Consider the following 144,179-nt stretch of genomic DNA (forward strand, 5'->3'; position numbering starts at 1 on the left):
GCCCCCCACAGTGAATAACATATATAATAACATCATAATCATAATTTATTTCTGACACGGCCCCAGCCACTCAGGGTGGCTTCCAACAAAAATACAAAGGGGGGGGGAGAGGTGGAAATCTAGCATTAATAGCTTCCCGCCCAAAACAGGTCTTCAGATGTCTACAAAAAGTTACATAGTTGTTAAACTCTTTGACATCTGAAGGAAGGGCGTTCCACAGGGTGGGTGCCACCACAGAGAAGGCCTTCTGCCTGGTTCCCTGTAAGCTCACATCTTGCAGTGAGGGAACTGCCAGAAGGCCCTCGGAGGTGGACCTCACTGTCTGGGCTGAAGGATGGGGCTGGAGGCGCTCCTTCAGCTATACAAGTATACAATGCTAACATTGCTGAAGCCAACACTCAAATTACATCAAGTCCTTATTCTGAGCAATAGTCCTAAACTGGTGAAACAAAGAACTTTTTCTATATCATGCAAATGTTGTCATGTCAAACTTTTGAAAACAACAACAACCCAAACCGATAGTACTTCAGCATGCAATCTGAAAACTCATCACAATGAGTTTCAATTAACCAATTAACAGTAGAAACCTTTTCTATGGCCAAAATTAAGAATAGTGTGCAATTGTTATTAATGATTAACTTGTTCACTTTTGAATTTTTACTTCAGCATAAAGTCTCCAGGGTCAAACCAATAGCCCTTTTAAAATTCAAAACTTTTTACTGCAATGGCCTAATTTGTCTTGCCTATCCTTTATAGACAGGTATGAAGGCATCTCATCGATTTTTGTCATTCTGAACATTTTTCACTATGTTCAGTCCCTCCTTTTGTTGTCAGAAAACTTAATCTACCTGATGTTTTCCTGTGAATTTTTCCAATGATCTACAGACACTTCTAGCTTATAGTGCTTCTTTGGGACCATAGAACTAAACAAGAGCCCACAACTAGAGTGGAGCCGACATCTCTCAGAAAGTATTTTCCCCTCCACTAAGAAACATTCTGATATTTTAATTTCATATTCCCCTATTGGATTTGTTCCCAGGATAGTGAAGGCCACCAACTTGAGTGGCTTTAAAAGAGGATAAGACAAAATGGTGGAGGATGTTTCTACTTGTGGACTTCTTAGAGGGATTTGGTTTGCCCCTGTGAAAGCAGGATTCTTGATCGGGTGGGTCTTTGGGCTGATTTAGCAGAGCTCTCCTTCTGTTCTTCTGCTAAAATGAGCCAGTGTGGTGTAGTGGTTAAGTGGTAGTGGTTAAGAGCGGTAGTCACGTAATCTGGGGAACCGGGTTCGCGTCTCCGCTCCTCCACATGCAGTTGCTGGGTGACCTTGGGCCAGTCACACTTCTGTGAAGTCTCTCAGCCCCACTCACCTCACAGAGTGTTGTGGGGGAGGAAAGGAAAGGAGAATGTTAGCCGCTTTGAGACTCCTGAAGGGGAGTGAAAGGCGGGATATCAAATCCAAACTCCTCCTCCTCTTCTTCTTCTTCTTCTTCTTCTTCTTCTTCTTCTTCTTCTTCTTCTTCTTCTGTGCTTTGCAAGCCTGCCCAAAGCTGGCCACCTGAAATGGTGACTGGGGGCGGCCGCCAAGACCACATTACACCGGTCTTGAAAGACCTGGCTCCCAGTATGTTTCCGAGCACAATTCAAAGTGTTGGTGTTGCCCTTTCAAGCCCTAAACGGCCTCGGTCCAGTATACCTGAAGGAGCGTCTCCTCCCCAATCGTTCTGCCTGGACGCTGAGGTCCAGCGCCGAGGGCCTTCTGGCACTACCCTCACTGCGAGAAGCAAAGCTACAGGGAACCAGGCGGAGGGCCTTCTCGGTAGTGGCGCCCGCCCTGTGGAACGCCCTCCCATCAGATGTCAAAGAGATAAACAACTACCTGACATTCAGAAGCTTTTAGGGAAGCTTTTAATGTGTGACATTTTAGTGTATTTTTTTCTTTGTTGGAAACCGCCCAGAGTGGCTGGGGAAACCCAGTCAGATGGGCAGGGTACAAATAAATTATTATTATTATTATTATTATTATTATTATTATTATTATTATTTTATTTTTCCCTGTCCCCCCTAGTAAGACGGAGCATGCAGAAAAGGTTGTGCTCAGATTCAGACAGGCTTGCAATGCAAAGAATTGTCTCCTTATGATGTATATCTCTCCGACTCGAACCCATACCTCCAGGACATATAATAAGCTGTTAAGGATTTGAGGCGTTCATTTACCTCTCTTGCACTCCATTCCATTCTCATGGTTTTTTAAATTCATTTTTTAAAAAATAACTGTTAATTTACAAACAAATATGCAAGTCATTCTACTGCCATGGGTAGAAACCTTCACCTTATTTAAGGCAACCCATTTCAGTTCCGAAATGGCAAACATTTTATTGTTAGGCGGAATAATGCCATGTGTACCAGGGAATCTACCCTTCTCCCCAGAGAACTTTTGCAATCAGAGTCTGCTCCCAGTAAATATATTCATCCCAGATTTAGATTCCAGTCAGCCAGTGCCGAGGGAGTGGCTTGAGAGGCCATTGCACAATTGTGGTTTTTTGAACCTCTTAATCATCCTCAACCCTCAAAAGTTTCCTGATATATTAACCGGCTTCACACATTCTTCATGGCTGGCATTTGTGCCCGGAGCGCTCTCCCTTAACACCTACATGATATGTCTTTCAGATTCCTCCTTTAAAAAACAAACTCTTTGTCATGAATTATTTTGCCTCCTCTAGCACCTTTAGTCTCCAGGTTTTTCTACTCAGGGAAATGACCAGCTGTTCTCCCTTCCTGGCATGCCACCTCCCCCTACTGAACGTTCAAGTCACCTTTAAAGACGTCTACCACAAAACTGAGGGGCTCATCTTCCAGTGTCATAACTTTTATATGCCTGTTGTCTTTGTCCATGGAGGTTTCTTGGCAGGGATACTGGAGTGGCTTGCCGGTTCCTGTTCCAGGTGGATCTCGTTTGGTCAAAACTCTCCACTATGTCCTGTCCATCTTGGGTGGCCCTGCATGGCATAGCTTATAGCTTCTCTGAGTTATTCAAGCCTCTTCACCACGGCAAGGCAGTGATCCATAAGGAGCCCTGAGTGCTCACTGGAAGGACAGATCCTGAAGCTGAGGCTCCAATACTCTGGCCACCTCATGAGAAGAGAAGACTCCCTGGAAAAGACCCTGATTTTGGGAAAGATTGAGGGGACAAGGAGAAGGGGACGACAGAGGATGAGATGGTTGGACAGTGTTCTCGAAGCTACCAGCATGAGTTTGACCAAACTGCGGGAGGCAGTGGAAGACAGGAGTGCCTGGCGTGCTCTGGTCCATGGGGTCACAGAGAGACGGACACGACTTAACGACTAAACAACAACAACCACAAAACCCCCTGAAACTATTTGTCTGTAGTTGGCAGGTTTGTTACCTAAGGACACCTCTCTCATGCCTGCTATTTTCAGAATGATGGCCCACAAAACACTTGGGGAGATTAAATTATTCCTATTTTATCCACCCTAAAACTCTTAAGTGCTGCCCTTATGCAAAAACCACAGCAGCTTTCCTCAGAAGGAGCCTGCCTGCAAATTTCATGCAAATCTGTGATGACAAAAGTTCTTGATGTTTTTTCTCTCTTTTTAAATAAAATGTATCTGTTAGATAAGCATTGGACCTCTCTGGAGGAGCCAGTATGCCTGCAAATTTCATTCACACCTGTCAAGAGGAGGGGGAAGTATAGCAATTTTTGATGTCACAGTAGCAAATGTGGGTTGTGAAATGAAGTAGATCTCCAAACTGTAATGGCTGCTGTTGTGCGGAAACCACTGCAGCTCTTCTTCTGAAAATTTGGAGATTTGTGCCCTCAGAAGGAGATACCTTACCTGAAATTTTCATCCAATTCTGCCCCCCAAATCAAAAGGTTTTAGACATGTCCTTCTTTTAAAATAATAAACTTTTAAATGGACTCAACACAAAAACCTCTGCACCTATGTGCCTGCAGTTTGATAGGATTTATCCACCCCACATAGCCTAATATGCATTCAAAATTAATCCAATTCCCCCCCAAGAAGCAGAGGTGATGGCCATTGTCAATTCTCCTTATAAGTTAATGGTGTGAAAACTATGTCCATGCCCTTCTCTCTGCCTATTTCCCCCTTCCTCAATGCCATGAATATAAGAAGGGATGTTGCTTGGCACTCGTTGGATGTGCTCAGGACATTGCGCAATGGCCGGCCTCTCCTGCCACCTTCCCCCAATCCAAAAGGACGTGGACCTTGGCAGTGATGGAGAAACTCACAGATGGAATTTATTTGATGAAGGCATTGGTTAAACAGAACTCTTTTTATTCTGCTAGGAATCTTCTTTTATTGCTTTTGGGAATCGGAATCGACAAGATAAGCACTCACTTCCTCAACATCAATCACTCTGGAAAGGTAAGACTTGCTGAACTGTGGAATAATTTCTTTCTTGCACACGATAGACCTCTTTTAGATATAAGTTTCAAGATGGCATTGATCACTTTGTTACGGTTTGTTAAAAATGTGTTTGTATTGTGTTCTTCAGTCAATCTATATTTCAATGATAGCTCAAGGTCTCTAAACTGGACGAAGACAACTTAATAACAATTGAGGAACAGAATTGGGATCCAATAGGTCACTGCTGGTGCGTGAAGCACAGTATATTTGACTCTCATGAGATTTTATGCTTTCAGAAATACACTTTAAACGTTGGGAAAGTAATGCTTCCTAGGCAAAACTGTAGAAGTACAGTCAGATTGTTCATAGTTTTAACCATAGTATCTGAAATAATGAGATGTGACCTGGGCTTGAATTAGGTATTAATTAATTTAATTTTGTTGATTGAAACTATAAATTATAATAATGAATTTATCAGTTCCCTAAAAATGGTTTGCAACCATTACTGGGGGACATAAACAATAGTCTCCAATAATGAGTGAATGGCTTTTTAACAAGGACAGAGATTGCTAAAATTGTCAAATTGACACCAAACATAGTCATTTGCCAATACCTAATAAATACCACTGGGGAAAAATCTGGTTTTAGTGAACTGTGGACATAGAAACTTTGAAAGGAACTTAATAATGTAAACTGCATTTGCAGCTTCTGTATAGAACTCAAGTTATATTGTTATACACACCCACCCACCCACCCACCCACCGTATTTTTCTGTCTATAAGATGCCCCCATCCATAAGAAGACGCCCCCTATTTTTGGGGACTCAGATTTAAGAAAATGGGGGGAAGATATATCCGTGTATAAGATGCCCCCTAATTTTTGACATTATTTTTTTGAGGGGAACCTAGCCTTATACACGGAAAAATATGGTATATTTGTTAAAATAAATACACGAAATTTCACAAAAATGCAATCCCCAGCATCTCAAGGTAGGGATGGGGGAACCCATTTCAGAAGTCCTTGTGAGCTGCTGTGAGTCATAGTAGATCAGCACTCCCCAACCTGGTGCCCCCCCCAGGTGTTTTAGGTAGGCGCAAAAGTCTCTCGCTTCATTTAGGACAGCTTATGCGCTCCCTGTAAATAGAAATTATCTGGTCCACAGCTCTGGCGTTATGCTATGCTGCCATACCCACGAGCTCCAGCTTGGTAGTGGAAGGATGTCTACAGGTCTCACAAGACGGCTGTTTTCTCACGCTTCATAGTTCCTTCCCCCAAATCTTCCTCATGGGCACCATTGACAGAGCTATCAATAAGAGTTAACACAGAGCCTGCCATTAGCATGTGCATAATTCTGTGCCTCACCCCAGGCTTAGCGGAAGAAACGGAATAAATCACACCAACTCAGTCCAAATTTGCTAGGGCTGAACAATCGGTTAGATCCACAGATTAAAATAAGTTCGAGGGACTTAAAAAGAGCTTCTCTCAGCTACCGTAGTTTTCGCTCCATAAGACGCATTTCCCCCCTCCTAAAAAGTAAGTGGAAATGTGTGTGCGTCTTATGGAGCGAATGCATACGGGAGGCTCTGCTCAGTGCTCCCTTTAAAGAGCTGCATGGAGCGTGTTGTTGGCTTTTCCCCGACGAGAGAGAAGGGACTGACACGGCCCGTCAGTCCCTTCTCCCTCCTCGGGGAAAAGCCTGCAAGCGCCGCACACACGCTCCACGCAGCTCGTGAAAGGGAGCGCTGAGCAGAGCTTGGGATGCATACAGACTCTGCTCAGCGCTCCCTTTAAAGAATATTTATTTTCTTGCATCCACCCTCTAAAAACTAGGTGCGTCTTATGGTCAGGTGCATCTTATGGAGCGAAAAATACGGTAATAGGCCAGAAGATTTAAATTCTGCTTGAGACTGTGCCAAAAAAAATGACAAATTGCAGGCACCATCTTAAAACAGGCATTCTTCTTTTCTCTCAAAGAGAAAGGAAGACGCTTTCTGAGATGATGCCTCTTGTGGCGCATGCATGCATCAGCTGAAACATGGCACGGCACCTGTTGTCCTCTGCTTGTTGCTGGGCCGTGAATGCCATGGGCTGCAGGCTGCATGGTCACTCCTAAAACTCTGTATTTCTCTGAACTTTGCAGTGCGGTTTTCTAGCCAAGTAATGGATACATAAAAGCATATAATAGGGTAAAGTGTGCATAATAATGCTTGTATTAGTGGGGTGTGTGTGTGTGTGTGTCATTAACATGCTTCATAGTAGGGAAAACCGCTTGCAAAAACGTGTATATTAGCCAAAAGCGACATACAAAAATAGGTTTGTTGGGGAAACATTTGTTCAAAGATGCTGATCAATTTTAATGAAGATCTTTTAATTAATGCATATGTGGAGAACTGAATTTAAGGGGGAGGAAATAGAAAACCCGGAGATGCAAAACTGACACCTTTGCCCACCAATAAGGTAAAGGTAAAGGGACCCCTGACCATTCGGTCCAGTTGTGACCGACTCTGGGGTTGCGGCGCTCATCTTGCTTTACTGGCTGAGGGAGCCGGCGTACAGCTTCCAGGTCATGTGGCCAGCATGACTAAGCCACTTCTGGTGAACCAGAGCAGCGCATGGAAAGGCCGGTTAACTTCCCGCCAGAGCAGCATCTATTAATCTACTTGCACTTTGATGTGCTTTCAAACTGCTAGGTTGGCAGGAGCAGGGACCGAGCAACGGGAGCTCACCCCGTCGCGGGGATTCAAACCGCTGATCTTAGTTATTATTAATTATTAATAGTTAATATAAACAAATAAACAAACAAATTTTTACATCACCCTTCATCTTGTAGGTCTCAAGGCAGTTCACAACATTAAAAAATAGCTTATAGTCTGAATACAGTCACAGGAATGGTTTACCTAGGAGTCTGTGGTCTGAAAGAAAAAAAAACTATTATATTAATAATAATAATATCTAGCAGACTAGCAGCAGTGCTGGAAATTGCAGCAGCATCACCACTTTATTGCCCAGCCCCTGGTGGAACCTGGTATCACCTTGCTGCTGCATCTGCAGTGAGGAACGAGGCATTTGCCGTGTGGCCAAAGATGCTCTAGCCCAGGGGTCAGCAACCTTTTTCAGCCATGGGCCAGTCCACCATCCCTCAGACCATGTGGGGGGCCGGACTATATTTTGGAAAAAAATAATGAATGAATTCCTATGCCCCACAAATAACCCAGAGATGCATTTTAAATAAAAGCACACATTCTACTCATGTAAAAACACGCTGATTCCCAGACTGTCCGCGGGCCGGATTGAGAAAGCGATTGGGCTGCATCCGGCCCCCGGGCCTTAGGTAAAGGGACCCCTGACCATTAGATCCAGTTGTGACCGACTCTGGGGTTGCAGCACTCATCTCGCTTTTCTGGCCAAAGGAGCCGGTGTACAGCTTCCAGGTCATGTGGCCAGCATGACTAAGCCGCTTCTGGTGAACCAGAGCAGTGCACAGGAACGCCGTTTACCTTCCCGCCAGAGCGGTACCTATTTATTTATTTGCATTTTTGGTGTGCTTTCGAACTGCTAGGTTGCATGAGCAGGGACCGAACAACGGGAGCTCATCCCGTCGTGGGGATTTGAACCGCCAACCTTCCGATCGGCAAGCCCTAGGCTCTGTGGTTTAACCCACAGCGCCACTCGCGTCCCTGCTCTAATCATTTGCCCATTTGTTTCTGGTCCTATACAAAACAGCCACCAGGTGGAGATGGAAGGCAAATGACCAAGCAGACAAGCAGCTGGCAGCGCTGAGGCTGGATTTTGTGTGTGTGTGTGTGTGTGTGTGTGTGTGTGTGTGAAGGGTTATTTACACTTGCCATTAGGTGTGGAAGAATGGTTAGAAACACTTCCCTCTGCACAACACCCGTTCCCCAATCAAATTATCCTCCCATCAAATTAGGAAATGGCTGCCGATGCTTTGAAATAAAGGTGGGAGGGCATCAAAGGAGGATTACAAGAAGCAGCCATGGCTCTCTCCCACCTTGCAAAGGCCCAAGAAAGGGCTTGTCCACACCTTGGTTGACCTGTCCAAGGAAACACGATTTTACCGCTGATTTGGGCCAGACAGCAATCATGTTTCCCACCGATCGCTGTTTGTTCCAATTCACCGACAAACAGCGCGTTTCACTGGGGAAAGCAAAAATCGCTTGGACCCACGCCTAGGAAAGCCTAGGACAAGCAGCAAACCTCTTGGACCCGTGTTTTCTAGGTGTGGGACAAGCAAAGTGTGTGCGAGCCCCAAGTTGAGCCCAGCACAGACACGCTGACATGAATTGACCCCAATTATTTCACATAGCCATTCATTTTAATGGGTCGCCTCTGAGTAATGACTCCTTCAGAGGTCGGAAGCAGCCTAAGGGTGTGCCAGGGTGTTAGGTTGTGTGAGAGGGTGGCACACCAGGGGTTAATAGCTGTTGCAGTTGAAAATAACTGGAGAGCGGACGCTCTCGATAACTGTTTAGCAACCAGTCTTCTGAGAAAAAGGAAATGGGGACTCAGCAAAAGAGAGAGAGAAAGCTGTGCAGCTGAGGGAGACCACAAAGAATGGAGGACGCAGATTGAGGTCACTGAAGGAGAACATGGGAAGAGAAACTTGCCCTCTTTCCATACTCTGTGAAAGGACTGACCTAACACATGGAGTCCATTTCCTGTGGAGCTTTGCTTCAGCTGTTAAAGTGCTCTCCAGCCCTTTGGGGATTTCCAGTTGGTTAGGGGAAAGTGTCCAAGCTCACTGCACTGTAATGAGAAACAGAAAACATGCTGCAATCTCGCATCTGGAGGCTGTGGGAGCCCGTCGTGAACAGTGATTTCCACTTTGGTGTCGCCACACCAAAGAAGACTTGCCCTCAAGCTAGGGGGCAGGCCACTGACACTGAGTGTGCAGGAAAGCAGGGCGGGAGAGGACTTCTGGAAGCTGAACATGCTAAGATGCCAAGGCACAGTTTATTCGAGGCAGGCCCGTCCTCTGTGCCACTCACGCCCTCTAAGCAGAGGTGTTTTAAACGCTAGGAATGGCCGGGGTGGAAGCAGAGACCTCGGCCTGTGAAGCGAAACAAGTGCCATGAAACTGTCAGATCCTCTTCACTCAGCCATATCCTGTTTTGAGAGACCAAACAGCAGCAAAAGGAACAAAAACTGCACGGGAAGAGGATTTGATGTGCAACATTCATTGTGAGTGGGAGGTGCTGAAAAACAAAACAAAAAAATCTTTCACATAATTAATTGTGTGTTATGTGTGAGGGAGGAATGCAGAAATTCCCAAACATGGGAACACAAAAATCTTTCCAATGGTAGTGGAGGAAAAGGAAGGAAATGTGTCCACTCTTAATCACTGCCTGAGCTGTGTGGGTAGTGAGTTTCCTGACCTCTCTTCCTGCCTGGGCTCTCCAAGAATTGCAGGAAATTAGGCTTCTGCTGTGGAAAGGGAGAGACAGCGAGAAAAACCCCAACCTCCTTCATAACACGGAGTGTAGAAGTTGTCAACATCTCCACCCAGGAGAAGCAACACTTAGCTTTGCTGAGAAAATGACAAGTGAGATTATTTCGATCCTCGCAGATTTCTACGCCCCGTGCTGAAAATTCAATTATCTCCAGTTCTTTTAAGAACAGGAATAAAAGAAAAATGCATACCCACTTCATGATAAGGCAAAATGAACGTAATAGTGGTGGACGGTAAGGAGAAGAAGAGATAAGAATAGTCTTATCGCATCCTAGGAGTTCTTGAACTAAACTGTCGTTTTCTTTCCAGTTAGACTACCTGTTAAATGGGGCGGGGGAGAACGCTTGGGTTTTGCACAGACTGCTAAAAGGTGTGGTTTTGTTCTCCTCATCACCTGGTGACCTCAACCACCCCTATTTGCAATCTCCGCCTCCCTTTTCCAGGCTCGTCCCAACTTTTAAAAGTGCAGTGGAAAACCCAGCAAAAATACTTCCACACCATGCCTTAAAGGACATGACTTACCCCAAAGAATTGTGGGAACTGTAGATTGCTTTCTCCATACGTGGTATATTGCACTTGACCTTTTTTGAGGTTTAAATCGGTGTTAGCCAAACTAATAGAATGAGTGAGCTTTTCCCTCCAATCAGCTGCCCTGGGGCCACTATCTTTTCCGAACCAACGACCTGTTTTCTCCCTGTGGCTGCTGCCTATTTTTAGGGTGCGCATTGGCAGCTTACAAGGGAGCGAGGTCATTTCTCACAGAACCTCCCCCCCCCGGCTGCTGTGTTTTAAATCGCCTTTTAAAATGTTTCTGTACGCACCAGAGAGGGAATGGGAATATCTTCACCCAGTGGGCTTGTTTCCTCACATTAAATTCCTGTTCAGTGTCACCTGCAGTGCCGTTTTTCAAGAAAAAGAGGTGCACAAACTCACCATGAATGTTTCCCTTGTTCTAAGCGAGATGGGCGCCGCACCCCATAGTCACCTTTGACTGGGCTTAACTGTCCAGGGGTCCTTTACTTCTTCTTTTTTTTAACCTTACCTTATGATGGCACTGGCAGCCACCTGAGAGGTGCTGGGACTGAGTTCCAATTGGGAAAAAGCCCTGGTCACCTGTGCATGTGATGTCAGATGTCAAGGAAATAAACTACTATCTGACTTTTAGAAGACATCTGAAGGCAGCCCTGTTTAGGGAAGTTTTTAATGTCTGATGTTTTAATTGAATTTTTAATATTCTGTTGGGAGCTGCCCAGAGTGGCTGGGGAGGCCCGGCCAGATGGGCGGGGTATAAGTAATAAATGATGATTATGTTATCTGAAACGTATACACCTCTGCTTAATTGCAGCTTAAGTTTTCAGATCAGATGAAAGCTAGTTTGAGGTGGAAAGCATCAAAGAGAAATATTGCTAAAGCAAACCCCGACAGGATAGATATGCAATGTGGCTTACACCTGCTTCAAACATCAGCGGTGGGACCTAGTTAGTAAAGGTAAAGGGACCCCTGACCATTAGGTCCAGTCGCGGACGACTCTGGGGTTGCGGCGCTCATCTCGCTTTATTGGCCGAGGGAGCCAGCGTACAGCTTCCGGGTCATGTGCCCAGCATGACAAAGCTGCTTCTGGTGAACCAGAGCAGCGCATGGAAACGCCGTTTACCTTCCCACCAGAGTGGTACCTATTTATCTACTTGCACTTTGATGTGCTTTTGTACTGCTAGGTTGGCAGGAGCCAGGGACTGAGCAACAGGAGCTCACCCCGTCGTGGGGATTCGAACCGCCAACCTTCTGATCAGCAAGTCCTAGGCTCTGTGGTCTAACCCACAGCACCACCCGCGTCCTGGGACCTAGCCAGAGGCTGTGTAAATACAGCTTATGTTATGGGACATGTACATAAATGGCAGTTAGGACCACGGTCATCCTGGCATCTAGCAGTCACTGAACCAGGGACCTTCTGCACCCAAAGCAAGCGCTCTACCACTGAGCTAAAGCTTTTACCCTAAGGATAAAGAGGCTAGGTGTGGTCTCTTGCCTGGTAGCTGCTATCATGCCACCATTTTGCTCCCTGAGGCAGAGCAGCAAATAGATTCATAATATCAAAGCCTGGTCATGCTATTGTGTCTCTTGAGGCAGAATATCTCACAACCTTCCCTCTCCTTTGCAGTGAAAAAATGCAGCAATAAATAAATATGCAAGTAAGATAATTTGCTGCACTGAAAATTTGCTTTCTGAGGCATAGTAGAGACCACCACAAAAAGGGCTGGAAAGGAGGAGGAAAGGAGGAGGAAGTCAGTGCTTTTAATCTTCCAGAAGCTTCCATTTGTGGTCTGAACAGACACATCCCTGAATATAGAGCAGCAACTGCCCACCTTTAGAAACACTGCAACTTTTTCTTGTTGTTGTTGTTTAGTCGTGTCTGATTCTTCGTGACTCCATGGACCAGAGCACGCCAGGCACTCCTGTCTTCCACTGCCTCCCGCAGTTGGGTCAAACTCATGCTGGTAGCTTCAACAACACTGTCCAACCATCTCGTCCTCTGTTGCCCCTTCTCCTTGTGCCCTCCATCTTTCCCAACATCAGGGTCTTTTCCAGGGAGTCTTCTCTTCTCATGAGGTGGCCAAAGTATTGGAGCCTCAGCTTCAGGATCTGTCCTTCCAGTGAGCACTCAGGGCTGATTTCCCTAAGAATGGATAGGTTTGATCTTCTTGCAGTCCATGGGACTCTCCAGAGTCTCCTCCAGCACCATAATTCAAAAGCATCAATTCTTCGGCGATCAGGCTTCTTAATGGTCCAGCTCTAATTTCCATACATCACTACTGGGAAAACCATGGCTTTAACTATACAGACCTTTTTCTTGTACTAAGGAATAAAAGGGTGGCAGGGATCTGGCCCTCTAATAAAACCCTTAAGGAGTTTTATTTAAAAATGAGTAAGGAGGGCTGCCTCTGAAATTCTGAATCAGCTTCCGAAGCAAATGTGAGGAGGGTCACTGTTCCGGCAAAACATCTGACAATTTTTGAGGTAAGACGAAGGGTTTGGATAAGGTGACTGAAAAATTGTTAGGGCAGGTATTGTACATTCCTAGACTGGCATGGTATTTTAAATTAAGAGTGAAATCTGAAGCAAAGTGGGGTGTTCTTCCTCAAACAAGCCACCCAAAAATTCTTGGGGAAGCAAAGTGGGACTACTGAGCTGCCCAAGGACGGCTGAATTAGGGAGGGCCAAATTCATATACTCCTGGGTCCATGTCACGTGTTCCTTCACGAGTTCGTATCCAACTCATTTCTGTATTAATCTGAGTTGGGTGGCTTTTAATGAAAACTCCACACGAAACCCTGCATGTAAATACTATGTGTGGACAGGTCCTCACACTAGAGAGAATTTCTGGATTGGCCACCATGCATGTAGAAAGTTTCCATTCAGTGGGGCTTCACACTAGCAGAAAGTTCATAGCAGGGGGCCTGGCTTCCATTGGTCAGCTCTTTGCATCCCAAGCATCTCCCGTTCCCCATACAGTGGTACCTCAGGTTAAGTACTTAATTTGTTCCGGAGGCCCGTTCTTAACCTGAAATGGTTCTTAACCTGAAGCACCACTTTAGCTAATGGGGCCTCCTGCTGCCGCCACACCGCCGGAGCACAATTTCTGTTCTTATCCTGAAGCAAAGTTCTTAACCTGAAGCACTATTTCTGGGTTAGCGGAGTCTGTAACCTGAAGTGTATGTAACCTGAAGCATATGTAACCCGAGGTACCACTGTACTCCCATGAGAGCTGCAGTTGAGATTTGGGGGATCACCTGTACTAATAGGCATTTGGGGCTTGGTGAGCTGCCATTAAATGGTAATGAAATGGTGAAATTCAAACGCTTAATCCAGTGTATAAGAGTTTCTGCTAGTTCAAACCTACCGCCAAGATGCTACCCAGAAAACTGTACAGCAGCATCACTCTGGTGTGACACGGCCCCCACATCCTATATTTCTATTTCCATCTGTTTTCTTTATGTCCCCAAAGGAGATTTCCAGCACACCTTGAGCCATTTTCAGGCCAAACACATTCTACTTTTTATTACACATATTACATTCTTAAATAAAAATGCGTCACATAACTTTTTTTTTTTTTTGCATAGATATCTTACAATATACCAATTTAAAAAAGAATTATGAAACAGACCAGTAACAAAAATAAATCTTCTTCATTAATAATCTTGGAACATTAACATACCACCATCATATAATACAAATAATATTTTTTTTAAATCTTAAGACTTTTGTACAGCCAAAAAAATTGACAAAGTAATATATTCATATATATATATTTATATATAAAAAAGCTTAAAAAAAATAAAATGTCAACCGAAAAAAGGCAGAACCGAGGGCTACAGGATTGGGTACTTCCGCGATATACTAGAAATACCAGAGAAGGCCTGAGAGAACGAGACGGAAGGGTTCCTCCAAATGCACTTGGCAAACGCATCTGGCGCAAGGGAAGCTGTGCTGTAGTGCAAAATGAAAGTCCTTCAAGTGTTGTTGGTTGTTATGTGGGCATTGCTTCTCTTCTTCTTTTCAAATGAATGACGAAGTTGGAACACACACGCAAAAAAAGAAATTATATATAGATATAAGTATATACAAACGCACAGACGCACACCCCTTTATAACGAAACAGGGACTCTGGTGGGTTTCTATGATTGCTAGAGGTGATGTGCAAAGCCTTTGCTTAGGAGAGAAATGCTGGGAGGGGGGGGACACACATACACATACCTTCTGGTTTCTGGCTTGGTGCTTTCTAACATTATTCTTAAAAATATCCCAGGCCAGGAAATTGTTCCGGGAGATCGACTGATCCTATCAGGCTGCTGAATTCTCAAAAGCCATGTTGCTCTAGCTTAGGAGGCAACAGATCGTAAAGAACAGGCAAGTCAAATCCAATATTGTGACTCACTTCTGCTGCATGGAAGGAAAGCTGTTGGGGGCACCTGTGTGTAGCAAAGGTAGTTAAATGCACAATTTTGGCCCCAATTCGAAATCAAAGCTATGCAGCAGCAGGATAGACACCCATTGCTACATTCATGAAGCTCCCTCTGCGCTAAATCAATGCATGGGACACCCCCCGCCCACAATTGCCTGTCATCTCTATGGCAGGACAGCTGGCTTGTGGGGAAGCTTTGGGGAATTTCAGAGATTGGGGCCTGCAAATGCAAAATGGATAGTATGCTGATCCTTAATTCGCTTGGGGTTTCACCAGCTTGGGCAATCTGGCGGTCAACATATTCTAATGAAAAAACAAAATGAGTAGGCCAATCTTACATTTCTGAATCCAAAAATGTCACGTATAAGCATTTCAAAGAAAGAAAACACAACACTACTGCCCGCATTTGCAATCAGAACAGGTAATAAATACATTATTGATATGTTCCTCCTTCCATCCTATTTTTTTTTTTGGGGGGGGAAAGATGAAATTGCTCTTCTCCCCTTAAAAAGAAAAAAAATAAAGAGAGAGAATGCCAGATTCTAAGTGGCAAAATGTGTTTCATGCCAAATCTTGCCACTTCAAATGAAGACATTATATATACTGTATAAAAAAACATAAATACAACAAGAGGAGACAATAAGCTTAGGGCCACTTTATCACCATTCAGAAAAAATACAAGGAACCTCACTGTGCCCACTATAGGTTGGGAGGGAAAATAGAGAGTTGTCTTTCAAGTCAAATTTTAACATGGGATCCACCAGAGACCAGCGGTCTTGCATACTGGCGCACTGAGAATTGAGAGGCAGAAGCAACGAGAACATTTGCCCCTTCTCCTGCCTTGCTGCTCCTTAACTGTGTGCCCCTCTCTACCAGTGTGATTCAGGCAGTGCTCTGAAATATTGATGGCCAACTGGAATGCCACGAGTCCTCGCCCCACCCGGGCCCTCCCTGCGTTTTTGCCTCCCATGCCTACTTGTGCTGGATTAGGAGACCAGGTGATGCCCAGCTCCCTCTCGTATTGAGAGCCCTGCACAAAGAGCAGCCCCAGGGCCAAAGACGTCCACCATTGCCGATGAAGCAAGAAAGCCCTCTCCTTAAAGAAAAAAACAAATCCCAACTTCTACAGGACAGAGAAGCGAAGGTGAAATGGGGCAAGTGCCGAAATCAAGTTCTCGAACTATTTACAAACGCTCCATTTCAATTTCTTCAGGACTGGTAATATGGAAAAAGGAAACCCCTCCAAAGCATGGCGAACTGTTGTGATGGCACATCCATCAGGCATGGTTCACAGGTGAAAAAGCCAGAGGTTGCAGAACCCAAGTGATGACCAAGGGGAGGGAGCAACCAGGTAGCCTCCGTGATGGTGGCGGCGGCCGCAAAGTGATGGTGACAGCACGAGGCTCAGCTCCTGACTGGCCAGCAGTAGTGTTTGAGCCACTGATGCCATGGGTCCATGTTGGGGGCAGTCTGCCAATTAACAGTTGCATGGTTGGAACCTAGTATTCCTCTCCCCTATCTTGCAATCCCCGCCATTAAAGTCTCTTTCTTCCTTGCTCAACACTTGGGCTGGCTTTACATATTTACTCAGAAGCACATCTTATTTATTTCAAGGAGGTCACACTTTCCAATGTGTGTGCTTTTTCAGACCACTAACTTCGTGAAGCCATTAGACAGGGGACCAGTTTAGGGTTCTGATCTGCTGCAAAAGGGCGGGCATTGAAGATTTCACATTCTGAAGCAGAGATGTTAAGCGAGACCACAAATGACACTGGGGAAGTAAATCAACATTGTTCTTTTCCATACCCATATTTCCCCCCTCCCCAACTCCCACCCACATTGAATTATTTAAAATACAGGCTTATATTAAATTTGTCACCAAGTCTTATAAATGATCTCTAAGAATTCTAGAGGCAATAGGATTTAACAACATTTCAGATGACGACATTCATGGATATTGGTACCCAATGATTACTGTGATGACAGATATGTGTGCAGATTATGTTGGATGCTACAAGAATAATTTCTTGGACAGTATAGATTTTTCAGCTAACACACTGTCTGGATGTTCCGTCATCCACCTCAGCTGATAGTCTAAAACTGCCATACAATATTCAAATAACGAGCTACAAGGCTCTCAAATGCCCATTCAACCCCTGGGTGGAATAGAAAATATGTGAACACAGATACAGAGAACTACAAGATTGTCAGCAAGCAGTGCTCCAATATTTTCTAAATCATAGCTAACCATAAATCTTTGGAATAAAACTTAGATCTCTCCTCCCTCATCCTTAAATGCTCTCGTTCTTTGCCCTCACACAGATGGTTAGATTTTGGTCCTTTTCACATCCCACTGTTAAGGGCTGGGCCTTATATCTGCACTGACAGCCACAGCGTCTGAAAGAACTCCGATGCAAAGAGAGTATTATTTGAAAACTCAGTTAAGTTTGACGAAATCAAAGATGGAAAGAAAGCCAAGAAGGCCAAGTGCTAAGAATCCCTGTGTCTGTACTTACATTATACAATTTTAGATATTCTGTATATAAAAAAAGAACTTTTAAAGTTTTTGCATCCTAAACATAAATTAGGAAATTACTGAACAGTCAGCAAGTCAAAAAAACAGTCAAAAGGGTGGGCAGTGAGCTAGTTTAGAGAGTGGAAGAGCAGCAACCAAGGAAGAATCAACATGCCCATTTCATTTCTCGGCACATCTTGCACGGGTGGTTTTGCATTATTAATTATACACAACCATTCCCAATGACTAACTCTCCACCTGCGTGAGAGATAGTTTGAAAAGGCAGTCTTTGGAATCAGTGCCAGCTCCAACTAACTAGAAGTAGACATAATGTATATATAGAATAGGGTGTGTATGTGTGTGTGTGTAAAGTACAGGGAAATTAAATCCACTTTGAGTCACAACCATCAAATTATCTACAAGATTCAAAAGGTGAGCCTGATACCTCCATTGATCACTAAATGGTTCAACCATTGGTCAGGGTGGACCCATGTGTTTTCTATTTGTTATTTTTGCTTAAACCTGTCATTTGGTAGGAAGTCAGTGCTCACCAAAAAGCCAATCCCTTTCATTTAACCTTATCATGGCAGAAGAGTGGGGAAGTCACATCACCTTGATAAATGGGAAAGGAGAACCTTAAGTAGGTTTCATCTTCAGAGCAAAAATGCCGCGTGGGGTTATTTTAACCAGAAGAGGTTCTCACTTTTCCATTCATGATGATCATCGTATTTCTACAAATCTGCTCAACCCAAAATATATCTTTTTGCAGGTGCCAGACACACAAATCAGTAACCAGGCTTTTGACCGGGTCAAAGGGTCAAAAGCAGCCTGAGCTGCTAACCAATCGTCGTGGGTTGAAGCAAGCGTGCTCCCCACGGTGCAGAAGGAAAATCTGAAGTCATGCCTGAGTGACAGAATCCAAGACAGATATCCAGGTGAGTAAATGAGTTCTGATGAACATGGAGAAAAAGGTTCAAAGCTTCCAGAGAAGCTGTTGTTCAAGTTTTCATTAGGCAATTAAATAGAAAGTCTGAACTATGGCAATGTGGTGAAGGCTCCAAAGATATACTGTGGTGCTGCTCAGGGACATTGCTGGCCAACCACTGTGAAGGAACATCAGTAGTTTTCACAGTCCCCTAGTGCACATGATGTGCAATAACAAAATATCAAAATTTAAGGAACGAAAAGCAAAGCCAAAACAAAAGAAAATATCCTTGACGAAGTCTATACCATCTCAAGCGAAAAAAGTAGGCGTGTCCCAGGTATCACCGCACAGTCTACTGCCAATTAAGGCCATTGGTATTGACTTGAAGGGATCTTGACAGCTCAGTTCTATAAAGAAGAACCATAATCAGAGCAGGTCAAAGTGTCTGTGAGGAGCCTTAATGCATCGTTGTACATAAGGGAGTCTCGAAAACAAAAACAGAAAGGAACCAAGACATTAACGTTTTGGCTACCAAACTGGGATTTGGTTTTTCTAGGTCATTAGTTTCCCCTCCAAAATCCATTTAAAAAGAAAAGTTAGTGCTACAAATATGCAACTCCAAAAGTCATGTTCCCCATCCCCTATCATCCAAGTTGCATCGAGAAGCAAGTTACATTTTCTTCTCTTACTGCGGCAGGGAATCCTCTCCCGTTTGCTTTCATTTCCATTGGCAATAAACGGGGAACAAAAATCCTACGGTCCTGAAGTGCTGTAAGCACCATCCGTGTCTTGCTGACATCTTCTCGCACCCCTTTCCTCCTCCTTCTCCTCAGGTGTCATCTGCCTTCCAGTTGGGCAAGGTGTAGAGAAGACACATATGTAATTAAGTATAGCTGGGTGCATGACGGCATTTAGTGCATGGTTTGCGTACAGGTGATCAAGTTCTCTTCCTCTGAAAGGCAGCAAGAGACAGGCAGCTCCCCTCTCCCCAGGTCTGTCTGCATCTGGGCCATGCTGAGAGATCTATTATTTAGATGTGCCTCTTCATATGGAGGGCAAGGTGATCAGATCTTGAAAAACACCTGCAGAAATAAATACAATATATATATATATCAGAGTTGGACAATAGAAAACTTTTCTGATTTTGTATACCAGATCATCGTCAAACGGGATGGAAAACTCTCTGCTTACAGCTGAACCTTAAAAAGCCAGAATTTGCAAAGCACCTGGTACGTGTTGAACACTCTAGAAATAATGTATGACTGTGAATCTTCCATGCATGCTTGAGCTCAGACTTAGCAAATAAAACAACAATTATGGGTTTTTATGTGGGTGTCTTTCTGCAACTCACAAATATACACAGTTATGAGAAAAGGAATATAAGGGTTATTTCATTATATGGGATGTAACAAGCTGTATTTGTCCTAAATACGCCAACTCTTTTGGCCTCAAAGTGGAGATGACTGCTGCACCCCATAGTTGAATTAACCATCCAGGGGTCCTTTACCTTTGCACCTTTATATATGTTTTTAATGTTTTGTATATTTATAATAATTAAAACATAGAGCACCAGAGGTGCAACCTTTTTATTGGGCCAGTAAACAGGAGTCCAGTATGCCTTCATTTTCCAAGAACAGGAAGTGCATCACCTTCGTTGGCGGGAAGCAACAAAGCTGCGTTATAACTCAAGTGCTAGAATAAGTCGCTGTAGCTAGAATTTTCTATTAGCAGCAGCATATCAAATAAGGCTAGGAGAAGCAATGCACTACCACCCAGTCTGTAAAATCCCGACGAAGCAGCACAGTCTAGCTATTAGCCATGCCACAACAAACAGCAGTTTTGAATGGGTTCCTAATAGTGGGTACAAACCACTCATTTTAGAGCTAAACTTTACTCCTAACATATTTGATTTTTCAATAGAGGCTGGTCATATTTATATTGGGTGGGGGAGACCTTTGGCGCACCCGACAATTCTGAACTACAACTCCCATCAGCCCTAGCCAAAGGCAGGAGAGTTGTAGTTCAGCAAAATCTGGAGGGCCCAGAGCTTCCTTACACCTGATTCATATTTGGACTTGATACCCCACCTTTCACTCCCCTTAAGGAGTCTCAAAGCGGCTAACATTCTCCTTTCCCTTCCTCCCCCACAACAAACACTCTGTGAGGTGAGTGGGGCTGAGAGACTTCAGAGAAGTGTGACTGGCCCAAGGTCACCCAACAGCTGCATGTGGAGGAGCGGGGATGCGAACCCAGTTCACCGGATTACGAGTCCACCGCTCTTAACCACTACACCACGCTGGCTCTCTTTTAAGGGGAAAATCCTGCTGTGTTTATGAATTGTATACTCATTCAGCCGTTTTCATAGACCCATATAAGGCTGTATTTCAGGAAACCTAAAAAAGGTAGATCCACACTATTATTTCCAACAAGGCGCCATTTCCCAGTAAAAACCTCCCTGTAGGAAGTAGGTCTTTGGAACAGTCCAAATCCAATACAGTCCCGTGCAAACCAGTGTGATTTCAACAAGAATGCCAGGCTTGCTAAACCCCTGCAGCCCTGCATCTGCTCCTTGATCAGTAAGGAACAACTGACTGCAGTCCACACAGCATCTACCTCAAAGGTTGGCTTGCAGTTCAACTGCTTGACCCTGAAAAAACTGGCTGAGCGCAAGCCCTGTGCCACAATCCATGAAGCTTCTGTGTTCCTTCCAGTACAGCGGGTGACCTACTGAGCGCTTCAACAGAAATACCTAGCGAAAGCTAGTAGCCAGCTTATTGAAAGGACACCCAAGGGATTCTCTTTCAGTCCCCTCTGGGGTCCACCTCTGCTCCCTTTTCTCTCAACCTAGCTGCCAAAACACACACACACACACACACACACACCCCATTTGCAGTACAGCATGACACTTTGCCAGCTTACATCCATATGCCTCACCTGAGATGCAAGACGCAGCTGGAACAACGAATTGCGGGGTGGGGAGCTGTGTGGGATTCTTTTTCTTCCATTAGGAATAGGCAATGCCATGAAGAATCACAGCGCACAAATTGTGTGCTTGTGTGTATTACATACTCAAAGGCTAAAATTCTGGGGAAATAACATGCGCTGGGCAAGAAAACTCCAGAAGCAGAGCGTTCAGTCTTGCCTCTGTAATGGATTGTTTTTTTGTTTTGTTTTAAACACATTTTATTGATTTCCCAAAGATAATAAGAAACACAAAGAAACAAAAACATACATTCACAAAAATATTTCTAAAAAAAAATAAAACAAAATAAAAACAAAAGTACACTTGTGGGATTCCTAGAATCCCTTGACTTCCTTACCTGGTTCTACTGTTTATCAACTTACTACATGTCCGTTGTTATATTTATATCGTATTTAAATCACCCATTATTCATTCATGAAAAAATCACAAGTGATCTTAAAACCCTACTAATGTATTAACCTGTGTACATTGCTCCTGTATATATGCAGTAAACATATTCCATTCTTACTTGAATTCATTGTCGTCTCTTCCTCTCAGTTTCATCGTCAATTTTGCCATTTCAGCATATTCCATCAATTTAACTGTAATGGATTGGATGAGAGCCAACAAACTGAATCTCAATCCAGATTAAGACTGAGGCACTTATTAGTGGGCAGTTCCCTAGACCAGATGGCTGGGAGGTTGCCTGCTCTTGTTGGGCTACACGCCCTCTGTAGGAGCAGGTATGTAGCTTGGGGGCACTCCTGAATCTTTTCCTGTTGGCTTGAGGCTCAGGTAGCCTTAGTGGTGCAAAGAACCTTCCTTCAGCTTTGACTGATAACCCAGCTGCACCCCTATCTGGACTGGAATAGCCTAACTTCTGTCGTCTATGCTCTGGCAATCTCTAGGTTTAAAAAGGTAAAGGGACCATTAGGTCCAGTCGTGGCCGACTCTGGAGTTGCGGCGCTCATTTCGCATTATTGGCCGAGGGAGCCAGCGTACAGCTTCCGGGTCATGTGGCCAGCATGACAAAGCCACTTCAAGCGAACCAGAACAGCGCACGGAAATGCCGTTTACCTTCCCGCCGGAGCGGTACCTATTTATCTACTTGCACTTTGACGTGCTTTTGAACTGCTAGGTTGGCAGGAGCAGGGAGCTCACCCCATCGCGGGGATTCGGACCGCCGACCTTCTGATTGGCAAGTCCTAGGCTCTGTGTCCCAATCTCTAGGTTAGATCACTGCAATGTGTTATTGCAGCCATACCTTGGGTTACAGATGCTTCAGGTTGCGTTTTTTCGGGTTGCGGACTGCTGTAACCCGGAAATACTGGAACGGGTTACTTCCGGGTTTTGGCAGTCACACATGCGCAGAAGCACTAAATCACGCTTTGCACATGCGCAGAAGCGGCGAATCGCAACCCGTGCGTGCACAGATGCGCCGATGCGGGTTGCGGATGTGCACCCCGCACGGATCACGTTCACAACCCAACATCCACTGTACATGGGGCTGCCCCTAAAGACAGTTCAGAAACTTCAGCTAGTGCATAAATCGACGGCCAGGCTGTTCGTCGGGGTAATATGTGTCAAACATATAATGCCATCCTGCCTCGACTGCATTGGCTTCCAAGGAGTTTCTGTGCCCAATTCTGTGCTGGTTTTTGAGAGCCAGTGTGGTGTAGTGGTTAAGAGCGGTAGACTCGTAATCTGGTGAACTGGTTTCGCGTCTCCGCTCCTCCACATGCAGCTGCTGGGTGACCTTGGGCCAGTCACACTTCTCTGAAGTCTCTCAGCCTCACTTACCTCACAGAGTGTTTGTTGTGGGGGAGGAAGGGAAAGGAGATTGTTGGCCGCTTTGAGACTCCTTCAGGTAGTGATAAAGCGGGATATCAAATCCAAACCTTCTATATATTTTTTTTTTTGTTTCCTGCTTGGCAGGGGGTTGGACTCGATGGCCCTTGTGGTCTCTTCCAACTCTATGATTCTATGACCTATAAAGCCTTAAATGGCTCAGGATTGCAATACCTCAAGCACAGCCTCTTTCCATATGAACTGACCCGGACCCTGCAATCATCTTCTGAGCCTCTTCTTTGTGTGCCTCCTCTGTGAGAGTTCTCGAGGTTGGCAGCACAAGGACAGGCCTTTTCTGTGGTGGCTCCCCGTTTGTGGAATACTTTCCCCAGGGAGGTTTACCAGACGCCTTTATTGCATTTCGTTAGGCCCCAGTTTTCTCTTCAACCTGGCCTTTGGCTGATTAACATTCTATAGAATCTGAAAGGTGGTTGTGGGTGAGGGGTTAATGGTTTGCCTTTGTTTTAGTCTATGTTTTGTGCCCTCATTTTATATTTTTATGTTGTGAAATGCCTGCAATCTTCAGATTAAGGGCAGTACACTTTTTTTTAAAGGAGTGCCACATTCAAAAAGCCCTCTGACAACATGAGGGCACCTATCTGGTACATACATGCAATGCACAAAATTCTGAGTTTTCAACATGTCCAGAATCTGATCTCTTTAACAAACCACATAGCAAGGAAGCTGGTGTGATTGGTATAGGGCGGCAACCACATTCTGGAGAGAATGATGATACACATTCATCTTCACAGGGTCATATGTCATTGTTAGCGGAAATTTATTATTTTCATTTTATATTTGTATACCCTGCCACTTCTTCCAAGGAACTCAAACCAGTGAGGGGTTTTTTTAGCCTACAGAAACCCCACATGGTGGGCTTTGCTGCCCATCTGACTTTCTCAAGATCACCGAAACCTATTCAGGTATTTGAACAGTCAAACAAACAAAGAAAATGACCCTTTTTGGTCTTCACAGTTAACAATTCTTTTGTTTGAAAACATCCCCTCCTCCCTGGGTGCAGCAGGATGAGCAGGTTCTATCCCCAAAGGCAAGGTAGTTTAAACAAAAAGTCTGAAAGCCCACATAGAGCTCCCCCCCCAGTGCCATTTAAGTTTCTAGTGTCACATGTCAATTAAACTTCTGCTGAGCAAAACAGGGTGGAGAGGAAGAGGTTAAAACAATAGCCATCACAAATCACCTTGCGGATATAACAGGACGTTTATCAGCTAGGTTGTCGTTCATGAAAGCATCCTTATTCAGCTAATCAGAGACTTATTTTCTCTCACAAATGAGAGCTTAAAAGAGATTATTGCTGCATACTCCTGGGAATAGGGAAGGAAGAAGAGTAATGAAAGCAAATGTTACAATCACAAGCTGGGACAATTAAATAAAAAGAACTACTATTTTGCCAGTTTGAATGAAGTAAGTTTCTGGATAAGCAGCGAGACTCTCATTTCCTCAGATAATCAAACATTATTATTTTTTTTGGGGGGGGACAAAATATGTACACAGTAATACCTCGTGTTGCGTTCTGCTCTTGTTGCGGACTTTCAGCTTACGAACGCGGCCAACTCGGAAGTGTTTACTTCCGGGTTTGCCGCCCGCGCATGCGCAGAAGCGATCTGCACGCTTCACGTACGCACAGAAACGCACATGCGCAGAAGAGGCGCTCTAGTTGTGAACTTTTCAGGGTGCGAACGGCACCCCAAAATGGATTAAGTCCACAACTAGAGGTACCACTGTATGATTATCCATATGGCAAGGTTTCTCTACATTACACCCTCTCACCCCCTGTGCATTTGGAGATCACGTGTTTACTTAAAGAGTGCTGATAACACACAGCTCTATTTCTCCACCACATCTGAATCAGAAGAGACTGTTATGTACTGAAGTTCTCACCCTGGGCCAGCAGGGGGATACTGTAGATAGTTTTCACTCAGGTCCACATATGCAAATAAGGGATTGAAAGTGACGTTCAGTGATTGGATAGTTACAGAAAATGGTTACTGTTGCGTTCTAGTGGAGCTCTATATAAGCAGGCTGGCTGAACCCTTCAGTTCAGTTCTGTTCTGGCCTGTGAATAAACAAGAGCTGTTTGAAGAATCGCTCTGTCGTCTGATATGTTCACCCACAACTTAACAAAGACGATGCAGTCTTAGGCCATTACTTGGATGTGGTGGGGAGATGGATGTCAGAAAACAAGCTGAGCTTGAATATGAATATTTCCCATAGCCAATAAATTGGTCAACTGCCCCCCCCCCGGATGCCGTTGCACTCCCCCTGAAGGAGCAGGTTCGCAGTTTGGGGTGCTTCTGGACCCAGTGGCTAGAAGCGCCTTTTGCCAACTGCAATTGGTTCGACAGCTATGGCTGTTCCTGGACTGGGGAAGCCTGGAGATAGAAGCTCAGGCCTTGGTTGCTTCAAGACTGGATTACTGCAATGTGCTCTATGTGGGGCTTCCTTGCGCTTGATCCAGAACACTGCAGCGCGATTGCTGAGAGGAGTAAGACCTTGTCAGCATGTAACACCTGTGCTCAGAGATCTGTACTGGCTGCCGATTTGCTACTGGGCCACGTTCATGGTGTTGCTATTAATATACAAAGCACATAGCAACTGGGGACCAGTTTACCTATGAGATCACCTAAGCCCATATACACCCACTCAATCACTTTGATCTGTGAACTGGCATTGTTACAAGTGCCACGTAATACCCGTTCCACACAAGAAATCAGTATTTTAGTGTGGCCACCTCCACATTGGAACTCCCTGGCTATTGATATCAGGCAGGCAACTTGCTATATACCAGGCATAGGCAAACTCGGCCTTCCAGATGTTTTGGGACTACAACTCCCATCTTCCCTGACCACCGGTCCTGTTAGCTAGGGATGATGGGAGTTGTAGTCCCAAAACATCTGGAGGGCCGAGTTTGCCTATGCCTGTTATATACTCTTTTCAGTGCCTGCTGAAAACATTCTGCTTAGACAAGCCTGCCCAGATACCGCTATTTAAAATGTTGATGCATGTTTAATCTGTCTTTAGTTTATTGTTGATTTGCATTTTCTTAAATGTTTTAAATTACTATTGCTATTTTATTGATAAATGTATTGTTTTTTGTAAATGGTTTTGAGGTGGTTTTATATATACACAATCAAGCCATGTATAAATTTTATGAAATTAATAAATATTTTGTCTGCCTGTTCAATTAAGATGCAAGTCTTTATTCCAATGAGGAGGAAAACTCGCAAGGACATGGACTCTCGGACACTAAGTAGAACACTAAGCTGAGGGATGTTCATTTGCTGCATAATGGTTTTGACCACAACCCCCCCCCCCAAAAAAAAAATCTACTACATTTTTATCTCCAGTATTTTGAGGGTGGTGTACGTCAGGAATGTGGAACCTGTGGTTCTGCAGATGGTGTTGGACTCCAGTTCCCATCAGCTATCATGGCCAAAGATCTGGAATTATGGGAGATGCAGTCCCAAAACTTGGTTTTTTTGGGGGGGGCACAGGATCTCTATTCCTGGAATCCCTCTCACTTTGTCCTCACAACAACCCTTTGACTTTGGTTAGACCAAGAGAGTGACTGGCCTACCTTCAAAGGGCGACTTTTTGGCCAAGTGGAGATTTCACAGCGCTCCCTGTAGCCATTACAGTCATACCTCTGGTTGAAGTTGCTTCATGTTGAGCGCTTTTGGGTTGCGCTCCCCGGCAACCCAGAAGTAACGGAGCATGTTACTTCTGGGTTTCGCCGCTCGCGCATGCGCAGATGCTCAAAATGACGTCACATGCATGTGCGGAAGCGGCGAAACGCGACTCGCGCATGCGCAGACGCGCTGTCGCGTCTTACATTCCATTCAGGATGCGAACGGGGCTCTGGAACGGATCCCGTTCGCATCCCGAGGTACCACTGTACTGCACAACTAATGCAGCAAGACCCTGAGGCAGAACACAAGGCGGACTTACCGGTACTCAAAAAGCAGCTGTAAAATCTTACAGCACGGAGCTGAAGCAAACCTCCTCCACTCTACTCTCTGAAGCTAGACTGAAACTGTATTAATAATAATAATAATAATTTATTTGTACCCCGCCCATCTGGCTGGGTTTCCCCAGCCACTCTGGGCGGCTTCCACAGAGACCAAAAATACACTAAAATGTCACACATTAAAAACTTCCCTGAACAGGGCTGCCTTCAGATGTCTTCTGAATGTCAGGTAGTTGTTTATCTCTTTGACATCTGATGGGAGGGCGTTCCACAGGGAGGGTACCACTACCGAGAAGGCCCTCCGCCTGGTTCCCTGCAGCTTTGCTTCTCGCAATGAGGGAACCGCCAGAAGGCCCTCGGCGCTGGACCTCAGCGTCCTGGCAGAACGATGGAAGTGGAGGCGCTCCTTCAGGTATACTGGGCTGAGGCTGTTTAGGGCTTTAAAGGTGAGCACCGACACTTTGAATTGTGCTTGGAAATGTACTGGGAGCCAATGTAGGTCTTTCAAGACCGGTGTTATACGGTCTCGGCGGCCGTTCCCAGTCACCAGTCTAGCTGCCACATTCTGGATTAGTTGTAGTTTCCGAGTCACCTTCAAAGGTAGCCCCACGTAGAGCGCGTTGCAGTAGTCCAAGCGGGAGATAACCAGAGCATGCACCACTCTGGCGAGACAGTCCACGGGCAGGTAGGGTCTCAGCCAGTGTACCAGGTGGAGCTGTAGGCAGCTGCCCTGGAAACAGGGTATTGTGTGTGTGTGTGTGTGTGTGTGTGTGTGTGTGTGGTGTATGGGTGTGTGTGAGAAAGAGAAAGAAAAAGGGAGAGAGACAGAAGCAACTCCCCCTCATCCGTCACATACATCAGGCTGAGTACTTCTGACACCCAAATCCAAAAAGACCACTACCCAAAAAGTGACTTTAGGCAAGCCCAAGGCAACTGTGGAAAGCTCACACACCCGTTCTGTATCATGTCCCCTCAGTTTCAAATGCAACTTGCCACAAGCCATGGAAGGACTTCTGCTGAGGAAAGACAACCCTGTATCTGCCTTGGGCATGAAGGACTAGTTGTGTTTGTCTTTGGAAACAAGCCAGGAGAAAACAGAGACATCAGCCTGTTCAATGGGCTGAATAATATTACAACAAGAGCCAAGCTGAAATTTATCAGAACACTTTTCTTCTGAAAAGATGAGGCATTTCCCCTCACCCTCTTAGGAGGAGGCCACTTTGAAGAATTTTCCCCAACATTTTCTGGTTTTCTTGGGTAGTGTGGCTACCATTTCCCCTTCACAATGTCATGGAACAATGCTAGTTAAGGTAAAGGTAAAGGGACCCCTGACCATTAGGTCCAGTCGTGACCGACTCTGGGATTGCAGCACTCATCTCGCTTTATTGGCTGAGGGAGCCGGCTTACAGCTTCCGGGTCATGTGGCCAGCATGACTAAGCCGCTTCTGGCGAACCAGAGCAGCGCACGGAAACGCCGTTTACCTTCCTGCCGGAGCGGTACCTATTTATCTACTTGCACTTTGACGTCCTTTCGAACTGCTAGGTTGGCAGGAGCAGGGACCCAGCAACGGGAGCTCACCCTGTTGCGGGGATTTGAACCGCTGACCTTCTGATCAGCAAGTCCTAGGCTCTGTGGTTTAACCCACAGCGCCACCCAATGCTAGTTAGATGATACTAAATGATGGGCAGGCTGCTGCTGCTGCAAGCTGTACACACTTACACACACTCTTAGGGGGAAAGGAACGTGTTGGTTCTGCTACTTCCGCTGCTAATGATGAGCCTCACCCCCTGAGAAACCATTGGAAAATTCTTCCTGCCCCTGGGGAGATCTTGTGAAACGGTTCCTCCCAACTTCTCTGCCCACAAACAGGGCAGGTGGTTTTTAAGGGCCGTTTGTGCACAGCTCTAACCAAGATAAATAACTAAGGTTGTGGGAAAGGGAGTTAAACTGCTGTAGAGCACGAAACACAACGCTGAAATGAAACGAACGGCTTCAGCCCAAGGTCAGAAACTTGTCAGCTTCTCCTTAAAGATTACAAGAAAGCAGCGGTCTCACTCCAAGAAGACAATTCCCTCAACTGTGAAGAACTAAGCTACTTCCAGTGACAACAATAGAACAACAATTGTTTAAGGAGTCTCTCACTGCCAACAAAGAAAAGAGAACACATCTTCCTTCGGTTGACAAAAGGCATGCAAAGAAAAGCAAGGCTCCAGAGATCTCCCTCTAAGTTATGTTATCCCGCATTCTGAACAAACTAAAGCACGGCCAAATGTCCAGAAATAAAAAGGAAGGCAGCGCTGTCAGAGGAAAAACCAGGGGGTGTTCATCAGTATGCGGATGATACCCAGCTCTACCTCTCCTTTAAATCAGAACCAGTGAAGGCGGTGAATGTCCTGCCTGGAGGCAGTTGGAGGATGGATGGCGGCTAACAGATTGAGGTTGAATCCTGACAAGACAGAAGTACTGTTTTGGGGGGGACAGGGGGCGGGTGGGTGGGTGGGATGCCCTGGTCCTGAATGGGGTAACTGTGCCCCTTAAAGACCCAGTGTGCAGCCTGGGAGTCATTTTGGACTCACAGCTGTCCATGGAGGTGCAGGTTAATTCTGTGTCCAGGGCGGCTGTCTGTCAGCTCCATCTGGTATGTAGGCTGAGACCCTATCCGCCTGCGGACTGCCTTGCCAGGGTGGTGTATGCTCTGGTTATCTCCCGCTTGGACTACTGCAATGCGCTCTACGTGGGGCTACCTTTGAAGGTGACCCGGAAACTACAACTAATCCAGAACGCGGCAGCTAGACTGGTGACTGGGAACGGCTGCCGAGACCATATAACACCGGTCTTGAAAGACCTACATTGGCTCCCAGTACGTTTCCGAGCACAATTCAAAGTGCTGGTGTTGACCTTTAAAGCCCTAAACGGCCTCGGTCCTGTATACCTGAAGGAGCGTCTCCACCCCCATCGTTCAGCCCGGACACTGAGATCCAGCACCGAGGGCCTTCTCGGTAGTGGTGCCTACCCTGTGGAACACCCTCCCTTCAGATGTGAAGGAAATAAGTAGCTAACCTATCTTTAAAAGACATCTGAAGGCAGCCCTGTTCAGGGAAGTTTTTAATATTTAACGCTGTATTGTTTTTAATACTTGATTGGGAGCTGCCCAGAGTGGCTGGGGAAACTCAGCCAGATGGGCGGGGTATAAATAAATTATTATTATTATTATTATTATTATTATTATTATTATTATTATTAAACTTGGTGGGATGAATGGGCGCAGCCGACAGACAGAATGTGAAAAATGATAATATTTCTTCCCCTGTTAGAGAACAGGTATCTGTTTACGTCCTCTTCTCTATACGTGAACCCCAGCAATCTAAATGTGTTCAGGAACTAAAGAGAGATTTGATTGTATCAAAAGCATTTCCTTATTGCAACAGAAGTCTTGAGGGCTGCTTTAAAAGGACGGGTAATTTTCCAAAACCTGCTCTCAAAGTTACATATATAAATAGGATTTCAGAAGATGGCATGGCCAGATGTAAGATATTATTTGATTATTGCCTCGGCAAGATCTCAGCTTTAGATTGCTCATGGCCAGTCTCTCAAATTAGGTGGTTTACTGCTTGGCAATGACAGTGCTATTTGGTTTTATTACTGGGAAGTCTGATTTTATTTTGCCAATGCTATGCTAACAGTCAGATAGTCTAAAGTACACTGAGCCAAGTATTCCAGTCTGTAAGATCTGTTAAATCTTACAGCAAGTTTTCAAAAGTAACCAAGAGCTCCATAGCTTCTAAGGAAACTGAGTGTAAATGGCAACCACAAATAACAGCTGCCTATAAAGGTAAAAAGTGACTGTGCAGTTATTTGCCTTTATATAAATACACTGTAAGAAGGCTAAATAGCTTGAAAGTGCACTTTTAGCTGCGCTTCCTTTAAGGCTGTGGTGGCTACAGAAATCTTCATAAGCACAATATGCCTGCAGTCCTCTCTGTTTCGTTTCATTTTTTACGTTTTATTTATTAGATGTGGATGCTTTGTGACTTAACTATTCAATTTAGACATGCTTTACATTCTTCAAGCCATTATTTTGTATTAATGGCTTAGATTTGTTTCCATTCCTGCTTTTATTTTTGTGATTGCGAATGGCGATATAAATAATTTTATGCCAAATAGTTTGAAATGTGGTTTGCTCTTTTCTTCTTCAATGTATTTTTATTGTTCTTTTCAAACAAAAACGAAGGGGGGGGGACACCCTTGCAGGCAATTGCAAGTATAAGAACAAGGACACTGACATGAATTAGAAGGTTACATTGTAAAATCATCCGTGTCTAAGCCTGTGTCTCCTGACATGACTATGCGCGGCCAGTGGTTGCCACATCTGTGCTAGTGAACTGGATAAAAGGATAGCTGGGCCCTTAAGGAGCATGAAAACCAAAACCTATAGCCCTCTTAAAAGGTAAAGGGTAAAGGGACCCCTGACCTTTAGGTCCAGTCGTGACCGACTCTGGGGTTGCGGCGCTCATCTTGCTTTATTGGCCAAGGGAGCCGGCGTACAGCTTCCAGGTCCTGTGGCCAGCATGACTAAGCTGCTTCTGGCGAACCAGAGCAGCGCATGGAAACGCCATTTACCTTCCCACAAGAGCGGTACCTATTTATCTACTTGCACTTTGACGTGCTTTTGAACTGCTAGGTGGGCAGGAGCTGGGACTGAGCAACGGGAGCTCACCCCGTCGCGGGGATTCGAACTGCCGACCTTCTGATCGGCAAGTCCTAGGCTCTGTGGTTTAACCCACAGCACCACCCACGTCCTTAGATGTCTAATTAAATTGACTTATCTTAACACTGTTTAGAGGCTTGGCTTCTTTCTTTCTTTCTTTCTTTCTTTCTTTCTTTCTTTCTTTCTTTCTTTCTCCCTCCCTCCCTCCCTCCCTCCCTCCCTCCCTCCCTCCTTTTTCTTTTTTTTCTTTCCTGACTCTCCAAAGACCCTCTCATGTCACCTTCTCAGGGTCATACTATATATATATGACAGGGGAACCATGTTTGTTCTGTCCGGTGGCCCTCAATTATGGACCTCCCTCTCGTCAGAGTTGCTCTTGACACAGTCGTCGTATTCTCCCCCTCCCCCGCCAGGTATCCAAGATACACTTCTTTGCGCCGGCTTTGGGGAGCAGCCAAGTTACAGTGGTGCCCCGCAAGACGAATGCCTCGCAAGACGGAAAACTCGCTAGACGAAAGAGTTTTCCGTTTTGGAGGTGCTTCGCAAAACAAATCTCCTATGGGCTTGCTTCGCAAGACGACAATGTCTTGCGAGTTCCTGCTGGTCCCCCCCCCTTTTTCTAAGCCGTTAAGCCGCTTATCAGCTGATCCGATCAGCAGATAAGCCGCTAAAAGCCGCTAATAGCGCTAATAGCGCTAATCCTCTAATCCATCAATGGCCTTGCTTCGCAAGACGAAAAAACCGCTAGACGAAGAGAATCACAGAATGGATTCTTTTCGTCTTGCGAGGCACCACTGTATTTAAGACTGGACTGGTCCTTCCCCGCTTTTGCGCAGTAATAAACTTTGTAATTTAATTTTGGTTTTAAGGTTATTTAATGTGTTTCATTGAATGTAGGTTCCCTGAAATGGTTCTTTGTCCGACAGCACCCGGTCTTTATCCCAAGCCCTGGCCACTTGGCCTGGCCGTCCAGGATTCAAATAAACAGATGGTGGGAAAGCCCAGTGGCCGTCCTAGGAATTCCCCAATGGATGGTCGCCTAGCTGTGGTGTTGCTTCCCAGCGGTAGGATTTTGGTGCGACGAGCCGCAAAGTGTGTTCTCCTTCACGGAGAGCACGTGTTGCGGTGGGGGCCGCCAGGACACTCCAAAGTTGGGGGCAGGCTAAATTGATCGTTGGCCACTGATGTGATTGGACTTCCCTTGTTGTTGGGAAGAAGTTAATGTTGCCATTTGTTGACTGACAGCCAGAAATGCTAAAACTCCTTGCACGAGGCTAGGGCTTCCTCTTTTCGCCCGTGCATCGGATTGCCCGTCCCCCCTCCCTAGAATAGGGTTGTTTGCTTTGACCTTGCTATGCCTGTCATGGGATCGTCTGCTTTGGGGCAGGGGCCCGGTAGGAATTTTGTCCATCTGGCTGATTGGCTGGGGCCATTTGGTTTTTGCCTACTGCATAGCAAATCGTCACAACTTGTAAGGTTGCGGTTAGGCATTGGTTTATGGTTTGGTTGGTTGAGGGGCATGGATTGGCTGTGCCTGCCCCTCTAATGCTACTGCTGCAAGGGATTCCGTTAAAGGAATCAGGAGCTAACTATTGCTTGTCCACTCTGTCAAGGGGGCTCGGGCAAGAGCCCCTGGTTGCATTTGGGGAGGGCTGAGGGCAGGTTCCCTGCTCCGTCGCTACCCCCAAGTGTATTCCCCTTTTCTGACTTTCGCATCGTGCGGAATGTCAGTCTGTCCCCCATGGTGGGGGCAGATAGTCGCAACCAATGCCTAAGCAAACACTCACATTTTTGTATTTTAATAAAGCTGTGGCCAAAATTATGCCAAAAACCTTAAACAAAAATTCTGTGTGGTGTGTGAGTTATTGGGGTGGCCCTGGGGACCTCGACACGCAATTGTCGCCCGCCCCGTGACCGGGCAAGCGGCCAATCTGGAACCTTGCAGTGGAGGGCAGGTAACAAATTCAAACAACCAAGCAAGCCTGCGCAACTCACAGAGTGTTTTTAAACAAAAGATGTGCTCAGATTGGGGGTGAAGGCCAGCTCCCCCTCCCAATATCTCCCCTTTCCTCCCACTGCTCCCTTTTTTATTTGTTTTTGCTTCCAGTCTGTCTCTCATAATGGAAGCTATCTGAGCTGGGAAGAAAAGGATGTCAAGCGATAGCAAGCAGAGAGGAAGACGGGGGAAAGTTTCATTTCCCTTACAGAATATGCGTTCTATTGCAAATATTACCCCAGGCTCCAGTTTAGATATGAATGAGGAAGGGGAAAGGGGAAAAACCACACACGGACGCCCTCACCAAACATCCTTGTTTGTTTATGAAAGAGGGCTACCCGAAACCAAAGCATTTCATCTGTACCTGTGCATTTTGCTGATGGTCTGGTGCAAATACCAAGAGATTTCCTAGCATGCAATTCCTGTAAATGAAAGCGTGCTCCACTTCCTTGGACTCCGGACAAATGCTCACCCTACCCAGTGGGGCAAGCCAGTCTTGCTTAATAGGGAAAGAAATAAAATATTCACATCTGCGCGAGTAAAATATTTATATCTGCAACAGAATTATGGGCTTTTGAAATGCGCACTCTGTTAATGTATCGGCAACGAACAAGCCAAGCCCCACCAATGTCTAAGCCAGTATTGTCTGCGTTGATTGGAAGCAACTTTTGAATGTCTCCAGAAGAGAGATTTTTCCAGCTGCTAATATCCGAGACTGTTTTAACTGGAGATTCCAGGGACTGAACTGGAAACCTTCTTTCCTTACTGGGCACGGCCTGTTTCCCTTTCCGTCCAAGGAAGTGGAATCAACCTTGAAATGTTTGGAGATGCATGGCTGAAAGGTAACCCTATAGCTCAATCACGGGGGCTCTTGTGTGACCGATTCCCCTTCCTCCAAAATAAGCAGCCAACGTTGCATTAAGCGTTCCTTTTTTTAAAAAAAAAAAAAAAAAAGATTTCCCTCCAAGTTGCCTCGAGGGCAGCTCTTGAACCAATAGGTGGGATGCAAGTTACCTGTCGCAGTGGTTGCACTTGAAGGGTTTCGCCCCCGTGTGTTTCCTGTAGTGTCGCGTGAGCTCGTCGCTTCGTGCAAAACGCCACTCGCACCCTTCCCACGAACACTTGTAAGGCTTCTCACCTGCAAAGAAGACGGAAGAAGTTTTGTCAGTGTCAACCAAAAGCTGGAGTGTCTGGTGTTGTAAACAAAAATGGCCCTTTTCCCTTATGGGGTATCCAAGAGCCCATATAGAGTCCTTACACAGGTTCCCTATTGGTAGGAGAAGATAACAGAGGCCAACCAGAGAATATTGAGAAGCAAAGCAGCTAGCAAGCTTGATCTTTATTGAACTGTTGCAACAGGGTGCTCCCCTCACCCGCAGGAGAGAGGAGGGACCCAGAAAAATGGTGTGCAAGGCCTTATAAAGACTTTTGAAATTCCCATCCTGTAGATCAAGACCACCCCCAGAAACATCATACATACATCACAGAAGGGGTGTAACCTAAGACCACCCCTCAGATACATCATACCTACATCACAAAAAGGTGGTCTAAAACAGAAATTTTAATGTTTTTCTCCTGTCGTTTATCTCCTGTCTGGCAGGTTACTTGATTGGATTGCCTGGGGAGCCTGGCCAGTCTTTTGTAGTGATAAATACTTAGTTCCTGGGCCAGGTCACAGGCGCACACCCTATTCATATCTTAAATGTGCCCTTAAGACAGGATTTGTGAGGAAAGAGACAATGGGGAGGTTTCCCACTTTGACCTTGCAGACAAAACATTGGCTCAGTTTAGGAATCAAAATGGTTCCAGGTTGGTCTTCCTGTGCTGATCTATGTATGTGCTTGGTTGGTACACTTATGAACATTACCATATATCTAAGACCATAAAATTCCTATCACAGTGGTCACCAATATCTTGTATTGATCTTGTATTGCTGCCAGATCATCATGGCCTCTCCAAGTTGTCTATGTACCCTGAACAAAGCAGGATATTTCAGTTTCCAAGCCCTCCTGATATCACCTCTCCTTCTGAAATCAAGGGATTAGGGGGGTGGGGCGCGATTGTGGTGGAGTTTGGCGGATTTTTTTGGTGTGTGTGTGTGTTTTTAAGGGTTTTTCAAGGGCTTCCATAAGTTTAGAGGGTATTTGCGGGCTTTTTCAATGGCGTTCCCAATATACGCAATTTCACTTAAATGCACAGTGCCTCAGAACGCAACCCATGCATAAATAGGCCTGTAATAAGAAACTAGTGCAGGAACCAAGATATTCTGAGGCAGACCCTTAAAGCTGCCTTTGAAATCTGAGACTGTGAAACTCTTATGACACTTATGAAAGTGGCTCATTTACTACAGGAAGCACTGGTTCTATTTTCAATGATTAGCACTGTAATTGATTTCTTATTTTTTTTACCAAAAAATATATATCAAAAAATAAAATCTGACCAACAGCCCAGTTTCATCTATTCTGGATGGGCCCATTCACACATGAAAGTTGCATTCATCTAGTAGTTTAGGTCTAGGTTTGAAATATGTATGTGTGAACTGGTGCTAGGTGATGGTGCAGTTATGTTTTAACCCTAGCTACCGTATTTTTTGCTCTATAGGACGCACTTTTCCCCCTCCAAAAATTAAGGGGAAATGTGTGTGCGTCCTATGGAGCGAATGCAGGCTCCTTGGCTTCAGCGATAGCAACGCGAAGCCTCCGAAGCACAAAGGGAGCGCTCCCTCTGCGCTCCAGAGGCTTCGCATTGCTTTCGCTGAAGCCTGGAGAGCAAGAGGGGTTGGTGCGCACTGACCCCTCTCACTCTCCAGGCTTCAGGGATAGCTGCCTGAAGTCTTCGGAGTGCAGCGCGAGTTCCCACTGTGCTCCGCAGCCTTCGGGTTCCTTTCGCTGAAGCTACGAGAGCAAGACTCTCCTGACTTCAGCTGAGAGGGAGAGCTGCGCATCACCCCTTCAGCCAGGCGGGAGGAGAAATGGAAGGGGCTCCGTTTCTCCTGCCGCTTCGCTGAAAGGGGCGCTGCGCAGAGAGGGGGAGAAATTCCCCTCCCCTTGTTCTCCCTCTCTAAAACAAGGTGTGTCCTATAGAGTGAAAAATACGGTAAATGAGACCTGATTTGCAACAGAAGCAAATGATTTTAACAGCAGGCAATGATGCTTCTTCTGTGGGATGAAACTAGGGGCTCCATAGAGATACTTAAGAGAGATACTGTCATTTCATTTTTGCTCCCCTTCTCTTGCAAAAGTCTGCCAATGTGCTTGTCGCCATCACAACTGACGAAGCATTCTGCTCTTTGAAAGATGCAGCAAATGGCACAGCATCCATTCAGCCTAGGTCTCCTCTCTCCAATCTAGTTGTCATTCAGACAGCACCTAGTTGCAGACAGTGGACGGCTCCAATATCTGCGTATTTTAACATGAGAAAGAATCCTGATACTGAAACCAAACACACACAGTATTCAATACGCAGCTACACATTCAGTATGCAGCTCAGCAAGAACAAAAGGTGGGCCCAATAGCAAAAGCGAGTACACAGCAAAAGAAGAACAACAGTCTTCATTGTTGCTTCCTTAATAAGGAACTGTCAGCACCAGGGAAGAGGAAAATATTTTTTAAATACTGGAAATCACCTTAAAGATGCCCTTTAAAGCTCATTCACAGCCATTGCCTTCAAGTGACAGGCTTCTTGAATCCTAAACACTGATGTGTCTTCTGTGTTTTTTATTATTAGCAAGAGCAAGGAGAGAAATGGGAGATCTGATTGCTTTATAGCCCAAATCTAAGAGAAACCACATGTTCAAGGAGTGGGCAAATGGAGACAGGAGAAAAGCTGAAACAGGCCCAAATTAATCTCCAGTTTAAGCCCCGAAATTATAATGAAGCTAACACAAGCATCTTTCATCAGGGCCCAAGGAAGGCAAAAAGAGAGAGGCTTCTCTGTGGTTAGTCATTTACGAAACATTACTGATTGCAAGCTAGGCTCTGCTACTCCAAAGATAAAGTGGAAATCTGGCACAGGCAGATGAGGAGAATGGGCAGAGATATCTCCTACAGTTCAGCAAGCAGAGCCTTTTATCCTCAGCTCAGATGGGTTTCCAAATGAAAGAGAGAGAGGGGGATCTAAAACTGAAAGGCAGAGCAATGAAGAAAGGAAACTCTATACAAAATTGAAGCAGGTGTAGCAAAGCCAAACACCCATTGATCCACCAGCCCATCAGTCAAGTGATCTCGTCTCTCAAGGCAATAAATGAGAAAGCAGGGTAGCCGGATCATGCGAAGAGGGGTGGGGTTCCTGAGCCTTTAAAGTTATGGGGGACGAGGGGATTTCAGCAGGTGTAGCTTGTGACTCCAGCTACACCTGCTGAAATCCTCACCCTTCCACACAACAGGTGAAGATACAGGAACCCTGTTCCATTTTGCATCCCAGTAGTGATGTATGGAAGTGAGAGCTGGACCATAAAGAAGGCCAAAAAATTGATGCTTTTGAATTATGGTGCTGGAGGAGACTCTTGAGAGTCCCATGGACTGCAAGAAGATCAAACATATCCATTCTTAAGGAATTCAGCCCTGAGTGCTCACTGGAAGGACAGATCATGAAGCTGAGGCTCCAATACTTTGGCCACCAGAGAAGACTCCCTGGAAAAAACCCTGATGGTGGGAAAGATGGAGGGCACAAGGAGAAGGGGGACGCCAGAGGATAAGATGGTTGGATAGTGTTCTTGAAGCTACCAGCATGAGTCTGACCAATATGCGAGAGGCAGTGGAAGACAGGAGTGCCTGGCGTGCTCTGGTCCATGGGGTCACGAAGAGTCAGATACGACTAAATAACAACAACCTTAGGGGAAAGTGAGGAGGGAAGTGGGGGGGGGGGTAGAGTTCTAGGTTGTTGGTTTTTTTAAGTGCATTGTTTCATTTCACATAACGTATTGGAACTCTCTTGAATTCAAGAGTTCTCAATGGCTCAAAACCGCTAAGACATGTCAATACATATAATGTTGGAAATGTAAAGAAAAAGAAGGAACATTTTATCATATGTGGTGGGAATGTAAAAAAGTAAAGAACTTCTGGGAAATGATATATAATGAAATGAAAAAGATGCTGAAATATACATTTTTTAAAAAAATCAGAAGCATTTTTACTTGGTATTATAGGTCAGGACATTAATAGGCAAGATGTTAAATTGTTTTTATATGCAACAACTGCGGCAAGAGTATTGTTAGCCCAGAAATAGAAACAAGAAGAAATTCTGACGAAAGAAGAATGGCAGACGGAATTAATGGACTATGCAGAATTGGACAAAATGACAGGAAGGATTCGAAACCTGCGGGACGAGAGATTTACAGAAGATTGGAAGAAGTATATGAATTATTTGAAGAACAACTGTAATCAACAAATTATGCTAGTAGGACTACAAGAAGTTTTGTAAGGAGAAATATATGAAGTGTGGCAAAGTAGACAAAGATAGAGATATTGGTTATGTGTTTGAAATGTAATAGGGAAGATAAGAAATGTATACTAAGAGATTAGACTGGAAAATTTTCAGGCAGGATTGATGGAAGTCAAAAAAATTGAATAAGATATAAAAGTATGTTTAATTACTGTTGAAAATGCTATGTTAAAAAACTAATAAATTTATATATATATATATATATACACATGTCAATACATATGTGCTCATGAGTGCCTTTGAGCATGAGAAGAATGCCCTCCCCTCTGTACAGTAAAAGGTACGTGTCTTAATGCAATTTAAAATAAAGCAGAACAGCAAGGACAAACAGATTGCTCATTTTTAGGCCAGACTTCACGCCTTCCCAAATGTTGTAACGCAGTTTCCGGCTCAAAACACACTTTGAAATGCATGTTTTAAGACAGAATTTATTATTATTATTATTATTATTATTATTATTATTATTATTATTATTATTATTATTATTACTACCGCACCCATCTGACTGGGTTTCCAGTATTTTAAAATAAGTTTAAAAGTACACATAAAAATGCCAACTTTCATATGGGTTGAATAATTTAAAAAAAGCAGAATAATGTGGAAGCGGGGCACAAATTGTATATTATACACCTTGCACAGCAAACACAACTGCTCCAGCAACACGTTATTTACTCCAGTGCCTTGTGCAACAAATGACCTGGCCATGTGGCTCTCTGACACTGGTTTATAAAAGATGCACCTATTATGTAAACGATATCTTATGCAGAAAATAACTGCTTAACACCATGTATCCAGGAACAGCATCAGCCACATGAAGCATGGACTAGCCTTTCAACTGCCAATCTACTGAAGCCGGGAGATGCATGGTTTTATACCCTACTGTTCCCTGACCTGTTGGGATTGAGGACAGGTCATCAGTCAAAATAACAGAATGCACACCTATTCTCATGAAGACAAGACTAAAAGCATCCACTTTCATAACGGGAAGGCGCTGGAGACAGTATTGTGTAGTTCCTGACTAGGCTAGCTTATCAGACCCCATCTTGTCCAGAAACTGAAGCAACCCGGCTCCTAGCCATCTTCCTTCTAGGATAAAGGATCCATCGTTTTCTACAGCGGCTTGAGATTTTCCAACACTGATTTGCCATGGAAGTGAATAATTCCCTTGGTACCCAATTCAACGATCCAAGATCTAACGTAACAAACAAAATATCTCGCAGCCACTAATTGGGGTGGCCTTCAGCGATACCAGCTGAAAAATACGACCCAAGATGGATAATCTTGACAGCAGTGCTGCACGGACGCTGTTAAAGCCTTCTGGAGTGTATTTTGACTTATTTCAGCGTCAGATATCCCTCCAACATCTATGATAGCTGAGCTCCGGGGGCATTCCAGAGTAGCTTTGCCAAGCACTGAGACTAGCCTTCTTTTCAGATTCTTTTCTTTTGTAACACGAGCTGCCTTGCTGCCAAATGTCAGACAGTGTCTCTTGTGTTCCCAGGCACTGCACGCTTGCATACTGTATGCAGTGCAGAGGACAAAACAGAAAGACAAAGGAAAATGTGACCTTTAAAAGCCGCTGTCTAAAGGAATCCTTGACCCTCAGACCTCAGCCAAGATTCGGCTGCTCCCTGCCCCCCTTGACAGCTCGTCAAAACTTCCAAGCAAAATGCAGGGAAAGGGAACAGTGACAATCTCATTACATAATATCTCATTAATGCTTTCCTTTCCCTGAAAACAATTAAAGAAAGCATCACTTGGTTATCTCACCCTCTGATAAGTGCAATGGCCTCCAGGAAAATAATAATCTAAATTTAAATTTCTTACGGCAAGGATTGCTTTTTTTAAAGGCATGTTACAGTTGCATCCCACAGATTGCAATCTGGGTTTCATAAGTGCTAAATCTTTGGGACCTTCTTGCATCTTCTCACATTGTCTACTGTTGTGCTGTGTTTTACGGACAAGGAGCAGAAGAAATAAGCATTTAAGGAACGAGTGCAGAAAATGTATTCTGAGAGGTTGCTTTATTGTATACTGTAGTCACAATATAGCCATTCTGTAAAGGTAAAGGGTCCTTTACCTTTCATGGGCAACTCTGGGGTTGCAGGGCTCATCTGACTTTATTGGCTGAGGGAGCCGGTGTACAGCTTCCAGGTCATGTGGCCAGCATGACTAAGCCGCTTCTGGTGAACCAGAGCAGAGCACAGAAACGCTGTTTACCTTCCCGCCGGAGTGGTACCTATTTATCTACTTGCATTCTGACGTGCTTTCGAACTGCTAGGTTGGCAGGAGCAGGGACCGAGCAACGGGAGCTCACCCCGTCGCGGGGATTTGAACCGCCAACCTTCTGATTGGCAAGTCCTAGGCTCTGTGGTTTAACCCACAGCACCACCCGTGTCCCATTCTGTAGCATCTTGCAAAAGAAGCAGTTGCTTTCATGAAGGGCCTAGCTTGAATTTAAACTAGGAGCTGAACATTCAACATCTATTCTTGCTTTTTTACATACTGTACTACTTTTCTGAGCTGTCGCGGGATAAAATCAGGAAGCTAAAAGAGGGCAAGTTACTTTCATATAATATCCACCTACAGCCACCTGTTTAGAACTGAAGCGGCTCTGATCTATTTATAATTTCTGTGCTTTCAATTGAAAAAGAGCTTTGTTTCCTGCTTGGCAGGGGGTTGGACTCGATGGCCCTTGTGGTCTCTTCCAACTCTATGATTCTATGATTCTATGATTCTAAGATTGTGTTTACCATCCCAACAACTCTGTAGAAGCAAGCTCATCATTACTGCTATTCTACAGATATATTTTTTTCCTAACCAACTCTGCCTGCCCAGCTTTCCACCTCTGCATGAGCACAGCAGGACAAGCAAGGACACAAGTTTCCAAAATGCAAGGCTCTTCGGGTATTTATTTAACAAAATTAAACAAATTATTTAAAAAGGGGGGAACCCTCTACGCAGTTGTTTTCTATCCATATCCATACACAATCTGTAGCTTTCTGGTAAAAGAAGAACATTAAGTTCAGAGCATATGCCAAGATTTAATCTCAGGTATCTCCAGATACCTGAGACGCGGATGCAGGATGCGGGTGGCGCTGTGGGTTAAACCACAGAGCCTAGGGCTTGCCGATCAGAAGGTCGGCGGTTCGAATCCCCGCAACGGGGTGAGCTCCCATTGCTCAGTCCCTGCTCCTGCCAACCTAGCAGTTCGAAAGCACGTCAAAGTGCAAGTAGATAAGTAGGTACCGCTCCGGCGGGAAGGTAAACAGCGTTTCTGTGCGCTGCTCTGGTTCGCCAGAAGTGGCTTAGTCATGCTGGCCACATGACCCAGAAGCTGTACGCCGGCTCCCTCGGCCAATAAAGCGAGATGAGCGCCGCAACTCCAGAGTTGCCCACAGCTGGACCTAATGGTCAGGGGTCCCTTTACCCTTTACCTTTTTATCTCCAGTTAGTCTGTAGGTAGGAGGACTGTGAGGAGAGACCCTCAACTAGATTTCTTGTACAGCTACTGCCAGAGCGAAAAATACTGAATTTGATGGTCTGATTCTGTATAAGGCAGCTCCAGTTGTTGAAAATTCAAGATTAATGCTGCTTTTTTCTAGCAGACAGTAAAGTGCCATGGAGACTCTGTGTTAAACAGCTCTTCCTCCTCCTCCACTGACTAGACCAGACTCTTTTTGGTGCCAGAACAAGAGCACTTTTCAGATCAAAGTGATCTCGTAGCCTAACCTGGACTGAGTATCACACACACCTAAAAACCCCCACTATTGAGTCATTTACTTGCTACTGCTTTTGTTCAAGATAGTGAACAAAATAAACCAACAAAGGTCACAAAAACAGCTAATACGTATACAAACAATCAATTAAAAGGAGGCATTAAAGAAGAGATAAATTAGCACCAGAGATACAGAACACCCCTCGTGATTCCCTGCGATCTCAGCCGAGCATCACATGGTGAAGTGTAACAGCTAACACACTCAGCTAGCTAAGTCAATCTCAGTTTGAATCTCTGCTTCACTCAAGAGCCCAGCACAGACCCTCTACCTGCAACGCAGAAATAATACTCACCTGCCTTATCGGTAAGAGTCGTGTTCATATGTAGCAATAAACCAAATTTTGTAATAAACCATAGTTTAATCATGAATGTGACTGCCTGCACAGTCCTTAGAATTCTTCGTTTATTTCTGGCTTTCTAGGTTTTGAAGTAAACCACAGTCCACTTTTGGATGACATAACAAGCCGAACTATGGCTTGTTTGAAGCATTTACGTGCCAACGTAGGGGTGGAGGGAAGACTGTCTTTCAAATGTAACAAAACGAAAGCTCTATAAATTAAAATTGCTCCAAATTATCTTGAAGTATTAAGGTTCTTCTAGTTTGATGTGCCCCAGTATATATTTAACATTCATACTTATGACAGATTTATATCTTGGCCCAAACCCTCTGAAGTGACTTTTTGCCATAAATGGATTTCTAAACAAATTCAACAAACAGCTGAGTTTTAAAAATCTGAATGTATGCAGTTTTATGTTATAACCTTAGTGTTTTCCATTTCCAAAAGCTAGAAATGGAAATAATTTCACCTTTTCACAGTACTAGTAAGTTAATGATTGACGATGCAATCATTCCCTCTAATATCCTGGATGTGAAATCCCCCGGGACTTGCATTTAATCTTAAAACACATTATGTAAAAGTAGGGTTCATAGATGGAACAAATTGTTGTTTTTTAGACAAAGAGAGAACAAACAAACAAACAAACAAACAAACAGATACAGCTGTTTAAAAGAGAGAGATATTTTGGAGAGGAAAAATATCACCCGAGCATAAAGTATGTGTGTCATTCTTGAACCAGTCACAGTGAAGCTAATAGAAAAATCTGTTTCGGTTTCTTTTAAGATTCTTTCATTGTTGAATGTGCCTCTAGTTGATTTCATCAGGTAAGAAAAAGTGCAATTCATTACTAAGGTGGCTGGGGTACTGTACCATTCCTATTTAGAGAGAGAAATGGTGTACGGTACCATTTTGGCAAACACCATCAACAGCAATTCACGCATGCACATTAATCTGAAAAATGAAGAGGAGAAACATGGCAGACGTGTGAGAGGAAAAGCAGCACACCACCATTGCGACCATCCTTTCCGTCAACGTATTTGCTCCCACACAGTTTTGTAGAATCAAAACGCCTACCTGAGATGGAATATCACACAGCCTCTAGTTGAGAGACTTGACAGGCAGATCAATGGCACCGAAAGCCACAAAAATGCCCATTGAAGGCAGATTTAGCACCAACATCCCATGCTTAACACTGGCCTGAAAGGCTGTTCTGAATTCAAAGTTCCCAATGAATGGTATGAATGACTACAAAACAGGAATGGTAAGAACTCTGCAACATCCTGCTGGTAACCCATATTATGAACTGAGCCCTCTGAATTCTACTCCAGAAAATGCCTTTTCTCCTTTCAAGCATGCTACTTTGTGGGATCACTTTATGACATCACCTTGCCAACAAAGGTCCATATAGTTCAAGCTATGGTTTTCCCAGTAGTGATGTATGGAAGTGAGAGCTTCATCACTTCCGCATCAAGAAGGCTGATCGCCAAAGAATTGATGCTTTTGAATTATGGTGCTGGAGGAGACTCTTGAGAGTCCCATGGACTGCAAGAAGATCAAACCTATCCATTCTAAACAGAATCAGCCCTGAGTGCTCACTGGAAGGACAGATCCAGTACTTTGGCCACCTCATGAGAAGAGATGACTCCCTAGAAAAGACCCTGATGTTGGAAAAGATTGAGGACACAAGGAGAAGGGGACGGCAGAGGACGAGATGGTTGGACGGTGTTCTTGAAGCTACCAGCATGAGTTTGACCAAACTGCGGGAGGCAGTGGAAGACAGGAGTGCCTGGCGTGCTCTGGTCCATGGGGTCACGAAGAGTCGGACACGACTAAACGACTAAACAACAACACTTTGTGGGATCTTGCAATTTATACAAGTGGCAGGAACATCGTAACCATAGAAAGCCAGGACTCCTTCTGGGGATGGGGGCAGGATCCCAATACATCACCTTCTCTGAGCCCTTCAGCACGGGTACAAAGCCTTGCTGCAGCCAATCTCGCTTTGACGTTTGGGGTTAATTCACACATTACTTGATTACTCAACATTTCAGTGAATCGACTCCACTGAAAAACTCTACGTAAGGGGACAGAATGCTATCCTTTCTGAGGGAATTGGATTTGTGAGAGCTCGCAACACACCAGTCACTGCTTCATGCTGCAGCCATGGAATGGTCAATGCGCATGTCTGAATGGAGACAGGCAGCCCCTTGTGTGGCAGCTACCGGTCGTTCCCATTTAAGGAATGAAAAGGAGCTGTTTCAATCAATTTACCTACATCAACGGCGAATCACATCCTAAGTGGCTCTGTCACTTAAGTGTCCGTGACAACCTTCACATGTCATTCTGCATATAATGTGAAGCATGAAAAGGAGTACGAAATAAGGAAAAATAGACTCTTCCCTCAACATGGGTAAAGAATGCTTCTTAGAAAGAGTAAAATGTCTCAGAGGGCTTAAGCTACCCGCACTCAGTTATCACACCCCCTCACAAGCCCATACGCAGGAAAGCAACGATTCATCGCTTCTAGCCCACTGACACAACGCACATTGAGAAAAGGTCCATTATCCTTCCCCTGCTAGTCACTTCATGAAAGGGACAAAGCTCCCTCAATTCCAATTCCTTTTTAAAGCCTGTTCTTGTAAGCTTAGCAGAAAAAGAAGCTTGAGGCACCTGATGTGCGTTAAGAACAGAAGGATTTTGTTGGGGGTGGAGGGAGAATTAGGAGACACAGGTGCCAGGCCTTCTGCAGAATGTGCCCTTCTGCTCCATTAATTGCTGACATATCCTTCCCCCCCCCTCCAACTCAGCCCCTCGGGAGAACAGCAGAGCAGCAGGCCCAGACTGGTACCCAGCAGCAACACCAGCAGCAAAAGTAGACAATTAGGTGCCAGAAGAAAAGGGGGGGGAGAGAAGATGCAGTTGCCTAGCAACCAGACAGCAGAAGCAGCTGTGTAGCAGGCCCAGGCTGGTACCCAGGCACTGACAAGCTAGCCAATTAGCACACTGTATTTAATGCTGATGTGGTTTCCTAGCAACAGGATGCAAAAGTCTGTCTGCGACACACTCTTCCCTCACATTTCTCCCCCCCCCCATCCCTCATTCAAACCATTACTTTCTTTTCTTCTGCCCTAATTGACAACTCTCCGCTGCTTTAAATTGCCATTATTATTTTTTTGTCCCTGGAGAGGTTAGGAGAACTTAAAAAAAAGAGAAAGTAATAAGAGCTTTTAGTTTCAACTTCACTTTAGCACTAAGAGCTCTGGGTATATGACAAGCCAACAGCTGCAAAACCAGCAAATAAGGAGCAGGGAGACGTCAATATTTCAGCCCACTGTATAAGCTTTTCTTAGAATATCATTCACAATATGGTAACCGCTAGCTTGGACCACCACTCTTACATTGTTTCGCCACACGGCAAAAACCTTCCTGTTTAGGCAAGAGTCTGTTTTATTGGATAGATATGCTTTTTATCTGATGTCCATCTTATTCGCTGCAGTTGTCTCTGATTTTATTATAATGCATTTGAGGAGGAATTTTATGGTATGTTGTGATGGGTTTCAACTGTTGTTAACTGCCCTGAGTAGCACGTAGGCACAAAAAAGCCAGAATATAGATTTTTATATGATTTTGCATTTTTATCCAACAGAAGTCTATTTATGACCTTGTCTGTTAGTACGCAGCGCACAGCATTAAAAGCAGATACCGATATTTTGTGGATCTGTGTCTGGGGGGAAAAAATGCAATCATCAGACCGAACACAAAAGACTAAATATTACCAATATGGCGAGGTAAGCTTGCTACGCAGGGTTAACAGTATCCACTGCCCCATATTGAACATGCTAGTTTGATGCACAGAATAACACACATAGCAGGAAACCTGTACAAATGTGGCTTCCCTAAAACATGGAGCAACTGTGCACTGCTCACCAGAGGAATCTGACGCACTGCAGTTCAGAATCTTTGCCCCATTACTGCAAACTCTTGGCAGCCACTGGTATTCCCCAAGAGCTGGTTTCAGCCCCATGAATATATTCTCCCCAATCCAAAACTCATGATCAGTTTTATTTGCCTAACATGGTCAGAGTACACAAATAAAAACCGTTCTGAAAATGTTTCTTCTTTTTAAGCGTGTTTTTAAAAACCACACTGAGTTTTCCATAAGACTCACCATCACTATCTAGCGTCACATTGTACACTGCATTCAAAACACACTTTCAATGTTTTATTTGCAGCTGTGTAGCTGAGTCCTAGTTGTCTTTCTAGTCGAGTCTTGTTTATTCAGCTCTCTACGGTCTCGGGCAGAGAGAGCGCTCTCCCGCCATCTGCTCTGTGTGCCTTTAAAAAACTGGGGATGCCAAGAATTTAATGTGAGGCCCTATGCACATGGAAGGTAAGCCCTACCAACAACGGTCCCTTCACACACACACACCCCTCATTTTTAAGGGACATTTTGTTGGTGTGACCATCAACACATGCCTCTCTGAGGCAAGTGCCCTAGTGCTAAAATCCGCACAACGATTCTGAGTCATTTTTCTGCATCCCATCAATGATGCCTTTTCCTCACAGCCATTTCAAAAGTGCATTGCGTTTGCACCAAAGTTTATTGGAATTAGTTATGCTGCTTGAGCCGCCGTGTGAGTTAAAATGAAGCAACCCCACCCCAAGTCCCTTTCATCTTCAAGGAACCATAGATGTTGGCAACTGAGCCCAAGGCCTGGTTCCTTTGCATAATTTATGCCATTTTAACAAACGCCATTAATGTTTGTTACCTCCCCTTTACTCTCCATTCTCTCTCTCTCTCTTCAGCCCCCCACCCCCTGCTAGGACTCCCTAGGTGGTCACTCTGGATTCCAGATCCCAACAGGATAAGGCTCCTCATCAACCATCTTGACAGGCCTGCCACACCTGGGACTCAGCTGACTCTGCCTGCCCCTCCTTGCTGCCATTAACTCTTTCTTGACCCAGTGTTGCTTCCCTGTTGCATCAGTCACCCCACTCTTCCATCACGTCGTGCTGCTTCTGAAGAGATGGAGCCTGTCCCCCAAGCTGGCTCCCTGTTCCATTTGTTTCTGCAACAAAAGCACTGCAAGTCTCTACAAGGTGCTGCTCAAAGCATCATTTTGGGTTCGCATTGAGGGCCGAGCCAAACTAACCCTTCCATAGAAGGGTCTTCATTTAATTTTTAAGGCACATTTCCCCATCAAAATATCTTGCTTCCCTTCTAAGACAATGACACATTTATACTCTGTGAATTACATTTTTCTTGCTTTTGTTCAACCTAAATTAGCTCTCCTTCTGTCACTTGATTCAGTGGCATTTGCTGAGATGGGGCTGGAAAATTCTCTTCCACCCCCCACCCCCCCAAGAAGCCAAACTGTCACTGCTTGCAGAAGTATCTGCCATGCAATTAAAACAGGGGGCAAATGTGTTAAAGCTAGATTTATGCCCCCAGTCAATTAAGTACCAGTTCTATTTCAGTTCCTCACACCCACGAAATAGGTGCTCTTTCTCCCAACTGCAGACCTCACTTTCCCCTGCCACCTAGAGTGCTCTTTCGCACATATTTTCCCATATGACAAGCGACTTCTCCATTTTACTCCGGGCCAAAATCTGGTCCCACCTTTTTGCACGTTCGTCCTTAGCAATGTCTCCTTGGCGCAACATAAATTAGCACCACCACTTAAAAAAAAACAACCCTTCAAGTTAACTGAGACCAACAAAATAATTAAAAAGAAGGATCTGCTTCTGCTTCTGCTCAGCTGAATTAAACTCCTTTCCCTACACAGTGGCTCCACCAAACCGTTGCATTCCAAACTCTTCATTTGCCAGAAATTACAATATTCAGAGGGAACTGTGCCTCGTGCCAAAGTCAGACCATGGATCCATCTGGCCCATAGTGACTGGTAGTGGCACACCAGTTTCAGATGTGAGTCACTCGGGAGCCCTGCCTTGAACCTTGGACCCTTGGTTTGCACAACATGATCTACCGTTGAGCTATGTGTCTCTGCGTTTTAACAGAGCGGAAGATTACGAGTCATAGGGGTGTGGAGAGGGTGTGTATGAACTTAACAGCGCTTAAGCTTATTTTCTGATTGCTATTTTCTGAACGTTAACATTGCTTTATAGATTACTGTATTTTCCACCCTATAGGACACACTTTTCCCCCTCCAGAAATGAAGGGGAAATGTGTGTGCGTCCTATGGGGCGAATGCAGGCTTTCGCTGAAGCCTGGAGAGCGAGAGGGGTCGGTGCGCAAGGCGAGAGGGGTCGGTGCGCCGGGCTCCCAAGGCTTGCGGACAGCAGCCTGCAGCCCAAAACCTGGGGAGCGCACCCCGGGCTTCGGGCAGCTCTCCGCAAGCCTTGGGAGCCCGGCGGGGCTTCCTACCGGGCTCCCAAGGCTTGCAGACAGCAGCCTGTTTGGGGGCTTGGGTTGGGGGAAGCTTGGGCTTCCCCTGCCCCAGCCCCACGCCTGGGGAAAAATAATAATTCCCCCCCCTTTATTCCCCCCCCAAACTAGGTGTGCCCTATGGACCAGTGTGCCCTATAGGGCGAAAAATACGGTATAAATGCTGTGTTAATCATATAATATGACTTTTGCTTTAATTGTGACGTTCAGCTTATTTTTTAAAATTGTTGACAGTGTTTTATAGATTGTCATTGTTTCATTCTATATGGTTTAAGCTGTATTTGTGATGTTTTTACTGTGTTCCGTTGGGTTAGCGTTCTTTGCTGTCAGTAAGCCGCTTTGAGGTTCATTTGAATGAAAAGCAGCACAGAAATATAATAAATCAAATCAAGTGGGGAAACCCTCCCTTCTTTCTGTCCTCTCCCCTCTCCTTCTGCCTTCTTCAGTCCCCTCGACAGCAAGGGACCAGGTGTTTTGTGCTTTGCTCCCCCCCCCCCCTTCACAGGGATTGTCAACTTTGCAGTCAGTGGAATGCATATGGATCTTCACAGGCAAAATCAAGTGTGCATTCTGTGGTCACCCCCAAGGCCGCCCTACAGCAAATCTCATCCGTCCACCAGAGTTTGCAAGATGATTGCTTGAGACACTGCGTGGCAGAAGAAACCCATCCACTTATGTTCAAGGAGAGAGAAGCCTTTGTCTTTCCGTTTTATTGTAGAGATGCGGAGCAATTAAGCCACACAGAGCCTCCTCTTCTCCTGCACACGAGAGCGCTACCAGCAGCCAAAGGGAAAAATAATATCTCACAATCTTTTCAGACCTTCAGTTCAGCTGTCAACTGAGCCAAGTGGCTGGCAGCCATTGGCACTGCCAAGCATGTTCACAATTGACAGTGTATTACGCTGATGATGGTTCCAAGAAGCTACGGCTGCGTGGAAAGACAAAGGACCCGGCAAAATAACTGCTCCATGGCTGTAATCTTGGGGACGTGTGCTTGGGTTCCTGACAATACACCCCAAAATTTCCAAACCACACCCCTTTAATACTTCCTATTTTGGTTTTGGAGGCAATTTAGCTCTCTTCCTGCATAAGTAATGCTAGCTTTATTGTCGAGAGGGATCAGACGGTGCAGATTGAGAAAGGCAAGCCATGTAAACATAAGCACAGCTGTTCTGGGTCAGACTTCTGGTCCCACCCAGCCCAGTATCTCATTTGCAATAGTGATCAGGTCCAGAAATGTAACTACACAAGCCAGGTGAGAGGGTGCTTCATTCTATGTATCTAGCATGTGAAGGTGTCAGGGACAACACGTATAGGAGGGCTAGATCCTGCACATAGCCACTGACTTTCTTTCTCTTTCTGATGAATTGGTTCAAGGCTGAAAGGTGTGGCCCAGAGCTGGGGGAGTCAGAAGGTAGACTGGGATTCACTGGTAGATATCTGGGTGATCTGAATGGCAAGGGAAATTCCCAACTGAAAGCTACAAAAAGCATCTCGCCTCACTAAATGAAATGAACCAAGTTTAGAACAGGGCCAGGAAAGACGGAGTTCAGTTCTGAAACTAAATACTGATTCTACTTCTGAGTACAAGCTCTGTAGGAATCAGGCCAGAACCTTAATTTCAAGGGTGTGTCCACTCCCCGAAGTCATTCTTTTACACCTGGTTTCACCTTTTGTTCAAAGAAGTTCTAGTCCTGCATGTCTGAAGGCTGCCTCCTGATGACCTAGAACACGACACAGCTTTCCGCTGCTAGTTGACTGCTGCCAGGAAGTCTCGATCTGACCAGTATCAGGTTTGAAAACTAGACTCACCAAATGTCCATGAAACCCAACCCCCTTGCTCTTCTCACACCAGACCATTCAAATATCAACCTAAGCTGATGGACCAAAGTGTGCCACAATCAGATAACAGTGCTCATCTACAACTTATGAGTAAACTGAAATTATTACCTCCAGTGGCATGAGAAGCACTAATACTAAACAGGGATTATATAGCACTTTAGGGAGTTCAGAGCACTTCACTTTACGTTAGGAACACAAGAATCTGCCTTTTATGGATCCAGACCATCGGTCCATCTAGTTCAGTCATCTACCCCAGGGTTGAGGAACCACTAGCCCTCAGATGCTGTTGGACTACAACTCCCATCATGCCATCAACTCCCAGCTCCATGATGAGCACTTTGGTGTGATGTCCAAACTGACAAAACATAGTTATGAGCATCATTTTGCTAATAGTTTGGATTTTAAATTATTATTAGAGCAAACCATGGTTTGGTGTGCTGCTGGAAAGGAACCCACAGTTTCCCCAGCACCACATGGAAAGCATGTGGCCAAGGTGGTCCTTGATCAAGAGATGATTTTAAGCCACTACAATGCAGAAGCTCTACGGCACAGCGAATAGTTCAGTCTTTGACAATCCTCTGCATAATATTAATTTCTACTAGTCCAGGAAATTTATCTTTATAAGGGTGGAAACCTATCTCTAGGAACTCTCTTTTATAAAGACATATTAATGGCATGGTGGCATTATCATCAAAGACTGCATGTTCAACAGCAAAATTGAGGAAACTGACTCAGCAGTTCCTTTAGAAGCAAAAAATAGCACAGCAGTCATGGAACTGTATCATCCTCATGAGGAAAGCTGAGAAAGAGAGCAGAGACATTAATCAATTGCAGAATAATTATTTTGAGAAATGTTCTGAGAGTAGAGAGAGTGTAGAGAAAGAAGACGGGATAGCTCAACTCATGTAATCTGAATATTTAGAGGGGAAAGAACTTATGGAGAACTGGGTGTTTAAAAGCTCACTCATTTCAATATGTCATTTTCTCCCTTCTTCCACTGAGAAATTCTGACACAAGGACTTTTGCAATCCACATTGTGCATACTAAGACTGTAGAGTTCAGCTAGAGGTTTATACCTTGGGCCTCCTTGAATGTCTAAAATCATTTCTAATGTGATGTAGTTCACACAGCGAAAAGCTCTACATGAAGAGGATACAATTTGCTAGACAAAAAACTAAACTCTGACTGGGACACCTGGATTCAAACCTGTGGTCAGCCATAGGTATCTGTGGCCTTGGGCAAAACACTCTATGTCAGCTGCCATATCTGAGCATGGGAAGAAGCAATGACCTTGCAAGATTACTCTGGAAAGAATTAAGGGGGTGGTGTTTCACAAGTGCGATGGCATGGTCATGATGATGATGCAAAATCAACAGCACAAAATTATTCCTAGGAAAGGGCACATCTCAAGTTTTGGGGTGTTTCTTTTCAATTATTTGAAACCTTTTTTTTTAAAGTACTCTTAAGATACTGAGAGGAAGCCCCAGCTCAAAGGCATACAAACACCACCGCCCAGAAAAATTCCTTGATCCCGGCACAAGTGACACTGAGAAGTGTCATTTCAACTACCAGCCTAAGCACATATATGCACCTTTATAAATAATCACTATAGTTTAAACAAAAATACAGTATGTCTCAGCCCAGTGGGAAAGTCTGTGACCTGTGTGTTTGCCCAGTCTGCTGTCCAGATGTCAACTGTTTGTGGGATGGGAACTACAGTGCAGGTCTTTCGAAGTTTACATTTCTTTTGACAATAGGACTAAAGCCGTTTCCCTGAAGGTTTTTTTACAGAATCCTATTAGTTCACAGACTTCACCACTTGAAATGCATGCGACCATTACAAAGCTAAACTGATTAGAATCCAGCCCACTCTTCTGTCCTCAACTCATTCCATCAAAGAACTGCCAGACTCATAAACCAGGTGTGAAATAAAGCCAATTCACTCACCCCCTCGAGCTAACAGCATTGACAGTGCATTAATCCTGCTACATTAATCCGCATCATTCACGGAGAGAATATATGCTATACTTGGAGGTGCTTTCTGTGACCAAGATATGCAAATCTAGATGGTTCCAGTGGCGTAGTGTGGGGGGTGCCAGGGGTGCCGGCCGCACCGGGTGCAACATCTGGGGGGGGGGGGCGCGCTCGCTGCCTCCGGAGTCGCCGCGCAGGCTGTAGCGGAGCCGCATGTCTCGCGGAACCGCTGAGCTGTGCGCGCGTCCGGGCTGAAGGCGCCCGGCAGGCAGCGGCTCTCAGCGCTCGCCGCGGAGGACGCGCCAGGCAGCCCCTCTTCACAGCCCCGCCTCCGCCGCTGCAGCTGCTGGGCAGTTGCATTTCCCTCGCCTCTCTGCCCCCCTCCTCCTCCGGGCAAGCGGAGTCGTTTGGGCGGCAGCGCTAGCGGCAACTCGTGGGTTAGGGGGGGGGCGCAAATTACTTGCCTTGCCCCGGGTTAGGGGGCGCAAATTACTTGCGTTGCCCCGGGTGCTGAGAACCCACGCTACGCCGCTGGATGGTTCAAACAAATAGCAAAAAGCTTTTCACATCCAATGACCTGTGCACCCCATTGGATGTGTTTGCATGTAACAGTAATCCAGATTTCACAAACAATGTGCTCCCAGCATGCTCTCACTTTGCTCCTCCCCTGGCATGAGTGGGGTGAACAAACCAGCAAACCTTGGCTTTCCATTACCTAAAAACTCAGGATCATGGTTGAAGCCCTGGTTGCTTTGTTCACTTGAGGGTCGTGTCTTGCAAATGCTGCTTGCTCACAGTAAACCAGAAGATGTGGCATAGCATTACATGTGAACACAGGCTTTGTATCCCCAGTGTTTTGGGGGAATTCTGAAACGTGTACCAAATGCAGGGAAACCTGAGACTCTTTCAGGGGTCTTCCACGCAAGCAAGGTCATACTCAGATAGCAAATTCCCACCCCCCACTTCAGAAACACATGGAACACATTGCTCCAAACCGTCTTCCAGTAGACAACTCTCATCTAGGGACTTCAACTCTGAACGTAACAAACAAACAAACAAACAAACAAGCACGAGACCCAAGCATCCAACGTAAGTACCTGTGTGAGTCCTCTGGTGCGCTTTTAAGTGTGAGCTCTTTGTATAAACCTTCCGGCACCCATTAAACTGACAGCGATGAACCCTCTTCTTGTTTTCCGGCAAAGCATCTGCCCCCGTCCCTCCTTGCTCGCTGTCACTGAGCGCACACTTTGTTGTGCTGGCCGGTGCTACCACACCGACTTTTAGAGAGCTGAGGGCAGTCTTCTTTGCAACTAACTTCAGCGTAACTGTGCCATCCACCGCGGAGACAGTCTGTGAGGTTTTTACAAGATGGCGACTGAGCTCAGGGGAGGAGGGAGGCGTTAGTGAGGTCACTGCGTTGAGTTGGGCCTGGTTAACGGCAGTATAGCCCTCCGTGGAGGAGCTGGTAGGCTGCAAGCTGAGGCAAGTCTCGGACAAGAGTTTGTCCCGTGAGACGATAACGTCCATGTTGGAATTCTTGTCGCAAGGACTCATGTCTACAGGTAACGAGAGGGGGTCCAGCTGCTGGAGGGTGTCTTCTGTGTCTTGAGTGGAGGCAGTGTGGAGGAAACAGTCCAAGTCATCACCAAAGCTCTCCGATATCTTCCTGGGCTCCGTCTGAAGGTAGCGTTCCAGCTCAAGGCATGTCTGCAGACAGAGAAGGAAGACGTCATTAGATCACCCAATCCAACAGTTGCCACTGCCGAGAAACAGAAGACAGACACAGGGGTAGGGAACCCACGGGCCTCCAGGTACCACTCGATTCCCATCATTGGCAAGGCCATTGAGAATGATGGGAAGTATAGCTCAGCAATATCTGGAGGGCCACAGCTGCCCCATCCCTTCCCTAATTGGCGGAAACATATGGATAGGCCAAAACAGTCATAAGAAAAGAAAGGAGAAATAAATTATCTGCTGTGCTATAGCTCAAGACTTTTCATTTCAGGGTGGTTGGTTCAAAGCCTATGTTGGGTAAGAGATTCCTGCTTTGCGGACAGTTGGACGCGATGACCCTCAAGATCCCTTCCAATTCCACAATTCTATGAATTTCCCTACAGAATAACAGCTACAAGTGCCACTTCTCCATTCTGGGAGGAAGACGGAGGACAGCAGAGGCCCTTTCCAGTTGCCTAGCAACCCCAGGAGCAACCACTTGTGAACCAACCCCCAAACGTTAGGAGGCTGCGCCACAATCAGTCAAATTCCTTCCCCTCCCCGATCCATCTGAAAGGTTTGCTTATAGCACACAAGCAGGCTATTCGCAGGCTGCAGTTGCATCTTCTCTGGAGTCCTGGCACAAATACCTCTGTACCAAACAGGGGAAGCTTTAGTTTTTGTGGGGTGGAAGGCACAGGAAGTGCTCCTCTGCAGTGCAAACCAGGTTGCTTTCGGCCCAGTGGCTCCTAGCTCCTTTCAGCAGGGCAAGAGGAACCAGCGGGGAAAGCTCCTTGAGGCTCTGCTCAGAACCGCTGGCTGTTGGTGTAAATGCCAGGCCACCGGGACAGAAAAGTGGGGTATCGAAAGTGCTGTCCATTTATATAGGCCAGCCTTTTACATTTTAGCCTTTCCACGCAATGCTGAGTAGTCAAGGAAAAACACCCAGAGAACAGGAGTTGCTATAACATACAAACCAGTGTAAGGTCCACTCCCCCGCCCCCCGGTAGAATTCAGTAAGTATTCTATGCAACTGGTGCACATTTAACGTGTGTGCATTCAGCTTTACATGCCTGCCAAACAAACAAAACAAAACAAAATTTAAAAGGGGGGACTGAGCACAGGAGAAAAAAAGTCTTTGGCAATCCCACCCGCCATTGCACTCAATACGGTTTGACTACACTTGATTTTGGCTTTAGGTGCTATCCCTGGAATGTTACCCCTGTGTAAGCTGAGGGCTTACTGTATTAGGATGAATAAAAAAATTCCTTCCAGTAGCACCTTAAAGACCAACTAAGTTAGTTCTTGGTATGAGCTTTCGTGTGCATGCACACTTCTTCAGATACACTGAAACAGAAGTTGCCAGATCCTTCTATATAGTGAGAAGGTGGGGAGGGGTATTACTCAGAAGGGTGGTGGGAATGGGAGATTGGCAGATAGCTGAGATGAGCCTGTTGACGACTCTTAACGACTGTAATAGGTCTTACAGGAAAAGGCAAGGGGTGAGAAGGTGAGAAATGGCTTAGTCATGTATAATGGGATAAGAATCCAATGTCTTTGTTCAAACCAGGTCTCTCCATGGTTTTAAGTTTGGTAATGAGTTGCAATTCAGCAGCTTCTCTTTCCAGTCTATTTCTGAAATTCCTTTGTAGTAAAACAGCTACTTGTATTAGGATGTTCCTTCTTTCTATCACAGGGCTGATATATTTGCCTCTCTCTCTCTCTTCCTGGCCTCGGTTTACTCTCTGCTGCACAGAAAACTCTTAAGAGCACGTAATCCCCAGGTTAGCAGGCGTGGAGGCTGCTATGTCTAATGCCAGTCATTTAAATTCTCCACTGCCTGGACATTAAAATGCTGGGTTTGGTCTCCGAACTTCCTGTGGAGAGGGCAAGGGGGGGAGCTGTCCCTTTAAGGCATTACTCCTCTTATGACAACCATAGTGGTCCTGACAGACTTCGAGCCTTGTCATTAATTTTCCATAAAGAACAGTTCTCCGCAAGCCCCCTTTGAGGCAAGGCCTGATGCTTCAGAAACCTATAATTATTCTTGTATCCCACCCCCTGTGGTCTTTGCACCTGTGTCAGTTCAAGATACCAGCTGGTCAAGCCTTGCCTTCTGCTTCTGAAACACAAAACCACCTCCTCAAGGCCATCTCCCTTAAAAAATAAAAAATGGGGTGGCGGTAAGGGGGAGAGAACTCAAAAGGTTGGATGGGTGGGGAGGGGAAAAGAACGGGACAGAGTGGAAAAGATACAGCTTTCAACAACAGGAACAAAACCCCAACACACTCCATGGCTGGACAAGGTTCTGATAAAGCTGGGTCTATTTTCAGGATACAGAAAGTATCCATTAAAAAAGAATAAGTTTTTAAGAGGTTGCTTACGTTTTAAAACACAATGCTAATTAAGTGGAGGTGGGAACGAATGAAACAATTTGTTGCATTTTGATTGCTATGATTTCAAAGTTCATATATCAGTATTTTTCCCCAGGTGCTGCCTGTGGCTTGTCCCTCGTTGGAGGAGAAGCTGCTATTGAATTAGGCTGGACACTTACTAGTGACTGAAACCCGCTGAACACAGCAAGACAAAATTCTGAGTAAACCTGTGCGGGATTGTGGTGGAAGACTGTTGTGAAAGCAGCACAACCTGCCTGCCACATTCCCAGGGGTCATCTGCAAATTAATTATATGAAGCCAAATATGCACTGTTATCTTTGGCCTTCCAGTTCACAGAATTCTTCTGTCTTTAACACTTCGTCTGTTCCATTAGAGAAGAACTACAGATAAAATATCTGCAAAACAAAATGAGGAAGGGCCGTCCTCCTTTGAACCCCAATTCTCATCCGCCTGCTCTTCGCTACAAGTTGACGCTTTTTCATGCATTACAGAGATTCTTTCTTCACATGCAATTTTGCTGCTCCGGAAAACATCAAATACCTTACATAACCTTCTTCCTTCTCAGTCCGACATCACAAGTAAAAAACACACACACAAAAACAAGCTCTCCAGTTGCCAAGCTTATGTTATAAAACGAATTTGTTGGCATAATACCGCCACCCTGGCCCCCAAATGGGGCATGAGAAGGAGGTGCTGTTGTTTTATTATTTACCTGCTTGCAAAAATTACCGTCAACCTTACGAAAACCACCATGGTGGTGAACACCATAAAACAGTAAAAGTTGCGTCCAGAAAACAAATTCAAAATACATTGCAAATTGGAGTACAGTGGTGCCTTACAAGACGAAAAGAATCCGTTCTGTGATTCTCTTCGTCTAGCGGTTTTTTGTCTTGCGAAGCAAGCCCATTGGCGGATTAGCAGATTAGCGCTATTAGCGGCTTTTCTGCTGATCGGATCAGCTGATAAGCGGCTTAGTGGCTTAGAAAAAGGGGGGAGGGGGAAAAAACCAGCAGGAACTCGCAAGACATTGTCGTCTTGCGAAGCAAGCCCATAGGAAATTCATTTTGCGAAGCACCTCCAAAACGGAAAACTCTTTTGTCTAGCGAGTTTTCCATCTTGCGAGGCATTCGTCTTGCGGGGCAGCACTGTATCAAATTACTGTATCAACATAGATGGATCACCTTGCAGTGAAAGCCTTGAGTAAACAGGTGAGCACAAATGCCAGGATGGAAGGTGCCTGGTCTGCTGTTTATTGGAAGCATATTCTCAAAGGCAGGTGCTACCACACGAAAGACCCTGCTCTTAGTAGGCGTAAGGTGAACTTTGGGAGAAAACAGAACTACTAAGAGGGCCTCTTGCAAGGGCAGAAGTGACCACACAGGGGTATAAAAAAGTGTAAGGCCTCCCTGAAGGAATCCGGTCCCAAGTTGTTCAGAGTCCCAAATATGCTAATAGGTAAAGGTAAAGGGACCCCTGACAGTTAAGTCCAGTCGCGAACGACTCTGGGGTTGCACGCTCATCTCACTCTATAGGCCGAGGGAGCCGGAGTTTGTCCGCAGACAGCTTCCGGGTCTTGTGGCCAGAATGACTAAGCAGCGCACGGAAACGCTGTTTCCCTTCCCGCTGTAGTGGTACCTATTTATCTACTTGCACTTTGGTGTGCTTTGGTGTGGAAGACCTTAAACCTGACGCACCATCTTACCCAGACCCTGTGGGACTCATGTATCTTTTTGGCTTGGTGATTTAATTTAACATGCTGCTATTATTTTCTGAGGTGTATGTAAAATGACTGTATTTTGCTTTATTCCTGGTGATTGCTACTCATTATTTGGTGTTTACAGTGCTTCATGCTATTATTAGTATTAAAAAAATCTATCTCTCTCTCTCTCACACACACACGATCCACCAGCATACTGGCAGCCAGAGAAGCTCTTTCAGAACAAGTTACAGATAGGTAGCCGTGTTGGTCTGCCATAGTCAAAATAAAAAAATTCCTTCCAGTAGCACCTTAAAGACCAACTAAGTTAGTTCTTGGTATGAGCTTTCGTGTGCATGCACACTTCTTCAGATACACTGAAACAGAAGTTGCCAGATCCTTCTATATAGTGAGAAGGTGGGGAGGGGTATTACTCAGAAGGGTGGTGGGAATGGGAGATTGGCAGATAGCTGAGATGAGCCTGTTGACGACTCTTAACGACTGTAATAGGTCTTACAGGAAAAGACAAGGGGTGAGAAGGTGAAAAATGGCTTAGTCATGTATAATGAGATAAGAATCCAATGTCTTTGCTCAGACCAGGTCTCTCCATGGTTTTAAGTTTGGTAATGAGTTGCGTTAGTCACCTCCTTGAGCAGCTTTGCTGCCATATTCTGCACTAGAAACTTTCAATTCTGCTGTAGAAACTTTCATTGCACAAAATATTCAGAAATGCATTAAGACTCATCTGTCCAATTCTACTCCTACCCACTTGGCTTTTTCTGTTGCATTTTACTGTGCTGTTCAAGAGTCCCACCTTTTGGGGTGTGCTAGCTAGCAATGTGAGGTGATTATTCCCCCCCCCCCGAAAACATTACTTGTAAAACGTGCTTTATCTGTTTCTTCGTGGAAAAATTTATTTCGTAAATTCATTAGTCACAATGAATGCAAGCCAACTGCAACTATAACATTAGACAAGCTTCAACATTCTAGCTCTGCTTGCTAAATACATGTAAACCGAACACAGCAAATTAAAGCACTCTTGGGCCCCAGAAAATTTTCCAATGCAAAGTATCCTAATTTGTATAGGAAAATTTTCCAAATCCCATTTTCCTAGGAAACTTGCTAGTGTTACGGGCCATATTTCCTCCATAACCACCAAAGCTATAAGCCTGTTATGAGTAGGGGAGCTGGTGATATTCTCAGGAAATGTATATTCTGTGCTAGATACTAGAACCAACATAGCAGTGCTCAGAAAACAGAGAAGTCCTGGTGATGGAATACAAAGATAAGTTTTGCCTAACAGATATTTACTGTGTCTGGAATGGGCTTGAAAGCGCTAATGTATGCCAGTGATCTGCACAAAGTAACCTGGAACGGCACAAAGTTTTCTGTCAATTTTCTTGCAGATCTTAGTCTATTACACCAATTTCTGCAATCTACTTGGAATTGTTGGCAACAGCAACACCAAAGATAGTTAAGAGATTAGCCATATTTTTGGAGAAGGTTTTGTGGCTCAGTGCTTCAAAACAAAAGCCTTACTTAAAAATACAGTAGTACCTTGGGTCACAGACGCTTCAGGTTACAGACTCCGCTAACCCAGAAATAGTACCTCAGGTTAAGAACTTTGCTTCAGGATGAGAATAGAAATTGTGCGGCGGCGGCACAACAGCGGGAGGCCCCATTAGCTAAAGTGGTACCTCAGGTTAAGAACAGGTACTATTTCCACTGTACACTAAATCCAACTTGAGCCTTGGCGAATACAGTGGTACCTTGGGTTAAGAACTTAATTCGTTCTGGAGGTCCATTCTTAACCTGAAACTGTTCTTAACCTGAGGTACCACTTTAGCTAACAGGGCCTCCCGCTGCCGCCATGCGATTTCTGTTCTCATCCTGAAGCAAAGTTCTTAACCTGAAGCACTATTTCTGGGTTAGCAGAGTCTGTAACCTGAAGCGTCTGTAACCCGAGGTACCACTGTATCACTGGTGCATCATACCAAAGACCCGTTAGATGGTGGGGAAGGAAAACCTACAGCCTCTAGTAAAAAACCAAAATCCAAACCATAGCTCCACTTTACACTAGCACGCAGCAAGCTGAAAGAGGAGACAGATTTGTACTGTGAAGATTGATACCGAACAAAAGACACCTAAAGATAAATGACGTGGCCCAGCTGCTACAAGATAAAGAGAAGTTGATAGATGTTATTCGTTGCCAGAGTCACTGCATGACGTGATGGACAGGGTTTCAAGAAGAATGCGGTTCCTTAAAGAGAAATGAGAAGTCGGCGCCTGATTGTTCCAGCTTGCGGGGGGTGGGTAGAGATCCTATCTCTCTGTGGGAACTACCATTCTGGGGCATGGGTGAGAACCCTCGCCCATTGCCCCCTCTTCCCAGAAGTTAAAGCTCAGTGCGCTGTAGGTTAAACCACAGAGCCTAGGACTTGCCGATCATAAGGTCGGTGGTTTGAATCCCCATGACGGGGTGAGCTCCTGTTTCTCGGTCCCTGCTCCTGCCAACCTAGCAGTTTGAAAGCACCTCAAAGTGCAAGTAGATAAATAGGTACCACTCCGGCGGGAAGGTAAACGGCGTTTCCGTGCGCTGCTCTGGTTCGCCAGAAGCGGCTTAGTCATGCTGGCCACATGACCCGGAAGCTGTACGCCGGCTCCCTCGGCCAATAAAGCGAGATGAGCGCCGCAACCCCAGAGTCGGCCACGACTGGACCTAATGGTCAGGGGTCCCTTTACCTTTACCTTGTCTTTGAGGAAGATCCTTACCAACCTTAGCTTCTTCTGCCTCGACTCCCCCCCCCCCCGCCAGTATGTAGACCAGGTCTTCTGAGGCTCAGATCCTGAGATGGCTGGGGTGGAACCTCACAGAGCAGGGGGTGGAGTGTGATCGACAGTGGTGAAGTCTAAGACAGGGTTGGGGAACTGGTGCTTCTCCCAAAGTGTTGAACTTCAGCGCTCCAGCCAGACTGCCAATGGGCAGGGTTGATGTGATTTGACTTTTCATGGACTCAGCCTGCTTAATCTGCACTGGGCTTTTCTTTGCAAGGGTTGCCCCTTCAGGTGTTAAAGAAATGTGTTGCTGCTTTTACTTCTGCATAACTCAAGGTTCATCCAAGCCTTCTTACGCTTCCTCTCTCGTTTCCCAGCAGCCCCATTCAGTATTGCCAATCATTTTTATGTCCAGTCAACCACCTGAGTTTCCTATTACAGGGGGAGGGGAGGAAGATTCATGGTTAAGAGCAACAGCAGGAGCTTTTCATAGCCTCATGCAAAGAAGCAAGCCAAAGATGGTAACACATTGGCCTTTTTTTGGGGGGGGGGGAGTGGAGGTCTCAAACTGCTGCTTAAAACCAGCTGCAATAAAAGCACTCTCTTAAATCTTTCTTATGGAGCCCAAAGCGAAGGAAGAAACACAGGTAGTCTAGACACATATAAGCAGCTGTAAAGTTAGGCCTGGCTTGAAGAGTACCATTTATAGGGATCCACAAGCACTACCTGCTCCTTGTAAGTCTATTAGTATGATACACATGATGTCTGGAAACAGATGCTGGTCACATCCACCCATTCCACATCCATCCATTTTTGCAGCATGCTTAGCACATCTTGGGTACACACCTAGCAAGGAATTTAGTACAGTAGTACCTCGGGATGCGAATGGGATCCATTCTGGAGCACCGTTCACATCCTGAAGCAAACGCAACCCACGTCTGCACATGCACGGGTCGCGTTTCGCCGCTTCTGTGCATGTGTGTGACATCATTTTGACCGCCGGTGCATGAGCACGCGGCAAAACCCAGAAGTAATGCACACACGTTACTTCTGGGTCGCTGCGGAGCGCAACCCGGAAATACTTAACTTGAAGCACATTTATCCCGAGGTATGACTGTATTGCACTAAAACAAACGTTATAGTTGAGCAAGGATTTCTGCTTGTCTAATAGAACTACCTCTCCTCTCCTCCCCTCCCCCTGCATGTTTAGGGGTACTCTCATTTTCCTCCTCATATTGAAATACTGCCCCTCAATGAGGCCAAACTAAGATTCACAAAATGTTTAGGGGTCTGCGTCCCCCTGCGTCCCCCCAGAAAAGAAAGCAAGGAGATTGGCAAGTCCCATTCCACTAGCGGGAGACCTTAGTTGGAACTACTTCATGGAATCTGGCCCCTAATGTTTTTAGCAAGCTGTTTAGGGAATTTTTTACTGTTCGATGTTTTATCGTGTTTTTAATATTCTGTTGGGAGCCGTCCAGAGTGGCTGGGGAAACCCAGCCACGTGGGCGGGTATAAATAATAAATATTATTATTATTAAATTATTATAGCTACAGAAATTTAAATGGTGCAAACCAATCGTGCGTGTTTTATGTCCCATTTTCAAGCGGTTATCGGTGCTCTTCGCTGAGTAGGAGGTGGCCTTCAAGTGAAACGCAAAAGGGCAAGGAAGGAAAGCCATACAGCCATGTGCTTCATGTGACTGTCACACCAATCACTGCAAAAATCCCGGGTGATAACTTTCAATTGCAGCTTTTAGGAAGCCAATGAGAGATTTGCCTTACCCTTGTTGAAGACAGAGACCACATAAGCACTAAGAAGCATAATACAAAGCCCTAGGAATCAGTGCTGCAATATTATCACTTCTATTGCAATATGTGCTGTTTTTATTAATGCCCCAGGCACCAGGCAGGCAATTAGAAAAGAACCTCAGCTTTCATTTTTTTTATAAAAAAAAGTTACATTCTAGCTCTTGAGGTTACAAGAGAATGTCTAAAAAACACGATTCCCTAAGGTTTGGGAGTACGGAAGCAATTAAAAAGAGCACTGGATTCCTTTAAGAAGCATATATGACACACACATATCCCTAAATTGGGAATGTTTCAGGGAAAACTGAAAGATCAAAACTTCAAAAGACAGAGAGAATATGCAGACAGGAAGAAGGTGAGATGAAAACAAAAGTTAGCAGATGAGGTCAAGGAAACTAAGCAATGTTTTTCTGTGGCCAAATGTGATTCCTTAGGAAGGTATCAGATAGTTTAAACTATTAGTAATTGCTAATTCAAATTCTTCTTCACATCATGCACATTCTCCAATTATGTCCACAGTGATACAGTAAAGTGCTAAACTCTTAGCAGAAGTACAAAGTTCAAAAAACCTCTAAGCAGAAATCTAAAAGGCTGTATTTAAAGTATACGGCTCTGTTAAAATGATTGCTTACTTTCGCATCAGCATCCTGAAAACTGTGAAATTATACATGACTGTGCTTTGGCCACACAAAATATCTCAGTAAAGTGACAAAGAAAATTGGGGGGCGGGGAGGAGAAGAACCCAATTTACGCGGCTGGATCCTTGTTCATGACGGCACCTGTTGAAATCTTGTTATGCAGATTTGGCCTTGTAAAAGTGGGTGACCTGTTTGCTCATGCTTTATGATGTGCAATAGAGTGTACACACAGGAAACACATTTGTGATTTGCAAAGGGCAAAAGTGCCCCAGATCTGTTATGTGAAATGCCCACGTTATACTGTAGACACAGTTTCCAATGTCAACCCTTTTTGGATGCTGCATAAGAAAGAATCAAACTTTCTACAGGGAAAACTTGATTCATCGGTTGGTTGGGTGAGAAATCCTCAGTTCATTTCATGAGAAATCCCCAACCATTTCCCATGAAATTCCTACATACTACAGAGGATGATCAATGTATGCTCTATAGCTGCACACCCCATTCAAACGGCATGCCTGAACCTCAAAGTCATGTGTTAGGGGCAGGAAGGAGCAGGGATGCCCTAAGGCAGAGCTTAATAATAATAATAATAATAATAATAATAATAATAATAATTTATTATTTATACCCCACCCATCTGGCTGAGTCTCCCCAGCCGCTCTGGGCGGCTCCCAATCAAATGTTAAAAACAGTACAGCATAAAATATTAAAAACTTCCCTCAACAGGGTTGCCTTCAGATGTCTTTTAAAGATAGGATAGCTGCTTATTTCCTTCACATCTGAAGGGAGGGTGTTCCACAGGGTGGGCGCCACTACCGAGAAGGCCCTCTGTCTGGTTCTCTGTAACCTCGCTTCTTGCAATGAGGGAACTGCCAGAAGGCCCTCGGCGCTGGATCTCAGTGTCCGGGCTGAACGATGGGGGTGGAGACGCTCCTTCAGGTATACAGGACCGAGGCCATTTAGGGCTTTAAAGGTCAGCACCAACACTTTGAATTGTGCTCGGAAACGTACTGGGAGCCAATGCAGATCTCTCAGAACCGGTGTTATGTGGTCCCGGCGGCCGCTCCCAGTCACCAGTCTAGCTGCCACATTCTGGATTAATTGCAGTTTCCGGGTCACCTTCAAAGGTAGCACCACGTAGAGTGCATTGCAGTAGTCCAAGCGGGAGATAACTAGAGCATGCACCATTCTGGCGAGACAGTCTGCAGGCAGGTAGGGTCTTAGCCTGCGTACCAGATGGAGCTGATAAACAGCTGCCCTGGACACAGAATTGACCTGTGCCTCCATGGACAGCTGTGAGTCCAAAATGACTCCCAGGCTGTGCACCTGGTCCTTCAGGGGCACAGTCACCCCACTCAGGACCAGGGAGTCCTCCACACCTGCCCGCCCCCTGTCCCCCAAAAACAGTACTTATGTCTTGTCAGGATTCAACCTCAATCTGTTAGCTGCCATCCATCCTCCAACTGCCTCCAGGCACTCTTGTTGATGACACACTGTTTAGACATGCATCATTTTGCGATGCAGTAATTCAGTTTTACTAGCAAACCGGAGGTTAAACTAACCCTTTTCCAGCCCTGGGAGGAGTGGAGGGAGTGTTTGCACGACACACCTACACACTGCAGCCGACACACTAACATGTCGCGACACGGTCTGGAAAGCTCTGCCCTAAGGGCACAGCTCCTGGCACACAGCCCGCAATTGGCCCTGATCTAGGGGTACCCATGTGTCAGTGTGGCCATCTGCAGGGGGAGAGAGGGAAAGGGAGAGACTGACCGACAGGCAGCGCAAACCATTGGTACCTGGATGCCAATGTAACTGGGTATTCTGGTTGCATGGAAGCTTCTGTAAAAGCCGCTGTTTGTGAACAGGTATGAAAGGGGCAACAGAGGAGTACTGAGGAGCAGGGCTGTGCTCCTAGCCCAAGCTGCCAGGATCGGCCCTGCCTCTAGATTTCCTTATGCTAGCAAGGTCTTCTGCAAAGGAAAAAAAACATTCCCGGTACTAGCATAGCAGCCCCTTCACGCAATTTCCCCAGACTTGGGTTCCCATATGTTATTCAACTACATCTCCCATCATCACTTGCCAAGCAAGCCGGGGATATTTGGCATCCCAGTGTTGGGGGAAACTGCATTGGATTCACCACATTCCAATCAAATATGTCTGTGCATTTCACTAGAACTGTGCCAGTTACAGCACATTCTTCCATTACATGTATTCCTTCTTAAAATTACTAAGGAACAAAAGAAAAGTATCTATATTATACAGTCGTACCTTGGAAATTGAATGGAATCCGTTCTGGAAGTCCATTTGACTTCCAAAAAGTTCGAAAACTGAAGCGCGGCTTCTGATTGGCTGCAAGGAGTTCCTGCAGCCAGTCAGAAGCCACGGAAGCCCCATTGGATGTTTGGCTTCCAAAAGAACGTTCAAACACTGGAACACTCACTTCCGGGTTTCGATCGTTCGGGAGCCAAAACATTTCGAGAACTAGGCTGTCCAAGGTACGACTGTACAGTGGTGCCTCGCAAGACGAAATTAATTCGTTCCGCAAGTTTTTTCTTCTTGCGAGTTTTTCGTCTTGCGAAGCACGGTTTCCCATAGGAATGCATTGAAAATCAATTAATGCGTTCCTATGGAAACCGCTTGCCAGGCTGGCGGTGTGGAGAAGGGCTTTTCTCCCCACCGCAAGCCTTCAGGACAGGTACGGGAACAGAGAGGAAGGGGCGCAGCGCTTCTCCTCTGTTCCCGGGGCTTGCGGTGGGAGAAGGGTTTTTCCTCCTCACCGCCAACATTCAGAACAGCATTCTGAATGTTGGCGGTGGGAAGGAAAAGCCATCCGAAGGCTGGCGCGGGGAGAAGGGCTTTCCGCCCCACCGCCAGCCTTCGGAGCAGCCTCCCGAAGCCTGGCGGCAGGAGGAGGTCTCTCCGCCCCACCGCCAGGCTTTGGAGCAGCCTTCCGAAGCCTGGCGGTGGGGCGGAGAGCCCTCCTCCCGCCGCCAGCCTTTAGAGTATCCTTCCGAAGCCTGGCGGCGGGAGGAGGTCTCTCCGCCCCACCGCCAGCCTTCGGAGGAGGTCCGAGGACAGCGGGGAAGACGCTGTCCCGGAGATTTCCCTATGGGCTGTCGTCTTGCGAAGCAAGCCCATAGGGAAATTCGTTTTGCGAAGCGCCTCCAAAACGGAAAACCCTTTCGTCTAGTGGGTTTTCCGTCTTGCGAGGCGTTCGTCTTGCGGGGCACCACTGTATATGAATGGAGCTGTGAAGCTGTTTTCCCTCACATTCAGGCAGTTGAGCACCTTGGAGAGCTGCAAAATGTGTACTCTAAATTCACTCAATGTGTCTTTTGAGGAACTGGCATGTGCCAATACTTCAGCCATGTTAACCTTGTCAGGACAGGGAAAGGAAACCTGTTTCAGATCCCCAACATCAGTAGGAAGATTCAGAAGCTGCTGGTGCTCAGAATCAACCCAGATCTCCTGCTTTTCAGTCCTTTTCCATTTCTCAAGACCTAGAATCATAGAATCCTAGAGTTGGAAGAGACCACAAGGGCCATCGAGTCCAACCCCCTGCCAAGAAGGAACACCACCAGAGCACTCCTGACATATGGTTGTCAAGCCTCTGCTTAAAGACCTCCAAAGGAGGAGACTCCACCACACCCCTTGGCAGCAAATTCCACTGTCGAACAGCTCTTACTGTCAGGAAGTTCTTCCTAATGTTTAGGTGGAATCTTCTTTCTTGTAGTTTGAATCCATTGCTCCGTGTCCGCTTCTCTGGAGCAGCAGAAAACAACCTTTCTCCCTCCTCTATGTGACATCCTTTTATATATTTGAACATGGCTATCATATCACCCCTTAACCTCCTCTTCTCCAGGCTAAACATGCCCAGCTCCCTTAGCCGTTCCCCATAAGGCATCATTTCCAGGCCTTTGACCATTTTGGTTGCCCTCCTCTGGACAACCAGAGGAGACCTCTCTCATGCCCCACCTCTGCAGGCTTCAAAATACCACAATAAAGGCTCGATACAACGTCATTTTTGATCCTTCCAGTGTCAAGCCCAGATGATCCTGCAACAAGGAACGGTGAAGGACCAAGTCAAGAGTTTCCACCATTCTCAGTCTACAGTTCCTACCTACTGGACTCTACAAGTAGTAAAGCAAATACAAGAAACGTGGAGAGATCTGATGGCATTCCTACTGAGTTAACCAGTGGGGAGGAACGAATGAACCTAGAATGAACAGAGAATGATTTGAATATATATCTGAATTAAAAAGCAACATAACAACCTATTAAAAAAGGTAAACACTCAGATGCCTTTGCACATGCCCACCCAAATTAGAGTCTGAATGCATAAAATAAATGCTCTCTCTTTTCCCCTTTCTCCATGCCCTGTCTCTGCTTTTTATTTCCAGAGCTAATAGTTTGACTAAGGAAAACACTTAGGCCAATGAATAACAGCATGAACATTTGCTCTTATGAGAAATGCCACAGAGTCATTAATTATGGAGGTAGATAACACGGCGCCTCCATTTGCAATGTCTCAGAGAGCATCTTCCATACAGGCATTGGCAAAATCTGCTTTAATCTACCAATGAAGTCTAAAAGGGAACCAGCAGGGCCTTTCCAGGTTCGAAGCCTCAATATTATTTTAGGTATCTCAAGCATGATGAAAATTACGTTAATTTCAAGTTGTCTCCCATGGCTTTTGTTGGCGCCCTCTGCTTAAACCAGGCTTGTAAAATTATTTGCCTGGGCACACCTGAGATAAGGAAGAATCGGCTCAAAGCAGCTGCGCAGGAAAGCTTTATAAACACGGCCTCTCTCTTAGGCCACAAAACAAGCGTCTGTGTAGGAGCAGATCAGCTAGTTGCATGTGTGTTTTAATTTCAGAGGAGTCCAGCGGCATCTGAATGTCTGAACTGGCCCTTGAAGAATATCCTGAAGGACAACCATTGTGAACATTGCCTCAATATTGGACGTGCCCAAGGATTAAGGCTTTCTGGGAAATGATATATAATGAATTGAAAAAGGTATTTAAATATACCTTCCTGAAGAAACCAGAGGCCTTTCTCCTGGGCATTGTCGGCCAATTGGTGCAAAAGAAGGACAGAACTTTTTTTATGTATGCTACAACAGCAGCAAGAATATTAATCGCTAAGTATTGGAAGATACAAGATCTACCCACGCTGGAAGAATGGCAGATGAAGGTGATGGACTATATGGAACTGGCTGAGATGACTGGCAGAATCCGAGACCAGGGAGAAGAGTCGGTGGAAGAAGACTGGAAGAAATTTAAGGACTATTTAAAGAAATATTGTAAAATGAATGAATGTTAGAAAGATGTTGGATGGAAACTAAGTGGTTTCCAGCTGTAATGCTTTAGGAGATATGAAAAAAGGATTATAAATGGGTAAAGGTTTAATGGTAAGGATTTGCTGAACTAACAAATTGAACTGGAATACAAAGAAGGGAAGTATGAGGAGGTCAGAGGAAATAAGGGTATGGAAGTTGTGTCATTGAAAATTAATGTGTGTTTTTAATTGTTTATTATTTTGTATGTTTATTTTTCATTTTTTTTCTTATATCCAAAAACTTTTAATAAATATCTTATAAAAAAATAATGAACATTGCCTCAATATATATTTTCATGATGGCTACTGCTTCTCACGGTCCACGCAGAATGCATATAACTGCCAGGTCAACTGTTTTAGCAAGGGCTTGGCAATACTGAAATTAAAGCCCTTTGTTTTTAGTTCATTCTGTCCCGTACACAAAACTTTAAAAAGCCACCAAAAACGTTGGTCCTTGTCCCTGACTGAAGAAAGCTTTCATAATAATATATAATAATAATAATAATAATTTATTATTTATACCCCGCCCATCTGGCTGGGCTTCCCCAGCCACTCTGGGCGGCTTCCAAAAGAATATTAAAATACTATGATACATCAAACATTAAAAGCTTCCCTGAACAGGGCTGCCTTCAGATGTCTTCTAAAAGTTTGGTAGTTATTTTTCTCTTTGACATCTGGTGGGAGGGCATTCCACAGGGTGGGCGCCACTACCGAGAAGGCCCTCTGCCTGGTTCCCTGTAGCTTTGCTTCTCGCAATGAGGGAACCGCCAGAAGGCCCTCGGCGCTGGACCTCAGTGTCCGGGCAGAACGATGGGGGTGGAGACGCTCCTTCAGGTATACTGGACCGAGGCCGTTTAGGGCTTTAAAGGTCAGCACCAACACTTTGAATTGTTCTCGGAAACGTACTGGGAGCCAATGTAGGTCTTTCAAGACCGGTGTTATATGGTCTCGGCGGCCGTTCCCAGTCACCAATCTGGCTGCTGCATTTTGGATTAGTTGTAGTTTCCGGGTCACCTTCAAAGGTAGCCCCACGTAGAGTGCATTACAGTAGTCCAATAGGCAGACAGTCATATGAAAAAGTTTTATCCACAATTTTGTTATTAGCGCAGCTTCTCAGGTAGAGTAATCTGCCAAGCAAGGTCATGACCAGCAGCTTTTAAAATAAAATACCTTGAACATTTTCTCTCGCACCATTCTGCTCCTGTTGTTCTGCTCACTTCTCCTGTTCCCGTAAGGGCATGTTTATCCACATTCCAGAAGCAGAAAGCACTCACTAACTGCCTCCTTGAGGAGCTTCTCAAGGGCACGGAATCAGATCTTGTTATAATCATCTGTTAACCTTGATGCTTGACTAAATTCCAGTTCAGAAGTATAGAGAAAGCACGTGGTACAGTCCTCACAGAACCGCTCCATTTCAGAATGCGGCTGGGAGAACTGTACCATCCATGCACTTTTCCCGAATGTTCGGAGGAGCTCTTAAAGGAATTCAAAGCAGGAAGTTCTCAGAGAAAGCATGCACAGAGGAGCAAAACTGGACATCTGAATTCTTATAAAAGGACTGCGCATTTTAACCCATCATGCTTTGTTTTAAAGATAAATGGAAAATGCATTTTAAAACTGCACAAGCATTTAAACTAAAGAGAACTACACCTACTGCCTGAAAGCCTAGCTAAAATCAATACTGTATTATAGAGAAAAAGAGGAAAACCACTTTATAAGCTTTGCTGAGCTTGAAGTAGAGAAAAAAGTGCATCTCTCTCTACCTCCACCCCACCCCCTACCGCTAAGAATTTGCCTGAGGGGTTGGGGGTTAGAAATAATTGTCTCTACAGAAACTGTTTCATCAGAGACATTTTCCCTGACACACTGGAAAGTTAATATGAAAGAAACCCAAGGATGAACAAATAAGAAAGCACGAGTCAGAGACTAGGAAGGACTCCAAACAGCCAATATTAGCAAGTTGAAGCTTAGTTAATATAGAGGGTCACTTAAAATGGTGACACTTTATGAGCAGCATGAGAAATGCAGAAATATCCAAACGGAGAAGAATCCTGCCAGAAAAAGACATATCCTGCTGGGGGTGGGAAGAGAGAATGATAAGAAAGGAAGAAATCTGTATTTGTTGCCCTGGTCAGTCTTTAGAAATTAAAAGCCATGAAATGAAAGTGTTAATAGCTTGGACAATTTGTACCTACCACCTGGTATACTCAAGGTTATTTCAAGGTGGCTTATTCAGAATATTTCTTCTGCTGCAAAAATCCCTGTTTACATAAACAGACACTCCCACAGTAACGTCCTCTCCCGATTTACTCAGGCTGATTCCCACTTAACAGGAAACAGCAACCATTTTATCATTTAAAGCCAAGTGGTGACCATCAGAAGAGCAAAGATTAAGCCTAAGAGTCCTGAACACATATTCAAAAACTCATTTCCCATTGTTAAAAATGAAGGAGGCACTCAGTGGACCTCTCTGGGGAGGGCATTCCATTAGCCAGGTGCCCCCACTGAGAAGGCCCCGTCCCTGGCATGGATAACGGGGGCACCTGCAGATCCCTTATGAAGAGCTTAACATATGGGTAGCCAGAGATGCGGGTGGCACTGTGGTCTAAACCACCGAGCCTCTTGGGCTTGCTAATCAGAAGGTCAGTGGTTCGAATCCCCGCAACAGGGTGAGCTCGTGTTGCTCTGTCCCATCTCATGCCAACCTTGCAGTTCAAAAGCATACCAGTGCAAGTAGATAAATAGGTACTGCTGTGGTGGGAAGGTAAACGGCATTTCCATGTGCTGTGGCTTCTGTCACGGTGCACCAGATGTACTGAGAGCCAGCATGGTGTAGTGGTTAAGAGCAGTAGTCTCATAATCTGGGGAACCGGGTTCGCGTCTCCGCTCTTCCACATGCAGCGGCTGGGTGACCTTGGGCCAGTCACACTTTTCTCTGAAGTCTCTCAGCCCCACTCACCTCACAGAGTGTTTGTTGTGGGGGAGGAAGGGAAAGGAGAATGTTAACCGCTTTGAGACTCCTTAAAAGGGAGTGAAAGGCGGGATATCAAATCCAAACTACTACTACTACTACTCTTCTTCTTCTTCTTCTTCTTCTTCTTCTTCTTCTTTAGTTATGCTGACCCGGAAAAGATTTCTGTGGACAAATGCCAGCTCCCTCGGCCTGAAATCGGAGATGAGCGCTGCACCCCATAGTCGCCGTTGACTGGACTTAAGCGTCCAGTGGTTCTATGGGTAGCCACATATGGAGAAAGGGGCACTTCAGGCATGCCAAAGCCATAAAGGGCATTAAAGTCAAAGCAAGGTGGTTCAAAAGGCACTGTCTCAAATCCCAATTGGTGCAGCACTACTGAGTTATGATCATAACGCCCAGTCCGGGTTATTAATCCAGCTGCTGTATTCTGAACTACCTGTATTCTAGGCTACTGATTGCCTGCCTGCCTTTTTTATTCCCACGCTGAAACGTAAGCAGCAATGAGACTACGATTTCGCTCTCAGTAAGTTTTTGCCTGCAATTTAAATATTGACTACTATTTAAATATTAGAGACTAAAGCAGATACACTTTCTCAATAACAGCCTATAGTACACAAGACGAGATAGTTGCACCCCCCTTTTTTAAGAAATAAAAAATCTCCTGTATCTTGCCTGCCATCACGCAGTATCTTGTGTGATTTTGCTGTTCGGCAACTTTCTCTGGTGCCTTTATGCAGCTTCTTGCCCCATCCCATTTTCATAGCAGGTGCTTCCAAACTGTTTAGTCAGAAGCAACCCCCCCCCTCAAAACAACAACAACAAACCAATAACCACCCAGATTTACGAGAAAGGTCCACTGAAGTCTGAGAAGCTGTGTCAGTTTATGGCATTTTGAGCATCTGGCCCCATAAAAGCCCATAAAATCAAACACTGAAGTTTCAACAGCTGAATCAAAGCTGCTCACCAGAGGGTCTCTCATTACAAGCTCTGCCACACACTATTAGTGCAAGACCATAAAGCAAGGGTACCTCTCTCCAACCAACCTCCCACCTCATAAACGTTTCCTTCATTATTAGAAATACACGTTTAAAGGCTTAGGAAAACGGTGCAGATAAACACGAGTTGAAAGGAAGCATGTGCATGCCATCAGGCCCAGGGTGCTGAAGTACAGCAATCTCTAACCGTAGATGCGTTCCCCAGAGGGGGAGAAACGTCTACTGCTGGTCCAGGGCAATTAGATTCCAGGAAATGAAGCTAGAATCTACAAGGCCACAGGGAGGGAGGAGAGCATCCATAGTAACCGTAACAGGCAAGAGGTTGCACAATTCTGTTTCTTCACCTCGCCGCCAATATATGCTCTGCGTTGTCAAATGCCCCCTGCAAATGTACTTTTGAATAGCTGGTGGAAGGTTGATCAAGTCCTGAAAAATCTTTCCCTTCCAGTACAGAAGCAAAGCTAATAAATAAATAAAAACTGAAAGAAATCTAGAATGCATGTGTGTTGAGTATGTGACAATCAGTCTGCGGCTAGAATTCCAGCTCAGCCTGCTTAGAGTAGATCATTGCTTCAACAGACCAAAATATGCAACTTTTGCTCAAACACTGATTTCTGGCATCTTCTCTGACATGAACTTATGAGTAAGCATTTATACGGCAGATACTTTTAACTTGAAATCTCAGCTACAATTGATGTAGCATGCATGACCAGAAAATAAGTAGCAAAAAAGTACTATTGATTAAGTAACACATACAAAGAGAAAGAGAGTTATAGGGTAACCCTAATTTAGAAATTGGGGGCAAACGCTTTTGATACATAAAATAACTTAGAGAATCAAGTACTGAAGATGTGAATTATAAACAGGAATGCTTGTGATCACCTAAAATGACTGCAGATTTAGGCTACAACAGCCCTATAACCACTGACCTAGGAGTACCCAATGAACTCAGTGGAACTTATTTCTGAGTTGACGTAAAAGATGGAGCTGGAAATATTTACTGCCTCCAGACCTTCGTTGGCAATATAGCCACAGTTGCTGAAACCATCAACCGATAGAAGGTTGTTTAGACCAAGTGACTTTGCAGCATCTAACGAGCCAAACATTCATTGTTTAGAGAAAGTTATTTGTTATTGCACAATATGAAATGATGAAAATGCAAACATCCGATTTAGAGTTAGATTTGTTACGTATGGAAAGGAAGACAAAAGAAGATGTTTAAGTTGCTCTGCTACAGTGACCAGCAGTCCTCAAAATCTTGCCTTGGGTATCAATGGATTATAAAAAGAAAAAAAAACCCATTGCATTCTTTATAGGCTCTATTAAGGCTCTAGAGTAGTGGTTTTCCACCAGAGTGCTGTGGCACCCTGGGGTGCCTTGAATGATGCTCAGGGGTGCTGCCTGTGACACTGACCTCTGTCCCTCTTCCTTCTGGTCTCTTGTATCTCTGCCTCCCAAAGGCTTGCGCAGCTGTTTGTTGCAGCAGCCTTGCTACAAGCTCCGCAGGGGAATGGTGCCTCTGGGGCTGGGCAGGGGGTGCTTCCCAGGCCTCTGTGGGGCAGTGTGAAGAGGCACCTCTTTTGGGGGCAGGTGGGGAGCAGCTCAGAGACTGGGGCAGCAGCTGCAGCTGCCCAGAGGTCTCCCAAGGAGAGGGGAGAAGAGAGGAGGCCGAGGGAAAACTCCACCAGGGAGGGTGTTCAGAAAAGGGTGAGGGGCTGCCAGCTCTGCAGGCAAGGGGTGACATAACTGGGCTCCTGAGCCCCACAGGGGTGCTGCAGAAAGAACGTAGTTGGTCAAGGGAGCCGTAGACCCAAAAAGGTTGGAAACCTCTGGCTTAGAGAGAGGCTTATTCATAACTGCTAATTGCCAGTCATATGGAAAGAGCAAGGCAAAACATACACATACGTTGCAGCAAAGCCAGATTGTGATTCTCTATTGGAAAAGAGGCTGTGGGTTTTAATAAAGTTCCTTTTCGTATGAATAGACTATGAGTTCCAATTTAAGGGTGCCATTTCAGAAGAGTTTTCCAGTGTGGGTTCTCTGACAAGCTTCCAGAGAGCCCTCGTTGTGGCAAGCCTTTTCGCTTGGAAGGAGAATGCTATTTCAGGTATGGAAGGAAGGATAAAAATACCCCAGGAGTTAATGTGCGGCTGTGCTCAGGTTGCTGAGCAGGCAGGAAAATGAATGGAGGAAATAAGATAAAGGGATTATAATGAAATACAGTCTGCATTTCTGGATTACAGGGAACTAAACAGAAATGACAATGTTGTGTCTTTTAAAGGTTTATATAATGTTTGAAAGCTATGTTGTAATGTAGGTCCCTGACTTTGCATGGAATTATACATTTGTACATGGAGTTACGGTAGAGCAGTATAGTTTATGAAATGTTTAAAAGGATTTCCATTTCATTTTATTAATGTCTGCTTCAGTGCCCTTCCACACATAGAGTTCCAAGTAGCCTAAGAATCATAATCAGAACAAGCCCTATCATTAGACAGTTGAGACAGTGTTGCCTCGGGCATCAGATGTTAAGGCATCTCTGTACCTGGGCTTGTGACACCTGAGGTGCCTTTTTTTTAGGACCCACCCTATTTCTGAAATTTTAAGTTGTTTTAAACCATTTTTAATACTGTGTCTTAATTGTTGTAAGCTGCCCTGGGACCAGGGGGTGCAGGGTGGTTAATAATAATAATAATAATAATAATAGGCATATTTTTATGGCATTTACCTCCATGCTGAAGGACAGCACCATTCTGATTTTCTGTCTTCAGCAAACAGACAATCTCCAGACACCCTAATGAGTGACAGTCCCATCTGATGCTGAGAATTATACAAATATATTTAAAATAAAAATTAAAAAAAATGCAGCACTCCCTGTAGCATTCACTGGACTTAGGGTTCCCTTACACCAACTCTACTAATTATATTGCTATCCCTTTTTACCAGCCTCCAAAACCTCCCAAACTTGAAGCCTGGGGTCTTTCCCTAATCGCAGCAAATTTGAAATGTGCAGAGACGGAAGACCAAAACCCCCTCGTCCAACTGGCCAGGCGTCTTGAATGTAGTAAGCTCAACAGAAAACTGTGCAGTCAAACTTCTAAAGACAATTATTCACACTGCGTTTCACATCCAGCTTGGATATCCCTTTCTGGTCATTAGCAGCTGGCTGGTGTTAGAGTTATTTACAATCCCCTTAGGCTCTCCGCTCCTCCCGCCAGATATTAAATGGAAATCAGTGTGGATTAGGGAAGGGGTGTTGTTAAGTCATGTGAGCAGCTCATGTGCTTTCAGCACTCTCTCGGTTTATATATCCCCATTAAGTACTGCTTATTTAGCAGTTGGAGTTAGCAATGGCCTGACCGCTGCCGGGATCGTCACGTCTGACAGGTAGCTCCCGCAGAGAGGTCATTTCTCGTACAGAGCAATGTCTAGAGGGAATTCCTGAAGAACTGGACCTAGACCTAGACCGGAGGAACCAAACCAACCAGATGCCCTCCAGATGTTTTGGACATCAGATGGACATGCTGTCCGAGGCCTCTGAGAGAGTGGTAGTCCAAAATATTTGAAGGCCACCAGGTTGACAGAGCTGCTTTAGATGGTTCCAGATGGTCAGAGCATAAAGAATCAAGTTTGTTCCATCCGTTCTAATAGTTTTTCTATAGATAACAATGCCTTGCAGTGTTTTTTAAGGCTCAGTAATACCATTCCTTAGGGACGCGGGTGGCTCTGTGGGTTAAACCACAGAGCCTAGGACTTGCTGATCAGAAGGTTGGCGGTTCAAATCCCTGCAATGGGGTGAGCTCCCATTGCTTGGTCCCTGCTCCTGCCAACCTAGCAGTTCGAAAGCACGCAGTGCAAGTAGATAAATAGGTACTGCTCCGGCAGGAAGGTAAACGACGTTTCCGTGCGCTGCTCTGGTTCGCCAGAAGCAGCTTAGTCATGCTGGCCACATGACCTGGAAGCTGTACGCCGACTCCCTCGGCCAATAAAGCGAAATCAGCGCCGCAACCCCACATTTGGCTACGACTGGACCTAATGGTCAGGGGTCCCTTTACCTTTAATGCCATTCCTACAGTTTATGCACAAGGTTTTTTTAAAAAAATGTTTAATATTGTATTGTGTTTTTAATATTCGGTTGAGAGCCTCCCAGAGTAGCTGGGAAACCCAGCCAGATGGGTCCGGTATTATTATTAATAATAATAATAATAATTAGTGACAAGGGCCACATTCATACATTTAAAAGCACTATGACCCCATTTTTAACTGCCATGGCTTTCCCCAAAGGATTCTGGGAGCTATAGTTCGCTAAGGGTGTTTAGAGCTGTTAGGAGACCCCTATTCCCTGCACAAAGCTACAATTCCCAGAGTTCCCTGGGAAGAGGGATTTGCTGTTAAACTACTCTGACAATTCAAATTCTGTGAAGGAAAGAGGGGTCTCCTAAGAACTCACAACACGCTTAACAAACCACAGCTCCCAGAATTCTTTGGGGGAAGTCACAACTGCTTAAAGGGGCATCACAGCGCTCTAAAATGGATCGTGAGGTTGTGGCAAAGAACATCTTTTGGGTGTGGAATGCACCACTTGTGAATACTTCTATAGTGCAAGATTTAAAGTTGGATTTATCTCCTTTATAAATCAAGCATGCATTCAAATCAAACATTACAGTCATACCTCATGTTGCAAATGCTGCAGGTTATATCTTTTTCAGGTTGTGTCCCGCGGCGACCCGGAAGTACTGGAAAGGGTTACTACTGGGTTTCACCACTCGCGCATGCGCAGACACACAAAATGATGTCACACGCATGCGCAGAAGCGGCGAATCGCGACCCGCGCAGACGTGGGTTGCATTCCTTTCAGGTTGTGAACGGGCCTCTGGAACGGATCCCGTTTGCAACCAGAAGTACCACTGTATTCCAAAGATGGTCTTGCTGCAACTAGGTTGCAAACTCAAGAAAGAGGAAATAGAAAAAAAATGAAATGTATCGCCCAAAAAAACAAAACAAAAAACCTTCCCTGAATTTTGTGGTGCAGAAATAAATATACTATGCAACAGACAATTATAGATTAAATTAAAGTTGGAAGTGACGCCCCAAGGGTCATCTAGTCCAACCCCCTGCAATACAGGGGTGCTCGTGTGTGTGTGTGTGTGTGTGTGTGTGAGAGAGAGAGAGAGAGAGAGAGAGAGAGAGAGAATTCACAAATATAGACAGAACTGGGGAATGGTGAATTTAAGACTGAAAAAATGACAGAGAAACGGAAGTTAACACTTTTGTCCATTCCCAATTCAAGAGCAAAGCAAAGCAGAGACATCACCTTGCCAACAAAGGTCTGTATAGTTAAAGCTCTGGTTTTCCCAGTAGTGATGTATGGAAGTGAGAGCTAGACCATAAAGAAGGCGGATCACCGAAGAATTGATGCTTTTGAATTATGGTGCTGGAGGAGACTCTTGAGAGTCCCATGGACTGCAAGAAGATCAAACCTCTCCATTCTGAAGGAAATCAGCCCTGAGCGCTCACTGGAGGGACAGATCCTGAAGCTGAGGCTCCAATACTTTGGCCACCTCATGAGAAGAGAAGACTCCCTGGAAAAGACTCTGATGTTGGGAAAGATGGAGGGCACAAGGAGAAGGGGACGACAGATGATGAGATGGTTAGACAGTGTTCTCGAAGCTACCAGCATGAGTTTGACCAAACTGCGGGAGGCAGTGGAAGACAGGAGTGCCTGGCGTGCTCTGGTCCATGGGGTCATGAAGAGTCGGACACGACTAAACGACTAAACAACAAATTCAAGAGCAATGAAAAAAGCAGAACCTTAGATAATATAATAATACTGAAGGCAACGGAAACTGATACCACACTATACTAGGCAAAATGGCCATCGATAATAGCACTATAAATTAGGTCCTCCTCTACCTGCCTTTCCCTGCAATACTATACTTAGATTTGTGCACCTCATTGCAGAGCAAAGATCTTGACAAGCTGGCAAACCTCCAGGAAAGATCAACAGAAATTGCTGAGGTAAAGAAAACAGCTATTTATAGGCAAAAATAAATTTAAAAAACACAAGTGTGTTCAATATTCATCCTGTGGCAATGCCTAAAGACCCAGCCACAGATCAAATCTTGACCATGTTAGATGTTGTCAGAAGCCCGACGGATTAGCCAAACTTAATTTCTCCCCAAGTTGCTCCTCAAACTCAGATACAATAAGACAAATATCTAGAAAAGTGAAGAAGAGTGCAATAGATATACAGTACACAAGTTACCTAACCAAACAGGAACAGCCAGGGGGGCATAGAAGTTAGAATATCAGACTAACAAGAGAGGTTCAAATTCCCACTCCGCCACAAAGTTCACTGGGTGATCTTGCTAGTTTTATACCTAAACCTATACAGCAGGGCTGTTGTGAGTATCCATGGGGTGGGAGGAGCCGACCACCTTGAATTCCTCGGAAGAGGAGCAGGACAAAAATATAAATAAATATATACAATCTTGGGCTATCATATCCCCAATCATTAAGTGCATTTACTTATTTACTTCAAGGGAGGGGGTTGGTTGGTTATAGTCAGTATTCATTCTTCCGTTTGGAAAAATTACATAGACCACATGATTTTGTTAATTCCGTTTCAGCCTGGCACAGCCACAGTCGCTGCTGGTGATTAATGAACCTCATTTGGATCTCAGTCTAGATGATGTTGCAGCTTTTTACAGTTGTTGAGATGGAGAAGAAAGAAGAGAAACAAGTGCCGTATTTTTCGCTCTATAAGACGCACCAGACCACAAGACGCACCTAGTTTTTGGAGGAGGAAAGCAAGAAAAAAATATATTCTGAATCTCAGAAGCCAGAACAGCAAGAGGGATCGCTGCGCAGTGAAAGCAGCAATCCCTCTCACTGTTCTGGCTTCTGGGATAGCTGCGCAGCCTGCATTCGCTCCATAAGACACACACACATTCCCCCTTACTTTTTAGGAGGGAAAAAGTGAGTCCTATAGAGCAAAAAATATGGTACTTTATTTGAGGCTGCATCTTTCCATTTCTCATCCCCACTCATTTCATCCTGCTCCCAGAGTTCACTTCTTCTTCTTCTTCTTCTTCTTCTTATTATTATTATTATTATTAATTAACTCCTACTATTCAGACAATACATTGGGCCAATGTACACATTTTTAATAGTTAAGCATAACAAGGACAGAAACCCTGCTACAAGGGACAATGCGACAATTATATGTACTTAGGTGTAAGTTATGCCATTATCTGTGGCCCACAGACAATGGGAGCTTTTCAGCCTGGGCTTTGTTGCCCGTCACAGTTACCGGTCTTTAAAAAGCAACAGGTTAGTCTTTTTTCACCAAAACCTCACTTTTATAGTGGGGAAGGAGAGCTGAAAAAAATCCACACCTGTTAACCACCCCTATGGCTTCAGAAGGTACATAAGCAGAAGAGTCTAAAAAGAATGGGACACAATCTGACCAAACTTTTGATATATATTTTGCTCTAGCAGGTTTAGTTTGGTCAGAACTGAGTATACACCTTCAGGTAAAGGTAAAGGGACCCCTGACCATTAGGTCCAGTCGTGGCCGACTCTGGGGTTGCGGCGCTCATCTCGCTTTATTGGTCGAGGGAGCCGGCGTGCAACTTCCGGGTCATGTGGCCAGCTTGACTAAGCCGCTTCTGGTGAACCAGAGCAGCACACAGAAACACTGTTTACCTTCCTGCCGGAGCGGTACCTATTTATCTACTTGCACTTTTGTGCTTTCGAACTGCTAGGTGGGCAGGAGCAGGGACCGAGCAATGGGAGCTCACCCCATCACGGGGATTCGAACCACCGACCTTCTGATTGGCAAGTCCTAGGCTCTGTGGTTTAACCCATAGCGCCACCCGCGTCCCATACACTAAATACATTACTTTTGGTGAATGAGCCGCCTTAGCCACTAGAGGACTAGAGGACTGTGAAAATTTGTGTCCCCGGCTTTTCAGACTTGTCTACCCAGGTACCACCTGAAGCCAAAGGGGTGCATTGGTTGCCAGGTATAAAATATACAGTGGTACCTGAGGTTACATACGCTTCAGATTACATATGCTTCAGGTTACAGACTCCGCTAACCCAGAATTAGTGCTTCAGGTTAAGAACTTTGCTTCAGGATGAGAACAGAAATCGTGCTCCGGCGGCGTGGCGGCAGCAGAAGGCCCCATTAGCTAAAGTGGTACCTCAGGTTAAGAACAGTTTCAGGTTAAGAACGGACCTCTGGAATGAATTAAGTACTTAACCCGAGGCACCACTGTATTGGCTTTCTACACACACACACACACACCACTATTAGTGTTCCTGCGATAAGCAGACAAGTTTCAAGTCCTCCTTTTAAGGACAGATTAGCAGTGGACAAGAGGGTCTTTTCACAAAGACCCGGTGCAACATAGTAGGGTGAAGGAAAAACCTCAATCCCTAATAGCCAAGAGGACTAACCAGCATTTTTTAAAATCCCGTGCCAAGGAACGCTTTAGAATACTCCAGTGAAGGAGTACCAGCATCACTAACCTGCAGTATTCCACCAATAACATCCCCTCCCCAGCTGATCTTGAAATCAGTGTTTCAGGTTCATCAACGCAATAGATTCCATCCAGTCTGTTGAATGCTCAGAAATGCAATCATTGCCCTTTTAACAAGACAAATGTTGCCATAGATGTTTTCATACTATGAACAGATATAGCATGAACCAACATTCGAGTTTTCCAATCCCTGATGAACTACCGAAACGTTCGGAAACCAAACTGCGGCTTCTGGTTGGCTGCAGGAACTTCCTGCAACCAATCAGAAGTTGCAGAAGCCCCACCAGACATTCGGGTTCCAAAGAACGTTTGCAAACCGGAACACTCACTTCTGGCTTGCGACTTTCAGGAGCAAAAACATCCGAGTACCAAGGCGTTTCGGATCCAAGGTACGACTTTATTTACCACTCTTGCTAAATATTCTGATGCTTGTCAGGATAGGCGCGTTTCAAAGCTCTCCTGCTATGCACCATCACGTTTTTAAAAGGTCACATTCTTAGGGCACCATCCTGAGCTGAGCTCAGAAATGCATTCTTCACGACAGGAGCACTTATCTCAGCCAGTTTGGGCCAACTTCACGAAACTCTTATTAATAATAATAATAATAATAATAATAATAATAATAATTTATTATTTATACCCCGCCCATCTGGCTGAGTTTCCCCAGCCACTCTGGGCGGCTCCCAATCAGTGTTAAAAACAGTACAGCGTTACATATTAAAAACTTCCCTGAACAGGGCTGCCTTAAGATGTCTTCTGAATGTCAGGTAATTATTTATCTCTTTGACATCTGATGGGAGGGCGTTCCACAGGGCGGGCGCCACTACCGAGAAGGCCCTCTGTCTGGTTCCCTGTAACCTCACTTCTCGCAATGAGGGAACCGCCAGAAGGCCCTCGGCGCTGGATCTCAGTGTCCGGGCTGAACAATGGGGGTGGAGACGCTCCTTCAGGTATACAGGACCGAGGCCGTTTAGGGCTTTAAAGGTCAGCACCAACACTTTGAATCGTGCTCGGAAACGTACTAGGAGCCAATGCAGATCTCTCAGAACTGGTGTTATGTGGTCCCGGCGGCCACTCCCAGTCACCAGTCTAGCTGCCACATTCTGGATTAATTGCAGTTTCCGGGTCACCTTCAAAGGTAGCCCCACGTAGAGTGCATTGCAGTAGTCCAAGCGGGAGATAACTAGAGCATGCACCACTCTGGTGAGACAGTGCGGGCAGGGAGGGTCTTAGCCTGCCTACCAGATGGAGCTGGTAGACAGCTGCCCTGGACACAGAGTTAACCTGCGCCTCCATGGACAGCTGTGAGTCCAAAATGACTCCCAGGCTGCGCACCTGGTCCTTCAGGGGCACAGTTACCCCATTCAGGACCAGGGAGTCCTCCACACCAGCCCGCTCCCTGACCCCCAAAAACAGTACTTCTGTCTTGTCAGGATTCAACCTCAATCTGTTAGCCGCCATCCATCCTCCAACCGCCTCCAGGCACTCACACAGGACCTTCACTGGTACACAATAAGAGCATTCCTTGTCTTCTTGAGCATGGGATACTTATGCAAGAATCCCAGCCATCTTTAATAAAAGCAGAACACCCATATTTACACAGATTTCAAAGTGAAAGACTGAGAAACTAACCGGGTATTAAAGAGCGTTTTTACAATGGTCTGGTTCAAAACTGAAGGCGGTGGATTCATGTTTTATTATCTTCTTTGGAAAAAAGCAGCGTTGCCTGCGTAACTAGGCAGATTTATGGTATGGATGCATTCAAGAGAGAATATAGATTAGCCGGCAAAGTTCTGAGTAAACGATCTTGCAAATCAAGGTGGAGGTCAGTGAAAGTGGAATTTGTACTGTGTCACCTTGAAGTTATGTAAAGATAATTTCTATGTCTGAGGCCGCTGGTAGCTTTCCAAGATTGTTCCGTTCGCGGACTTTATAGCTGGTGGGCAGGCGGTGTTCATCAATTCTCAGTTTTAAGGTTCCCCAGCTCAAGGCGGCCAACTCAGGCGGCATAAACCCAAGAGATGGTGCCCCCCCCATGGGTGCTCCTCCCACCAGATATGGGAGGCAATGGCAGCGGAAGGGCAGGACCCCTCGATTTAAGAAATAAAAAACTGCCTGAAATCTCTCCAAATGTAACCAAGGCAAAGCCAAAACTGATTTAAGTTACTTTTTTTAATTCATCATTATTGATTTAAAAGATCATCTTACATATATATTACAGACACTTACATCAAAATTAAATGCAAAAATATCAAAGACTACTTACAGAGACATTGTAAAATTAATGAATGTTAGAAGGATGTTGGATAGAAACTAAGTGGTTTCCAGCTGTAATGTTTTAAGAGATATGAAAAAAAAAAAAGGTTTCACAAATGGGTAAAATTTTAATGGTAAGGATTTGCTGAACTAACAAATTGAACTGGAATACAAAGAAGGGAGGTATGAGGAGGTCCGAGGAAATAAATGTATGGAAGTTATGTTATTGAAAATTAATGTGTGTTTTTAACTGTTTTCTATTTTGTATGTTTATTTTTCTTTTTTGTTATATTTTAAAAACCTTCAATAAATATCTTTTTTAAAAAAACAAACAAAATTAAATGCAAAAATATAATAGGAAAAAGATAAAGAAAATAAAAATAAAAAGCAAGAGTTAACAATGAGGAATGAATGTTGATTATAACATCCTGTCTTTTCTAATAGTGTCGTCTGAAAGAAATTTCCGATCGTTCTCGTTGTACTTTTTCTATTGTCTTAATTTTATCGCACAGTTTTATAACTTTTCCTGTATATTCATCTAGTATATTTATTCCATTTGTTTATTACATACAAGTATCATTCAGTTCTGCTAGGATAATATATTCTTTGAATAGTCTCCATTCTCTGAATATTTTTTGATTTAGGGCTCCTCTGACTTTTCCGGTCAGCTTCGCTAATTGAAAGTACTCTAGCAGGAGTGATTGCCAATCTATTATTGTAGGTGTTGTTTCCCATTTCCAACTTCTGGCTATCAGTATTCTTGCAGCCGTAATTGAATACATAAGCACTGATTTAAGTTACTGGTGGTTTTAATAAACGCGTAAGGTGGCCAGCTACAGCAAATGTGCAAAAGCGCCTCATAACGTCACATGCTGGCAAGCGATAGGAAGACATGAGCTTGGACTCTCTGATCTTCACTATTAGCCTCTTCCTTGTCAAGATAATGTCTTCGAAGGCCACCAAGGAGAAGCTGAAGGTTACTGTGTTGACAGTCCTCCTCCACCTTCCCTGCCATTCACAATTTGCAAAGAAAAAGTAAAGTGTGTTGTAACTTTGAGACTCCTCCTGCCCTCAGTCGACACAAGGGCTCCGAGGTACAAATTCAGAAGAGAGCATTGGCATTCTACATCCAGGTCCAGTTAATAGGCATCCTTACTTTTCCCAGATCTATTTTATATATATTTATGTAAAGTAAGAGGTAGGAGGGAAACCGAAGCAGCTCATGTCTTTCCAATACTTCTTAAGGAGCCTCGCCTCCGTGTCCCAGAACTGCAGCCCTGAGGCATCTTCCTAGGATACCCAGGCAGCTAACACAGGAGCCCACCATTCAACATCAGCCTTGAGGAGTTCCGGTGTAATGTTGTCTACGCCGGGTGCTTTTCCAGGTTTAAGGGATTGGATGAGCCTATAGATCTCTTCAGTTGCTACTGGGGGCCATTCGGCGCCAATATCACTCGGAGCTGGGGGCAGGGCCTGCAGATGTTGATTTGATGTATATAAAGAAAGAAAGTGAGCCTCCCAAATCCCAACTGGTATAGTATAATCAATTTCAATCGGGGAGTCTTGCCAACTTTTCGCGACTATTTTCCAAAAAGTGGCTGAGTCCTTCCTTCGAGAGGCCTCCAATAAACGTTGCCACTCCCCCCTTTGGGCCTGAAGCTTTTTCTTTTTAATCAGGTCTTTATATTTACGTTTGGCTTTGAACCATTCCGCAGGAAGCAAGGGTAAGTTCGCTGAAGCATGGTAGCTGCCGAAAAGCCACCTGCCATGAGAGAGCAGCTGAAAAATCAATGGCACATGGTCACTGTGCCATGCCTGTATATGCAATTGAACTTGTAATGCTGGGGACTCGTGTGAGTGCCCCTTATAAATGCTGATATACAGAGTTTTGGGGTGACCATCATATGCTCAGGTGATGTGTAAATTGAGTCTCAAATAAAGAAGCCACAATCAAGGCTTTCTTTAAAGAATCGAGGTGCCTACATATGCTTCTCAACCCACATCTTACAAACACACACACACAAACACACACACACACACACACACACACAACACACACACCAAAAACAATTAAATTATCAGTTGGCTTTCAAGTGTCTATTCTTCCAAGTCGCAATGTATTGCACCCATATCTTGCTCTCTCCTCCCCACCTCTCTCTCTCTCTCTCTCTCTCATATTATATATGATAAGATAAAGGTAAAGGGACCCCTAACCATTAGGTCCAGTCGCGGATGACTCTGGGGTTGCGGCGCTCATCTTGCTTTATTGGCCGAGGGAGCCGGCGTACAGCTTCCGGGTCATGTGGCCAGCATGACTAAGCCGCTTCTGGCGAACCAGAGCAGCGCACAGAAACGCCGTTTACCTTCCTGCCGGAGCGGTACCTATTTATCTACTTGCACTTTGACCTGCTTTCGAACTGCTAGGCTGGCAGGAGCAGGGACCGAGCAACAGGAGCTCACCCCGTCGCAGGGATTCGAACTGCCGACCTTCTGATCGGCAAGTCCTAGGCTCTGTGGTTTAACCCACAGCGCCACCCTTTATATGATAAGATAGTAAGCATTTTACTTTGCTTGCGTTCAAACAACAGAACAAAACCTAAAACATCAAGATTATCTGCAAACAGGAACATCTAGCAGCAACAAATATTTTAGCAAGGAGGCCTGAAGCATCATATCTACCATCACAGAGGATCAGTCAACACAGTAGTCACAAAACTGTCTCTGATAAGTAGGGAATTATGGATGAGAAATATGTCTATTGTGACTATTAACTGGCACGGCCCAACTCCCTGTAAAAAACAACATTTACTATGGCACCTTAGAGACTAACAGCCTGATCCTTTGTGCATTTTCTTGCACACCTCATTGAATTCAAGGATACCTGGGTCCCACCTGCACCATACAGGTAAAGGATGTTAGTCGTATGCCCCTTTAGCAGTCGTTGCTTCCTTCAAAGAACCCTGGAATCCATAGTTTGTAAGGGATTCGGAGAGTTGTTAGAACATTAATAAACTACAGTTCCCTGCAGTGTTTGAAACCCCCATTGTTCTAGGCGCATTTTGCGATGGGGAATTTTATGAGCGCAAGCAGCTTCTGAGCTCTGGGTGCAGTACTGTGCCTGAGATTTCAGTTTACAACTGCAGAGTGGAAGGAAAGGAAGACCCTTTTCTGCCTCCCCACTACCATTTACTCTCTGAAGACTAGATAAGAGACCCTTTTAAGAATATTAGGGGGGTGGGCAGGGGAAGGACTAGGTAAAAGTAAAGGGACACCTGACCATTAGGTCCTAGTCGTGGCCGACTCTGGGGTTGCGGCGCTCATCTCGCTTTATTGGCCGAGGGAGCCGGCGTACAGCTTCCGGATCATGTGGCCAGCATGACTAAGCTGCTTCTGGTGAACCAGAGCAGCGCACGGAAATGCCGTTTACCTTCCCGCCGGAGCGGTACATATTTATCTACTTGCACCTCGTGCTTTCGAACTGCTAGGTTGGCAGAAGCAGGGACCAAGCAACGAGAGCTCACCCCGTTGCGGCGATCAAACCACCAACTTTCTGATCGGCAAGCCCTAGGCTCTGTGGTTTAACCCACAGTGCCACCCGCGTCCCTTTTAGGGGAAGGACTAGACCATGTGAAAGATGAACATAATATTTTAACTGCAGTTCATTCATTTTAAATTTTGTATTCTTTGTTATATAAATAAAAAGTGCACCAAGACATTATGTTGTTGCGCCCATAACCTTGGTTTAAGGTGCCGTTTAGCTCCTAGCTTTCATATCTCAGTTTCTAACACTGGTTCCCTGGGTTCTTGGGGGGAAGGTATGACTGTTAAAAGTGGTATAAGAGTGCTTTATACATACAGGGCTGGATTCAACCAACCCGGGGTGCTAGGAGAAACCAGCAGACGGACTCCCGCTAGGCTAGGGAAGTGTTTTTCAACCTTTTTGGGGCAAAGGCACACTTGTTTCATGAAAAAAATCACGAGGCACACCACCACTGTGTGCGGAGAGGGAGATGTCACAGCCCCGCTGCTCTCTATGGGGAATCGGATGAGAGTGGACCGCCTGTCCGCTCTCATCCGATCCCATCCAATCTGATCCCCACCCAGGACGGATGGAAAATAGGGTGGACACAGTCCGGCGCCCGCCTAGGGGGCGAAAATTTGACACTTTTTTTTAAAAAAAAATCTTTCGATTTTTTCAATTTTTCCCACGGCACACCAGGCAACATCTCACGGCACACTAGTGTGCCACGGAACAGTGGTTGAAAAACACTGGGCTAGGGCAACAGGGCTTTCCCGCTACTCTCCTCCCCCGGCAAATCATTTGCGCCTTTCCCAAATCTGCTCTGGAGGCTCAAGAGAACCCCCAGAACAACCCACGAGGGGTGGGGAAAGGGGAGATTGTTCCATCAGGAAAGCTGAAGGTTGCGATGCTGGTGCGATGCTGAATTGGCGTGGATGTGGTCTTCCTTTCAAACAAACATACATCAACCACAGATCGTACCTATAAACAGTCCTTTGGGTGACCACCTGTGAGAATAAAGACAAGCTGTCGACCAGGCAAGATTTGCACACCTACGCACACAAAATTACCAACTGCTTTTTCCATTTTAGTTGACAATGACAAACGAGCAAGCAAACCAAAATGTCTCCATGGTTAATCTAATGGGGGGGGGGGGCAGACAATCATGTGAACATCCCAGAAACCTCATGTCAGGGGTCGGCAACCTAAGGCCCATGGGCCAGAAGCAGCCCACTGAGGCCGTTTAACCAGTCCACGAGCCAGTGGCGTAGCGTGGGTTGTCAGCACCCGGGGCAAGGCAAGTAATTTGTGCCCCCTAACCTGTGGATTTGCGCCCCCTAACCTGTGGATTCGCGCCCCCTAACCCTAACCCCCAGATGTTGCGCCCGGTGCGGCCGGCCCCCCCTGCACCCCCCACGCTACGCCACTGCCACGAGCCACCCCTCAACCGAGCTGCTCACTTGGCGAGTCCCCGTGCGCTGTGCTAAACCAGTACAGCCGGGACTCTCTTCCGCGTCTCCAGAAATCGCTTCTGCGCATGCCCAGATGCCGGAAATCGCTTCTGCACAGGCGCGATTTTCGGGGTCTGGGCATGCGCGGAAGTGATTTCTGGCGCTGCGGACATGCACAAACTCAATTTCCAGCGTCGCACTGCGGCGGTCCAGCCTACAGAGGATCTCTGTGGGAGTGATCCAGCCCATGCCCGGTAAGCCTTGCCAACCGCTGCCTTATATTCTCCAGTAAGCACAGCCCAGTGAATATCAGACATCCAGTCTCCCACCCTTGTACAGCGAGAGCAGCCACTGCCTCCAGCCCCTGGAGACTTGACGTCTTCCCGTTTCCTCATTCTCGTCACACAACATGGAGACTCTGGCAGAAGAGGCTGGCACAGAGCCTTGAACACACTCCCGGCTGTCTTTCAGAACCCTAGCAAGGACACGGGAGTGGAAAAGCCTTGCCCAGATAGTAACCCTGAAAGAAACAGTAATAACGCACGAGTCTGCAAGTGCACACAGCACCCATAATTATTTAATGTTCAAATGCAGCGTTTTTTTAAAAAAAGGACCAAGAACGCCTGACGGCAGGTTTTCATCGCCATTCCAATCTGCTCAGTAACGTGCAAAATTTGTCCTAGGTGGCACTCATCCAGGCTTCCATTAGACAGTTAGCACCACTTTTCTAGCCGCTATATGTCAAAGACAAAACAATATTTGAAAGATGCTGGGGGGGGGGGTTTGCATCAAATGCTCCTTTGCACTCTCCCCTTCTTGCTTCTCTGTACCAACGAGTTTGATTTAGCAGCTCTTAGCGACTGGAATCTTTTCAGGGCAATGTAAATTTTCCAGAGCAACTCCGAGATTAAATGGCTACACACACACACACACACACACACAGAGAGAGAGAGAGAGAGAGAGAGAGAGAGAGAGAGAGAGAGAGAAACAGCACAAAAGACACATGACTAGCCGTGAGCCCTTTGAGGAAAAAGCTGGTTTTGAAACAAGGCAAGAAAATAGCCAAAGTGGTTGCCATGGTTAGGACTAGCAGATATTCCCTAAATCCAATCCACACCTCATTGAAGTCAATGACTAAACTCTCATTGGTTTTAATGGCTCTGAACCGGACGTCATGTTTGCAAAATTTGCCCCTGGTTGCAGTTTCCATGACGAAACTGCCGAAAAAGTATCTCGACTTCAGTGAGACCACACACATAGGCAGACCTCATAGTGCAGGGGTCAGCAAACATTTTCAGCAGCGGGCAGTTCCACTGTCCCTCAGACCTTGTGGGGGGACAGACTATAGTGGGCGGGGGGAATGAACAAATTCCTATGCCCCACAAATAACCCAGAGATGCATTTCAAATAAAAGCACACCTTCTACTCATGTAAAAACACGCTGATTCCCAGATCGTCCGTGGGCAAGATTTAGAAGGTGATTGGGCCGGATCTGGCCCCCGGGCCTTAGTTTGCCTACCCATGCCATAGTGCAACCATCCGCAATATATTGGACCTATAGAAGCACATCTAATGAGCTAAAACATTCAAGATTTGCTTGACAATTATGTTATACTCAAAAAAAACAAAAACCACACAAATGAAACCCTTTTTAAAAACTACACGTAAGAACAACTTGTGGGGGAACTCTGATTGCAACATTATCTCTCAGGTCTTGCAGTCCTTTTAATGTTTATTAAAAAAACCACACTTTTGAAATCTTACTAGGAATTACGATTCAAAGCCCTGTCTGAATGAAGATCTTGGATTTGTGGGTCTTTAGGAGAGCAGATCATGTCTGCAGAGTGTGGGGGGGTTTAGAGTGCCAAAGATTCTGCACTTTGGGAATTTCCTTTCAAAAATATTTTATGTAAGACAAAAACAAACTCCTACATTCCTCAGGTATTGCGGGGAGGAGGGAATGCTTTAAAAAAAAGGTTAGCAAACTGTCAGGGAACTGACATCAGAGCTAGAGGCGGAGGGAAGGCTCTCAAATGATGCTGGAGAAGGGCCCAGCAGGGAGAGAGGCAGCTCCGCAGATGGGGAAGCAAATCAGCGCAACACCTGGGATATAGGGGGGCTGATGGGGGAATCGGAGAGAGGGCTCCAGGACTCTTCACTGGAGAGCATGGGTCCTCCGCTACCCACGCCCTCCCTGCGCAGAAGACTTCCGCGCAGAGAGAGAAGGAGGAGACTGGGTGTCAAACAACTTTTATGTTGGAAAAGATTTAAGAAACACCCACTGACGGATTCTGCTAGCGACTGAGGCAGCCACGAAGTGAAGGGCTGCCCAGACTGAAAGGTTTAGCAAGGCAACAAAGCCTGGAGAGGTGGCAACTTACGCACAAGCAACCCATACACATTACACAAACGTTTCAAAATTCACATCATGGAGGTTTTTCCACTTTTGTTTCTTTTTCTCTGGAATAATTAAGGATGTCCTTGAGTTACAGATTTTAAAGAGCAGAGCTGATAAAATGGAATGTTCCTAGTGCTCCCCTCCCCCGGTAAGCTGCCCGTCTACAAAGAGTCACATTTATCCCACAAAGCCCATCGTTTGTTTCTTGAGTTAAAGAAAGATTTGCGACACACAAAAGCAAAATACAAGTCAACAGAAGCACCACAGTTAGCTCAGCTAACAGTAAAGCAGCCTGAGAGAACAGAACCACAACCAAGTTCATCATGGACTGAAAACACCTGAGAAATAAAATGGAGTTTGCTTCATACCAACAAGGTTTAGCCAGGGCACCACCACCGAGAAGGCCTTCACTTCCAGTTCCAGAATACAGCCATCCAAGAAGCTGACCTGGTAAGCAATCCTTCAGGCAGCCTGAGTCCAATGTATTGAAAAGTAAAGCACAGGGCCAACCCAAACATGAGACAAGGTGAGGCAGCCACCTTGGGCTGGGGAAGCCCTAGAGGAGGCGGCGCACCACCTCTGCCACCGGCACAGCGCACAAGATCTCACACAATTTTGGCAAGTTCTCGTACGATTTTGCCAGAACCTATGGTCACTGCCTTGTTTATGGTCCAGCTGGACCATAATGAGCAGGACCATAAAGAAGGCTGATAGCCGAAGAATTGATGCTTTTGAATTATGGTGCTGGAGGAGACTCTTGAGAGTCCCATGGACTGCAAGAAGATCAAACCGATCCATTCTTAAGGAAATCAGCCCTGAGTGCTCACTGGAAGGACAGATCCTGAAGCTGAGGCTCCAATACTTTGGCCACCTCATGAGAAGAGAAGACTCCTTGGAAAAGACTCTGAGGTTAGGAAAGATGGAGGGCACAAGGAGAAGGGGACGGCAAAGGACGAGATGGTTGGATAGTGTTCTCGAAGCTACCAGCATGAGTTTGACCAAACTGCGGGAGGCAGTGGAAGACAGGAGTGTCTGGCATGCTCTGGTCCATGGGGTCACGAAGAATCGTGCATGACTAAACGACAACAATGGTTACTGCCACAGCATTGCGGGTGCGGCAGCGCAACCCAGTGACCAGGTGGGACCCGTGGGCATCTCCAAGCCATGAGCTTGATCCTATAGGCACAGCTGCATAAAAAGCACGTTAGCAACCTCATCCCACTATCAAATGTTTCACCGGCTCTCGCTCTCATCCGGTAAAGGCCGAAGTTCCAAACTAAGGGACAGCTCCTTATGCAGGCAGAAAACCTTCAACATGTCCAATGTTGCTAGTTTTCCTACCACCCAAAGAAGCTGTACCTTGGATCCCAAACGCCTTGCGTCTCAAACGTTTTGGCTCCCAAATGCTGCAAACCCAGAAGGGAGTGTTCTGGTTTGCAAATGTTCTTTGGAAGCCAAACGTCCGACGCGGCTTCCGATTGCCTGCAGGAAGCTCCTGCGGCCAAATGGAAGCCACGCCTTGGCTGTCAAAAGTTTTCAGAAGTCGGAATCCATTCAACAACCAAGGTACGACTGTGCTTCATTATCATTTTGTGCCCAGTAGGCACAGCGCATTCTACAGTTGAAGAAACATTTGCAACTTGAGTCTAAGAGTTCTCATACCATTTGTTCTGAGGATGGGTTCAGTCTAACACCGGCTTTTAATGGGCAGCTGCAGCCTTGGAATGAGACTGCCTTTTCCCATCCTCTTTTCTAATACAGCGGTACCTCAAGTTACATACGCTTCAGGTTGCAGACTCCACTAACCCAGAAATAGTACCTTGGGTTAAGAACTTTGCTTCAAGATGAGAACAGAAATCGTGCTCCGGTGGCACAGCAGCAGCGGGAGGCCCCATTAGCTAAAGTGGTGCTTCAGGTTAAGAACGGACCTCCGGAACGAATTAAGTTCTTAACCCGAGGTACCACTGTACTAGTTAGCTCCCAGACTTCTGGGATTTGGCAGGGGGGAAGCTTCCAGACGAGAAGGAGAGCTTGGGGTCTCAGGCCTCCAGATTTAGAAGCAACCTGTTTCTCCTACAACACAAATCTTCATCTGGTTTCATGGAGTGACCTGCACCTTCGCTTGGCCATAGGGAATACAACTGGCAGTGGCACAGCACAAAACAGAGCCCAAAAAACTCAGAAGGTAACAAAGGTTTGAGTAAGCCAGGGATTTCCTGCTGCCTCTGCAGGGATGTATTATGTGTCGGAGCAACACTAGAACTCATGCACACCCAACCAAGCTGAATGTTGGAAGATTCAGGAGGGATAAAAGAAAGTCCTCCAGCAGAGTCAAACTATGGAACTCGTTCCCTGTGGAAGCAGTGATGGACACCAACTTGGATGGCTTTAGAAGAGGATCAGACAGATTCATGGCAGAGGAGAGCGTGATCAACAGTGTTAGAAGCTGTCCAATGGTGCCAAATAGTATGGGAAACAGCCCTACTAGAAAAAAATACTGTATTTTTCGCTCCATAAGACACACTTTCTTCTTCCTAAAAAGTAAGGGGAAATATCCCTACATTATGAATGTTTCATGTCACCATTAAGAAAAAGAGGTTGGAATGGGCCAATATATATGTGGACTATCCCCGCATCAAGTGACTTTTCTTCTTTAAGTTCTCAAAGTTCTTAACCTAGCTCAAGGTTGTCATGCGAACTATCCAGACAGTGAACTGATAATCAATCACAGCCTGGCCCCAAAACGACAACTAGACATTCCGTTTTTGTGACTGTAACCTTGGTAACCCTTTGGTGCCTGGTTTATAGATCCGAGTTTCAAATACTGATTACAGTATGTGGGAATGAAGACACATCACGTCCTAGAACCCTGGAGAATCCACAGCCCAGTGGCAACTGTGGATTGTGAAGACAGAGTAAGAATCCCATGCCAATCACTTACACATCCCTGCAAACTGTTCTGTACTGCTTAGGAAGATAAGGGACTGAGCACCAGGACTTGCCAATGCAGGCAAACATGCTTCTGCCATCGCCACCAGCCCTAGGAACTGGCATGCATTTAACCCCTTGCCATACCTCATTAACCACCTTGGCCCAACGCCCCTCCATTTCTGCCACTTTTAGCTACTGAGGTTAAATCAATTCCACCTACTTGTTTACACTCAGCAAACGCAAACCAAGCAGTCATGTACAATTTGCAAGGCAGAGAAGGAGCAAGACAGGAGAAGATCGCACCTCCTTCGTCTGAGAGATCCTCTCCCACTCCAGGTAAAAGCCTTTTTTTGCAATGCCTGCAGTTTGCAGAGTGGGAGCTGTCCCACAGTTTCAGGAAAGGCAAGCCCAGAACGGTGGCATGGGGAACATAATCACGATGCACAATAAAAGCAGTCCCTGGCTATGCTGTAGTCATAATTAAACGTATTTAAAATGTGACACTCAGGTAAAGCGAACGGCACAAAATGTGCTATAGCTGTACAATAATTCCCACATTCTGCCACAGCTCAGAATTATTGCTCTGGAGGAAAGAAGGGAGGAATCACACTTCCAACAGTGACAAAAAACGTTGAGGTTTGAATACAGGAAGAACGTGATTTTCTAGCGGCAGAAACTTTGCCTCAAGGGAAGATGCATGAAATCCTGACAAAAGCTGAACAACAAAGCAATCCCTGTATGCCTGGAAACACCAATATAGGATGTTTTGCTAGAGGCCATGCTGACATTTGTTGTGCAAGTCCAATATTCTACCCGTTGAATTTTTTTATTTAAGTTAAAACACATTAGCTCATCATTCTTATTAAAAAAGCAGGAACAAAGAAACATAACAAACATGGCAGGTTTTTTTGCATTTCAAATTAATCAGGAGTATTATCATAATCAAATTTATAACCCACCCTTCACCAGCAAGCCCCAGAGCAGGGTACAAATTAAAAGTCAGAAATTAAAAGCAATTAACACAAATTACAGTCAGGGGGAATAGGGTGGGCCCCAGGTGAGCCCGAGCAGACTCACCTGGGTGGCAACTTTGTAAGTACAGCACCAACACTGAGGAGGCTCTCTCCTGAACATGACACCACAGACTTAGTGTTTTTCATAGAACTCCCAATATCCATTAACCAGAGCAAGATGCAAAATATTTCCTGCACCCCCTGAAGAGTGTTCAAAATTAGCCAGGTGGCCAGGCGCATTTTGAGAAGAGAAGATTCCCTGGAAAAGACACTGATGTTGAGAAAGATGGAGGGCACAAGGAGAAGGGGACGACAGAGGACGAGATGGTTGGACAGTGTTTTCATAGTTACTAACATGAGTTTGGCCAAACTGCGGGAGGCAGTGGAAGACAGGAATGCCTGGCGTGCTCTGGACCATGGGGTCACGAAGAGTTGGACACAACTAAGGGGCTAAACAACAACAACAACAAAGTGCCATTTTGGGGCCAGACAGCTCTAAAGTCTTATTTTTCAGATGACAGACTGGCTGTGATTGATTATCAGTTGAATGTCTGGCTAGTTCAGATGACAACCTTGAGCTAAGTGAAGAGCTTTGAGAAGAAAAGTCACTTGATCCAGGGGCAGTCTACATATATACTGGCCTATTCTGACCTCCTTTTCTTAAGGGTGATACAGACCATTCATAATGTAGGGATATTCTTCACAGCTGTGGGCAGGGCAGTGGGCAAAGCGATGGCAAGCTCCAACCATTGACTATTAACGTTGTTCACTGCTCCTACTCAGGCCTCACAGAAAAAGCATTTTGGTTCCTGAAATTCATTCTGATTGTGCAGATTTTATATAATTGATTGAATTCTACAGGTTGTAGAAAACAGTCTAGATCCAGTGATCCCCAGGCATGAAGCTTCAGATGGTGGAGATGTCAGGCACTTTCCTGGTGCCCAGGCATCTTCTCTTGGTTGCAAGTGGCTCGTTGTTGTTGTTGTTTAGTTGTTTGGTCGTGTCCGACTCTTCGTGACCCCATGGTCCAGAGCACGCCAGGCATTCCTGTCTTCCACTGCCTCCCGCAGTTTGGCCAAACTCATGTTAGTAACTATGAAAACACTGTCCAACCATCTCGTCCTCTGTCGTCCCCTTCTCCTTGTGCCCTCCATCTTTTCCAACATCAGGGTATTTTCCAGGGAATCTTCTCTTCTCATGAGATGGCCAAAGTATTGGAGCCTCAGCTTCAGGATCTGTCCTTCCAGTGAGCACTCAGGGCTGATTTCCTTCAGAATGGATCGGTTTGATCTTCTTGCAGTCCATGGGACTCTCAAGAGTCTCCTCCAGCACCATAATTCAAAAGCATCAATTCTTCGGTGATCAGCCTTCTTTATGGTTGAGCTCTCACTTCCATACAACTAGACAATGGCAACTAGACATTCCATTTTGGCCACTGTAAACTTGGTTTAAAGAGCCATTTGATGCCTAGCTTATATATCTGAGTTTCTAACACTGCCCCTGAGCTGACAATCTTCTTTGTCCAATAAACACATACAAATACAAATCCATAGATTAGTTACTTCAAATTTACAGTTTGAACACAAATCCTGAAACAGGCGAGTGGACCTGCAGAGAGAACTAGTCAAAGGAAACCAACTAATATTCATATTTCACTGGAGAGGACCACAGAGTCAAGTAAGTAATTCCCACAAGGCCAGTATTGCTTTCTTTTTCCTTTCTTGCAATTTTACTTGGCATTGTTAAATCATTGGGAGGCAGAAACCCTTACTGATCTACTACAAACAACCAAGAGATTGTTGGTACATCCTGGTACATCCTGACCTACCTTTCACCCAGTTCTGATCTACAAGACCTAATAAGATGTCTAAAAAGATTGAATGGTGCACAACAAGCCCTCTCCTGTGGATCCCACAGTTCAAGCAGGCTCACATGGAAGATATTCCCACAGGTCTTTTAGCAAATGTATTTCAGCAATCCATAGCTCTGTTAGTGCATGGAATTGTGTCCTTTGTGCCCTCATGGTGGTCTGGAGACTTGTAACGCAGAGAAACCATAATTTGTAACCAGGGTTTCTGCAGCCAAAACACGTCAAAGACAAATCACCTTAAACCCTTTTACTTTACATCCTGCATTGTGTTCAAGTGTGACAGGAAGTGTTTTAGCTTATTCAACAGCCATTTCCAATCCTCCATAGCTCACAGGTGGCTGCTTGTTCTTGGAAGTCAACTCTTCCTGCAAGCTATTCTCGCGGGGCATGATGTACAATAAGCACTTAGAAATGTGTTTTGCTGTGACTGGAACCAAGATGAAATAGCAATATTAAAGGAGATGAGTTTCGTTTATGGAGTGGCCAAGTATGCCATTATTCTAGAACAATGGGGAATGGCATGAAGGAAGGAATGTTCCGCCCCGTGATTTATTCCTTTCCAGTAGCAGCGGAAAATTTTCAACCGGCCAGCAAAATGGCCCCGTCTGCCAAATATAAGTCAGCTTAATGGCTAACAGAGTTGTGCTAGATTAGTCCTGCCATTGTGATACTTCCATAGCCCCAGACGACCTCACAGCCTCTCCCATCACTTTACAGCAACATCTCAAGAGGGGGAAATATGAGCTGCCCTAAAATTATGACTGCTACTCCCAAACAGCCAATAGGACTGACAGGAAAAAAAACCTTTGCACCTTAACTCAGAAGCAAGTCCCACTGCGCTCAAGGAAGTGTGTTTAGAACCTGCAGCCGGTATGACACGTGAAAAAGCATATTTTGAAATTTCTTGTTTCAAAGGGCAAGGTTAGCCTTCTGAAGGTAAGGTAGAACAGAGGCTCTTTCTAGACCTCTCTCTCTCTCTTCTCCTGAGTGTGTATTGCCAAAGAGAGTGTGTTAATATGGCCCAGTGTGTGTAGATAGTGTTACGATATTGAAGCAATGCAGCCGCGAGCTACTGCTAGCTTGAAAGCAAAACATCAATGGGAATGTTGGGACTGTTCCGTGGGAAACAGAGGGACAGTCAATTCACAGTGCAGAGGGCACCGGAATTAGCTCAGAGTGTAATATGAGCTGTACAGGAAGTACAGGAGGAGTTTGTCTCTTGGCTGTTGGAGTTTGAAGAAAGCAGTCATGTTTTCTGTAACGCTGCAAAGACAGAAATAAAGGCATGTAAATACGTTTCTGTCTATCTCTTTCCCCTGCCCGGGGGGGGGGCAGGAAAGAGGGGGGGTGTTCTTCTCACGCCGAGAAGGATCGCCTATCGCGACCTTGCCTGTATCCTGCCGGGGAATGCAGACAGGGAGGTCAACAGGAGATCAAGCCGGGTGCCTGGAGAGTGGCCAGTTTCTCCTGATAAAGGCTTGATTCCCAACAGATAGGATGATCCTTGTGTTGTTTTTGGTCAACACAGAGAACCTACTAAGCAGACCATTTTAAACAAAAAACCACCAACGCAATCCAGCGTGACGTTTTCTCAAGCAAGCCTCACTGAACTCAGGGAGAGCTCTGCAAAAGTACCACGTGCCGTGTGAATGAAGTCAGCGCTTGGCTAACTTGACACACACCTAGTTATTTGGGAAGTGTGTGTGCATAAAAACAGAAACTACGAGGAGACAAAAAATGTTCTCTAAAATGAAGGTCCATCCATGGGCTAGAGAACCTTTGGTCCTCCAGGAGCCACTGGGCTGCATCCCTCATCACTCCTGAATACTCTCCAGGGTGACTGTAGTACAGTAAGATCTGAAAGAGACACAGGTCCAACCATTCCTGGCCTATCACATACAATTCAAAACTAAGTCTGGCCAATGCAAAGGGTCTCTCCTCCCTTCCAACAAACATTTTTTTACTTAACAGGCCTTCCATCACAATGTCTGAAAAATCATCTGCCTTAAGAGCAGCAACAACCTGGAATTAGCTTGGTCCATTCATACTGTACCTCATTCCTCATGCTGGAGGTCCTGTGGTTTTGAAGAGACCCAAGGAAAGATCATGCCACCTCAAGCCAGCCCAATGTGCTTCTCAACACAGAGAGTCTTTTCACACATTACAGAAATTATCACTTACACACCTGTGCACATCCTGATGTTTCCTATAATGTGAACATTGTAGCCACATTTTTCTGTTTTTGACCACTTGCACATCTCACAGGGGATCAGTGCTTGTCTGCGAGTCATCATGCCATGTACACTAGATGCAGAATAATGCACATAACTATGGCTGCAGCAAGTTGCAAGATACACCGCAAACACCTGTATTATGCAAGGCATGTAGCTGCCCATTTGCACATGGTGAAAATTGTTGCTAAGTGTCCACTGAAACCACATAATTGTGCGTCAAACTTACCCTCTGACCCCAGGAGGAAAACAGACAAACCTGCAGTTGCACACCAGTACTGCCAAAATTATGTGCCAAGAGAAGCTGAATTTGGGATTCAGCAACCTGTGTAAAATATGCAGGCAGCAAATGGGCATATATTGGGATTGTTTTGCAAGATTTATTCTGTTCCTGCTCAGCCTGGTGAGGGACAAGAAGCAACACAGAGCACTGACGCCCCATCATATGAACCTGGCTCAGTGACAGAACACAGGCTTTGAATGTGAAAGGGTTCCAGGTTCAATCCCTGGCCTCACCAGCTGTAAAAGGCTCTCAGGTAGCAGGGACAGAGAAGGACCTTAGACCTGCTGCCCACTGGAGTAAGCATGACCAACTGCCACTCACCAAAGTGTCAAGGAGCAGAGAAGAAGTATGTTCCCATGTGTAGCATGCAGGTTATATCTGGTTATCCTTAGCATGCCTAAAAGGGGAGGGAGGGAAGGGTGCTGTGCAAAAGCCATCTCTTGTGTTTGTGAAATTCCATGATTACAAGAGATCCTCTTCCCACCCTTTCAGAACATACCAAACATAACAGTGCAGAACAGGAAGAACGGTATTGTTTTAAACATCCTCGAGAGGAGATATGATAGCCATCTTCAAGTATCTAAAGGGCTGTCACATGGAAGATGGAGCAAGCTTGTTTTCTCCTGCTCTGGAGGGTAGAACCCCAACCAATGGCTTCAAGTTGCAAGGCATGTAAAAGGTAAAGGACCCCTGACCATTAGGTCCAGACATGGCCGACTCTGGGGTTGCAGCGCTCAACTCGCTTTATTGGCTGAGGGAGCCGGCATGACTAAGCCGCTTCTGGCGAACCAGACCAGCGCACAGAAACGCCGTTTACCTTCCCGCCGGAGCGGTACCTATTTATCTACTTGCACTTTAATGCGCTTTCGAACTGCTAGGTTGGCAAGAGCAGGGACCGAGCAACAGGAGCTCACCCCGTCGCGGGGATTCGAACCACCAACCTTCTGATCGGCAAGTCCTAGGCAGAGGCTGAATAGCCATCTGCCATGGCTGATTTAATGGAGTTTCTTGCATTGCAGGGGGTTGGACTAGAGGACCCTAAGGGTCCCTTCCAATCCTATGATTCTGTGAGCAAGGATCCTAAACACCGATAAGTGTCTGTAGACATAGGACGCACACGTGTCATTAAAATTAAAGTCGAGGGGCTTGCTAGTGGGAGATGAGCTGATCATGAAACAGATAGCAGATCAATGATATAACCAATGCAACCAGTTTTCAGGTGTTGTGCTGTGAGCCTCACCCACATCACGGAGCTATTAAAGATCTGCGCTGAGACCAGGAGTTGGAGCAAATAAGGAATTTAAATGAACAAATTGTAAGCTGCACCCAACATATTATTCCACATCGCAGGCAACAATCTCACACCACAGCCAAAAGTTCACACATACACACACACTCTTTTATAAACATTCCAAGCTTACTTTCTGAACCCACCAACCAATTTTAAAAAGCATGATCAAGGCATGTGTTGAACCCAACAGAACACCCAGCCACAGGATAGCGGCAGATAACAAGCTGTTTCCTGTCCATGAAATATTCTTCTACGTAGGTTCATTCAAGATCTTAGAAGTCTATATTTAATTTCATTCAAGCGATAACATTTGAGCCGAGTATCCTGTCCAACACAGCCATTTGCTCTTTGCCCCACTCCTGTTTCTGTTGCAATGAGATGCTTCAGTCTTGCACAAGAATTTGACAATCTGCCTTGGGAATATCTGCACGAACAAAGATGCTGGCTCTTTTCAACAAATCTAATCTGAGGACAGACAGACTAAGGTGGCGGGGGGGGGGGGGGCGAGGAGACAATATGACCTGCTCAGAGCAACCAAGAGGAGAGACTTGAGAACTATTGGGCTTGGGTCTAGAATCTAGATTGTGGGCTTCCCAGAGATCTCTGTCCAGGCTGCTGTAAGAACAGGACTAGACGGACTTTATGAACCAGCAAAGCTCTTCTATTTAAACTTAGCTCTTCCCAGCCGAAGTCAGAGGGGCTCTTACTCTGGCTCCTTGAGCATTTGGAAACGGCCGAAATGATCCTTCCGACAACAAAACCCCCAAACTTGCTCACTCTGTAAGGGCTAAGAATTCACATTTTTCATTCCGCTCCATAAGGAATTCTGCTCCGCCGAATCCTACTGAAATAAAGCCATCAGTCCAATCTATGTCGCACCTTTTGCTATCAGGTATGCACCAACAGCCCCTGCCAAAGTAATTTGGCTTAAAACCAGCGCGCAACGGACATCAATTCTCTTCCACCGAAAGGAGTCTGCCTGCTCCACATTTAACAAGTTATTCAGAAATTGCCTCATTGTAACTTTCCATGCAACTACTGTACATTCTCAGAAGCAGAGACCTAAGAACTTCCTCTTCCTTCAGCTACAGGGAACGGCAGTGTGTGTGTGTGTGTGTGTGTCAGAAAGGAGGATGGGTGACAGCCAGCGATTATTTAGCAACTGTCTTGGGTTATTGCTGCAGACACAGTACTATAGGGGTTTTAGGTTATGACACTTGACAGCTACACTACATACAACTTTTTCTGTTCTGTATTCACAAAGTTGCTGCAAAGCAGTAGGCAGGCAAGCAGAGAGACAGAAGAAAGATACAGTTCTCCACAGCTGTCAATCACAACCAAATGTCTACTGGGGCACAAAAGCTGCACCTCTAAGCATATTTTATTGAATGCAACTTACACAGATGTAAGTATTTTGAAGTCCCATGGATTTCAGTGGGAGAGATTTAAGCAAGTTCTCAACCTCACCTTTGCCAAGAGTGTGCCTTTAGTATTTACGCAGTGCTTTTCCTGGGTAGTCTAGAAGCAATTTCATGCACACACTCTCAGTCATCCTTACAACATCTCTGTAATTTGACTTCATGTTTCCATGTCCATGTCGCAGGCAGAAACTGTGGCTTGCCTAAGAACTGCCTATTTATTAGCTGGATGATGGATCAGATGGGCATCTGGCCTGATCCATGCTCTTCTTTTGATTTTAAGACCTTAAGGTTCAAACCAGAGTCTTCCCTCGTTCTATTACCTGCTGAAGGTTGAAGATTTCATTTTAGCAAGAAGCTTCGTACAACCACGGCCCTTCAATAACAGAACTGTAACCTTCCACCATTTAGGAACTCCAAGATGGAAGAAGTGGACCAAACCAAGGATGGTGGGGGATTTTTTTGAAAGAGTTGCGCTTTGGGAATCCATGTCTGGAATCAATTGCAAACATCACTTGAACTGCAATCCTAGACCCATATACCTGGGAGTCCATAGGGCTCACTTCTGAATAGAGTGGTAGAGGACGAATGCTGTGATTCTAATCCCTGGAGGACCACTCTCAAACGCTGCTGAGATCTGGCCATGCTGAGGACAGCAGGAAGGGAAAAGGAAGCAGAGCCCCACCCCCACCTGCTTCTCTCCTTCGCCCCCTCTGCCACCTCCCACCAAGGTAGTTTTATTGAATGTTGGGGTTTTCTACTGCGTTGTTAGCTGCCCTGGGCAGCCCACTGGGAGAAAGGGTAGGCCAGAAGCACAGAGATATAAAATGAATAAGGCTTGTCCTAGAATAAATTTCAGTAAAACTGAAAGCAACTGTGGCAATTTTGCTGCACTCCAACCCCCCAAAACCCAGTTTTCATAAGCGCATGAGGATTCCATGGCGGCGCTCCCTTTAAAAACAAAGCTATAATTATCTTTTTCAAACTGTTTATTTATCTTTTACTGGTATTATACAGAACAATAACATTCAAGCTCTCCACACACCCCCACAGAAGAACAGATTCATACAAGTCACCCTACTAAGAGATGTTAGCTAAGAGTCCATAATTTGCAGTGAGTCGCTGATGGCCGATAGCCCTGCTCTGTTAAAAAATCTTAGAAACTTGTTTGTCGTGATTTTTGTGGACACATGTCTGGAAATCGTGGTGCCTGGGGGAAAGTGAGAAAGCAAAACATGTGCCTAGACAAGAATGGGTCCATTTGGTGATCTCAGGCTGTGGACATGCTTGTCTCATGTCTCCCTCTTCTTTAGATGATAACGCTCACTTACTACAAAATGTGATAAGAAGCCTGACCTGCTGCAGTGGAGAGGGGTGTCCCCTGCCCAGGCTGCTGAAAGGGCCACTGGACATCTGCCACCCCACCCCAAAAATCCTTCCACCATGGCACCAATGTCTACAAATTATTTCTGTGCAGCTGAATCACTGCTCCATTTACCCTGTACCCATCCTATTTTTTATGTTTAGTGCCTTTGGCTACAATCCAGTACCCACTTACCTGGGAGAACAGCTCACTGAATTCAATGCAACTTACTTCTAAGTAGACATACTTGGGACTACATGTTCAATGGAATGAAATGCGGTGTCCCGAATTCGAATCTCACTTCAGCTTTACTGAGGTTTTAGAGGAGCCACGATTCTCTAACTTGCCTCCCTCCCAAGACATACCATATTGTGCACTGGCCCTGCCTCTTGGGTTCTTTTTCCTTTTTCTTTCTGTGACGTTTAATGAGATAATGTACATGGGGCACTTGGAAAACTCAAAAGAATACGATACAGCGCGATGAGCTCGTGTAAGAAACAAAAATGGTTCGATTGAAAGGTTCGTGTGATTATGAAACAAAGATGGACTAAAGGATGTAGGTCAAACACCTGAGTTCTTAAAATACAAAGAACAAGCCTTGCTCCTTTAAATGTAGCATTTGGCAGTCGTGTGGCAGAAAAGAGTCAGCTTCCTTTCAGTGCGCTAGGACAACCACACAAAGTGTAGCATACAGTATCTGCCTGAGGCATGCTGGCTATGTCAACAGATTATCTCGCATTGAACTGTCTAGACTGTTATTAATATGCAACTGATTCAACAGCAAGGGCACTGCTGTTGGAAGCAAACTGGAAGAACTGTTAAGTGGGGCATTATTCGCCTCTCCAACTGAATCAGTCCCTTAAAGGAGAAACATGGAGAAACCCAGATGTGACTCATCAATGGCTATGCCTAGCAAGCAGGCAAACAAAAGGCTGCTCTTCCTTTAAGAATAAAGCAGACCTGAACTGTCCCCCATTGCCTGCCAGCGCTGTATTTTGCCAGAAAACCTTTCCCGAAAGAAAGCAGGAACTCAAGGCTGAGATCCCTCTACAAATAATGCCGGTCAACTATCAAAGTGGTTAACAATTCCACGGCAATAATATCCAACAATAGATGCAGACAGCTAGAGCACGTGTGCAGTCTCCTTAAACACACACAAAACACACCTTTAAAAGTACATTGTAGAATCATGCTAATCAATAACATTTGGACAACTGGAAGATAAAATCTGGCACCTCATTATCTCACTCTCCCTACAGCTGTCATGGAGTGGTGGGGGGGGGAGTGCAGTATGCAAGTTACATTTGCAGCCACATGCTTCTTCATCTACACCTATCTCCTAAACTACACAGGCCAGGCTTCCCCCCTCCCCAAATGAAGACACAGTAGTTTGTACAATGGCTAAATAATCTTAGACTTGTAACCAAACCCAGCAGGGCAACTCATAGCAGCACGACTTTAGGTCATATTTTGCCCTAATGAAAAAAGCCCTTCCAGCTGTATCGAAGGATCCCAGCTGATACATTTGGTTTCTAGTCATTTCCTCTTCCCATCTTTGTACATATTTAGGCTAATCAGAGATTTCACACCCAGTCCGCTATCTCTCTCTGGATTCCCCATCTCTCCACCGTATTGTCAATCAGTTTGGTTTAACCTCATTACCCAATTTCCATCTCTGGTCGTATTTCTAAACCCCTTTGCTGTCTAAACTCTCTTCTGCGTGCGCTTGAACTGTCATTGTTCTAAGCGAAAACAAGCTTTCTTTTTTAATGGAAGCGAAGTAACACAAAGGATTTTCTTTTTTAAAAAATTATTGCACTGTGTGCCTTGGCTTCTGCAATCAAGTCTCTCCAATAAAGGAACTGACACACCAATTACCTTGCAAAAAATCTGAAAAATCTATTCAGCTTTCACCAGCTGTTAGTTGTTAACACTGGTTGAAAGCAATCCCCCCCCCCGTTTTATTTTAAAGGGAACAGCGATGAAAGGAGAAGCAACTTTTTTATTTTGAAAAAATTAACAGAACCACAACGTAATATGAAAAAAAAACACACTCCAAAGAACAACTTCCACCAGACCTCAGATGCTCCCTATATGAACTAGGATTTAATGCAAGCAGCTTTCAACAGGACTGCATGGCTACTGATAACATTTATGACAGTGTTGATTATTTTTAAAAGGGGGGGGGGGACGACAAGATCACAGAAAACGAGAAACAAAATCTGATTCTACCAGCGCCTGCATTTAAGAGATTTCACAGGAGTAACGTAAATGGTTCACCTGCTGCCAGTTCTCTTCCAAAGATGGCAAAGCCGAGAAGTAACCGGTGTCGTGGACAAGCTGTAGTTCCTGGAATATACTATAACTAGCCAAAACATCCATGTTGCTGTTGCTGCGGCTTCTGCTGCTGCTGCTGCTTCTGCTGAAAACAACAAACCCCGACCCTTTCCTTTTAGGTTTGTGTTTGCAATTTTGCGGTGGGCTTTTAGTTCTGTTCATTAAAAAGGGAAAGGGGGAAGAGGAGGAGGAGGAGGAGAAGGGGGGGTAAGAAGGACCGTTAAGAGCAATCAACCCAGCTGTCCTTGTCCTCTGTTTTGCTTTTGTTTGCTATATATATGCATATGCTGTTTGTAGTCACACTTTCGGGGACGGACCCAAAGCAGGAACAGGAGCGGAGGAAAGCGGGGGGAGGAAGGAGCCCCATCAACGATCCAGAGAGAGAGAGGCAGAGAGAGAAGGGATAAATGCTCCCGAACGTGTACAGTGCAAGCCGTCAGCCAGGCAGCCAGAGAGGAGGAGGAGGAGGCGGAGAAGGGGGGGGGACACACTTCTTCTCCACTTGTAGTAAAAAAGCAATTGCCTTCCGGGGCTCTCTTGCTGACTCCAGCTCTTGCACCGGCGGGGAAGGAGGGGTGGGGATGCAAACTCACTGACACGAGACTGCCATCTATTTCTGCATTGCTGCTCGCTGCTGAATGCAATCTTTGCTCTTTATTTTTGGGAGGTTGCATTTTCCGCCTTGCGCGCGCGCGCGCGCTCCTGGAGCCAGGCGCGCTCCCATACTTTCCTCTCTCTCTCCTTCCCTCCCTCCCTCCCTGCGCGCAGCCGCGGGATCTTCAGAGGAAACTGTCCATTAAGGCAGCGCGTGACCATGTAAGGCAAGCGGGAGGCGGGCCGCTAGGGCCGCTCATGAAGTCACTGGCGCCCAATGGAGGCCCGGAGCGAGGCGGCGGAGGCGGGGCCGGGCACGGAAGAGCCGCGGCGATTGGGCCGAGGGCTGGATCGACGTCCGCCTTATAAGGCAGTGTAAGGGGAGCTATTTTTAGAGGGCTATATAAAGGAGCCGGAGCGGCTGGTGCGCGGCGGAGTTTGCAGGAGAGAGAGAGCGCGAGCGCGCCCGGGAAGCTGCGCGCGGACCTCGAGCCCGTTTGCAAAGGGGCTCCCGTGGTCAGAGGGTCTTTGCATTGCAGCAGCAGCCAGAAAGCCAGCATTTTTAAAAAAAATTATTTTGCATTGCCAAGCAAAAAAAATATATATATATCCGATCCAGGACGGGAATTGAGAAAGCAGGAATCTCCCGGTTTTTCAATGAGATATTGGCTTGGGGGGGGGGAGCGCGCACAAGTTCAGATCTACTTCCCATTTCCCACTTTTTAAAAAAGAGAAGCCAGAATCCAATGGGAGGGTGGAGATCGAGGAAAGCGTATTTATCCCGGGGGTCGGTGCTGTTTTGTGAACGCCGTTCGGGAAAGTTTCCGGGGGCTTCATTGCACTTGCTGCAAAATGCGTGCATGGACTGGCGATTTAAAAGCGCGCGCGCGCACACTACACACACACACAAAAACACGCTCTAAGTGTCTGCCGTCCTATATACGCGCAATTGGGAGTAAGGACCGTTGAACTCCGAGGGGGCTGGCTTCCGAGTAAGCGCGCACAGGATCAGGCCCCCGCAACGTCTTCAGACATTGCAAGCGCTAGCAAAAGTTGGGGCGTTCGTGGCACTTCCAAGTCCCTGGCATCCTGTCGCGGAGTTACTCCTGGGTATAGCCTCCTCTGCCCTCTGTTCCAAGTCTATCTGCCACTGAAAACAAAGTCAGAAATGTTCTGTTGTGATATGTGGCAGTCTCCGGGGAGCCAGATACTGAACTAGGGAGAAGAAAGCAGAAGATTAAAATCTGTGACAACACTGGGTGAAGATAACCCCTTAAGGGTATCTGAAAGCACTGGGGCCTTATGCCAGAGCCCCTCCACTTGCATATTTTGTTGCCTACCAAGTTCTTCGCGCAAAGCAGTTTAAGTGAGCATGTCAGGCTGAGTTTTTCCATAAATGGTTTGCTTAGGCCACATCTTCCCCAAGCTTTTCAGAGTGGTGGTAAAGGTAGTTTCACTTGGAAGAGCTAGGGATTTGCTGCATGCAATGTGATTTTGTTGAGGGGCAAACAGACAAGTATGTGCTCCTTTCTGTCCGTTTTTAAGGCTTGGCAGTAGCTCAGCTCTCCAGCCAGGGCTGGTCAGAATCCAGAGGTGCGGGTTTCCTCATCCCCTCTGCCTTTTCTGAGGATGGGAGAGGGGGACTGTCACTTGCTGTAGATGCCACATAGTGTACAGTGTTTTGTAACAGTAGCCCTGCCCTTTCCTGTATATATTATAAACAGCAGCCATGCAGAGAAGGAAAATTGCACATCCTAGTTGTAATAGCTGCATGCTGTCTTTGCTGCACCCAGCGGAGGGTTTAAGCTGCTCAGTTTGGATAGGGCAGGGGAGGGTGAACCACAGTGAGGTTGCAAGAATGGGAGCAGGGCTGGTTGAGGCTGTTGGTGGGAGTTCGTGGTCCCAAATATCTGGAGAGCACCAGATATCTGGCGAAGTGCTGGGATATTAAGTGGAAAAGAAGTTCCATTAAGCAGGCATTTCATGACTTGGGATAGGATCATTTTGAATGTCAACAAGCAAGGAAAGAGTAGTATTGAGTTGTCCCTACAGCACTGGGAAGGAAGAACAGATGTCTGCATTTAATAAGACATGCTGTCTAAAATCTATATCTTATTAAATAAACAAGACATAAACTCCTGGTCAAAGTAGGGTTTGCATACAAACAGATTGGCTTGGAATACTGTCTTCTTATCTAGAATAATGGGGGCACACAGTCCAGAATTTTGGCTGGATGTTTTGAAAAATCTCCCCTATTTCAGCCCATTCCAGAGCTGAGCAAAAATTTCTCAAGACATTTTTCTGAGAAACAGAGATTTATCTCGTTCTGATTTTACCTAGAAATATTGTGAATGCATCCCCCCCTCCAAATATGCCCCAGCATCTTTATTTTAAGGCACGTGTTGGCAAGCATTCTTTCCTCCACCATCCATGCCCCAAGATGATGCTAGATCCACTGTGGAAGATGCACAATGGCCAGGCAACAGCAGAAAGGATGAAATCTTTGGGGGGATGAAATTATGGTGCCCTGGGGCGATTTACACTAGCCTTTGCGGAGCCAGCGTGCTCAGCCAGAGTGGACAGGTTACACTCACATATATTTGGTTCAGCCAGGGTTCAGACTTTGCACCCGCTGAGCCAGGGATCAGCTGGCTGAGCTGGAGATCAGATACACGCTCAGCTGCTGATCTTACTGTGCTAGCACCTTGTCACCTGCACGGACGTCTAGTATATTTCCCGGCCCAACTGCTTTGTTAACATGAGCAACTTTGACCCGTGGAGCAGAGCAGCAGAAAAAGCTTCCCGAATACAGTATTCCTGCTGATTATTAGGAGTGGGGAGGTTGGGGCTGTGCAGATGTACTGGTGGACCCAATCCAGCATTCCCACACATGTGTTCACACAGCCCTGACCTTGCTATCACTTCCCACTGTTGGCGTCTGTCTGTCTTGAGAGACAACGGAGTGTGCATCTAAGGCTGAAGTCAAACTGTTGTGTTAGTGCCAAAGTTACCTCCCCTTGGCACAAGCCCAGGCAAAACAACGCTATCAGCCTCCCTGATGTGGTCCAAAAGAAAGGAGAGCAATACATTTGGAACCAGCTTGGCTGCAGGAGTTGCCAGAAGGAGGCGTGTAAGACTCCATCCAACCGTCGTATGGACTCCACTCCAGATATGTGAAGGATTTACTGATTAGCCCTTTATTTTCCCAAAGACGTCCCACAAGGCAGTGGAGGTTTAGGGTCAAGAGTTTTCCTTCTCATAGGTGGGCTACCTTCCTAAGTTGATGAGCCCCATCTGCCCCTCACTTCCCTCTAAGCAGCAGCAATGAATACTCAATGCCTATTTTCTTGGTCTTTTTGCTGTCAGGCAAAGACCTTTCATTTTCCAGGATTTTTCAGTCTGAAAATCTTTTTGGTGATTTTCAGATTTTTGTACCGATGTCGTTCTCTGTTGTTGGTTTCACTCTGGTTTTGATTTGTTGTGGGTGTTATTTTGCTTTACATTTTGTGCTTATGTTTATTTTTAAGGGGAATGAAGGGAAGCAAAGGGGGGGGGACAGAACCGTTTTCCCTACAAGAGTTACTATTGAATTTGAAAATAATTTGCATAAGAATAGCTAACTTTAGCAGATGCATCTATGCCAGATATTCCGCTGAATTCTTTAAAAAGTGAGCTTTCAATTTCTGCACTACACCAATGCAAACTAAGCAGCGTAAACTTGTAACTTCATGGCTAGGGTTTCACGTCAACTCGCTATGGAAGTTCTGTTCACTTCTCATAAAATGACACAATTTAGATCTTCACAGAAGCACCCCACATTGACTATTTTTGTCATTCTGTGAAACCTTTGCTTCAGAATACTGAAAGGGACGTTAAGGTTCGCCAGATAATTCCTTGTAGCCCGATCCTAAATGCATGTACTTTGAAGTCCCACTGATTTCATTGGGTTTGTATCAGGGATATTTTTCTAGAAAAAGATGTGCTGAAACTCATCCTCTCCCTCATTCTCTTAGAATGGCTATGGCACCCAGCTGAGAGGTGCCGGTACTGAGTTCTGGCAAGTTCCCCTGGGGGGGGGAAAGCCCTGGTGCGTATGCAGTGATTAACAGAGGTGCATCCATACTTTAACAAATACCATCATGGAGATTCCACAAGAGCTCTGGGCAATTTGTTTTCATTGACCAATTTTTATTTTTGCACTTGGTGAATCTCTCCAGCATAAAGGAGTTCCATATACATAGAGCAGCTACTAAGAAAAAGAAAAGCCTTTCTCAAATGACCTCATGGCATTGTCATTTGGCAGATGCTAAAGAGAGGGCCTTTTTGGTGGTGGTACTCAGTTTCTTCTTGGGTAAGACATCTGCAGAATGTTGAAGGATGCCAAAAGAGCTTCAGAAATGTCATTGGATGTTTTCACAGGTCCCTAATTATAACCATCTGCTTTAAGTACAGTGGTACCTCGGGTTAAGTACTTAATTCGTTCCGGAGGTCGTTCTTAATCTGAAACTGTTCTTAACCTGAAGCACCACTTTAGCTAATGGGGCTTCCCGCTGCTGCCATGCCGCCGGAGCACGATTTCTGTTCTCATCCTGAAGCAAAGTTCTTAACCCGAGGTACTATTTCTGGGTTAGCGGAGTCTGTAACCAGAAGCATATGCAACCTGAAGCGTATGTAACCCAAGGTACCACTGTACAGGTAAAAAGGTAAAGGTAATGTACCCCCAGATGGTTAAGTCCAGTCAAAGGCAACTACGGAGTGTGGCGCTCATCTCGCTTTTCAGGCCAAGGGAGCTGGCGTTTGTCCACAGACAGCTTTCCGGGTCATGTGGCCAGCATGACAAAACCACTTCTGGCACAACGGGACACCGTGACGGAAGCCAGAGCACATGGAAACACCGTTTACTTTCCTGCCGCAGTGGTACCTATTTATCTACTTGCACTGGTGTGCTTTCAAACTGCTAGGCTGGCAAGAGCTGGGACAGAGCAATGGGAGCTCACTCCGTCGAGGGGATTCAAGCTGTTGACCCTTCCGATCAGCAAGCCCAAGAGGCTCAATGGTTTAGACCAGTGTTCCCCAACCTTGGGCCTCCAGCTGTTTTTGGACTACAATTCCCATCATCCTTGACCACTGGTCTTGCTAGCGAGGGATGATGGGAGTTGTAGTCCAAAAACAGCTGGAGGCCCAAGGTTGGGGAACACTGGTTTAGACCACAGCATCACCCGCATCCCTGCTGTCTTAAGTATGCACAATTCTGTTAAGTGAAATGAGAATCTGGCCTTAGAAATGTATTCCTTTCTTTAACAAAGCCTCTATTTATTCCAGGAGAAGGTATTCCACCTCTTTCGATTTGGTCTGAACAGACAACTAAAATCTCCACAAACAGTACAGTGCAATAAAAGGCACAATTTCCTTTCCTAGAACCAAGGCTTTTTTTCAGGTCCTTGAAGTCCCTCTAATTTCCTCTTGTTTTGATAGCTTCCTCCTCAACCTCTCACCTTCTTGTGAAACTCACCCCCCCCCATTCCCTAAGTGACATTTTTTATTGAGAGAAACTAGCTTCTTTCCCCTTAACCCTGAGGTATTTTACTGATGTGCTGGACGCTCTTTTGCAGTAGCTTTTCTACACTGCTCTCTTAAACCTATTTCAAATGCAAGCAACCATCCCCACCCCAGCTTATAAGAAACAGAAAAGGGTAAAAAATACCATAGGAATTTGCCTTCTTCTATCATTTCATCACTTGAGGTGTTAAACAGGGAGAGGGAAAGGAGCCCCACAAGAAACCTCGTTTTCTAGGGCAAGGAAATCCTTGCAGGCCCATATTTTTAACCTTCCGCTTTTTAATTGAAGGGATGTCTCTGAAGTATTCCTCTTTAAACGTGCTTTTGCTCGCTAAGCCTTTTTGTCCTTGTAGCAATCCGCAGAAAGTAGTTTGTACAGCCAAGAATTTATGTTAGCTCCGCATTCTGCTTCAGAGAGTGTTCCCAAACATCTGATATTCCTGGAAGAATGCTTGGCTTTGGGCTGATACCCTACTAGGGCCAACGCACATGGCTGCTTACAGGCATGGTGGCCTTGTGAAGTCAGTTGAGTTTTCCAATTTAGGATGAGATTCACAAACTGGTCACCATGGTCAAATGACTGACCTTCTGCTTGTGTCCGAAAATATATGTGGAGCAGTTCCTTTCCCTCTTCTATATACTTATTTTTCATTCATTCATTTATTTGTATAGTAAGCTTAAATTCTGTTCCACCTTCTGGCGGAAATGACTGGCAGAATCCGAGACCAGGGAGAAGAGTCGGTGGAGGAAGATTGGAGGAAATTTAAAATTTATTTGCAGAAACATTGTAAATTTTTTGAATGTTGATGACATTGAAATGAACTGCAGGGGTTCTAGCAACAAAGTAAAATGTAAGATTAGATCAATAATGGATAAATTAATAGGATATGAATTTGCTGAATTAATTCTTAAAAGGGATACAAGAACGGGAGACGTGAGGAAGTCGGGAAAATAAGTTAATTGGAGATGTGAAACTAAGAAAGAGAGAATTTTTGGTTTTTGTTATTATATGTGTTTCTATCTCTTTTTTTCCTTTTTCTTTTTTCTTTCGTTGTCTTTAATGTTCGTATTTTTGTACTGTATTTTGCGATCTTGTATTCTTTTTGTTTTTGTATTTTTTCTTGAATTTTTTCTTATTTGTTAAAACTTAATAAAATATTTATTAAAAAAATAAATAAATTCTGTTCCACCTTCAAGGGTGTGTGTAGATCTAGATTAGAAATATCACAAAGTACCTGCTTCCTTATTCAGGAAAACACAAGTTTGCATGGGCCTTGGGTACTACCAGTGGTGGCATTATTTGGGGGTTGCCAATTATGATATTGTATACCACATCACTGCAGGCGTGAGGCCTCACCCAAACCCATGGGTGAGAGAAAGCTTGTCAATATTTTGGGGTGCTTATTACTATTTTTCTAAAACCTACAGTCACGTTTCAGCAAAAAAAGTCAGACACGACTAAGGGATAGCATTTTGGCTTAGTTAGCTACATGAAATCTTGTGCCTGGGCTAGATGACTCCTGGGTTTCCTTCCAAGTCTACAATTCTGTGATTCTATGGGCAGACCACTTCAGAACGAAGGTCGCTTACAAAAATAACTTTTACACTGTAGTCCTAAGCCCCCTTTTCATGGAAATCAACTGCTATTCTTTACCACTATACAGTACTTCATTTTTCAGCCATTACCATAAGGGACACTGAAGCCAATGTCTTATGAATGTAAGTTTGAAATATTTCTGTAAAGGGTGGTTGTTGTTTTTTGTGTGTTATATCTTGAAAATTGAGTTTGAGAAGGGTAGTGTCTTAGCTATCATCTCCGTGGGTGGCGCTGTGGGTTAAACCACAGAGCCTAGGGCTTGCCGATCAGAAGGTTGGCGGTTCGAATCCCTGCGATGGGGTGAGCTCCCGTTGCTCAGTCCCTGCTCCTGCCCACCTAGCAGTTCGAAAGCACATCAAAGTTCAAGTAGATAAATAGGCGGGAAGGTAAATGGCGTTTCCGTGCGTTGCTCTGGTTCGCCAGAAGCGGCTTAGTCATGCTGGCCACATGACCCGGAAGCTGTAAGCTGGCTCCCTCGGCCAATAAAGCGAGATGAGCGCCACAACCCCAGAGTCGGTCATGACTGGACCTAATGGTCAGAGGTCCCTTTACCTTTACATGCTCAGATCATTCTGAAGTCGCCCTATCTTTTGAATGCATAGTTATAGCCTTCTAAAAGTCTGCCTTTGCACATCAAATCTTAGGCTGTCTGTATCTTATTGGATTATAAATACTTACCCTTTTGCATTTTGCGACTTGGTGCTTCATCAGTAGGTAATTAAAAATAAAGACACATGCCTTTCTGGATATTGTACTTCAAAAGCACCTGGCTAAAATGCTGTATCGGTGTCGGTGCATATATTCAGATGTGCATTGGGGGCTATATTTGTTGTGCTTCCTAAATCAACATCCACAAGGACATTTGGCATAGCCATCTTCCAGGTTATATCTTACTTCCAAGTTGTATCATTTACCCAGTTCACAAGTAACGCTAAGCCCAAACAATAGGCACTCAACAAGGAGACTGTGGCCATTTTATTCCTCCAGTCTTCTGCTACTAAGCTGTTGTGAGTTAAGCCATGGTTTGGCTCAGTGTGTCACCCAAACCTGGGCTCATGGTTTGTCTTGCTTGAGAGTCTAGATGAGCCATAGCCAAGATTTGGTCTATTACTTACAGCTTGTGGTTTGTCTGGAGGAAACAAATCGTGTTCAGACAACACACTAAGCACAAACCATGGTTTAGCTCACGGCAGCAGGACCACAGAAGCCAAGTGGCCACAATCTTCTCTTTTGGAAGGCTTCACACTCACACATTTGTGCTAATTCATGGTTTGGCATAGCATGACATGCAAACTCAGTCACTTTGTTCCTTGTCAGACTAGAGAGTTTCTTTGAGAAACATGGTTTCATACAACCTTGTTAGGGGTTTTGCCCTAAACATGAATGAAGGAAATTCTAAAAATACAGCCATACGGCTGGAATCTGCCAGAGTCTGTTACCAAACTGTCTCTACATCCTTGGGGATTTCTCTTCTCTTCTGTTCCTGATAACAAGCTGTTGAAGAGATGACTCCTGAGTATACCAGAGATTTAATAAGGAAATGTTCTGTGTGTGGCAGAGGCAGCAAAGGCTCCCGGATGTTCTGTTCCAGGCCGGCAACATTTAATGACATGACAGGACTCAGTTTTGGCTCACTGGCGGCTGCTTAGAAATCACCCTGGTTTTGCTGTACAACTTGAGAGGAGCGCTGAAGCCACACCATGCTTATTTTGATGGTGTGAAATTTTGACAGTATGAAACTGTCTTGTCTTCTGCTGTAGGTGAAATCCCATCTGCTTAGACCCCTCAGCCTTCTTCAACACTGCGGGTGGAAGATGTCTCACGCTGAAAGATGCTTGTGTGTGCTCAGGCTCCCAGCATCTCACCAGAAAGCTCCTGTGCCTCACAGAAGAGTTCTGAGGAGAGCAAGGAAGGAAGATTTGATACACACGTTGGCAGTTTAGGCTTAGACGCCACCGTCCCACCTTCCTTCATTTTGTTCTGTTTTTTAATGTGACTTTAACGCTGGACTCTCCATGGGTAAAGGGACTCCTGACCATTAGGTCCAGTCATGGCTGACTCTGGGGCTGCGGCGCTCATCTCGCTTTATTGGCCGAGGGAGCCGGCGTACAGCTTCCGGGTCATGTGGCCAGCATGACTCAGCAGCGCACGGAAACACCATTTACCTTCCCGCTGGAGCGGTACCTATTTATCTACTTGCACGTGCTTTCGAACTGCTAGGTTGGCAGGAGCAGGGACCGAGCAACGGGAGCTCACCCCATCACAGGCATTCAAACCGCTGACCTTCTGATCGGCAAGTCCTAGGCTCTGTGGTTTAACCCACAGCACCACCCGCATCCTGGACTCTCCATACCCTGCACTAAAACCATCAAAATTAGTGCACAAATAGTGATCTGAATTCTGTGCCAACTTTGCAACCCACATAATTTATGCGAGGAAAGTAAAGGGAAAAGTGAGTTTATCTGGTTTTGATTAATTTATTATACTGCTTCCACTAGCCTATGGAACAGGAATGTAGGGCAATGTGAAGCCCCATTCTTTTTTACTTCCCTCATCCGGTCCCCAGCTTCTGAGATTTTTTTGCCAGGCATTAGTCAGTACATTTTCAAGCCCATTTTCATAGCCATTTGAGCTAGTAACATTCTTTTTTAAAAAAAGAATTCAGCTTTCATATGAACTAGCCTTCATCATTTCTGCTGGAGGACTACAACCATCTTCTCTTGTTTTTGAAGTTATTTTTCCTTTATCTGTTCTACAAACCTTCTTACAAACTACCACAAACAATGTAAACAGAAAGGTCCATTTATACCATTTTCTTCATTGAGGGGGGTATGACTGTCACGGGGACTGTAGGACTTCATCGAATAAGAGCCAGTTCTTTGTATTTCCTCTTTGTGCAAGGAAATTTAAAGTGTATTTTTTTTTTCAAAATGAAAGCATTTGTTGGAAAGAACAGGTGTACAATTGGAGATTCACTCTCTCTCTCTCTCTCTCTCTCTCTGTGTGTGTGTGTGTGTGTGTGTACCTTTAGGAAGCATGTGTTGTTATTAAGACACTGACATAACAGAATGTGTATTGAGCACATGTATCTGCCTATGTGCAGACCTCCCATTCCCCATCACCACTCCCTATGCAATGTCACAATAATTGAGATGGTTTGCCATGAAAATAAAATGAATGGCCTTTTCTTTAAGTTCACATGTAAGTAGGTTTTATTCTTTTTTTAAAAATGGTCGATTTCAGAACAGAGAGTTGAATTTTTGGATTGGGATTCATTCATTCCCAAATTCAGCCATGATACTTAAGGCAGGCGGTTGTGCATTTCAGCAGCAACTCTTAATTCATTTGTGCACCTTAATCATTCATGATTCCGCTAGAAACTTAGCATTGGCTCAGCATATCTGTGTGTGGCTTGTGAGTATAAATCTTTCCCAGATTTCATCCTGGTATGACTTGTAAGAACACGGACACGGGTAAAAAAGCTGTAATGTTGAAAACAGCCCTTTAAGATCAGACTATTGAAAGATCACAAAATCCTTCCATGACTAATGTTCAGGGAACTATTTGATGAGATATCAATGAGAAAATAATAGCAAGGTGCTTTGTTTTATTATCAAAAAGCTTTCATTATATATTGGAACTCACGCTTGACTAGCCCACTGATGGACAGTCAGCACCGCAGCCCTATCTGGTTCTGACAGTGATTGACAGCACTGGTTTCACCTCTGACAAATGAAAAGAAAACTATCTTAGCATTGGGCTTTATTTCTTAATTGGGTAGCGAGAGCTGCTTCCCCTTTATAAACACTTAAATATTTATTTCAGCATAAGGGGGGAAGGGACGGTCTAAGCCTCCTTCCCCAATTGACTACCCAAGGAACAACAGATGTTGGGGGCAGTGGCAAACAGGTCCCATGTTAGTATTGTTATAGGCTTGGGGGGGACGATTCCCCTAAATCCTAGAAATTAATAAATGGTGGGGTTTTGATTATTTTGGAGTATTGAAGGAGAAATTGCAGGCCAGTAGAAAAATATAGGCTAGGCTTCTTTTCCAAGTCAGGGCATTGAAGTAAACTTTAGTTCCCGTTATTTCTTTTGGGGGTGGGGTTTGAATGTAGGGTGTTTACAGAGCTCAGGACTCCACAACTCCCAGCAAAAGCACTTCTTTGTATCATTAATAGAAACAGGTGAACATTCACTATAGCCTCATTTTCCTAATGTGACAAGGGTTTTTTTGAGTGATGCTATTAACCTAATATAGTGGTACGTCAGGATGTGAACGGGATCCATTCCGGAGCCCCGCTCGTATCCTGAATGGAACGTAAGACGCAACGGCGCATCTGCGCGGGTCGCGTTTTGTCACTTCCACGCATGTGTGTGTCGTCATTTTGAGCGCATGCGCGAGCAGCGAAACCTGAAAGTAACGTGCTCTGTTACTTCCAGGTTGCCGCGGAGCGCAACCTGAAAGCGCTCAACCTGAAGCAAATTCAACCCAAGGTATGACTGTATTTCTTATGGCTCTGTGTGCTGTTATGGAATACATTTCCCTATCATTTTGTCGGGGCTGGATTTCATCAAGAGCAGGAGGTTATGCCAAACCAGACCAAAACCTAGCATGATATTGTTTTGGGTTTGTGGGTGCCAGGCCACTACAATCTGCAGATCAAGGTAGTGTTAGAATTTAATTAAGTGTTAAAACTGGATCCAAACCCATATGTATTAAGTTGTGTGCTAGACACTTCTAATTATTCTGGAACCAGCAAGTGTTAAGAGCTAATTAAGCCAGGGTAGTTGAGTTTTGAAGTAGGAGCTTGGGTCATGAGCCATTAAGACAGCAAAGGGTCAAAAGGGACTTGGTGTGAGATGGCAAATGAGTAGGGTCTCTCCCTCAACAGATAAAGCCAGAACTTAAGAACTTTTGGAGTTAGGAGTTATGTGACCGAGATGCAAAGAATCAGGCAGAGGGTGATGTTTGGTGTCTCTTTGAATCCATGCCTGTGGGACAAAAAAAGATTCTTTTGGGGGTGATTATGCTGTGAACCTCTCCATTGTAGGCTCCGGTTGTGTGTGTGTAAATAAACCATATATCATAAAGACGCCACAGTCTCTGCTGTGCCTCATTCCCAAAAGGAAACTGGAATCTCGCACTGATTGGGGTTGGTGTGCAACAATATGGTGGAGTTTTCATTGCCAGAGGTGTCATTTTTTCCAAGTTCATCTTGCCCTCAAGTGACACGTGACTTTCCATGTTGCTACATTTGTGGTATCATGATATTTGGCTAAAGATGATGTCGGAGAATAAAAAGGCCCACACAGTCAGCTATTTCAGAAAGCATGGGAACTGACATGTTTTTCTGTGTGTCTTTGGTTTCCATATGGCTGCATTTCTTTCTTTCTTTCTTTCTTTCTTTCTTTCTTTCTTTCTTTCTTTTAATCTCCAGTTCAGAAATCAATACAAATCTGCTGCACACTCTTTGGTTTTTTGCAACTCCAGAGGGAATGATTACACCACGGTAAGATTTCTCGTTTCATCCACCTTCCATAAACCAAACTACCTCCTAAGTCAGTTAAGCCAAAGAACACAAATTGAGTCCTTTTGAACCCATCCGCATGGGAGCTTTTCACCTTAGCATGAAAGCAAAATGCAGGAAGCACCAGTGTCAGCCACACTAACAGGGCATTCCCCACACTCAAAGATGTGGAGTAACACAATCAGAGCAGGAATTGGGAGAGTTGTGTGGCTTGAAAAGATCAAGAGGCCTGGGATTGGCTCATCGCAACTGCACTGCAGCGCAGCCCTGATCCTTGGTTTTCATCCATTTCTTGTCAACGTGATCCTTCACATGGGGGGCGCCTTTTGCGTGGTCGCGCGCAGCCCCCCGGATCCCAGTAGTATGGGCTGGGTTCACCCTCCCCAGGCTGGATACCTGGAGGTCTCTGTTAACTTGTGGGTGAACATATCAGACGACACTGTGATTCTTCAAACAGCTCTTGTTTATTCACAGGCCAGGCCAGAACTGAACTGAAGGGTTCAGCCAGCCTGCTTATATAAAGCTCCGCTACATCGCAACTGTAACCATTTTCTGTAACTAGCCAATCACTAAACGTCACTTTCAATCCCCTATTTGCATATGTGGACCTCAGTGAAAACTGTCTACAGTACCCCCCTGCTGGCCCAGGGTGAGAACTTCAGAACATAACAGTCTCTGCCTACCTCAGCCAATCGCCCAATCCTGCCTGGGGAGGTGTTGCCAGGTGATTGGCCAGGTAGGGGGTGGGACTGCCCTGCCCACACAACAGAAGGTGAATCTTACCTGCGAAGCGTCAGTTGGCTTCAGAGCTTCTCCCACCCTGCTCTCCCTCAGTTAAGCCTTCTTTTGCAGGTTAACCTCTTCTCCACAGGTACGTGGGCGCTGCTACGTCATGGTCACTGCTGAAGGGCCGGAAAGGAATTTTCCTGCATTGGCAGTTTGCCTTTCCCATAGCAAAATGTCACAACTTTGGCGGTTTCAGGCTTTGGGCGGAATCCTTTAGTCTATCTTCCTAAATGGGGGGAGGGGTGAAGCGGTGACCCACGCCCCCCTTGATGCGGTGATCCGAGGGTTCCCCGCTAAAGGGGACTTGAGGGGAGGCACTGACCATACGCCAAGAGGTTGTCATTGCTCTCCCCTCCAACGGTGGCGAAACGGGGGGCAGGCTCTCTGCTTGAACATATGTTCTCCAGAGCCAGCCCAATCCCCACACATTCTGGATAACTCTGAAGTCTCCCAGATCCCCGTCTGGGGACTGAGAAGGATAAACGCCCAATGCCTGAGCCAAGGTCTCCCTACATCTGAAACTTAATAAAGTTGTGGCCAATTTTAACCCCATAGCACATTGTCTTGAGTCAATATTCCGCTTGGGGGTCGCGTGAGGTTGGGGGGACTCCGCCTGTCCACGCAACTTGTGGGGTGCACCAGTGTTGCATAGAACAGTACTTGAAGAAGTCCTATTCATTCATTCACAGAATGTAAATTATTGTCCCTACCCCTTATTCCTCAGGTAGATCTTCACGCCCCCTTTCTCCCATGGTGGGGAGGGGCGCCATTTTGTGGTTCACCTCAGGTGCCAAAATGTCTTGGGCCAGCCCTGGGGGGGGGGTGGTTTGAAGAGGGCTAGGCTTTCTACCATACGCAGTCTTGGTTAACTTTCCCCCATACCTAACAAATGAGATTGAATCAGGTCTTTAATAGCCCAGGGTTATGCTAATATTTCTGATACCTAAAATAAAGGAATGCATCCTTTTTAGCTAAAGGAAACCTTTCAGGAACAAGGAATCTGCCAAATATGGCAGGCTTTTATGATTGTTTCTGCAATAGGGAATGGGTAGTTAATTACCATGTGCCACTCTTGTTAACCTCTGCAAAAAAAGTATCATTATAACTGATTAATGGAAAGAGCTTTTAGGCACATCTGAAAGAAGTTTCTTCAGAGGCATGTTTCATTATCTTCATAAGCACTACCAATTCCGCACAAATGCTGTTAATGTTCATTTGAATATTGTTTTAGCTGGGCTGGTTGAATAAATATTTCAAACCAGGGTCTCACAAAATTTGCCCGATCTCACATGGAAAACAGAAAAACAAATTCCATTACAAATCCACAGCTTTTATGCTCCATGTTCCTATGTATCCCTGTGTGTGTCTTATTGGACCTTTAGTTGCACCCATCTAGTAATAACTGAACGGGAAGAGTATCTGTGGTAAAGCATACAGTTACCCTATGTGATATCATGAAATTATAACAATTCTACCTAATCACACTGTTGTTGTGTTTTTTTAAGGGGAAGTGCAATCCTTAAATGGATATCTAACTACCGTAGAACTATTTCGGAAGCTTTAGTTGTGTCTTGCTTTAATTCCTGCCCCTTTCCCACCCCCAACAGAAAAAAAAAAATCTTGTTTGCTTTTGTGGACAGCATTTCCAACCTTTTTGTGTTATCTAGGAATTCAACAGATGTGGAAGAGGCTGAGTGGGGATATTAAGCACACTACAAATGGAGCCACAGATTCAAGCTGGATTAATGTGGTGCTCAAATTACAGCTGTCTTTTTTTTTTTTAAGTAGGGATATAAACAAGTAACATTCACTGAATAATAAGAGAACCTGTAAATAACATAGCAGAGTAAAGTAAAGTGGTTTCTCTGCTGGGAAAATGAATTTTGAAAGCAAAAGGCACAAGATAGCACATTCTTTTGCAAACATACCCTCCAACATTTCTCCGATAAAAATAGGGACGTCCCATTCCATAATGATAGTTTTACTATTTATACCCCACACGTCCTGCTAGATTGCCCCAGCCACTCTGGGCAGCTTCCAACATATATAAAAACATAATAAAACATTAAACATTAAAAGAAACCTTCCCTATACTGGATTGTCTTCAGACGGCTCGGGGGTCGAAAAACTCCATGCCCTCCAACATTTCTCCAGTGAAAATAGGGACATCCTTAGGAAAAGTGGGACATTCCGGGATCAAATCAGGAACCAGAATGGCTTCTCTAAATCAGGGACGCCCCTGGAAAATAGGGACACTTGGAGGGTCTGCACAAAGTGTGTTTTTATTTATTTCCTCCCTAAATTGTTGGTACCAGTTTAAAACTGTATTTGGGAGTATTCTGAATCCTTGCACTGCTGTGATAACAATAGACTATACGCTTCACAAAGGAGGAAATCCACAATAGCTTGTCCTATAAATTGTGAAAATTTGTCTTGTTTGCACATGTGCAACGGAAATCTTCATGGATTGTTCATGGTATTGTTACTGCCAAAGGGAGGTGTATACATCCTGTCCTTCAAGAATTTCAGAGTGACTTATATGGGGTTTTAGTTTCACTTTAAATAACCCATGGCTGAGGGGGGGTACCATTTTTTTATTATGGTAAAGAAGCAGAAAGGGTGGCAGTGATGGCTTACAACATATTCAAAGGTAGATTATTGGATGTGTTTAGCAGCAAGGCCATAGTCTTGTGCACACAGAAGAAGTGGACTTTTTGATAGCAGTTAAAACATTTTTTACAGAGTTTTGCTAAGAAAGGGGAGACACAGAGTTTTCCTAAGGTATAATCACACATGTCCTGATATTTGCGGTATATTAGGCTGAGAGTTGGACGCGGGTGGCACTGTGGGTTAAACCACAGAGCCTAGGACATGCCGATCAAAAGGTCAGCAGTTCGAATCCCTGTGAAGGGGTGAGCTGCTGTTGCTCGGTCCCTGCTCCTGCCAACCTAGCAGTTCGAAAGCACGTCAAAGTGCAAGTAGATAAAGAGGTTCCGCTCCGGCGGGAAGGTAAACGGAGTTTCCGTGCGCTGCTCTGGTTCACCAGAAGCGGCTTAGTCCTGCTGGCCACATGACCCGGAAGCTGTACACCAGCTCCCTTGGCCAGTAAAGCGAGATGAGCGCCGCAACCCCAGAATCGGCCATGACTGGACCTAATGGTCAGTGGTCCCTTTACCTTTAGGAGAGTTAGAGTGCCTCCAGATAGAAGTTTATGATGAAATTGGTGCTGCTCATGTACGCAATTTAAAAATGTTCATATGATGTCAAAATACCAGCCTCTACTTTTTAAATTTGGATTTCTTCTTACTGCGGTCTACTAAGACCCCTATATCTTTTTCACATGTACTACTGGCAAGCCAAGTGTCCCTCATCTTATATTTCTGCAGTGTGTTCTTCCTGCCCAAGTGCAGAATCTTACATCTGTCATTTTGTTAGTTTTGGCCCAGTTCTCCAATCTGTTAAAGTCATCTTGAATCCCAATTCTGTCTTCTGCGGCATTCGCTACCCCCTCCCACTGTCATCGGCAAATTTGATGAGCATCCCCTCAATTCCTTCATCCTATGAGTCATCTGGGATGTGGGTGGTGCTGTGGGTTAAACCACAGAGCCTAGGACTTGCCGATCAGAAGGTCGGCGGTTCGAATCCCCGCAACAGGGTGAGCTCCCGTTGCTCAGTCCTTGCTCCCTGCTTGAAAGCAGTTCAAAAGCACATCAAAGTGCAAGTAGATAAATAGGTAAGGTTACCTTACCGGCGGGAAGGTAAATGGAGTTTCCATGCACTGCTCTGGTTCGCCAGAAGCGGCTTAGTCATGCTGGCCACATGACCCAGAAGCTGTACGCCGGCTCCCTCGGCCAATAAAGCGAGATGAGCGCCGCAACCCCAGAATCAGTCACGACTGGACTTAATGGTCAGGGGTCCCTTTACCTTTACGTTTATGAGTCATTTATAAATACATTGAACAAGGAGCCCAGGACAGAACCAGGCAGCACCCCACTTGTCACTTTTCCCCAGGATGACGAGGAACCCATAGCTGTCAACTTTTCCCTTTTCTTGCAAGGAATCCTATTCGGAATAAGGGAATTTCCCTTAAAAAAAGGGAAACTTTGACAGCTATGGTCAGGAACCATTAATGAGTACTCTTTGCGTTTGGTCGGTCGACCAGCTACAAATCCTAACAGTTACCTCGTTCAACCCACATTTAACCAGCCTCTTTACAAGAATATTATGGAGAAGGATTAGCTGTGCTTCAAATTTTTGCTGATTTGAGCTTTCTTGGCAAATGCTAACAGCTCTCTCCCCCCACCCCCATCGCTATTCACAACCCCATATGCAGATTTCCTTTCCTTTCTATATTACCTAGAATAATCTCCAATTACACTCCCCTAATTAACTACAAAACTATAACAGCATGTAGGGGGGGAAACAGTTTCTACCCCCAGGGAGCATTCAACCACTCTTCCAAAATTATACTATCACCATTCTGAAACGGCTTTCCTGTTTATTTAGGGAAGCAGTTTGCTGCTGTAAAAGCTACACTTTGGGAATCTCGCATCCAGAATGGAAAATGATCCCTTATATTCTAGTGTGCAAATATCTGGTGGGGTTATTTTTAAAGGGCAGCACCTACATTATCCCTTCAAATCAATACCTGACAGCTGCTATGGGGATGGCTGTTGCCATGGGTTACAGAAAGGCACATGGCAACAATGGCTTTTAACGTCACATCCTCCACAGAGATGGTGTCTCTCAGGAGAGCTGACCTTTTCTTCCCTCCCCTCCCCCTCCCCACCCCATTAGTGTATATACTTATAGATTCACAGTACCCTAGAATTGCCCTGCTACACATTAAATTCACAAGCAGGTATATCTTGGCACCGGCTGCAAATGATAGCTCCTTGTCTCTTGTGATTAAAGTCAGCACAATACTCATATTTACTTCTAATCTAGTGGAACATTTTAAAATTAGAGCGCCATAAACAAGCAACCCAAACATGTTGCCTTGTGCCTGAACTGTGAGTTTTCCTTTTAGGGGGTGGGAAGTGTAAAGACAAATAAAAGACAAAAAAGCCAGGGTCAGGTGAGAGTGGTATTTAGTATGCCAGCAATCACCATCAACTTTTAATTTACCTTACAGTAATAACACATGGCAGCTGCCTTTTACCAAGGGTCCTGTGAATTCTCCTCTGCTTCCTCCATGGGCTGTATTTATTGATGCAATCAATAATTCAGAGTAATCTTATTTTAAAATACCTAGAGCAGAATTTTGCCCAGAGGTTTTTCCAGAGTAAACCTCATCGCTGACGAGGCGGTACGGCAAAAAACCCACAGGCTGACATGTACAAACAAATATTAAATTTGCCCTGATAATATTTGTTCCTCCAAGTCCTAATGTCTAAGTAGAAGTCCTTTTAGGCTGCAGTCCTGCAAACACTTTCCCTGGGAGAAAGCGCCACTGAAATCAATGGGACTTAATTCTGAGTAGACATGTATGGAATTGCAACATTAAGAATAAGCAACAGACAGTTTTGTGGAACCTTAAGGGGTTTCAAAGATGTTTTTGCTGCAACAGACTAACATGCCTCCCCTTTTGGAAACTGTTAAGATCGTTAGCAAAATAGAGTGGTACCTCAGGTTACATACTGTTATGTACTGAAGTTCTCACCCTGGGCCAGCAGGGGGATACTGTAGATAGTTATGCAAATGAAGGATCAAAAAGTGAGGTTCAGTGATTGGATAGTTTTGTATGCAAATGAAGGATCAAAAAGTGATGTTCAGGGATTGGATAGTTTGAGAAAATGGCAACAGTTACATTGTTCTGGAGCTCTATATAAGCAGGCTGACTGAGCTCCTCAGCTTAGTTCTGTTCCAGCTTACAAATAAAGAGCTGCTTTGGAGAAATCGCTGTGTCGTCTGCTATGTCAACCCACAACTTAACACATACGCTTCAGGTTACATACGCTTCAGGTTACAGACTCCGCTAACCCAGAAATAATAATAATAATAATAATAATAATAATAATAATTTTTATTTATACCCCGTCCTCCCCAGCCAAGGCCAGGCTCAGGGCGGCTAACAAGCAATAATAAAAAGTTGAATGAATACAACATAAAAACAAGATTAAAATACAACATTAAAATATTGGAACATTAAAATATTAGCCCAAATGTATAGGAGAGGGGAGGAAATAGTCTAGACTAGACTCCCCCAAATATATGGGAAGGGAAAGGGGGGCAAAGCTAGATGCCCACAAATGTTTGTCTGTGGGAGGTGGGGTGGAAGGGTCAAGTTACATCCCCCCAGACGCCTATGTGGGGGGAGGTCAATGCAGGTGACGCCAAGGCGGGATTCCACCCGACCCCCCATCTCTCGACCCCCCAAGCAAGAGGCACCACCGCCTGAGCCTTCCATGCTCGCTGAGGGACAACGGGGGACCCTCCAGCACTTCAGGTTAAGAACTTTGCTTCAGGATGAGAACAGAAATTGTGCTCCGGCGGCATGGCGGCAGCAGGAGGCCCCATTAGCTAAAGTGGTGCTTCAGGTTAAGAACAGTTTCAGGTTAAGAACGGACCTCCGGAACAAATTAAGTTCTTAACCCAAGGTAGCACTGTATAGGGACTATGAGCTACAATGGGGACAATCTCTGCCAGTCGAAGCTACTGATCCGATGTGCCCAATTTGTGTAGTGCTTCATCCCATGTGCTCTGTGGAGTTTTCATCTCTCCTACCATTCACACTGCACCATCTCATGTCTGAGCTATCAGCGGCAAAGTCACGGCGATGTGGATTACCACCGATAATTGAGAACAAAATGTAAATGGTGTTGAGATGATTAAGATACACACAGATGGCAACTGGGAGAGCATTGAGCAATGTGTGGTGTAAAGCCATCAATGGAATACAAAGTGGGAGGTGTGAGGAGGTCAAGAAACTAGTGAAGAAAATATAAGATTTGAAAATATTAATCTATTTTTAGTTTTGACTTTTGGCTTTTCTCTTTGTTCTTATTCTTTATTTTTTATTTTTTATTCTTCTTTCTTCTATTAGCTGTTTTTCTACTGTGTATCTTTTATTTGTTTTGCTTTTGTAGTTTAAATGTTGGAATTGGTTTTTATTGTTTGTGAAACATTAATAAATATCATAAAAAGTAAAGCCATCAATGACCTTTGTACCCCAAATCATGCCAAACGGCAAGCAACCTGCATTTTAACACTACGATTCTCTTCCTCCTGGAGTTTTTCTTACACTCATCTCCATCTCCTCGCTGCTGGTTATATATAAAACAAATGTGTATATCAACAACAGATTAAATGGGCATTTTGAAAAGATGAGATATTGGTTTGCATTGCTATAGGTTTTGGGTGTCAGAGTTCATGGGTGCAAAGCACCCATACTTCCTAGATTTAGTAAATGTTAGATTTTAACCAATATTTGGAGTACTAAGAGCATAACTGTCAACGTTTCTCTTTTTAAAAGGGAAATTCCCTTATTCCGAATAGGATTCCTCACAAGAAAAGGGAAAAGTTGACAGCTATGACTAAGAGAAGGTGCAGAACATTTGATTTAGCAGCGTCAAAATACAGGCTAAGCTTGTTTTTTTTCCTGACCAGGGAATTGGCTGGGGATAAGCCATTAAGAATCCAAGACAGAAACCAAGATGGGCCAACAGCAAAGTAAAGTTTGCCAGCTGCAAACAGGGGGTAGTTAGTAAGACAAAAGATGTGGGGTTGTGATCCACATCTGAGGGCACCAGTCTAGGGAAGGTTGCCTTAGAGCAGGGTTTCCCGAACTTGGGTCTCCAGCGGCTTTTGGACTACAATTCCCATCATCCCTGACCATTGGTCTTGCTAGCTAGGGATGATGGGAGTTGTTTGGCTGGAGACCCAAGTTCGGCAAGCCCTGCCTTAGAACATTCACAGCACTTCATTTTTTTTTTTTATAATAATTTTTTATTGCTTTTTTTCCAAGGTCAGAATGTATCGTCAATAACACAGCAAAAGCGATTTTACAGAAAAAAAGAAGAAATTATAAAAGAAAATTCATTTTTCCAAATCTATTTTCATAATCAACTGGACTTCCCCACATCTTCCATCCCCTGCTTTCTTTACAATGAAAATAAACAGCAAATTGATACCTTATTTTATGTGTTTTTGTACTTTCAATTAGTTATATAATCTGTAATTTATACTTTTGAAAATCATATCTTAATTTCCATCATTTACAAATCTCAATACTGAAGGATGTTTTTCCCAATAACTTAGCAAAATCTCAACATTCGTATAACTTATAGTGTTTTTGTAAATAGTCCTTAAATTCTTTCCAATCCTCTTCCACTGCCTCTTCTCCCTGATCTCGGATTCTGCCGGTCATTTCGGCTAGTTCCATGTAGTCCATCAGCTGCGAATGCCACTCTTCCAGCGTGGGTAACTCCTGTGCCTTCCAATATTTGGCTATGAGGATTCTTGCTGCTGTAGTTGCATATAAAAAGAAAGTTCTATCTTTCTTTGACACTCTCTGGCCTACAATGCCCAGGAGGAAGGCCTCTGGTTTCTTATGAAAGGTGTACTTAAACACCTTTTTCAGCTCATTGTAAATCATTTCCCAAAAAGCCTTCACCCTCGGGCATGTCCACCAGAGGTGAAAGAATGTTCCTTCAGCCTCCTTACATTTCCAACATTTATTGTCAGACAGAAGTTTGACTGGGGTCATGTACCACCTGTATACCATTTTCATAATGTTTTCTTTTAAGGCACTACATGCCGTGAATTTCATACCGGTGTTCCATAACCTTTCCCAGTCTTCAGACATAATGTTGTACCCAATATCTTGTGCCCATTTTATCATAGCTGATTTAACTGTCTCATCTTGAGTATTCCATTTAAGCAACAAGTTATACATTCTTGAAAGCACTTTCGTCTTAGGTTCAAGTAGTTCTGTCTCTAATTTTGATTTTTCCACCTGGAAACCAATTTTTTTGTCCTTTTTAAAGATCTCTAAAATTTGGGCATAATGAAACCAGTCTCGCACCTTTCCTTTCAATTTTTCAAAACTCTGCAACCTCCAAGTATCGCCAACTCTTTCTATTATCTCACAGTATTTTACCCAGCCACTCTCCATGTTACGTAGTTTTATGGCCTTAGCCTCCGTCGGTGATAACCACCTCGGGGTCTTACTTTCGAGTAAGTCCTTATATTTAGTCCAGACAATGAATAGAGCTTTCCTGACAATATGGTTTTTAAACATTTTATGAAACTTTATCTTGTCGTACCACAGGTATGCATGCCACCCAAAAGCATTGTTAAACCCTTCCAGATCTAGGACATCAGTGTTTTCTAACAAAAACCAATCCTTCATCCAGCAGAAGGATGCAGCTTCATAATACAATCTTAAGTCCGGCAGGGCAAACCCCCCCCCCCTTTCCTTTGCATCTGTTAGTATCTTAAATTTTATTCGGGGCTTTTTGCCCTGCCAGACAAACTTTGCAATGTCCCTCTGCCACTTTCCAAAACATTCCACTCTGTCCACGATCTGAAGGGTTTGAAACAGAAACAACATTCTTGGCAATACATTCATCTTGACTGCTGCAATTCTTCCCAACAAGGAAAGTTTCAATCTTGACCAAGTTTCTAAGTCCCTTTTAATTTCCGACCAACATTTTTCGTAATTATCTTTAAACAAATTCAAATTTCTCCCGGTCACATTAACCCCCAGGTATTTCACTTTTGTTACCACATTTAATTCTGTTTCCTTCTGAAACCCATCTATTTCTGAAGGTGTCAAGTTTTTTGCCAAAACCTTAGTTTTTTGTTTGTTCAACTTAAATCCCGCTACTCGACCAAATTCAGAGATTAGCTCTAAAGCTCTTTTTGTGCTAGTTTCTGGCTCCTGTACTGTCAAAACCAGATCGTCTGCAAAGGCCTTCAGTTTATATTGTTTTTCTCCGACCTGTATTCCTTCCACCTGCTGGTCCTTCCTAATCAAGTTCAGCAAAACCTCCAGGACAGAAATAAATAGCAAGGGTGATAGGGGGCATCTCTGTCGTGTCCCTTTTTCAATTTTAAACTCCTCTGTCACCACATTGTTTACTATCAATTTGGCTTTTTGTTCTGAATAAATTGCTTCAATACCATTTTGGAACGCCCTTCCCACACCCATCCCTTCCAAATTTTTCTTCATAAATTTCCAGGATATGTTATCAAAGGCCTTCTCTGCATCTATAAAAATCAAAACTGCTTTTGTATTCAAATTTGTCTGTAATAACTCCAAAACGTCAACAATATTCCTGGTATTGTCAGACAAATGCCTGCCAGGGAGAAAGCCAGCTTGGTCTTTATGGATTACTTCGTTTAAAACTTTTTTCAATCTATGTGCCAAAATATCAGCGAAAATTTTGTAATCCACGTTTAGGAGTGAGATGGGACGGTAGTTCTTAAGTTGAGCCTTTTCAGATTCCAATTTTGGTATCAAGGTGATGAATGCCTCTTTCCACGATTCTGGTGCCCCCTTCCCTTCCATAATTTGATTACATACCTCCATTAATGGCTGTACCAAATAATCCTTCAATGTCTTATAATATTTGGAGGTAAGTCCATCTGGACCTGGGGATTTGCCTAATTGCATGTTCTGAATGGCACTTTCAATTTCCTGTTGTGTTATTTTATAGTTCAGGGCTGTTTGTTTGTCTTGTGTTATTTTTTGCAGGCCGTAACTTTTTAAAAATTGGTTTATCTCAATCTCTGCTTGGGGTCCTTGGGTAAACAATTTTTTGAAATATCTCTGGAAACACTTTCTAATTTCTTCTGGTTTCTGAATACATTCTCCTTCAACCTCTAGATTGGTAACAAAGTTCAGTTTTTGTCTCTTTTTCAGCTGCCATGCCAACAGCTTCCCACATTTATTTGCCGATTCGAATGATCTTTGTTTCATCTGTTTAATTTTCCATTCAACTTCTTGATTTATCAGTTTCGCATACTGTGCTTGATGAAATTTTATTTCTCTTAGAACTTCTTTTGATTTTGGATTTAATCTCAACTTTTTCTCCCCGTCTCTTATCCTGTCCAAGATCTTGTCCTTTTTACCATTCCAGAGTTTTTTCTTAATAGAGTTCTGTTGTATCAGAAACCCTCTCATAACAGCTTTACTCGCGTCCCAGATTATTTTCTTTTCCACCGGAGTATTCAAATTTATTTCAAAATAGTCTTTCAGCGTTTTTTGGGCCTGCTTCACAATCTCCTGATCTCTAAACAAATAGTCATTCATTCTCCATCTGAAGGATCCAGCTGGTGTAAGTCTCAAGTCCATTTTCAAGGCGTTATGGTCGGAGCAGGTTTTAGGACAAATCTCTATTTTTTTAGTCTTAGGTGCCAGTCCTCTGGATATCCAGATTTGGTTGATTCTTGTCCAGGATAGGTGGGCTTCAGAAAAGAATGTTCCCTCTTTACCTAGAGGGTTTTTTGTTCTCCAAATATCAATCAAGTCCATATTGTCTGTAAGTTCAAAAAAAGTATTTGGCAGTCTGCCATCTTTGGTCAGGTTTTGGTTTTGTGACTTATCCATGTAGGTGGAGACAACCCCATTCATATCTCCTGTCAGGGCTGCTACCCAGTCCCAGCTCACATAGGACCACGTTAGCCAGCGTTCACGTTAAAAGAGTCTTTATTGGGTTACAGGTTCCATTTCCAAACTGCAATGTGCAGCCCCACGTCTTCTATGTCAGACCGGCGAAGACCTGTCTGAGTCTCCGCCTCTAGCACACCAGCTTAATACCCTAGCCTTGCTCCACCTCCTGCGCCTTTCCTTCCGTCTCTGGGTCCTTCTGCCCCCCGTGGTCTCTTCTTTCCTACTCTCTTCTGACGCGGACCCCCCTGACCCTTCCGCCTCCTTGCGGCGGGCTTTGGGACCTGGCTCACTCTCCGGGCTGCTTACTGCGCCAGCTTCCGCTGCATTTGAACTTGGCGCGCGCGCCCAACTCTCTACCTTCCTCTTGATCGTTTCGTCGCTCCCCGAGGTGGGCGTGACTACTCCTGACTCATGCCCTCCCTCCTGCTGAAAGCCTCCGGAACCCGATGTCCGGTCCCCTTTCTCCCCGCTGCTCCCGGCTGGGCACGTGGGTCCCGATCTCCAACTGCTGCTCTCTGATCCCTCTCTGGACCCTTCTTCCTGGGGTGTCCCCCTGCTTTCCCCCCTTGCTCTGACCGCTGGCGCTCCCTTCTGGGAATCCTCAGACTCACTGGACAGGCTCGGTGATCTCGGGTCGTCATCTCCACTCATCCTTCCTTCGTATTACTCCCCCTCACTCTCTGTCTCCTCCCTTCTCTGCGTCTCTGCTCCTGAACCCCTGACATCCATCCCCCCTCGAAGCCCCCCTTCCCCCCTCCCCACTTTCAGGTGTGGGTGCTGGGTGCTCCATCATCACGGGAGTGAATGCCGGATACAGTTCGCTCCCCGTCGCTGGCCGCCAACTGAAGACCTCCGAGTCTTCCTCCTCGCGTTCGTCAACGTTGATCTGCTCCGCCTCCATTTCAGTGCCGCCGTGCTCGAACCCAAGATCCTCCCCGAACACGTCCATGTCAGTCTCTGCGTCGGTCGCTCGACCTGGCATCTCCAGCCACCTCCGGCGCCACTGCTCCTCTGGTCGATCGTCCCACCAATACGAGGAGTCTGACGCCGAACCCTCCGGTGACCCCTCTGGGGAACGGGTGCCCGGTGCGGGCTCCCCGTCCGAGTCGAATCCATGGAACGTGCTGGAGGAAAGTGTGGGCGTGAACAACCAGTCGTCGAAGAAGCCTGCTGGCATGGGTCTGTGTGGGAAAAGGGCATGAAACTCGTCCTTGAGCAGGGGTTCCTCCAAAGCGTAGTCTGGCACCCAGCTATTAGCACTGGCCCGCGTGCCCTCTCTGGCTAGGAGGTATTCTACTCCCTCTTCCCCCCATCTGGAGTCCAAAATCTCCGTGACTTCGTTGATGGGGTCCTGCTGTGGCAATCTCCCCGCCTCCGTCCGCTCCTGAGACGGACTCGGTGCTGTTCCTGGTTCCTGGAATCTGTGAGGTGCCTTGTAGGGAGTGAGCACCGACCTGTGGAACACCGGATGCATCCTGGAACCCTCCGGCAGCACCAGCCGGAAAGCTACTGGGTTGATCTGTGCTTCGACTTGGTATGGACCGAGTTGCTTGTGCCCCAACTTCTTCTTGGCTAACGATCTGGTCGGCACTGCGTGGGCTGCCAACCAGACCCAGTCTCCCACTCGGATCTCTTCGCCAACCCGCCTGTGCTTGTCAGCTTGCACCTTGTATGCGTGCTTCGCTAGCTCCAGCTGCCGTCGGAGTTGATCGTGGACCTCCTGCAACTCAGACGCGAAAGCGTCCGCCGTCTGCGGTTCCCCTTCCCCCACTCTCTCCAGTCCCGGGAAGGTTCTGGGATTCCTCCCATTGTTGGCAAAGAACGGCGTCACCCCTGTGGACACGTGCTTCGTGTTGTTGTAGGCGAACTCGGCGAGCGGCAGGTAATCCACCCACGTCGCAGGCTGTTGATTGGCATAGCATCTCAGGTACTGCTGCATGATGGCATTGACCCTCTCCGCTTGCCCGTTGGTCTGCGGGTGTCTCGCTGATGTCAGGTTGATCTTGACGTTCAGGAAGCCCATCAGCTTCTGCCAGAAATTCGAGATGAACTGGCGTCCGCGGTCGGACAGTATAGACCGCGGCAGACCGTGCACTTTGAACACGTGATCTATGAACAGTTTGGCTGTTTGTTCCGCCGTGGCCACCTTCGCACACGGTATGAAATGTGCCATCTTGGTGAACAAGTCCACCATCACTAGTACAGCTGTCTTGCCTCTCGAGCTGGGTAGATCCGTGACAAAGTCCAGGGCCACCCTCTCCCACGGTTCAAACGGCGTTTGCAGCGGTTCCAGCAGTCCCGCCGGTGGTTTGTGCACCGGCTTGGCCCTCTGGCAGGTGTCGCACCTCGCGACGTAGTCCGCGACCTCCCCTCTCAGTCTGGGCCACCAAAAGTCCCTTGCGACTAATTCCACCGTTTTTTCTGTGCCAAAGTGTCCGGCCGTGGGTGCGTCGTGCAACTGTTGCAGTACCTTGGCGCGAAGTTCGTCTCCCGGCACGTAGATGGCCCCTTTACGTAAGAGCAAGCCGTCTCGTATCTGGAACTCGTAGCTCTTCGCCGTGCCCTTGTGCACCTCGGCCATCTTCGCCTGCGCGAATGAGTCGTCCTGCAACGCCCGCCGCACCGCATCCAGGTCTACTGTGGCTGAAGCGCACGCCCACGCTGTTGGCGCGAAGATGTGCATGGCTGCCGCTGGCATCGCCTCTTCGAGGTATTGCGGTTTTCGGGACAGTGCATCCGCCATGATGTTGGTGTCGCCTGGGACGTACTCTATTCGGAAATCGAAGTCAGCAAAGAACTCTGCCCAACGTATCTGCCGCTGGTTCAGGAACTGCGCCGTGCGCCAGTGCTCCAGATTCTTGTGGTCCGTGCAGACTTGCACTGTGTGCTTGGCTCCGATCAGGAAATGCCTCCACGCTTTGAACGCTGCATGAATGGCCAGCAACTCCCTGTCCCAGATGGTGTAGTTCTGCTCTGACTTGCTGAGCTTTCTGGAGTAGAACGCTCCCGGCCTCCAGACCCCCTGCGGGTCTCTCTGCAGCAGGACAGCTCCCATGGCTCTATCGGACGCGTCTGTCTCTACCCGCATCGGTCTGCTGGGGTCGATATGCAGCAGTTGCTCTTCCGACGCGAAGAGACGCTTGAGTGCTTGAAAGGACTGCTCCGCTTGCTCCGTCCAGATGAATTTCTTTTTCTTGGAGCTTAGCGTGTCCGTAATAGCCGCCGTCTGCATCGCGAACCCCTTGATAAACTTGCGATAGAAGTTGGCGAAGCCCACAAACCGCTGGACCTCCTTCCGGTTGCGCGGGCTCTTCCAATCCAACACCGCGCGAACCTTGGCGCTGTCCATGGCTAGCCCCTTGTCCGACAATTTGTAGCCCAAGAAATCCACCTCCGTCGTGTCGAACTGGCACTTCTCCAGTTTGGCGTACAGTCTATGCTGCTGCAGCCTCTTCAGCACCTCCCGAACGTCTTGGTCATGTGCTTGCTGCGATTCGGAGAATATCAGGATGTCATCCAGGAAGCAGACGCACTTCTTGTAGAGGAGTCCCGCCAACACATGATGCATGAAAGCTTGAAAACAGTGAGAACCGTTTTGCAATCCAAACGGCATCACTCTGTATTCGTAGGTGCCCAGAGGCGTGAACATGGCTGTCTTCCACTCATCGCCTTCCCTCATGCGGATGAGATTGTACGCCCCTCGCAGGTCCAACTTGGTGAACACGCGTCCCTTGCGCACCGTCGCTAGGAGGTCGTCAATCCTGGGCATGGGGAAATCAGAGGGCTTGGTCATCTTGTTCAAGAGGCGAAAATCAACTACAAGTCTTTTTTGGGGCGTGTCTTTCTTCTTCACGAAGAAAACAGGACTGCCCCCCACTGCCTTGGACTCCCGGATGAAACCGCGCTCCAAATTGTGATCTATGAACTGTTTGAGTTCCTGTAGTTCGTCCTCAGACATGGAATACAGCTTCCCTTTCGGCAGCGTCGCCCCTGGTAGGAGGTCAATCTTGCAGTCATACTGCCTGTGAGGGGGTAGCTTGTCCGCCTCCTTCTCGCAGAAGACCTCCAGAAAGTCTGCGTATTTGTGGGGGACTGCTTGCAACGTTCCCAACTGCAGCTGTGATTCCTCCTCCTCTCCCTCCTGTCTGGGCAGGATGCAGTGCTCGGCACAATAAGAAGAGCCGAAGATCAGCTGTCGCTGGTACCAAGCCAGTGTCGGACTGTGCCTGTCCAGCCAACTCATGCCCAACACAATGGGCGTGTCCGACAGTCGGGTGACATTAAAACTGATGACTTCCCTGTGGTTACCAAGTCGCATCACCATTGGCGGCGTCTGCTTCACCACCTGCCCCCCCAGCAACTCTCTGCCATCCACTGTGACGACTTGCAGGGGCAGAGTGGCAGGCAGTAGCTGTATAGCGTGCTGCTCCACAAAATCCTGCGCTATAAAGTCTGCATTGCTTCCAGAGTCCACAGAAAGTGGCACGTCTATAGTGATGCCATTGGGTAGCTGGAGAGATGCGGTGAGCTGCACTACTGGTTTGGGTGGGAGGGGGTCTGTGGGTTGCAAGATCGCTGGGGACTGCTTCACTGATTCGTCTGGCTGGGCCCCAGTGCCTCTGCCTCCAGCCAGACATCGTCGTTTCCCTGCTGGGGTTCGCTGTGCTGCGTGGCTGCTATCACCGTTGCGGAGGCTGCAGTGTGCTTGGAGTTCCTCTGGGGACACTCTCTCGCCAAGTGTTGAGGACTGTCGCAGATGTAACACTTCCGGTTCCCTCTAGGAGGCTTAGTCTTGACTGCTCCCGGTGCTGGGGCTCTGGTAGCTGACTGAGCCCTGGCGCCTCCCACCTCCATAGGTTCCACTCCCCCTCCTGGCGGAGGTGTGGATTGCGCACGCGCTGCTTCCCTGGGAACGAAAGAGAAACTTCTCGCCGCTTCGCGCCCTCCACGTCCTTCGTCTCTGCACCATGGACGTTCTTCCAGCCTCACCCCCACAGTCAGCGCCCTTTGGACCACCTCCTGCGTGCTCCGGGGCCTCTCCCCCCTCGCAATTTCGTCTTTAACAGCACTGCTCAGACCCTCCCAGAACAGGTCTCTGACTGGAGGTGAATCCCGGTCCCATTCCAAGGCACTGACCAGCGCAAAAAAGCGGGCGTGATACTGCTGTACGCTCGCCCTCCCTTGTCTCAGTCCATGTATCTCCCGTCGAGCAAGATCCACGTCAATGGTAGATAAAAAGCACGCATCCATCGCTTTGATAAAGGCATCTGCACTCTGAAGCGCCGGATCTTTATCCCTCCCCAAATTGCGCAGCCACGCTTTAGCATCCCCATGCAAATAGGATAGTATAAACCCCACTTTCTCTTCCTCATCTCTAAAGTCTTTTGCCAGCAGTTGCAGTGCGCACATTACGTCTGCTCGAAAATTGGGGTACTGTTGCAAATTCCCATCGAAGTGAGCCACAAGCCCTCCTGCTCTCCGTGCCAACCCAACCCCCTCCGGTCTGTGTCCCGGTTGCCCTTGCTTAACCAACGCTTCAAACCTGGCGTGGAGATCTCTGTAGGCGGCCGCAGCATCCTGCTCCCTTTTCTTGGATGCCAGTACCTCTGCGTTCAATTGGGTCACTGCCTGTTGCAGCGCTGAAATTTTTTCTGCTTCCGTCATCTCTGCCAACCTTTGTGAGCTTGCTCCCAAACACCAATTTCCTCCTCTCGCTGCTTCTGCCTCCGCTGCGAGGTTTCAGGTGTCCGAAGCTATCAGAGACGGGTCTTACTGTCAGGGCTGCTACCCAGTCCCAGCTCACATAGGACCACGTTAGCCAGCGTTCACGTTAAAAGAGTCTTTATTGGGTTACAGGTTCCATTTCCAAACTGCAATGTGCAGCCCCACGTCTTCTATGTCAGACCGGCGAAGACCCGTCTGAGTCTCCGCCTCTAGCACACCAGCTTAATACCCTAGCCTTGCTCCACCTCCAGCGCCTTTCCTTCCGTCTCTGGGTCCTTCTGCCCCCCGTGGTCTCTTCTTTCCTACTCTCTTCTGACGCGGACCCCCCTGACCCTTCCGCCTCCTTGCGGCGGGCTTTGGGACCTGGCTCACTCTCCGGGCTGCTTACTGCGCCAGCTTCCGCTGCATTTGAACTTGGCGCGCGCGCCCAACTCTCTACCTTCCTCTTGATTGTTTCGTCGCTCCCCGAGGTGGGCGTGACTACTCCTGACTCATGCCCTCCCTCCTGCTGAAAGCCTCCGGAACCCGATGTCTGGTCCCCTTTCTCCCCGCTGCTCCCGGCTGGGCACGTGGGTCCCGATCTCCAACTGCTGCTCTCTGATCCCTCTCTGGACCCTTCTTCCTGGGGTGTCCCCCTGCTTTCCCCCCTTGCTCTGACCGCTGGCGCTCCCTTCTGGGAATCCTCGGACTCACTGGACAGGCTCGGTGATCTCGGGTCGTCATCCCCACTCATCCTTCCTTCGTATTCCTCCCCCTCGCTCTCTGTCTCCTCCCTTCTCTGCGTCTCTGCTCCTGAACCCCTGACATCTCCCATCAAAATGATGTTAGAATAATCAATATGGTCCAGCATCATCTCATGCAGCTTCTTATAGAATTCCGACTTCCCATCATTTGGAGCATAGATTCCTACTATCAAAAATTTTTCTCCTTGTGCTTGTATTTCAATCGCCATAATTCTTCCAAGATCATCTTGAAACACCAACTTTGGTGCTAGGCTCTCTTTTGCATATATCACTACTCCTCTTTTTTTAACTTTGTCTGATGAAATAAATTCTTGGCCTAGTCTCTTGTTAATTAATACTCTCCTGTGGAGCCTAGACACATGAGTTTCTTGGAGGCAAATGACGTCTAATTGTTCTTTTCTCAATATGTGAAAAATCTTTTTCCTTTTTTCGGGAGAATTTGCGCCGTGAATATTCCAACTGAGAAGCTGCAGAGACATCCTGGATCGGTTTATTAGCCAGTGGGGGTGTCTCCTTTGTCGTCTTTCACTGGAGGTGGAACCGGGTTGAAGCCAAACGAAGGAGGTGGCCAGGCTCCTACCCCTTTCCGGAGGTCCTCCCCGTGGTCGTTTAGGAACTTTTCTTGCTCTTCTGCTGTTCTGATTCTTACCTTCTTCCCTTTCCAGTTAAAAGATAGTCCTTGAGGGAATTCCCACCTGTAGGGTATTGTGTTGTTCCTCAATAAGCTTGCCAGGTCTTTATATATGACTCTTAAATCCAGTAGCTGTTTTGGTATGTCTCTGAAGATTTCTGCTGTCTTTCCCTGAATTACCAATGAGTTTTTAACATGTAGGCCGAGTATATTATCTTTTTCTTGCTTAGATCTCAAAATGATCAAGCAGTCCCTTGGTTTGTCCTTCTTGGCCACTCTTCCTAGTCTAAAGGCAGTGACAATTTTAAAGTCCTTCTCTTCTGCCAGACCCCAGAACTTGGATATTTTTGTTGTCAAAAAACCAATCAAGTCTTCTTTTTCTGATTCTGGGATGTTTCTAAGCCTAAGATTGCTTTCCCTGTTTTTCAATTCCGCCATGGACAGGTACGCTTGCTGTTCAGTGACCTGTCTGCTCAGTGGTCTTACTTCCCCTCTTAATTCCTCTATCCTCTCTTTGTTTTGGTCTGCTTTAGTATTTGCTTCCTCGGCTAATTTTCGATTTTCTGTTGTAATCTTTTCAATGTTACCTACTGCCTGTGTATTTTGAGCGACTTGATCTGTCAGTTTGTTAATTGTAGCTGTCACCTTGTCAAATTTAGCCGCTTGTTCCTCAAATTTAGCTGCTTGTTCATCAGCTTTCTTATTTAATGCTGCCAGCTGCTCCAATATTTCTTTAGAGACAGAGTCTAACCCTCCTGCGGCCATATCCCCAAAAGCTGGCTGCTTGGGTTGTCCTTCTTGCAGACCTGTCACAATAGGAACAGATGATCTGCGTGGCTGCACAGGCAAAGTTGATTGCAAGAGTTCAGTTTGTTTTGCTTTCTTAGCAGCCCTTGTTTTTCCTGCACCACTCATTCCACAGCTGTCCAAGCGTCAAGGTCAAATTGTAAATCCCATGGGAAAGACAATCCAAAAAAAGTAAACATCCAGACATAAAAATTCCAAATCAAACAGCAGTTCTCAGAGACTAATAATTCTACAATCCAGCAGGGGGAGCTCCCCAAAAATTAGGGAGAAGGATAGAAAATTTCCACCATTAAGTTCCCACAGAAAAAATTAAATAAAATCCAGAACAGGGGGGAGCCCTCCAAATTCAGTTTTAACTGCAGAGAATAAAAGTTCTTTACAAAGGTGCATGCAACAGTTCCTTTTTTACAGCTTACAAAGTAGCCCAATGTGACTTTATGTTTTTATATACAGTTACCGCAGTCCGATGTTACTTGTATCCAGACAGACCGAGAGCAGGGTTTCATAACTTTGTAATCCACAGGAAGATAGAAAGAGGAATCACAGTCTTTGTCCACTTATAAAACTGTTATAACTTTTCTTTAGCTTTTAAACAGTTAAATCCAAATTTGCAGAGTAAATTCCAACTTCTTTTAAACTCCTTTCAACACTTCCGCTTTAAAGAGTCTTTGCTCGATGCTTTAAACAGAGCCGGAAGACTGACTTCCTTTTTAGCGTCTCCCGCTTTCAGCCAAAATTCGCCAAATTAGGTTCAAATAAAGCCTCAGATTTCTTACTCACGAGTAAGTTGTTTCAATTCAGTTGTTCAAAGAAGAAAGGTCAGCGCTGATCAGCAGCAGCCGCGCGGCTTCACTTCCGCGGAAAGAGCGATGGATTCACAGCACCGCTACCCCCTCCACGTTCCGAAACCCCTTACGGGGTCTCTTCTGCGTTTCCGAGGTCGCTCCTGGTGCCCGCCGAACCCCACGGCCACGGGCTCACTCTACCCGTGGTTTCTCTGAGTGGGTCGTCGCTGTGCCGCAGCGCACGACCCTTTTCCGCGGAGCCCCTCTTCAGCAGCTGAAGAGGACCGCCATTGCTGAACGCGCCGCCTCCGGAAGTCCACAGCACTTCATAAACATAGTAGTAAGAGTCATGACAACCTTGTAATGTACGCTGCTGTTATAAGCCCCATATTATTAGTGGTTGAGGTTGTGACGTTGTGGTTGGCATTTGACAACACTTTATTTATGGAGGGCTGAGGTTTCTGCCAAGCACTTCCCATGGCTGATGCACTTATCCTCTAGGCTGTATTAACTCAATCAAACCACCCAAAAGAATTCAGAAAAATACGATGAGAATTAACATTCACCCAGTCAGCTAAGGCAGTGTTTCCCAAACTTTTTTGGGCAACGGCACACCTGTTTAAGGAAAAAAATCTCGCGGCACACCACCGCGGCACAGCCCCGTGACGTCAGCGCGCAGCGTCACGCCGGGAGGGATGCACGAAAGTGAAAGTTTTTTCCCTCCCCCTTGCCGGGAACCTCCAAGCTTTGGGGGTGGGAGGAGGCAGCAGAGCGAGGGACTGAGGGACGGCGGCAACTGAGGCGGTGGCGGCTGTTGTGGTGGTGGCGGCGATAGCGGGCGGAGGAGGGGGCGGCGGCGGGGCTTGAGGAGCCGTCGCCGGGAGTTGCTGCTGCTGTTGTTGCTGCTGCTGCCCGGACATGCCGGCCTTCTCCTCCTCTGCTGTCTCGCGCTCCTCCCTTTTGCACGCGCTGCCCCGCCGCTCGGCACCACCACCGCGGAGCCGCCCCCGGCTCGACGCGGATCCTCACCGCCGCCGCCTCTCACCGCCCGACTCCCTCCCACGGCACACCAGCCAGTGTCTCACGGCACAGTAGTGTGCCGCGGAACACCGGTTGGGAAACACTGAGCTAAGGAACTATATGTATGCTATTGCTTTCCCTATACCCAAGTCTGCAAAAACATTGGATCCAGTCTTTGCGGTTCCAACTTATGGCATCTTGTGAGTTCATATTTCTCTTCACAAGTTCTTATCATTTCTTCCTGCTGCCCTGCACAGAGAGATCCTGAAAGGGAAATTAGGAAGTTGGAATTCAAAAGTGTTTTCTGCATTATTTTTTTAAAGATGATGATTTATTCTGAGCATTATTTGTTTATCATGATGGGCCTTTATTACTGTGCTTTCTAATATATTACAGGCGTGATCCAACTGCCGTTAAGTTTTAAGCCTCGTTCATTTCAATAGGAGAGATTTCAGCATTTGCTTAACTCGCTTATCAAAATCGGACTTAGAAGGAGTGCTGCTGGACCCTGTGGCTTCACGCTTTCATATGCTTCCTTCTCCCTTCTTAGCTGCTTTATATTATTTTAATATGGGGCACGTCAAAGTGCAAGTAGATAAATAGGTACCACTCCGGCGGGAAGGCGTTTCCGCGCGCTGCTCTGGTTCGCCACAAGCGGTTTAGTCATGCTGGCCACATGACCCGGAAGCTGTACGCCGGATCCCTCGGCCAGTAAAGCGAGATGAGCGCCGCAACCCCAGAGTCGTCTGCAACTGGACCTAACAGTCAGGGGTCCCTTTATCTTTACCTTTACTAAAGGAACGGTGGGATAAAGCTTTTATAATAAAATAATACATATTGAAGCAGCTAGTATGCTGACATTAATATTGCTAAAACCCAGATCTCTCCAATATATTTATACGGTTTTTTAGGCCTGCTATCGGCGATTTTACTGTGGCAATGGGCCCATCATTCAAGGTGATCTTAAAAGAATGTGTCTAAACTTTCTGATATTCACATTTGGTTACAACTAAATAAAATGCAGAGCTTTGGCGAGATGCTGTTTTACGGCAATTCAAAAGGAAACAGCTGTAAACTTCCTCAAGAATACAGGTTCGTCTGTTGCATCTGCCCATCCTGTTACATAGCCAATCGCCATAGTTTTCTAAGCTGTCCTGCTGTAAATCAAATTGCTTTATGTTTAGAACAGTATTTAATAACACACACCATGAACACTTTAAAGTTAACATTTTGTATTCAGAGTGATTAATAGCACCATATTGTATTTCAATTACTACAAGATAGGTCTTGGTAATAAACAGTGGCAATAATATTCACATTAAGCCAATAAAAAAAAGCATCTGCAACGTGTAATGTATAAGAGCTGTTATCACAGCATAATTTGATGGCACCATACAATGAATTATCAGCATGGTTACAGGGAAGATTCTGGCAGCAAGTGGTATATTTTGGTCCTGATCATCAGGCCGTTGAGTCTGTAACCCTTATTTTCACTAATTTATCCTCACACACTGCAAAGGAATATTATAGCTAAGCCCATGTGAGATACAAAAGGAGTGCTAAGCCATTAAAGCATGATTTATAGCTCAGTTCTACACATGCCAACCCAGAGGTCCCACTGAGTACAAGAAGACTTCCTCCCAGGGAAATGCATGCATAGGACTCCAGCCCTAGGAATGCGCAGAGCAAACCAGAAAGTGGTTCATTTCAGTGTAGCTCATGTCATTCATAATATATCTACCAAGGATGAGCTGAAGGCAGACAATGGCTCACCAATGGCCAGTTCTACCTTATGAGCTCCCGGAATTTTGCAAAGTGAAGTCAGATCACTTTTGTGGCAAGGAGTTCCATAGCTCAGCTCCCCTCAAGCGAAGTAAAGACATATTGTGACCCGGCCTCCCCATTTTGTATTTTCCCATTCCCACGTGCCTCTCAAAGTATTTTTTTATCCATTTCAATTCCCAGTTAGTCCCCCCCCCACTATTAGCTAATTATTATTAACAT

The 144,179-nt window shown here is 45.5% G+C and overlaps 1 protein-coding gene and 2 long non-coding RNA genes across 3 annotated transcripts; 1 reads left to right on the top strand and 2 right to left on the bottom strand.

Moving 5' to 3' along the window:
• Nucleotides 1–4,416: 4,416 nt before the first annotated feature.
• Nucleotides 4,417–10,085, bottom strand: LOC309525493. The gene is made up of 3 exons (XR_014216348.1): nucleotides 10,050–10,085; nucleotides 9,047–9,155; nucleotides 4,417–5,694 (listed from the first exon to the last, which is right to left on the bottom strand). It is a non-coding gene; the product is annotated as an uncharacterized lncRNA (long non-coding RNA).
• A 3,799-nt stretch (nucleotides 10,086–13,884) lies between these two features.
• On the bottom strand, nucleotides 13,885–107,509 carry KLF7 (KLF transcription factor 7). Its single transcript, XM_082209389.1, has 5 exons — nucleotides 107,375–107,509; nucleotides 106,725–106,935; nucleotides 54,636–55,245; nucleotides 34,773–34,896; nucleotides 13,885–19,340 (listed from the first exon to the last, which is right to left on the bottom strand). Exons 1-5 carry the CDS (start codon nucleotides 107,389–107,391, stop codon nucleotides 19,289–19,291), a joined length of 1,014 nt encoding a protein of 337 aa, XP_082065515.1. The 5' UTR covers nucleotides 107,392–107,509; the 3' UTR covers nucleotides 13,885–19,288.
• LOC309525483 lies at nucleotides 106,770–119,628 on the top strand. Its single transcript, XR_014216335.1, has 2 exons — nucleotides 106,770–106,900; nucleotides 116,292–119,628. It is a non-coding gene; the product is annotated as an uncharacterized lncRNA (long non-coding RNA).
• The last annotated feature ends 24,551 nt before the right edge of the window (nucleotides 119,629–144,179 follow it).

This window comes from Podarcis vaucheri, assembly GCF_965113315.1.
Source record: "Podarcis vaucheri genome assembly, chromosome: 1".
NCBI classification, from domain to species: Eukaryota; Metazoa; Chordata; class Lepidosauria; order Squamata; family Lacertidae; genus Podarcis; species Podarcis vaucheri.

Bases quoted from the DNA above. Each gene is read 5' to 3' on its own strand.
- KLF7 (XM_082209389.1), bottom strand. The intron at 34,897-54,635 runs GTACTTACGTTG...TCTTCTTTGCAG, and splicing joins GCACCAGAGGACTCACACAG to GTGAGAAGCCTTACAAGTGT. The intron at 19,341-34,772 runs GTAACTTGCATC...TTATTTCTGCAG, and splicing joins AAGTGCAACCACTGCGACAG to GTGTTTTTCAAGATCTGATC.